Raw genomic sequence first — 144179 nt, 5'->3', positions numbered from 1 at the left:
AACTCTCAAAATACTTGGAATTTTTCATCTCCGTTTCTTTTGTTTCAAACTACACTTCGATTCCTTCGAAATGAAACTAATTTCAATGAATTACGAGTTGAATTGAGTGAGTTAAGTTCAATTAATCGGAAGAAGGTCAGTAAATTGCTAAACCTAAGCGCGAGTCTAACTATTTCCATCATAACTCTCAAAATACTTGGAATTTTTCATCTCTGTTTCTTTCGTTTTAAACTAAACTTCGATTCCTTCGAAATGAAAATAATTTCAATGAATTACGAGTTAAATTTAGTGAGTTATGGTCAATCAATCGGAGGTACGTCAGTAAATTGCTAAACCAAAGCGCGAGTCTAACTATTTCCATCATAACTCTCAAAATACTTGGAGTTTTTCATCTCCGTTTCTTTCGTTTTAAACTACACTTTAATTCCTTCGAAATGAAACTAATTTCAATGAATTACGAGTTAAATTGAGTGAGTTATGGTGGATCAATCGGAGGTAGGTCAGTAATATGCTAAACCAAAGCGCGAGTCTAACTATTTCCATCATAACTCTCAAAATACTTGGAGTTTTTGATCTCCGTTTCTTTTGTTTCAAACTACACTTCGATTCCTTCGAAATGAAACTAATTTCAATGAATTACGAGTTAAAATTGAGTGAGTTAAGGTCAATCAATCGGAAGATGGTCAGTAAATTGCTAAACCTAAGCGCGAGTCTAACTATTTCCATCATAACTCTCAAAATACTTAGAATTTTTCATGTCCGTTTCTTTCGTTTTAAACTACACTTCGATTCCTTCGAAATGAAACTAATTTCAATGAATTACGAGGTAAATTGAGTGAGTTATGGTCAATCAATCGGAGGTAGGTCAGTAAATTGCTAAACCAAAGCGCGAGTCTAACTAATTCCATCATAACTCTCAAAATACTTGGAATTTTTCATCTCCGTTTCTTTCGTTTTAAACTACACTTCGATTCCTTCGAAACGAAACTAATTTCAATGAATTACGAGTTAAATTGAGTTAGTTATTGTCAATCAATCGGAGGTAGGTCAGTAAATTGCTAAACCAAAGCGCGAGTCTAACTATTTCCATCATAACTCTCAAAATACTTGGAGTTTTTCATCTCCGTTTCTTTCGTTTTAAACTACACTTCGATTCCTTCGAATTGAAACTAATTTCAATGAATTACGAGTAAAATTGAGTGAGTTATGGTCAATCAATCGGAGGTAGGTCAGTAATATGCTAAACCAAAGCGCGAGTCTAACTATTTCCATCATAACTCTCAAGATACTTAGAGTTTTTCATCTCCGTTTCTTTTGTTTTAAACTACACTTCGATTCCTTCGAAATAAAACTAATTTCAACGAAGTACGAGTAAAATTGAGTGAGTTATTGTCAATCAATCGTAGGTAGGTCAGTAAATTGCTAAACCAAAGCGCGAGTCTAACTATTTCCATCATAACTCTCAAAATACTTGAAGTTTTTCATCTCCGTTTCTTTCGTTTTAAACTACACTTCGATTCCTTCGAAATTAAACTAATTTCAATGAATTACGAGTTAAATTGAGTGAGTTATGGTGGATCAATCGGAGGTAGGTCAGTAATATGCTAAACCAAAGCGTGAGTCTAACTATTTCCATCATAACTCTCAAAATACTTGGAGTGTTTCATCTCCGTTTCTTTTGTTTCAAACTACACTTCTATTCCTTCGAAATGAAACTTATTTCAATGAATTACGAGTTGAATTGAGTGAGTTAAGGTCAATCAATCGGAAGAAGGTCAGTAAATTGCTAAACCTAAGCGCGAGTTTAACTATTTCCATCATAACTCTCAAAATACTTGGAGTTTTTCATCTCCGTTTCTTTCGTTTTAAACTACACTTCGATTCCTTCGAAATGAAACTAATTTCAATGAATTACGAGTTAAATTGAGTGAGTTATGTTCATTCAATCGGAGGTAGGTCAGTAATATGCTAAACCAAAGCGCGAGTCTAACTATTTCCATCATAACTCTCAAAATACTTGGAGTTTTTCATCTCCGTTTCTTTTGTTTTAAACTACACTTCGATTCCTTCGAAATGAAACTAATTTCAACGAATTACGAGTGAAATTGAGTGACTTATGGTCAATCAATCGTAGGTAGGTCTGTAAATTACTAAACCAAAGTGCGAGTCTAACTATTTCCATCATAACTCTCAAAATACTTGGAGTTTTTCATATCCGTTTCTTTCGTTTTAAACTACACTTCGATTCCTTCGAATTGAAACTAATTTCAATGAATTACGAGTTAAATTGAGTGAGTTATGGTCAATCAATCGGAGGTAGGTCAGTAATATGCTAAACCAAAGCGCGAGTCTAACTATTTCCATCATAACTCTCAAAATACTTGGAGTTTTTCATCTCCGTTTCTTTCGTTTTAAACTACACTTCGATTCCTTCGAATTGAAACTAATTTCAATGAATTACGAGTTAAATTGAGTGAGTTATGGTCAATCAATCGGAGGTAGGTCAGTAATATGCTAAACCAAAGCGCGAGTCTAACTATTTCCATCATAACTCTCAAAATACTTGGAGTTTTTCATCTCCGTTTCTTTTGTTTTAAACTACACTTTGATTCCTTCGAAATGAAACTAATTTCAACGAATTACGAGTAAAATTGAGTGACTTATGGTCAATCAATCGGAGGTAGGTCAGTAAATTGCTAAACCAAAGCGCGAGTCTAACTATTTCCATCATAACTCTCAAAATACTTGAAGTTTTTCATCTCCGTTTCTTTCGTTTTAAACTACACTTCGATTCCTTCGAAATTAAACTAATTTCAATGAATTACGAGTTAAATTGAGTGAGTTATGGTCAATCAATCGGAGGTAGGTCAGTAATATGCTAAACCAAAGCGCGAGTCTAACTATTTCCATCATAACTCTCAAAATACTTGGAGTTTTTCATCTTCGTTTCTTTTGTTTTAAACTACACTTTGATTCCTTCGAAATGAAACTAATTTCAACGAATTACGAGTAAAATTGAGTGACTTATGGTCAATCAATCGGAGGTAGGTCAGTAATATGCTAAACCAAAGCGCGAGTCTAACTATTTCATCATAACTCTCAAAATACTTGGAGTTTTTCATCTCCGTTTCTTTTGTTTCAAACTACACTTCGATTCCTTCGAAATGAAACTAATTTCAATGAATTACGAGTTAAAATTAAGTGAGTTAAGGTCAATCAATCGGAAGAAGGTCAGTAAATTGCTAAACCTAAGCGCGAGTCTAACTATTTCCATCATAACTCTCAAAATACTTGGAATTTTTCATGTCCGTTTCTTTCGTTTTAAACTACACTTCGATTCCTTCGAAATGAAACTAATTTCAATGAATTACGAGGTAAATTGAGTGAGTTATGGTCAATCAATCGGAGGTAGGTCAGTAAATTGCTAAACTTAAGCGCGAGTCTAACTATTTCCATCATAACTCTCAAAATACTTGGAATTTTTCATCTCCGTTTCTTTCGTTTTAAACTACACTTCGATTCCTTCGAAACAAAACTAATTTCAATGAATTACGAGTTAAATTGAGTGAGTTATGGTCAATCAATCGGAGGTACGTCAGTAAATTGCTAAACCAAAGCGCGAGTCTAACTATTTTCATCATAACTCTCAAAATACTTGGAGTTTTTCATCTCCGTTTCTTTCGTTTTAAACTACACTTCGATTCCTTCGAATTGAAACTAATTTCAATGAATTACGAGTTAAATTTAGTGAGTTATGGTCAATCAATCGGAGGTAGGTCAGTAATATGCTAAACCAAAGCGCGAGTCTAACTATTTCCATCATAACTCTCAAAATACTTGGAGTTTTTCATCTCCGTTTCTTTCGTTTTAAACTACACTTTAATTCCTTCGAAATGAAACTAATTTCAATGAATTACGAGTTAAATTGAGTGAGTTATGGTCAATCAATCGGAGGTATGTCAGTAATATGCTAAACCAAAGCGCGAGTCTAACTTTTTCCATCATAACTCTCAAAATACTTGGAGTTTTTCATCTCCGTTTCTTTCGTTTTAAACTACACTTCGATTCCTTCGAAATGAAACTAATTTCAATAAATTACGAGGTAAATTGAGTGAGTTATGGTCATTCAATCGGAGGTAGGTCAGTAATATGCTAAACCAAAGCGCGAGTCTAACTATTTCCATCATAACTCTCAAAATACTTGAAGTTTTTGATCTCCGTTTCTTTTGTTTCAAACTACACTTCGATTCCTTCGAAATGAAACTAATTTCAATGAATTACGAGTTAAAATTGAGTGAGTTAAGGTCAATTAATCGGAAGAAGGTCAGTAAATTGCTAAACCTAAGCGCGAGTCTAACTATTTCCATCATAACTCTCAAAATACTTGGAATTTTTCATGTCCGTTTCTTTCGTTTTAAACTACACTTCGATTCCTTCGAAATGAAACTAATTTCAATGAATTACGAGGTAAATTGAGTAAGTTATGGTCAATCAATCGGAGGTAGGTCAGTAAATTGCTAAACCAAAGCGCGAGTCTAACTATTTCCATCATAACTCTCAAAATACTTGGAATTTTTCATCTCCGTTTCTTTCGTTTTAAACTACACTTCGATTCCTTCGAAACGAAACTAATTTCAATGAATTACGAGTTAAATTGAGTTAGTTATTGTCAATCAATCGGAGGTAGGTCAGTAAATTGCTAAACCAAAGCGCGAGTCTAACTATTTCCATCATAATTCTCAAAATACTTGGAGTTTTTCATCTCCGTTTCTTTTGTTTTAAACTACACTTCGATTCCTTCGAATTGAAACTAATTTCAATGAATTACGAGTAAAATTGAGTGAGTTATGGTCAATCAATCGGAGGTAGGTCAGTAATATGCTAAACCAAAGCGCGAGTCTAACTATTTCCATCATAACTCTCAAGATACTTGGAGTTTTTCATCTCCGTTTCTTTTGTTTTAAACTACACTTCGATTCCTTCGAAATAAAACTAATTTCAACGAAGTACGAGTAAAATTGAGTGAGTTATTGTCAATCAATCGTAGGTAGGTCAGTAAATTGCTAAACCAAAGCGCGAGTCTAACTATTTCCATCATAACTCTCAAAATACTTGAAGTTTTTCATCTCCGTTTCTTTCGTTTTAAACTACACTTCGATTCCTACGAAATTAAACTAATTTCAATGAATTACGAGTTAAATTGAGTGAGTTATGGTGGATCAATCGGAGGTAGGTCAGTAATATGCTAAACCAAAGCGTGAGTCTAACTATTTCCATCATAACTCTCAAAATACTTGGAGTGTTTCATCTCCGTTTCTTTTGTTTCAAACTACACTTCTATTCCTTCGAAATGAAACTTATTTCAATGAATTACGAGTTGAATTGAGTGAGTTAAGGTCAATCAATCGGAAGAAGGTCAGTAAATTGCTAAACCTAAGCGCGAGTCTAACTATTTCCATCATAACTCTCAAAATACTTGTAATTTTTCATCTCTGTTTCTTTCGTTTTAAACAACACTTCGATTCCTTCGAAATGAAAATAATTTCAATGAATTACGAGTTAAATTGAGTGAGTTATGGTCAATCAATCGGAGGTAAGTCAGTAAATTGCTAAACCAAAGCGCGAGTCTAACTATTTCCATCATAACTCTCAAAATACTTGAAGTTTTTCATCTCCGTTTCTTTCGTTTTAAACTACACTTCGATTCCTTCGAAACAAAACTAATTTCAATGAATTACGAGTTAAATTGAGTGAGTTATGGTCAATCAATCGGAGGTAGGTCAGTAAATTACTAAACCAAAGCGCGAGTCTAACTATTTCTATCATAACTCTCAAAATACTTGGAGTTTTTCATCTCCGTTTCTTTCGTTTTAAACTACACTTCGATTCCTTCGAATTGAAACTAATTTCAATGAATTACGAGTTAAATTGAGTGAGTTATGGTCAATCAATCGGAGGTAGGTCAGTAATATGCTAAACCAAAGCGCGAGTCTAACTATTTCCATCATAACTATCAAAATACTTGGAGTTTTTCATCTCCGTTTCTTTTGTTTTAAACTACACTTCGATTCCTTCGAAATGAAACTAATTTCAACGAATTACGAGTAAAATTGAGTGACTTATGGTCAATCAATCGGAGGTAGGTCAGTAAATTGCTAAACCAAAGCGCGAGTCTAACTATTTCCATCATAACTCTCAAAATACTTGGAGTTTTTCATCTCCGTTTCTTTCGTTTTAAACTACACTTCGATTCCTTCGAAATGAAACTAATTTCAATGAATTACGAGGTAAATTGAGTGAGTTATGGTCAATCAATCGGAGGTAGGTCAGTAAATTGCTAAACTTAAGCGCGAGTCTAACTATTTCCATCATAACTCTCAAAATACTTGGAATTTTTCATCTCCGTTTCTTTCGTTTTAAACTACACTTCGATTCGTTCGAAACAAAACTAATTTCAATGAATTACGAGTTAAATTGAGTGAGTTATGGTCAATCAATCGGAGGTACGTCAGTAAATTGCTAAACCAAAGCGCGAGTCTAACTATTTTCATCATAACTCTCAAAATACTTGGAGTTTTTCATCTCCGTTTCTTTCGTTTTAAACTACACTTCGATTCCTTCGAATTGAAACTAATTTCAATGAATTACGAGTTAAATTTAGTGAGTTATGGTCAATCAATCGGAGGTAGGTCAGTAATATGCTAAACCAAAGCGCGAGTCTAACTATTTCCATCATAACTCTCAAAATACTTGGAGTTTTTCATCTCCGTTTCTTTCGTTTTAAACTACACTTTAATTCCTTCGAAATGAAACTAATTTCAATGAATTACGAGTTAAATTGAGTGAGTTATGGTCAATCAATCGGAGGTATGTCAGTAATATGCTAAACCAAAGCGCGAGTCTAACTTTTTCCATCATAACTCTCAAAATACTTGGAGTTTTTCATCTCCGTTTCTTTCGTTTTAAACTACACTTCGATTCCTTCGAAATGAAACTAATTTCAATAAATTACGAGGTAAATTGAGTGAGTTATGGTCATTCAATCGGAGGTAGGTCAGTAATATGCTAAACCAAAGCGCGAGTCTAACTATTTCCATCATAACTCTCAAAATACTTGGAGTTTTTGATCTCCGTTTCTTTTGTTTCAAACTACACTTCGATTCCTTCGAAATGAAACTAATTTCAATGAATTACGAGTTAAAATTGAGTGAGTTAAGGTCAATTAATCGGAAGAAGGTCAGTAAATTGCTAAACCTAAGCGCGAGTCTAACTATTTCCATCATAACTCTCAAAATACTTGGAATTTTTCATGTCCGTTTCTTTCGTTTTAAACTACACTTCGATTCCTTCGAAATGAAACTAATTTCAATGAATTACGAGGTAAATTGAGTGAGTTATGGTCAATCAATCGGAGGTAGGTCAGTAAATTGCTAAACCAAAGCGCGAGTCTAACTATTTCCATCATAACTCTCAAAATACTTGGAATTTTTCATCTCCGTTTTTTTCGTTTTAAACTACACTTCGATTCATTCGAAACGAAACTAATTTAAATGAATTACGAGTTAAATTGAGTTAGTTATGGTCAATCAATCGGAGGTAAGTCAGTAAATTGCTAAACCAAAGCGCGAGTCTAACTATTTCTATCATAACTCTCAAAATACTTGGAGTTTTTCATCTCCGTTTCTTTCGTTTTAAACTACACTTTAATTCCTTCGAAATGAAACTAATTTCAATGAATTACGAGTTAAATTGAGTGAGTTATGGTTGATCAATCGGAGTTAGGTCAGTAATATGCTAAACCAAAGCGCGAGTCTAACTATTTCCATCATAACTCTCAAAATACTTGGAGTTTTTTATCTCCGTTTCTTTTGTTTCAAACTACACTTCGATTCCTTCGAAATAAAACTAATTTCAATGAATTACGAGTTAAAATTGAGTGAGTTAAGGTCAATTAATCGGAAGAAGGTCAGTAAATTGCTAAACCTAAGCGCGAGTCTAACTATTTCAATCATAACTCTCAAAATACTTGGAATTTTTCATGTCCGTTTCTTTCGTTTTAAATTACACTTCGATTCCTTCGAAATGAAACTAATTTCAATGAATTACGAGGTAAATTGAGTGAGTTATGGTCAATCAATCGGAGGTAGGTCAGTAAATTGCTAAACTTAAGCGCGAGTCTAACTATTTCCATCATAACTCTCAAAATACTTGAAGTTTTTCATCTCCGTTTCTTTCGTTTTAAACTACACTTCGATTCCTTCGAAACAAAACTAATTTCAATGAATTACGAGTTAAATTGAGTGAGTTATGGTCAATCAATCGGAGGTAGGTCAGTAAATTACTAAACCAAAGCGCGAGTCTAACTATTTCTATCATAACTCTCAAAATACTTGGAGTTTTTCATCTCCGTTTCTTTCGTTTTAAACTACACTTCGATTCCTTCGAATTGAAACTAATTTCAATGAATTACGAGTTAAATTGAGTGAGTTATGGTCAATCAATCGGAGGTAGGTCAGTAATATGCTAAACCAAAGCGCGAGTCTAACTATTTCCATCATAACTATCAAAATACTTGGAGTTTTTCATCTCCGTTTCTTTTGTTTTAAACTACACTTCGATTCCTTCGAAATGAAACTAATTTCAACGAATTACGAGTAAAATTTAGTGACTTATGGTCAATCAATCGGAGGTAGGTCAGTAAATTGCTAAACCAAAGCGCGAGTCTAACTATTTCCATCATAACTCTCAAAATACTTGGAGTTTTTCATCTCCGTTTCTTTCGTTTTAAACTACACTTCGATTCCTTCGAAATGAAACTAATTTCAATGAATTACGAGGTAAATTGAGTGAGTTATGGTCAATCAATCGGAGGTAGGTCAGTAAATTGCTAAACTTAAGCGCGAGTCTAACTATTTCCATCATAACTCTCAAAATACTTGGAATTTTTCATCTCCGTTTCTTTCGTTTTAAACTACACTTCGATTCGTTCGAAACAAAACTAATTTCAATGAATTACGAGTTAAATTGAGTGAGTTATGGTCAATCAATCGGAGGTACGTCAGTAAATTGCTAAACCAAAGCGCGAGTCTAACTATTTTCATCATAACTCTCAAAATACTTGGAGTTTTTCATCTCCGTTTCTTTCGTTTTAAACTACACTTCGATTCCTTCGAATTGAAACTAATTTCAATGAATTACGAGTTAAATTTAGTGAGTTATGGTCAATCAATCGGAGGTAGGTCAGTAATATGCTAAACCAAAGCGCGAGTCTAACTATTTCCATCATAACTCTCAAAATACTTGGAGTTTTTCATCTCCGTTTCTTTCGTTTTAAACTACACTTTAATTCCTTCGAAATGAAACTAATTTCAATGAATTACGAGTTAAATTGAGTGAGTTATGGTCAATCAATCGGAGGTATGTCAGTAATATGCTAAACCAAAGCGCGAGTCTAACTTTTTCCATCATAACTCTCAAAATACTTGGAGTTTTTCATCTCCGTTTCTTTCGTTTTAAACTACACTTCGATTCCTTCGAAATGAAACTAATTTCAATAAATTACGAGGTAAATTGAGTGAGTTATGGTAATTCAATCGGAGGTAGGTCAGTAATATGCTAAACCAAAGCGCGAGTCTAACTATTTCCATCATAACTCTCAAAATACTTGGAGTTTTTGATCTCCGTTTCTTTTGTTTCAAACTACACTTCGATTCCTTCGAAATGAAACTAATTTCAATGAATTACGAGTTAAAATTGAGTGAGTTAAGGTCAATTAATCGGAAGAAGGTCAGTAAATTGCTAAACCTAAGCGCGAGTCTAACTATTTCCATCATAACTCTCAAAATACTTGGAATTTTTCATGTCCGTTTCTTTCGTTTTAAACTACACTTCGATTCCTTCGAAATGAAACTAATTTCAATGAATTACGAGGTAAATTGAGTGAGTTATGGTCAATCAATCGGAGGTAGGTCAGTAAATTGCTAAACCAAAGCGCGAGTCTAACTATTTCCATCATAACTCTCAAAATACTTGGAATTTTTCATCTCCGTTTTTTTCGTTTTAAACTACACTTCGATTCATTCGAAACGAAACTAATTTAAATGAATTACGAGTTAAATTGAGTTAGTTATGGTCAATCAATCGGAGGTAAGTCAGTAAATTGCTAAACCAAAGCGCGAGTCTAACTATTTCTATCATAACTCTCAAAATACTTGGAGTTTTTCATCTCCGTTTCTTTCGTTTTAAACTACACTTTAATTCCTTCGAAATGAAACTAATTTCAATGAATTACGAGTTAAATTGAGTGAGTTATGGTTGATCAATCGGAGTTAGGTCAGTAATATGCTAAACCAAAGCGCGAGTCTAACTATTTCCATCATAACTCTCAAAATACTTGGAGTTTTTTATCTCCGTTTCTTTTGTTTCAAACTACACTTCGATTCCTTCGAAATAAAACTAATTTCAATGAATTACGAGTTAAAATTGAGTGAGTTAAGGTCAATTAATCGGAAGAAGGTCAGTAAATTGCTAAACCTAAGCGCGAGTCTAACTATTTCCATCATAACTCTCAAAATACTTGGAATTTTTCATGTCCGTTTCTTTCGTTTTAAACTACACTTCGATTCCTTCGAAATGAAACTAATTTCAATGAATTACGAGGTAAATTGAGTGAGTTATGGTCAATCAATCGGAGGTAGGTCAGTAAATTGCTAAACCAAAGCGCGAGTCTAACTATTTCCATCATAACTCTCAAAATACTTGAAGTTTTTCATCTCCGTTTCTTTCGTTTTAAACTACACTTCGATTCCTTCGAAACAAAACTAATTTCAATGAATTACGAGTTAAATTGAGTGAGTTATGGTCAATCAATCGGAGGTAGGTCAGTAAATTACTAAACCAAAGCGCGAGTCTAACTATTTCTATCATAACTCTCAAAATACTTGGAGTTTTTCATCTCCGTTTCTTTCGTTTTAAACTACACTTCGATTCCTTCGAAATGAAACTAATTTCAATGAATTACGAGGTAAATTGAGTGAGTTATGGTCAATCAATCGGAGGTAGGTCAGTAAATTGCTAAACCAAAGCGCGAGTCTAACTATTTCCATCATAACTCTCAAAATACTTGGAATTTTTCATCTCCGTTTTTTTCGTTTTAAACTACACTTCGATTCATTCGAAACGAAACTAATTTAAATGAATTACGAGTTAAATTGAGTTAGTTATGGTCAATCAATCGGAGGTAAGTCAGTAAATTGCTAAACCAAAGCGCGAGTCTAACTATTTCTATCATAACTCTCAAAATACTTGGAGTTTTTCATCTCCGTTTCTTTCGTTTTAAACTACACTTTAATTCCTTCGAAATGAAACTAATTTCAATGAATTACGAGTTAAATTGAGTGAGTTATGGTTGATCAATCGGAGTTAGGTCAGTAATATGCTAAACCAAAGCGCGAGTCTAACTATTTCCATCATAACTCTCAAAATACTTGGAGTTTTTTATCTCCGTTTCTTTTGTTTCAAACTACACTTCGATTCCTTCGAAATAAAACTAATTTCAATGAATTACGAGTTAAAATTGAGTGAGTTAAGGTCAATTAATCGGAAGAAGGTCAGTAAATTGCTAAACCTAAGCGCGAGTCTAACTATTTCCATCATAACTCTCAAAATACTTGGAATTTTTCATGTCCGTTTCTTTCGTTTTAAACTACACTTCGATTCCTTCGAAATGAAACTAATTTCAATGAATTACGAGGTAAATTGAGTGAGTTATGGTCAATCAATCGGAGGTAGGTCAGTAAATTGCTAAACCAAAGCGCGAGTCTAACTATTTCCATCATAACTCTCAAAATACTTGGAATTTTTCATCTCCGTTTTTTTCGTTTTAAACTACACTTCGATTCATTCGAAACGAAACTAATTTAAATGAATTACGAGTTAAATTGAGTTAGTTATGGTCAATCAATCGGAGGTAAGTCAGTAAATTGCTAAACCAAAGCGCGAGTCTAACTATTTCTATCATAACTCTCAAAATACTTGGAGTTTTTCATCTCCGTTTCTTTCGTTTTAAACTACACTTTAATTCCTTCGAAATGAAACTAATTTCAATGAATTACGAGTTAAATTGAGTGAGTTATGGTTGATCAATCGGAGTTAGGTCAGTAATATGCTAAACCAAAGCGCGAGTCTAACTATTTCATCATAACTCTCAAAATACTTGGAGTTTTTCATCTCCGTTTCTTTTGTTTCAAACTACACTTCGATTCCTTCGAAATGAAACTAATTTTAATGAATTACGAGTTAAAATTAAGTGAGTTAAGGTCAATCAATCGGAAGAAGGTCAGTAAATTGCTAAACCTAAGCGCGAGTCTAACTATTTCAATCATAACTCTCAAAATACTTGGAATTTTTCATGTCCGTTTCTTTCGTTTTAAATTACACTTCGATTCCTTCGAAATGAAACTAATTTCAATGAATTACGAGGTAAATTGAGTGAGTTATGGTCAATCAATCGGAGGTAGGTCAGTAAATTGCTAAACTTAAGCGCGAGTCTAACTATTTCCATCATAACTCTCAAAATACTTGGAATTTTTCATCTCCGTTTCTTTCGTTTTAAACTACACTTCGATTCCTTCGAAACAAAACTAATTTCAATGAATTACGAGTTAAATTGAGTGAGTTATGGTCAATCAATCGGAGGTACGTCAGTAAATTGCTAAACCAAAGCGCGAGTCTAACTATTTTCATCATAACTTTCAAAATACTTGGAGTTTTTCATCTCCGTTTCTTTCGTTTTAAACTACACTTCGATTCCTTCGAATTGAAACTAATTTCAATGAATTACGAGTTAAATTTAGTGAGTTATGGTCAATCAATCGGAGGTAGGTCAGTAATATGCTAAACCAAAGCGCGAGTCTAACTATTTCCATCATAACTCTCAAAATACTTGGAGTTTTTCATCTCCGTTTCTTTCGTTTTAAACTACACTTTAATTCCTTCGAAATGAAACTAATTTCAATGAATTACGAGTTAAATTGAGTGAGTTATGGTCAATCAATCGGAGGTATGTCAGTAATATGCTAAACCAAAGCGCGAGTCTAACTTTTTCCATCATAACTCTCAAAATACTTGGAGTTTTTCATCTCCGTTTCTTTCGTTTTAAACTACACTTCGATTCCTTCGAAATGAAACTAATTTCAATAAATTACGAGGTAAATTGAGTGAGTTATGGTCATTCAATCGGAGGTAGGTCAGTAATATGCTAAACCAAAGCGCGAGTCTAACTATTTCCATCATAACTCTCAAAATACTTGGAGTTTTTGATCTCCGTTTCTTTTGTTTCAAACTACACTTCGATTCCTTCGAAATGAAACTAATTTCAATGAATTACGAGTTAAAATTGAGTGAGTTAAGGTCAATTAATCGGAGGTAGGTAAGTAAATTGCTAAACCAAAGCGCGAGTCTAACTATTTTCATCATAACTCTCAAAATACTTGGAGTTTTTCATCTCCGTTTCTTTCGTTTTAAACTACACTTCGATTCCTTCGAAATGAAACTAATTTCAATGAATTACAAGGTAAATTGAGTGAGTTATGGTCATTCAATCGGAGGTAGGTTAGTAATATGCTAAACCAAAGCGCGAGTCTAACTATTTCCATCATAACTCTCAAAATACTTGGAGTTTTTCATCTCCGTTTCTTTTGTTGTAAACTATACTTCGATTCCTTCGAAATGAAACTAATTTCAACGAATTACGAGTAAAATTGAGTGACTTATGGTCAATCAATCGGAGGTAGGTCTGTAAATTACTAAACCAAAGCGCGAGTCTAACTATTTTCATCATAACTCTCAAAATACTTGGAGTTTTTCATCTCCGTTTCTTTCGTTTTAAACTACACTTCGATTCCTTTGAAATGAAACTAATTTCAATGAATTACGAGTTAAATTGAGTGAGTTATGGTCGATCAATCGGAGGTAGGTCAGTAATATGCTAAACCAAAGCGCGAGCCTAACTATTTCCATCATAACTCTCAAAACACTTAGAGTTTTTCATCTCTGTTTCTTTCGTTTTAAACTACACTTGGATTCCTTCGAAATAAAACTAATTTCAACGAATTACGAGTAAAATTGAGTGAGTTATGGTCAATTAATCGGAGGTAGGTCAGTAAATTGCTAGACCAAAGCGCGAGTCTAACTATTTCCATCATAACTCTCAAAATACTTGGAGTTTTTCATCTCCGTTTCTTTCGTTTTAAACTACACTTCGATTCCTTCGAAATGAAACTAATTTCAACGAATTACGAGTAAAATTGAGTGAGTTATGGTCAATCAATCGGAGGTAGGTCAGTAAATTGCTAAACCAAAGCGCGAGTCTAACAATTTCCATTATAACTCTCAAAATACTTGGAGTTTTTCATCTCCGTTTCTTTCGTTTTAAACTACACTTCGATTCCTTCGAATTGAAACTAATTTCAATGAATTACGAGTTAAATTGAGTGAGTTATGGTCAATCAATCGGAGGTAGGTCAGTAATATGCTAAACCAAAGCGCGAGTCTAACTATTTCCATCATAACTCTCAAAATACTAGGAGTTTTTCATCTCCGTTTCTTTTGTTTTAAACTACACTTCGATTCCTTCGAAATTAAACTAATTTCAATGAATTACGAGTAAAATTGAGTGACTTATGGTCAATCAATCGGAGGTAGGTCAGTAAATTGCTAAACCAAAGCGCGAGTCTAACTATTTCCATCATAACTCTCAAAATACTTGGAGTTTTTCATCTCCGTTTCTTTCGTTTTAAACTACACTTCGATTCCTTCGAAATGAAACTAATTTCAATGAATTACGAGTTAAATTGAGTGAGTTATGGTGGATCAATCGGAGGTAGGTCAGTAATATGCCAAACCAAAGCGCGAGTCTAACTATTTCCATCATAACTCTCAAAATACTTGGAGTTTTTCATCTCCGTTTCTTTTGTTTCAAACTACACTTCGATTCCTTCGAAATGAAACTAATTTCAATGAATTACGAGTTAAAATTAAGTGAGTTAAGGTCAATCAATCGGAAGAAGGTCAGTAAATTGCTAAACCTAAGCGCGAGTCTAACTATTTCCATCATAACTCTCAAAATACTTGGAATTTTTCATGTCCGTTTCTTTCGTTTTAAACTACACTTCGATTCCTTCGAAATGAAACTAATTTCAATGAATTACGAGGTAAATTGAGTGAGTTATGGTCAATCAATCGGAGGTAGGTCAGTAAATTGCTAAACTTAAGCGCGAGTTTAACTATTTCCATCATAACTCTCAAAATACTTGGAATTTTTCATCTCCGTTTCTTTCGTTTTAAACTACACTTCGATTCCTTCGAAACAAAACTAATTTCAATGAATTACGAGTTAAATTGAGTGAGTTATGGTTAATCAATCGGAGGTAGGTCAGTAAATTGCTAAACCGAAGCGCGAGTCTAACTATTTCCATCATAACTCTCAAAATACTTTGAGTTTTTCATCTCCGTTTCTTTCGTTTTAAACTACACTTCGATTCCTTCGATTTGAAACTAATTTCAATGAATTACGAGTTAAATTGAGTGAGTTATGGTCAATCAATCGGAGGTAGGTCAGTAATATGCTAAACCAAAGCGCGAGTCTAACTATTTCCATCATAACTCTCAAAATACTTGGAGTTTTTCATCTCCGTTTCTTTTGTTTTAAACTACACATCGATTCCTTCGAAATGAAACTAATTTCAACGAATTACGAGTAAAATTGAGTGACTTATGGTCAATCAATCGGAGGTAGGTCAGTAAATTGCTAAACCAAAGCGCGAGTCTAACTATTTCCATCATAACTCTCAAAATACTTGGAGTTTTTCATCTCCGTTTCTTTCGTTTTAAACTACACTTCGATTCCTTCGAAATGAAACTAATTTCAATTAATTACGAGTTAAATTGAGTGAGTTATGGTCGATCAATCGGAGGTAGGTCAGTAACATGCTAAACCAAAGCGCGAGTCTAACTATTTCCATCATAACTCTCAAAATACTTGGAATTTTTCATCTCCGTTTCTTTTGTTTCAAACTACACTTCGATTCCTTCGAAATGAAACTAATTTCAATGAATTACGAGTTGAATTGAGTGAGTTAAGGTCAATCAATCGGAAGAAGGTCAGTAAATTGCTAAACCTAAGCGCGAGTCTAACTATTTCCATCATAACTCTCAAAATACTTGGAATTTTTCATGTCCGTTTCTTTCGTTTTAAACTACACTTCGATTCCTTCGAAATGAAACTAATTTCAATGAATTACGAGGTAAATTGAGTGAGTTATGGTCAATCAATCGGAGGTAGGTCAGTAAATTGCTAAACCAAAGCGCGAGTCTAACTATTTCCATCATAACTCTCAAAATACTTGGAATTTTTCATCTCCGTTTTTTTCGTTTTAAACTACACTTCGATTCATTCGAAACGAAACTAATTTAAATGAATTACGAGTTAAATTGAGTTAGTTATGGTCAATCAATCGGAGGTAAGTCAGTAAATTGCTAAACCAAAGCGCGAGTCTAACTATTTCTATCATAACTCTCAAAATACTTGGAGTTTTTCATCTCCGTTTCTTTCGTTTTAAACTACACTTTAATTCCTTCGAAATGAAACTAATTTCAATGAATTACGAGTTAAATTGAGTGAGTTATGGTTGATCAATCGGAGTTAGGTCAGTAATATGCTAAACCAAAGCGCGAGTCTAACTATTTCATCATAACTCTCAAAATACTTGGAGTTTTTCATCTCCGTTTCTTTTGTTTCAAACTACACTTCGATTCCTTCGAAATGAAACTAATTTTAATGAATTACGAGTTAAAATTAAGTGAGTTAAGGTCAATCAATCGGAAGAAGGTCAGTAAATTGCTAAACCTAAGCGCGAGTCTAACTATTTCAATCATAACTCTCAAAATACTTGGAATTTTTCATGTCCGTTTCTTTCGTTTTAAATTACACTTCGATTCCTTCGAAATGAAACTAATTTCAATGAATTACGAGGTAAATTGAGTGAGTTATGGTCAATCAATCGGAGGTAGGTCAGTAAATTGCTAAACTTAAGCGCGAGTCTAACTATTTCCATCATAACTCTCAAAATACTTGGAATTTTTCATCTCCGTTTCTTTCGTTTTAAACTACACTTCGATTCCTTCGAAACAAAACTAATTTCAATGAATTACGAGTTAAATTGAGTGAGTTATGGTCAATCAATCGGAGGTACGTCAGTAAATTGCTAAACCAAAGCGCGAGTCTAACTATTTTCATCATAACTTTCAAAATACTTGGAGTTTTTCATCTCCGTTTCTTTCGTTTTAAACTACACTTCGATTCCTTCGAATTGAAACTAATTTCAATGAATTACGAGTTAAATTTAGTGAGTTATGGTCAATCAATCGGAGGTAGGTCAGTAATATGCTAAACCAAAGCGCGAGTCTAACTATTTCCATCATAACTCTCAAAATACTTGGAGTTTTTCATCTCCGTTTCTTTCGTTTTAAACTACACTTTAATTCCTTCGAAATGAAACTAATTTCAATGAATTACGAGTTAAATTGAGTGAGTTATGGTCAATCAATCGGAGGTATGTCAGTAATATGCTAAACCAAAGCGCGAGTCTAACTTTTTCCATCATAACTCTCAAAATACTTGGAGTTTTTCATCTCCGTTTCTTTCGTTTTAAACTACACTTCGATTCCTTCGAAATGAAACTAATTTCAATAAATTACGAGGTAAATTGAGTGAGTTATGGTCATTCAATCGGAGGTAGGTCAGTAATATGCTAAACCAAAGCGCGAGTCTAACTATTTCCATCATAACTCTCAAAATACTTGGAGTTTTTGATCTCCGTTTCTTTTGTTTCAAACTACACTTCGATTCCTTCGAAATGAAACTAATTTCAATGAATTACGAGTTAAAATTGAGTGAGTTAAGGTCAATTAATCGGAGGTAGGTAAGTAAATTGCTAAACCAAAGCGCGAGTCTAACTATTTTCATCATAACTCTCAAAATACTTAGAGTTTTTCATCTCCGTTTCTTTCGTTTTAAACTACACTTCGATTCCTTCGAAATGAAACTAATTTCAATGAATTACAAGGTAAATTGAGTGAGTTATGGTCATTCAATCGGAGGTAGGTTAGTAATATGCTAAACCAAAGCGCGAGTCTAACTATTTCCATCATAACTCTCAAAATACTTGGAGTTTTTCATCTCCGTTTCTTTTGTTGTAAACTATACTTCGATTCCTTCGAAATGAAACTAATTTCAACGAATTACGAGTAAAATTGAGTGACTTATGGTCAATCAATCGGAGGTAGGTCTGTAAATTACTAAACCAAAGCGCGAGTCTAACTATTTTCATCATAACTCTCAAAATACTTGGAGTTTTTCATCTCCGTTTCTTTCGTTTTAAACTACACTTCGATTCCTTTGAAATGAAACTAATTTCAATGAATTACGAGTTAAATTGAGTGAGTTATGGTCGATCAATCGGAGGTAGGTCAGTAATATGCTAAACCAAAGCGCGAGCCTAACTATTTCCATCATAACTCTCAAAACACTTAGAGTTTTTCATCTCTGTTTCTTTCGTTTTAAACTACACTTGGATTCCTTCGAAATAAAACTAATTTCAACGAATTACGAGTAAAATTGAGTGAGTTATGGTCAATTAATCGGAGGTAGGTCAGTAAATTGCTAGACCAAAGCGCGAGTCTAACTATTTCCATCATAACTCTCAAAATACTTGGAGTTTTTCATCTCCGTTTCTTTCGTTTTAAACTACACTTCGATTCCTTCGAAATGAAACTAATTTCAACGAATTACGAGTAAAATTGAGTGAGTTATGGTCAATCAATCGGAGGTAGGTCAGTAAATTGCTAAACCAAAGCGCGAGTCTAACAATTTCCATTATAACTCTCAAAATACTTGGAGTTTTTCATCTCCGTTTCTTTCGTTTTAAACTACACTTCGATTCCTTCGAATTGAAACTAATTTCAATGAATTACGAGTTAAATTGAGTGAGTTATGGTCAATCAATCGGAGGTAGGTCAGTAATATGCTAAACCAAAGCGCGAGTCTAACTATTTCCATCATAACTCTCAAAATACTAGGAGTTTTTCATCTCCGTTTCTTTTGTTTTAAACTACACTTCGATTCCTTCGAAATTAAACTAATTTCAATGAATTACGAGTAAAATTGAGTGACTTATGGTCAATCAATCGGAGGTAGGTCAGTAAATTGCTAAACCAAAGCGCGAGTCTAACTATTTCCATCATAACTCTCAAAATACTTGGAGTTTTTCATCTCCGTTTCTTTCGTTTTAAACTACACTTCGATTCCTTCGAAATGAAACTAATTTCAATGAATTACGAGTTAAATTGAGTGAGTTATGGTGGATCAATCGGAGGTAGGTCAGTAATATGCCAAACCAAAGCGCGAGTCTAACTATTTCCATCATAACTCTCAAAATACTTGGAGTTTTTCATCTCCGTTTCTTTTGTTTCAAACTACACTTCGATTCCTTCGAAATGAAACTAATTTCAATGAATTACGAGTTAAAATTAAGTGAGTTAAGGTCAATCAATCGGAAGAAGGTCAGTAAATTGCTAAACCTAAGCGCGAGTCTAACTATTTCCATCATAACTCTCAAAATACTTGGAATTTTTCATGTCCGTTTCTTTCGTTTTAAACTACACTTCGATTCCTTCGAAATGAAACTAATTTCAATGAATTACGAGGTAAATTGAGTGAGTTATGGTCAATCAATCGGAGGTAGGTCAGTAAATTGCTAAACTTAAGCGCGAGTTTAACTATTTCCATCATAACTCTCAAAATACTTGGAATTTTTCATCTCCGTTTCTTTCGTTTTAAACTACACTTCGATTCCTTCGAAACAAAACTAATTTCAATGAATTACGAGTTAAATTGAGTGAGTTATGGTTAATCAATCGGAGGTAGGTCAGTAAATTGCTAAACCAAAGCGCGAGTCTAACTATTTCCATCATAACTCTCAAAATACTTTGAGTTTTTCATCTCCGTTTCTTTCGTTTTAAACTACACTTCGATTCCTTCGATTTGAAACTAATTTCAATGAATTACGAGTTAAATTGAGTGAGTTATGGTCAATCAATCGGAGGTAGGTCAGTAATATGCTAAACCAAAGCGCGAGTCTAACTATTTCCATCATAACTCTCAAAATACTTGGAGTTTTTCATCTCCGTTTCTTTTGTTTTAAACTACACATCGATTCCTTCGAAATGAAACTAATTTCAACGAATTACGAGTAAAATTGAGTGACTTATGGTCAATCAATCGGAGGTAGGTCAGTAAATTGCTAAACCAAAGCGCGAGTCTAACTATTTCCATCATAACTCTCAAAATACTTGGAGTTTTTCATCTCCGTTTCTTTCGTTTTAAACTACACTTCGATTCCTTCGAAATGAAACTAATTTCAATTAATTACGAGTTAAATTGAGTGAGTTATGGTCGATCAATCGGAGGTAGGTCAGTAACATGCTAAACCAAAGCGCGAGTCTAACTATTTCCATCATAACTCTCAAAATACTTGGAATTTTTCATCTCCGTTTCTTTTGTTTCAAACTACACTTCGATTCCTTCGAAATGAAACTAATTTCAATGAATTACGAGTTGAATTGAGTGAGTTAAGGTCAATCAATCGGAAGAAGGTCAGTAAATTGCTAAACCTAAGCGCGAGTCTAACTATTTCCATCATAACTCTCAAAATACTTAGAATTTTTCATCTCTGTTTCTTTCGTTTTAAACTACACTTCGATTCCTTCGAAATGAAAATAATTTCAATGAATTACGAGTTAAATTGAGTGAGTTATGGTCAATCAATCGGAGGTAAGTCAGTAAATTGCTAAACCAAAGCGCGAGTCTAACTATTTCCATCATAACTCTCAAAATACTTGGAGTTTTTCATCTCCGTTTCTTTCGTTTTAAACTACACTTTAATTCCTTCGAAATGAAACTAATTTCAATGAATTACGAGTTAAATTGAGTGAGTTATGGTGGATCAATCGGAGTTAGGTCAGTAATATGCTAAACCAAAGCGCGAGTCTAACTATTTCCATCATAACTCTCAAAATACTTGGAGTTTTTAATCTCCGTTTCTTTTGTTTCAAACTACACTTCGATTCCTTCGAAATGAAACTAATTTCAATGAATTACGAGTTAAAATTGAGTGAGTTAAGGTCAATCAATCGGAAGAAGGTCAGTAAATTGCTAAACCTAAGCGCGAGTCTAACTATTTCCATCATAACTCTCAAAATACTTGGAATTTTTCATGTCCGTTTCTTTCGTTTTAAACTACACTTCGATTCCTTCGAAATGAAACTAATTTCAATGAATTACGAGGTAAATTGAGTGAGTTATGGTCAATCAATCGGAGGTAGGTCAGTAAATTGCTAAACCAAAGCGCGAGTCTAACTATTTCCATCATAACTCTCAAAATACTTGGAGTTTTTCATCTCCGTTTCTTTTGTTTTAAACTACACTTCGATTCCTTCGAAATGAAACTAATTTCAACGAATTACGAGTAAAATTGAGTGACTTATGGTCAATCAATCGGAGGTAGGTCAGTAAATTGCTAAACCAAAGCGCGAGTCTAACTATTTCCATCATAACTCTCAAAATACTTCGAGTTTTTCATCTCCGTTTCTTTCGTTTTAAACTACACTTCGATTCCTTCGAATTGAAACTAATTTCAATGAATTACGAGTTAAATTGAGTGAGTTATGGTGGATCAATCGGAGTTAGGTCAGTAATATGCTAAACCAAAGCGCGAGTCTAACTATTTCCATCATAACTCTCAAAATACTTGGAGTTTTTAATCTCCGTTTCTTTTGTTTCAAACTACACTTCGATTCCTTCGAAATGAAACTAATTTCAACGAATTACGAGTAAAATTGAGTGAGTTATGGTCAATCAATCGGAGGTAGGTCAGTAAATTGCTAAACCAAAGCGCGAGTCTAACAATTTCCATCATAACTCTCAAAATACTTGGAGTTTTTCATCTCCGTTTCTTTCGTTTTAAACTACACTTCGATTCCTTCGAATTGAAACTAATTTCAATGAATTACAAGTTAAATTGAGTGAGTTATGGTCAATCAAGCGGAGGTAGGTCAGTAATATGCTAAACCAAAGCGCGAGTCTAACTATTTCCATCATAACTCTCAAAATACTTGGAGTTTTTCATCTCCGTTTCTTTTGTTTTAAACTACACTTCGATTCCTTCGAAATTAAACTAATTTCAACGAATTACAAGTAAAATTGAGTGACTTATGGTCAATCAATCGGAGGTAGGTCAGTAAATTGCTAAACCAAAGCGCGAGTCTAACTATTTCCATCATAACTCTCAAAATACTTGGAGTTTTTCATCTCCGTTTCTTTCGTTTTAAACTACACTTCGATTCCTTCGAAATGAAACTAATTTCAATGAATTACGAGTTAAATTGAGTGAGTTATGGTGGATCAATCGGAGGTAGGTCAGTAATATGCTAAACCAAAGCGCGAGTCTAACTATTTCCATCATAACTCTCAAAATACTTGGAGTTTTTCATCTCCGTTTCTTTTGTTTCAAACTACACTTCGATTCCTTCGAAATGAAACTAATTTCAATGAATTACGAGTTAAAATTAAGTGAGTTAAGGTCAATCAATCGGAAGAAGGTCAGTAAATTGCTAAACCTAAGCGCGAGTCTAACTATTTCCATCATAACTCTCAAAATACTTGGAATTTTTCATGTCCGTTTCTTTCGTTTTAAACTACACTTCGATTCCTTCGAAATGAAACTAGTTTCAATGAATTACGAGGTAAATTGAGTGAGTTATGGTCAATCAATCGGAGGTAGGTCAGTAAATTGCTAAACTTAAGCGCGAGTCTAACTATTTCCATCATAACTCTCAAAATACTTGGAATTTTTCATCTCCGTTTCTTTCGTTTTAAACTACACTTCGATTCCTTCGAAACAAAACTAATTTCAATGAATTACGAGTTAAATTGAGTGAGTTATGGTTAATCAATCGGAGGTAAGTCAGTAAATTGCTAAACCAAAGCGCGAGTCTAACTATTTCCATCATAACTCTCAAAATACTTTGAGTTTTTCATCTCCGTTTCTTTCGTTTTAAACTACACTTCGATTCCTTCGATTTGAAACTAATTTCAATGAATTACGAGTTAAATTGAGTGAGTTATGGTCAATCAATCGGAGGTAGGTCAGTAATATGCTAAACCAAAGCGCGAGTCTAACTATTTCCATCATAACTCTCAAAATACTTGGAGTTTTTCATCTCCGTTTCTTTTGTTTTAAACTACACATCGATTCCTTCGAAATGAAACTAATTTCAACGAATTACGAGTAAAATTGAGTGACTTATGGTCAATCAATCGGAGGTAGGTCAGTAAATTGCTAAACCAAAGCGCGAGTCTAACTATTTCCATCATAACTCTCAAAATACTTGGAGTTTTTCATCTCCGTTTCTTTCGTTTTAAACTACACTTCGATTCCTTCGAAATGAAACTAATTTCAATTAATTACGAGTTAAATTGAGTGAGTTATGGTCGATCAATCGGAGGTAGGTCAGTAACATGCTAAACCAAAGCGCGAGTCTAACTATTACCATCATAACTCTCAAAATACTTGGAATTTTTCATCTCCGTTTCTTTTGTTTCAAACTACACTTCGATTCCTTCGAAATGAAACTAATTTCAATGAATTACGAGTTGAATTGAGTGAGTTAAGGTCAATCAATCGGAAGAAGGTCAGTAAATTGCTAAACCTAAGCGCGAGTCTAACTATTTCCATCATAACTCTCAAAATACTTGGAATTTTTCATCTCTGTTTCTTTCGTTTTAAACTACACTTCGATTCCTTCGAAATGAAAATAATTTCAATGAATTACGAGTTAAATTGAGTGAGTTATGGTCAATCAATCGTAGGTAAGTCAGTAAATTGCTAAACCAAAGCGCGAGTCTAACTATTTCCATCATAACTCTCAAAATACTTGGAGTTTTTCATCTCCGTTTCTTTCGTTTTAAACTACACTTTAATTCCTTCGAAATGAAACTAATTTCAATGAATTACGAGTTAAATTGAGTGAGTTATGGTGGATCAATCGGAGTTAGGTCAGTAATATGCTAAACCAAAGCGCGAGTCTAACTATTTCCATCATAACTCTCAAAATACTTGGAGTTTTTAATCTCCGTTTCTTTTGTTTCAAACTACACTTCGATTCCTTCGAAACAAAACTAATTTCAATGAATTACGAGTTAAAATTGAGTGAGTTAAGGTCAATCAATCGGAAGAAGGTCAGTAAATTGCTAAACCTAAGCGCGAGTCTAACTATTTCCATCATAACTCTCAAAATACTTGGAATTTTTCATGTCCGTTTCTTTCGTTTTAAACTACACTTCGATTCCTTCGAAATGAAACTAATTTCAATGAATTACGAGGTAAATTGAGTGAGTTATGGTCAATCAATCGGAGGTAGGTCAGTAAATTGCTAAACCAAAGCGCGAGTCTAACTATTTCCATCATAACTCTCAAAATACTTGGAGTTTTTCATCTCCGTTTCTTTTGTTTTAAACTACACTTCGATTCCTTCGAAATGAAACTAATTTCAACGAATTACGAGTAAAATTGAGTGACTTATGGTCAATCAATCGGAGGTAGGTCAGTAAATTGCTAAACCAAAGCGCGAGTCTAACTATTTCCATCATAACTCTCAAAATACTTCGAGTTTTTCATCTCCGTTTCTTTCGTTTTAAACTACACTTCGATTCCTTCGAATTGAAACTAATTTCAATGAATTACGAGTAAAATTGAGTGAGTTATGGTCAATCAATCGGAGGTAGGTCAGTAATATGCTAAACCAAAGCGCGAGTCTAACTATTTCCATCATAACTCTCAAGATACTTGGAGTTTTTCATCTCCGTTTCTTTTGTTTTAAACTACACTTCGATTCCTTCGAAATAAAACTAATTTCAACGAAGTACGAGTAAAATTGAGTGAGTTATGGTCAATCAATCGTAGGTAGGTCAGTAAATTGCTAAACCAAAGCGCGAGTCTAACTATTTCCATCATAACTTTCAAAATACTTGAAGTTTTTCATCTCCGTTTCTTTCGTTTTAAACTACACTTCGATTCCTTCGAAATGAAACTAATTTCAATGAATTACGAGTTAAATTGAGTGAGTTATGATGGATCAATCGGAGGTAGGTCAGTAATATGCTAAACCAAAGCGTGAGTCTAACTATTTCCATCATAACTCTCAAAATACTTGGAGTTTTTCATCTCCGTTTCTTTTGTTTCAAACTACACTTCGATTCCTTCGAAATGAAACTTATTTCAATGAATTACGAGTTGAATTGAGTGAGTTAAGGTCAATCAATCGGAAAAAGGTCAGTAAATTGCTAAACCTAAGCGCGAGTCTAACTATTTCCATCATAACTCTCAAAATACTTGGAGTTTTTCATCTCCGTTTCTTTCGTTTTAAACTACACTTCGATTCCTTCGAAATGAAACTAATTTCAACGAATTACGAGTAAAATTGAGTGAGTTATGGTCAATCAATCGGAGGTAGGTCAGTAAATTGCTAAACCAAAGCGCGAGTCTAACTATTTCCATCTTAACTCTCAAAATACTTGGAGTTTTTCATCTCCGTTTCTTTCGTTTTAAACTACACTTCGATTCCATCGAATTGAAACTAATTTCAATGAATTACGAGTTAAATTGAGTGAGTTATGGTCAATCAATCGGAGGTAGGTCAGTAATATGCTAAACCAAAGCGCGAGTCTAACTATTTCCATCATAACTCTCAAAATACTTGGAGTTTTTCATCTCCGTTTCTTTTGTTTTAAACTATACTTCGATTCCTTCGAAATGAAACTAATTTCAACGAATTACGAGTAAAATTGAGTGAGTTATGGTCAATCAATCGGAGGTAGGTCAGTAAATTGCCAAACCAAAGCGCGAGTCTAACTATTTCCATCATAACTCTCAAAATACTTGGAGTTTTTCATCTCCGTTTCTTTTGTTGTAAACTATACTACGATTCCTTCGAAATGAAACTAATTTCAACGAATTACGAGTAAAATTGAGTGACTTATGGTCAATCAATCGGAGGTAGGTCTGTAAATTACTAAACCAAAGCGCGAGTCTAACTATTTTCATCATAACTCTCAAAATACTTGGAGTTTTCCATCTCCGTTTCTTTCGTTTTAAACTACACTTCGATTCCGTCGAAATGAAACTAATTTCAATGAATTATGAGTTAAATTGAGTGAGTTATGGTCGATCAATCGGAGGTAGGTCAGTAATATGCTAAACCAAAGCGCGAGCCTAACTATTTCCATCATAACTCTCAAAACACTTGGAGTTTTTCATCTCTGTTTCTTTCGTTTTAAACTACACTTGGATTCCTTCGAAATAAAACTAATTTCAACGAATTACGAGTAAAATTGAGTGAGTTATGGTCAATTAATCGGAGGTAGGTCAGTAAATTGCTAGACCAAAGCGCGAGTCTAACTATTTCCATCATAACTCTCAAAATACTTGGAGTTTTTCATCTCCGTTTCTTTCGTTTTAAACTACACTTCGATTCCTTCGAAATGAAACTAATTTCAACGAATTACGAGTAAAATTGAGTGAGTTATGGTCAATCAATCGGAGGTAGGTTAGTAAATTGCTAAACCAAAGCGCGAGTCTAACTATTTCCATCATAACTCTCAAAATACTTGGAGTTTTTCATCTCCGTTTCTTTCGTTTTAAACTACACTTCGATTCCATCGAATTGAAACTAATTTCAATGAATTACGAGTTAAATTGAGTGAGTTATGGTCAATCAATCGGAGGTAGGTCAGTAATATGCTAAACCAAAGCGCGAGTCTAACTATTTCCATCATAACTTTCAAAATACTTGGAGTTTTTCATCTCCGTTTCTTTTGTTTTAAACTACACTTCGATTCCTTCGAAATGAAACTAATTTCAACGAATTACGAGTAAAATTGAGTGAGTTATGGTCAATCAATCGGAGGTAGGTCAGTAAATTGCCAAACCAAAGCGCGAGTCTAACTATTTCCATCATAACTCTCAAAATACTTGGAGTTTTTCATCTCCGTTTCTTTTGTTGTAAACTATACTTCGATTCCTTCGAAATGAAACTAATTTCAACGAATTACGAGTAAAATTGAGTGACTTATGGTCAATCAATCGGAGGTAGGTCTGTAAATTACTAAACCAAAGCGCGAGTCTAACTATTTTCATCATAACTCTCAAAATACTTGGAGTTTTTCATCTCCGTTTCTTTCGTTTTAAACTACACTTCGATTCCTTCGAAATGACACTAATTTCAATGAATTACGAGTTAAATTGAGTGAGTTATGGTCGATCAATCGGAGGTAGGTCAGTAATATGCTAAACCAAAGCGCGAGCCTAACTATTTCCATCATAACTCTCAAAACACTTGGAGTTTTTCATCTCTGTTTCTTTCGTTTTAAACTACACTTGGATTCCTTCGAAATAAAACTAATTTCAACGAATTACGAGTAAAATTGAGTGAGTTATGGTCAATTAATCGGAGGTAGGTCAGTAAATTGCTAGACCAAAGCACGAGTCTAACTATTTTCATCATAACTCTCAAAATACTTATAGTTTTTCATCTCCGTTTCTTTCGTTTTAAACTACACTTCGATTCCTTCGAAATGAAACTAATTTCAACGAATTACGAGTAAAATTGAGTGAGTTATGGTCAATCAATCGGAGGTAGGTCAGTAAATTGCTAAACCAAAGCGCGAGTCTAACTATTTCCATCATAACTCTCAAAATACTTGGAGTTTTTCATCTCCGTTTCTTTCGTTTTAAACTACACTTCGATTCCATCGAATTGAAACTAATTTCAATGAATTACGAGTTAAATTGAGTGAGTTATGGTCAATCAATCGGAGGTAGGTCAGTAATATGCTAAACCAAAGCGCGAGTCTAACTATTTCCATCATAACTCTCAAAATACTTGGAGTTTTTCATCTCTGTTTCTTTCTTTTTAAACTACACTTTGATTCCTTCGAAATGAAACTAATTTCAACGAATTACGAGTAAAATTGAGTGAGTTATGGTCAATCAATCGGAGGTAGGTCAGTAAATTGCCAAACCAAAGCGCGAGTCTAACTATTTCCATCATAACTCTCAAAATACTTGGAGTTTTTCATCTCCGTTTCTTTCGTTTTAAACTACACTTCGATTCCTTCGAAATGAAACTAATTTCATTGAATTACGAGTTAAATTGAGTGAGTTATGGTCGATCAATCGGAGGTAGGTCACTAATATGCTAAACCAAAGCGCGAGTCTAACTATTTCCATCATAACTCTCAAAATACTTGGAGTTTTTCATCTCCGTTTCTTTTGTTTCATACTACACTTCGATTCCTTCGAAATGAAACTAATTTCAATGAATTACGAGTTGAATTGAGTGAGTTAAGGTCAATCAATCGGAAGAAGGTCAGTAAATTGCTAAACATAAGCGCGAGTCTAATTATTTACATCATAACTCTCAAAATACTTAGAATTTTTCATCTCTGTTTCTTTCGTTTTAAACTACACTTCGATTCCTTCGAAATGAAACTAATTTCAATGAATTACGAGGTAAATTGAGTGAGTTATGGTCGATCAATCGGAGGTAGGTCAGTAATATGCTAAAACAAAGCGCGAGTCTAACTATTTCCATAATAACTCTCAAAACACTTGGAGTTTTTCATCTCCGTTTCTTTCGTTTTAAACTACACTTTGATTCCTTCGAAATAAAACTAATTTCAACGAATTACGAGTAAAATTGAGTGAGTTATGGTCAATCAATCGGAGGTAGGTCAGTAAATTGCTAAACCAAAGTGCGAGTCTAACTACTTCCATTATAACTCTCAAAATACTTGGAGTTTTTCATCTCCGTTTCTTTCGTTTTAAAATACACTTCGATTCCTTCGAAATGAAACTAATTTCAACGAATTACGAGTAAAATTGAGTGAGTTATGATCCATCAATTGGAGGTAGGTCAGTAAATTGCTAAACCAAAGCGCGAGTCTAACTATTTCCATCATAACTCTCAAAATACTTGGAGTTTTTCATCTCCGTTTCTTTTGTTTCAAACTACACTTCGATTCCTTCGAAATGAAACTAATTTCAATGAATTAGGAGTTGAATTGAGTGAGTTAAGGTCAATCAATCGGAAGAAGGTTAGTAAATTGCTAAACCTAAGCGCGAGTCTAACTATTTCCATCATAACTCTCAAAATACTTGGAGTTTTTCATCTCCGTTTCTTTCGTTTTAAACTACACTTCGATTCCTTCGAAATGAAACTAATTTCAATGAATTACGAGGTAAATTGAGTGAGTTATGGTCAATCAATCGGAGGTAGGTCAGTAAATTGCTAAACTTAAGCGCGAGTCTAACTATTTCCATCATAACTCTCAAAATACTTGGAATTTTTCATCTCCGTTTCTTTCGTTTTAAACTATACTTCGATTCCTTCGAAATGAAACTAATTTCAATGAATTACGAGTTAAATTGAGTGAGTTATGGTCAATCAATCGGAGGTAGGTCAGTAATAAGCTAAACCAAAGCGCGAGTCTATCTATTTCCATCATAACTCCCAAAATACTTGGAATTTTTTCATCTCCGTTTCTTTCGTTTTAAACTACACTTCGATTCCTTCGAAATGGAACTAATTTCAATGAATTACGAGTTGAATTGAGTGAGTTATAGTCAATCAATCGGAGGTAGGTCAGTAAATTACTAAACCAAAGCGCGAGTCTAACTATTTCCATCATAACTCCCAAAATACTTGGAGTTTTTATATCTCCGTTTCTTTCGTTTTAAACTACACTTTGATTCCTTCGAAATGGAACTAATTTCAACGAATTACGAGTTGAATTGAGTGAGTTATGGTCAATCAATCGGAGGTAGGTCAGTAAATTGCTAAACCAAAGCGCGAGTCTAACTATTTCCATCATAACTCTCAAAATACTTGGAGTTTTTCATCTCCGTTTCTTTTGTTTTAAACTACACTTCGATTCCTTCGAAATGAAACTAATTTCAATGAATTACGAGTTGAATTGAGAGAGTTGTGGTCAATCAATCGGAAGAAGGTCAGTAAATTGCTAATCCTAAGCGCGAGTCTAACTATTTCCATCATAACTCTCAAAATACTTCGAATTTTTCATCTCCGTTTCTTTCGTTTTAAACTACACTTCGATTCCTTCGAAATGAAACTAATTTCAATGAATTACGAGTTAAATTGAGTGAGTTATGGTCAATCAATCGGAGGTAGGTCAGTAAATTTCTAAACCTAAGCACGAGTCTAACTATTTCCATCATAACTCTCAAAATACTTGGAATCGCCTATGTATTATAATTAATTTAACAGGCACCCTGATCTGTAATTTCTTGTAATTAGCGCCCTAATTCCGAACTTTTCCCTTAATTTTCTCTATAAAGAAAATACTACAATTAAGAAAAGGAGAATCATGTAGCAACTGACATATGAGGACCTTATCTTCGTTCTAATAATGTTAGAAAGGTGCTGGGGTCTCTTTCCCACCCATTTATAAAGAATTAATCTTGTTTAATAATTAATTTAATAGGCACCCGTGATCCATAATTTTTCTTAATTAATGCCCTAATTTCGTAATTTTATCTGGATTTTTTATCTGCAAAGAAAATACTAAGATAATGAAAAGGAGAATCATGTAAGAACCCACATATGAATACTCTATCTTCGGTCTGATAATGTTAGAAGGGTACTGGGGTCCATTTCCCACCCGTTTTTGAAGAATCGCCCTTGTTTTATAATTAATTTAACAGGCACCTCTAATCCGTAATTTTTGTTAATTAGCGCCCTAATTCCGTAATTTTCTCTTGATTTTCTCTAAAAAGAAAATACTAAAATAATGAAAAGGAATATCATTTATGAACCAACATAGGAGGTGTCTATCTTCGTTCTGATAATGTCAAATGGGTAGTTGGGTCTCCTTTCCACCGGTTTTTGAAGAATCACCTGTGTTCACTAATCACTTCAATAGGCACCTGTGATCCATAATTTCACGTAATTAACGACCTCATCCCGTACTTGTCCCAGGATTTTCCCTACAAAGAAAATACTACAATAATGAAAAGGAGAATCATGTAGCAACTAACATAGGAGGACCCTATCTTCGTTCTAATAATGTTAGAAGGGTACTCGGGTCTCTTTCCCACCCGTTTTTAAAGAATCAACCATGTTTAATAATTAATTTAATAGGCACCTGTGATCCGTAATTTCTCGTAATTAATGCCCTTATTTCATAATTTTATTCTGATTTTGTATCTACTAAGAAAATACTAAAATAATGAAAACGAGAATCATGTAAGAACCCACATAGATAGACTCTATCTTCGTTCTGATAATGTTAGAAGGGTACTGGGGTCCCTTTCCCACCCGTTTTGGAAGAATTGCCCATGTATTGTAATTAATTTAATAGGAACCCGTGATCTGTAATTTCTGATAATTAGCTCCCCTAATTTCGTACATTTCTCATGATTTTCTCTACAAATAAAATACTAAAATAATGAAAAGGAATATCATTTATGAAACAAAGGAGGTGTCTATCTTCCTTCTGATATTGTCAGATGGGTAGTTGGGTCTCTTTTCCGCCGATTTTTGAAGAATTACCTATGTTCAATAATTACTTCAATGGGCACCTGTGATCCGCAATTTTTTGTAGTTAACGCCCTCATTCGGTACTTTTCTCAGGATTTTCTCTACAAAGAAAATATTACAATAAAGAAAAAGGAGAATCATGTAGCAACTAACATAGGAGGACCTTATCTTCGTTCTAATAATGTTAGAAGGGTGCTGGGGTCTCTTTCCCACCCATTTTTAAAGAATCAATCTTATTTAATAATTAATTTAATAGGCACCCAGCACCCTTTTTAAAGAATCAACCTACCTTAGTAATTAATTTAATAAGCACCCGTGACCCGTAATTTCTCAAAATTAATGCCCTCATTCCGTAATTTTAACGGGTTTTTTTATCTGCGAAGAAAATACTAAAAGAATGAAAAGGGGAATAATGTAAGAACCCATATAGATAGACTCTATCTTCGTTCTGATAATATTAGAAGGGTACTAGGGTCCCTTTCCACCCGTTTTTTAAGAATCGCTTGTGTACTATAATTAATTTAACAAGTACCCGTGATCCATAATTTCTGGTAATTAACGCCCTAATTCCGTACATTTCCCTTAATTTTCTCTACAAAGAAAATATTAAAATAATGAAAAGGAATATCGTTTATGAACCATCATAGGAGGTGTTTATATTCGTTCTGATAATGTCAGATGGGTAGTTGGGTCTCTTTTCCACCAGTTTTTGAAGAATCATCCGTGTTCACTAATTACTTCAATGGGCACCTGTGAACCGTAATTTCATGTAAATAACGCCCTTATTCCGTACTTTTCTCCGGATTTTCTCTAGAAAGAGAATTCTACAAAAATAAAAAGGAGAATCATGTAGCAACTAACATAGGAGGACCTTATCTTCGTTCTAATAATGTTAGAAGGGTGTTGGGGTCTCTTTCCCACCCATTTTTAAAGAATCAACCTTGTTTTATAATTAATTTAATAGGCACCTGTGATCCGTAATTTTCCGTAATTAATGCCCTCATTCCATAAGTTTATCTGGATTTTTTATCTACAAAAAAAATACTAAGATAATAAAAAGGAGAATCATGTAAGAACCCACATATGAAGACTCTATCTTCGTTCTAATAATGTTAGAAGGGTACTGAGGTTTCTTTCCCACCCGTTTTTGAAGAATTGCCCGTGTATTATAATTAATTTAATGGGCACCCATGATCCGTAATTTCCCATATTTAGTGCCCTCACTCCTTACTTTTCTCTTCATTTTCACTACAAAGATAATACTAAAATAATGAAAATGAGAATCATGTATGAACAAACCTAGGAAGACTCTGTCTTCGTTCTGAAAATGTCAGAAGAGTATTGGGGACTCTTTCCCACCTGTTTTTTGAAGAATCACCCTTGTTTAATAATTAATTTAATAGGCACCCGTGATCCGTAATTTTTTGTAATTACCGCCTTAATTCCGTACTTTTCTCGTGATTTTCTATCAAAAGAAAATACTAAATAATGAAAAGGAATATCATTTATGAACCAACATAGGAGGTGTCTATCTTCGTTCTGATAATGTCAGATGAGTAGTTGGGTCTCTTTTCCACCGGTTTTTGAATTATCACCCTTGTTCAATAATTACTTCAATGGGCATCTGTGACCCTTAATTTCACGTAGTTAACTCCCTCATTTCGTACTTTTCTCAGGATTTTCTTTACAAAGAAAATACTACTATAATGAAAAGGAGAATCATGTAGCAACTAACATTAGAGGACCCTATCTCTGTTCTAATATTGTTAGGAGAGTGCTTGGGTCTCTTTCCCACCCGTTTTTAAAGAATCAACCTTCTTTAATAATTTATTTATTAGGCACCTGTGATCCGTAATTTCTTGAAATTAATGCCCTCATTCCATAATTTTATCGGGATCTTTTATCTACAAAGAAAATACAAAAATAATGAAAGGGAGAATAATGTAAGAACCCACATAGATAGACTCTATCTTCGTTCTGATAATTTTAGAAGGGTACTAAGGTCCCTTTCCCACCCGTTTTTGAAGATTCGTCTGCGTATTATAATTAATTTAATAGGCAGCGTGATCCATAGTTTCTGGTAATTAGAACCCTAATTCCGTACTTTTTCCTTAATTTTCTCTACAAAGAAAATACTAAAATAATAAAAAGGAATATCATTTATAAACCAACATATGAGGTGTCTATCATCGTTCTGATAATGTCAGATGGGTAGTTGGGTCTTTTTTCCACTGGTTTTTGAAGAATCACCCATGTTCACTAATTACTCCAATGGGCACCTATGATCCTTAATTTCACGTAAATAACGCCCTCATTCTGTACTTTTCTCAAGATTTTCTCTACAAAGAAAATATTACAATAATGAAAAGGAGAATCATGTAGCAACTAACATAGGAGGACCTTATCTTCGTTCTAGTAATATTATAAGTTTGTTGGGGTCGCTTTCCCACCCATTTTTAAAGAATCAACCTTGTTTAATAATTAAATTAATTGGCACCCGTGATCTGTAATTTTCCGTAATTAATGCCCTCATTCCGTAATTTTATCGGGATTTTTTATCTACAAAGAAAATACTAAGATAATGTTAGAAGGGTACTGGGGTCTCTTTCCCACCTGTTTTTGAAGAATTGCCCGTGTATTATAATTATTTTAATGGGCACCAGTGATCCGTATTTTTTCATATTTAGTGCCCTCATTCCGTACTTCGCTCTTCATTTTCACTACCAAGAAAATACTAAAATAATGAAAATGAGAATCAAGCATAAACCAACATAGGAAGACTCTATCTTCGTTCTGAAAATGTCGGAAAGGTAATGGGGTCTCTTTCCCACCCGTTTTTGAAGAATCACCCTTGTTTAATAATTAATTTAATGGGCGCTTGTAGACACCCCCATTTTGCTACGCTTTAAAAAGCGAAAGATTCGGTAGTATCATCGAGTCTTGAGTCCGTATTCAGCATTAGATTAGGCATCTATGCATTTTAGGGTAGATTTCACCTCATTATGGGAGTTTTGAAGTTGATTCGCGATCCTGAAGGTCTCTAGGGGGTTCCTTTGGCCTCTGAAAGATGAAAGTTTAAGTTTCCAAGCAAATGAAAAAAACCTGTTATTTTTAGAATTTTCAGGGTTTCCCTCATTTTTGCCTATTTTGAACAGCAGGGGTATGTTGGTCATTCCCGATGTGTCTCATTTGACCCCCGAGTTATACTTGAGAAATCTTGAGTGATTTTACAAATTTTGAAAAAGCTGTTATTTTTATAAACTCATGGGGCTTCCACATTTTCATCATCTTATGGATATTTCAATCATTTTTCATATGTCCAAAACCATCTCGAGGGTACGGCTGATGGATTAAGAGTAATTTCGTAAGATTTGGGAAACCTGCTAAATTTAGATCTCTCAAGATTTTCTCTTAGTCTTGCACTTCAGGGGTATTTTAGACATTTCCAAACATATCATATTTAGTCCCTAAGTTGTGAGTCCGTTCATAAATTTTCGAAAATCTACTATTTTTAGAATTTCTCAAGGTTTTCCCTAGTCTCGCCAAATTCTAGCACCTCGGGGTAATTTGGTCTTTTCCTGTGTAATTCTTTTGATCCCCGAAATATGTCTGAGAGATTATGAATGATTTCCTGAATTTTGGAAAACCTGCTAAATTTAGATTTTCTCAGGAATTTCGCTTAATTTGGAAATTCTAAGTGTTGAGGGCATTTTGGGTATTTTCAGGGCGTACCAAATGATCTTGTTTGATATTGCTCATCAAAAGGACCCAACTTTAAAAGTTTCTATTTTTGAAGTTTGATCACAAAGACTTTCCATTTTTAACATTTCCCTTTAGGGGTGAACCAATTTAAGGTTATTTTGGTCACATTTGGATGTGTAATTATCAAATAGGGGCATTTTGGTCCGAAAAATTATTTTCCCAAAAAAGATGGTTCGATCATGTGTGAGGGATGCACCATAAATGTCAAATGGGTTGGGTCCATATATAGAATGTTGAATTTAGAAAGATTTTATTGAATTTTTACGAAAAAACCCGAAACCCGTGTGAAATGGCCCATTGGGCTAAAGCCCGTAAAGATGGAGCTCATGTGGGTTCACCCATATGGGTCGACCACCATGGTGGGCGCCCCACATGGCTGACCCACATGAATTGAGCATCCAACCTTGATGATGTCACAATGGTGACATCATATTTGTTAAAAGAAAAATAAAAAGAATAAAAAAAGAAAAGAAGAAAAGAAGAAAAAGATGAATGATTGCTTAAAAAAGGTTTTCTTCCAAAGAAGCAATATGGAATAGAGAATAGCATGTCTTGATTGACAATAAATTAAGATTGGAATCAAATCCAATTTGGAAACAAGAAAGAAAGCAAGCAAGAGGGAAAAATTGGAAACAAGCCAAAAATGAGAGCTTTCACATTGGGAACTACTATTTCTCTCTTAACCCTAGCTTTTTTGTATAAAAATCAAAGCAACCAATCCTAAAAAAGATTGGAAAAAGATCAAAATTTATTTTTTTCTCTCTCCTCCCAAGAAGAAAAAAAAATCTCTTTTCTCTTGAAGTGTAATCTCTCTCTCAAGTGTTCTTCACAAAAAGGAATTCTTGAATTCCTTCTTCTTCTCCAAGGCATCACACAATCAAGAATTATTGGAGTGTTCTTTGGGTCTTCTTCATCATATAAAAGGGTGCGACAAAGTGTATACCTCGTATCTACGCACACTAGAGACAAGGGGCGCGATCAACGGTAAGATCTTTATCTTTGTAATATCAAAAGTAGAAAAGCATGCTAGGGTTTTACTTTTGATAGATCAAATCAATGAATTTTTTCTTGAAATTCCAGTATGTTATAATATAGATTATGAGTTTTCAAAATCCAAAATTTGATCCAAAAATTAAATTTCCTCCATTTAATAATGATTTTCTTTCATTTTTTATTCAATATGGATTTAAATCGGATTATCAAAGCAAGTGTTAGAAAATGTGGGTTTCTTTAAAAAATGATATTTTTTGGGATTTCTATAAAATAAAATACTACTGGAAACTTAATTTTCAATCACGGTTTGGCCGTTTTAATTTTCATTCTAATTTTCAAACAATAACCCCGAAAGGGGTTATTTCTTGATGAACGAATCCAAAAGTATATCAAACCATGTCCCAATTTTATAAAATCTTATTTCCAAATTAATGTTTTGATTTCCAGAATACCAAAAAAATTTCGAATTTTTTTGAATTTTTTTAATCTGGTTTTAAATTATTTTAAATTTCGGCCATTTTTAATAAATATCAAAATATTTTAAAAATTAATGAAACTCTCCAGAATTAATTTTCAATAATAAATTGAATTTTTCATGAGATTTTTTTTTTTGAAAAAAGGTTTTTTTATTTGTTTTCTAATCGCTTTTTCGTTTTACGTGCCGTAATTCTTTTTCGTATTAAATTAGTAAATTTTTGAAATTTTTCTTTACAAACCAGTAACTTAGGTTACTGGAATATTCGATAAAAATTTTAAATTGGTTTTTCAAAGTTTTAATATGGTTTTGTAATTTATTTTAATAAATGGGTTTCAATTTCTAGGAAACAAATTCCCCTTTTCTATTTAAAAATCGATTTTATGGAGGAGATTTAATTTTTAAGTTTTGAAATTTTGATAGAAAATTTTATAATCTATTATATATCTACTGGAATTTTTTATTTGATTTTAGGATACTATTAGGTTTGCTTTTTAAGTAATTCTTTGGTTTCATCCGATTTTTGTGTGAATTTCAATTGGCATCAATCGTAATAAAAGTTCATGAAACTCATACAGTATTCTAATCTCATGATTATATTTATTCTGTGAAAGTTTGATTAATTTGAAATTGATATGCTACAAGTTGATGTGTTAATCTATAATCTGATTTAAATTTTGAAAAATCAGAAATTGATATCAAATCTTAATGATAATTCATGAAATTTTTTCAGTAACCTACAATTATCCATATCTTGTTACTGGAAAAGTTTTAACTGATTTGGAGTTCGATTGCTTAGGGTTACTGTGTATTTCTAACAATCTGGTCTTAATGATATTAAATCACAATTTAATAGCAAATCAATACAAAAGTCAGTAAAAATCTCCAAAAAACCTTAAATTTTCATCATAAATTCAATCCCTAACTTTTTGAAACAGAAACCTTAGGGTTCATAGATTGCCTTTGTAAATTGGCTATACTGTGACAATTTAACTGCCGAGATCGTAACCATAATCGTATACTAATTGCGATCGATCCAGCATAATTGGAGTGCGTAAATTATAGTATGATATTGGCTCCGAGGTCCACTGTCCACGAAAATCCTGAGAAATATGTCAGGCAATAAGATACTATAATTTACGTGCTAAATTATACAAGGGTTGAGAGCACGATTCCCTTCCATGGTTGTGATTCGAGGTCGAATGCGAACCATAGAGCCTTTGGTATTCCTTAGATGTTTAGGAACCAAAAATCCTTGAAATCTGAAAATCATTAACTTCAGCAAATTGAATCAATTTACATCATGTCTTTCAGAACCGTTGGATTGGGGTTTCCATCGTAAGAACCATTAGAGCCCTATTTAGGAACATTTGCGTCATGTCGTGTCCTAGGTTTTAGGAAGTCCTAGAGTTAGGAGTCCAGCCTCATCACGGGCGTTTGCTATGGATAGCAACCGTGCCATAGATCTAGTTACACTAGTCACCTCACTTTTCTCATAGGACAAGCCTAGTTACCTAGGATGTAGGTTCACCTGCATTAGTCAAAGGGATGTCTTGCACTTAGATAGGACCATATAGCATCTTAGATGAAGTCCCAGGATAATAAAATCTTCAACTTGAATTAAATAATTTCTCTTAAAACTGTTGAAACAGTCAATCCAGTCTAGATCGGTGTCATAGATGAGTTAGGCATAAGTAGCTTAGTTCAGGTGCACCGAACTACGTCAACTCTGATCCCAGTGAGGCTTGGGTACGTAGGCAGCTTGGATGCTTGATGGCATACCAATCACAAGTCGGCTCCACACAAATGGTGGGGTTTTGTATATTACTTTTCTTATAAATTCTTAATTAAAATATGTAGGATTTCCTTCAAATTAGCATTTTAGGAGAACTTTCACTTAGATTGAATTCAAACAAATTAGGAAATCAAGATACACATTTAGGATTTACTTTGAAATTAGATCATGGGATGCATGTCACATAGTTTGCACATTAATATAGAGTTAAATGAGCCATTTAAAAGAAATTCAAAAGAGTTAACTTTTTGGAATTGAAAACCGATTATCAGGCAGGAATGGTGCATGTGGTGGTAACTCTCCATACCTTCCATTCTTGTAACCAGGTAACGAGTCTAGATTTCTGGTTAATTATGGGTCCTAGATCTCACATCTAGGTGGCGACTCTGTCACACTCTTTTGTGTGGAATTCGGATTGCCTTAGTGATCCCAAGTTCACATAAAAGATGAATTAAAATCAATAATAAAAAAGCACACGCCAATCGCGTGGGTACGAGAGACCAAGAGAGAGCATGGCGACTCGCGCCCCACCCCTCTCATGGGATCGGGTCCCACAGCGCTAGTGATCCGTAATTTCTGATAATTAGCGCCCTAATTCCGTACCTCCGAATGGTAGAAATTTCACCACTTTAGCACATAAAATGAGAGAGTTATTGATGTTTTTTCAAATAACTCACAATATTATCTCAAAATTGCTGTTTAATATTGTTTAGGGTAAAGAGACCATAACTCTCTCAACCCATTGAATTTTTTTGATGAGGTTTTTTCTGTGAAAAGAGAATTTGACGACCTCCGAATGGTAGAAATTTCACCACTTTGGCACTTAAAATGAGAGAGTTATTGTTGTTTTATCAAATAACTCCCTATATTATTTCAAAATTACATTTTAATACTGTCTAGGGTAAAGAGACCATAACTTTCTCAACACAATGAATTTTTTATAAGATTTTTTTCTGTGGAAAGAGAATTTGACGACCTCCGAATGGTAGAAATTTCACCACTTTGGCACTTAAACTGACAGAGTTATTGATGTTTTATCAAATAAGTCTCTATATTATGTCAAAATTACGGTTTAATATTGTTTAGCGTAAAGAGACCATAACTCTCTCAACCTATTGAATTTTTTGATGAGGTTTTTCTCTGTGGAAAGAAAATTTGACGACCTCCGAATGGTAGAAATTTCACCACTTTGGTACTTAAAATGAGAGAGTAATTGATGTTTTATTAAATAACTCCTTATATTATCTCAAAATTACAGTTTAATATTGTTTAGGGTAAAGAAACCATAACTCTCTCAAGCGATTAAATTTTTTGATGAGGTTTTTTTTGTGAAAAGAGAATTTGACGACCTCTGAATGGTAGAAATTTCACCACTTTAGCACTTAAAATGAGAGAGTTATTGATGTTTTATCAAATAATTCTCCATATTATCTCTAAGTTACGGTTTAATATTGTTTAGCGTAAAGAGACCATAACTCTCTCAACCTATTGAATTTTTTGATGATGTTTTTTTCTGTGGAAAGAGAATTTGACGACCTTCGAGTGGTAGAAATTTCACCACTTTGGCACTTAAAATGAGAGAGTTATTGATGTTTTATTAATATCTCACAATATTATCTCAAAAATACAGTTTAATATTGTTTAGGCTAAAGAGACTATAACTCTCTCAACCTGCTGAATTTTTTGATGAGGTTATTTTCTGTGGAAAGAAAATTTGACGACCTCCAAATGGTAGAAATTTCACCACTTTGACACTTAAAATGAGGGTGTTATTAATGTTTTATTAAATAACTCCCTATGTTATCTCAAAATTACAGTTTAATACTGTTTAGGGTAAAGAGACCATAACTCTATCAACCTATTAAATTTTTTGATGAGGTTTTTTTCTGTGGAAAGAGAATTTGACAACCTCCGAATGGTAGAAATTTCACTACTTTGGCACTTAAAATGAGGGAGTTATTGATGTTTTATGAATATCTCGCAATATTATCTCAAAAATACAGTTTAATATTGTTTCGGGTAAAGAGACCATAACTCTCTCAACCTATTGAATTTTTTTATGAGGTTATTTCCTGTGGAAAGAGAATTTGACGATCTCCGAATGGTAGAAATTTCACTACTTTGGCACTTAAAATGAGAGAGTTATTGATGTTTTATTAAATAACCCCCTCTATTATCTCAAAATTACGATTTAATACTTTTTAGGGTAAAGAGACCATAACTCTCTCAACCCATTGAATTTTTTGATGAGGTGTTTTTCTTTGGAAAGGGAATTTGACGACCTAATTAAAAGAAGAAGAATGAAATCTCTGTTTACATTAAAATAGAGAAAGCAAAAAGAAAACAGTAGTTTCGTATTATTTCGTTGTGTATATAAAATACCAGAGAACTTCCTCTTTTATAAACCAAATCATGTCCGTTCAACTCACCCTTTAATGGAGTAAAGACACCCATTAAGAAAAAGAGCCGTTCGAAAGACGTTACAGATGCCAAAGGTCGATCTAGGGGTGTAAACGAGCCGAGCCGAGCCGAGCTTGGCCAGGCTCGGCTCGACTCGTTAAGCTCAAAAGCTCGGCTCGGGCTCGAACCAGGCTCGCGAGCCTTATCGAGCTCGAATTATATTAATTTCACACCCCTCCTCATCTTCCCTGGACAGCCCTATCTAGTATTTTTTTTACTACTCTTTTTACACTACGGGGGGTGGTCCAAGTAACAAATGGGGTTCCAAAAAAGAAGTGACATATTTTGCCTCCCCCTTTCACTCCATAGATAACCCTTTTAGTGTATATATTAATATATAATATATATATTTAACGAGCTTGGCCAGCCGGCTTGGCTCGGCTCGTTAAGGATTCGAGCCGAGCTTTTTTCGAGCCGAGCTCGAGTGAGCTTCCGAGCCCGAGCCAAAATTGACACCCTTAGTCGCATCCCAACAGTCATTATTCAGGAAATAACGGCGGCGTTGTTTACCCAGTTAATTGACGTTCAAGTAAGCCGGGTTACCCAAGTACGCCGGCTTACTTAAACAATAACAGCGAATGTAAAGGGAAGTTAAACGAACAGAAACAAAAATTAAAATCTAGGTAAGGAAAAATCTTGACTCACACGCGCGGTAGGCCGAGCCGGGCGGCGCGCGTGTGGTATAGCCAAAAGCCCACCGGGTCCACTTGGTGGCTCATGCGCGAAGGCCCCATTTCTCCTCTTCTCATTCACAAAACTAAAGAAACGAAAAGCTATATAAACATACGAAGCTTTTCTCCACTTTCCAATACGGGACTATTCGCTTTTTTGTGAAGGAAGTGAGCAACTATTTTCCAAAACCAAAGTGGCTTCTTTTTATAAACAAAAGAACTTTGAAAAATACCAACATGGGCTACTTTTGTATTAAAATACCAACACAGTGTGGATCTTCGAATCAGTTGCCCAAGTTGTATTTTGTTAAAAAAAAACAAAGACACTTTTTATGATGTCCACCTCCTCAAAGATCAAGACCATTCATTATTGGGCCCCATCAAGAGTTTGTGCTCAAAGAGAAAAGAAAGAGAACTAGTTGTGAGAATAAGTACAAGTGGGGCCTACCTAATTCCTATTCACTTGTTATTGTGGAAGCCACAAACGATAAATGGGGTAAATTTATCCAAGAAGGCCCAACTAAGAAACACCGGTGGATGGGGATGGCAACCGTCCTCCTCCGCAGCTTGTCGTGCTTTTACTTGAGGAGGAGGGGTCGTCCAACACTCTCCTCCTTTGCCCACTCCTCCCATCATCAGGTGCATTGTTGGAGCCTGTCTTTGCCTCCACGCCCTCTCATCAATGATAAGAAGCCCCACCTCCAATTACTATTCTACACAGAAACTAGCAGCAGCATCTCTGCTTCGTCCGATCCAATCAAGGAAGCGGCCGATGGTTTGGACATTCGGGTTGGATGCATTGTTAGAGCGTGGAGGCATCCCGAAGCAGATTCCCTCTACGTTGAAGAGGTAGATGTTGGGGAGCCCCAACCTCGCACCATTTGTAGCGGCCTCGTCACATACATCCCTCTAGACCATCTCCAGGTACCTTTGCATTCCTGCTAACTATGTTGTTCTACTTCAATATCTTTTGTCTTAGGCTCTGTTTGGATTGCAAGAAAAATATTTCTAATGGGATTCTATTATTTTTCTTTCCACGATTTAGAGGAAAATAATATGACTATCACAAATTTAGAATGGTATTATCATAAATTGAAAGTCTCAAAATTGATTAGGGTTGGTTCAAGTCCGATTGTGATGTCAAATTCTTGAGCTATTTCTAGAAAACATTGTGGAAGATGATGGGTATTAAGCTAGAAGACTCAAGTGCATTTTATCCGCAAACAAACGGATAAACTGAAGTGGTACATTGTAGTCTAGGAATTCTATTGTGATGTTTGTTAGGAGATAACATCAAAGGATGGGACACTCTTTTAGAAAGGATTGAGTTTGTTTACAACAATTCCATCAACCATAGGCGCTCATTTTTGCTTTCATAGAATGCCACAACCATGTCATAATTGGATGATTCGTTCGTACCCAATCATCGTACGTAGGGTCAGATTTAGGTGGGCTGTTTTCTTTTAGAAACTTCAAATTTCTGAAGCACCCAAGGCAACTTTGACGGATTGGATCCATAATAGGTAATTTAGGCACATTGATTCCAACAGAAGTCACTGAAAGGGATGGCAACTTCATGACCGAGGGTTTTGTTTCGGCCATAGTAAAAAGTTACAGAAAGGTAAGTGAGACAACACACAACAACTGTGGATGGAATCAACAAAGCCTTGCGTAGTTAACAGAACACAATAGGCAATCCACAGGGCAGCCCAGTGCACGAGGCTCCCGCCATTGCGGGTTTTGGGGAGGGCTAGATATACGCAGCCTTACTCCTGATTTGCAGAGAGGTTGTTTCTATGACTCAAACCTTACCCCTGATTTGCAGAGCGGCTGTTTCTATGACTCAAACCTGTGACCACCATGTCACACGATGGAGCAACCATACCGTTGCGCCAAGGCTCGCCCTCTACAATAGGCAATCCACACAATGTCCAAAAAACATTTCTCAACCGGCACAAGTTCCGTAGCGGCACATACACGACAGAACAGCAGACCACAAAAGACCCAATATGGCCCACAAGAGAATTAGTTTACGTGCCAGACACAGCTCAACAGCAAGGTTTTAAATTTCGGTTTCGGAATGCGTTTCGGTCCTCACCGAAACCGAAATTTCGTTCGAAATCCGTCGAAATAGGGAAAAAGTAATATTTTATCCCGTACGAAATTTCGGTAATTTCGGCTGAAATTTCGGGATAATATTAAATAACAAATAAAATTCAGATTTTTTAGAGATATTCCTTAAATTTCGGCCCGAAATTTTGTAACGTTTCGACTTACCCCAATTTCGGTTTCGGTCTCGACCGAAATTTCAGATTTCGGTCGAAATTTAAAACCTTGTTCAACAGTCTACAATTATTGTGTGAAGCAATCCCAATAGTCCACAAGTTGATTTGATTCATTCCACAACAGTCAATAGGCGTACATAACAGCACAAACAGTCTATAGGACGATTTAATGCTGTCCACAAAGTCTACCTAGTGAGACAGTGGCCCAAACAGTACACAACAGTCCATGCATTAGCACACCAGCTCAAATATTCCATAAAAGTCTACTCAAAGTCCAAGTTATCAGTCCATAATCCATGTCATTTGATTTACTTAGGGAGTCATTTTGATGCCCCTTTAAGAGGAAACTTAACCAAATGTAATGGGGCCCACAGAGAATTAAGAGGAGGGTGGATGTTGGGTTTGCATGAATGGAAGATGGTGGTGGTGTTGGGGAAGGGGGTCGGGGTGGGGTGGGTTCGGCCTGTAGTTCAATGGTTGAGGCGATGTTTCTCAACCTTGAGGTCGCGAGTTCGATCCTAGCTTATCACTTAAAAAAAAACGAAGATGGTGGGATGGGGTGTCAAAAAGGGAAAAGTCGTAGGGCTCATTGATGGGGACAATCGTAGGGCCATATTTTAATTTTCTAAGCGTGTTTTAGGTGTCTTTTAAGTCCTTTAAGTTATAGTAGGGGTATTAGAGTCTTTTTATATCAAAATAGTTTAAGTTCTTTGAATTCTGTATGTTTTAAAGAGGCCCCACATATGTATTACGGGATTTTTAAGTAGAAAGCAAGAGGGTATTTTGGTCCAAAAAAGTATTACGTTTTCTTTAGGATTTTAGAACTTTCTACTTCTCTTCTTTTTGTCTTACATATTGTAAGCCCTATGGCACTTTTCAAGGAAGCTATTTTATGCTACGGATGAATGAAAAGATTTGAAGTTTTCCTCTTGTGTGGATGTGATGTCTACTCTTGCAAAGGTGAGATGCCTTAATCTTCCCTAAGGTGTGATGCCTAGGAACCCCTTGGCGTGATACCTTAGGTTTTAGTTGGTGAGATTCCAACCTTTCTATCTATCTCTTTCATATATTTTTTTGGTTTTTTCATATAAACCGCCTTCCTAGGAACCAAAAACCTACATTAATCTCACCTTGCATTATTTTTTACCCATCTTCTACGCAAAACCCCTAAAATATCCATTAAATTTTTTTTCTCAACCATAGAAACATCATGCAGTTCCATCCCTATCACGCTTCTCCCTCCGTTTTGCCTGTGGCTCAATGGTTGTGGCGTTGTTTCTCAACCTTGAGGTTGTGGGTTCGATCCTAGCTTAGCACTTAAAAAAGGAAGATGGTGGGATGGGGTGTCAAAAAGGGAAAAGTCGTAGGGCTCATTGATGGGGACCATCGTAGGGCCATATTTTATTTTTTAAAGTGTGTTTTAGGTGTCTTTTAAGTCATTTAAGTTATAGTAGGGGTATTGGAGTCTTTTTATATCAAAATAGTTTAAGTTCTTTTATAGAGGCCCCATATGTGTATTACGGGATTTTTAAGTAGGAAGCAAGAGGGTATTTTGGTCCAAAAAAGTATTACGTTTTCTTTAGGGTTTTAGAACTTTCTAGTTCTGTTATATTTTAAGCCCTATGGCACTTTTCAAGGAAGCTATGTTATGATATGGATGAATGAAAAGATTTGAAGTTTTCCTCTTGATTTGTAAGGCTAGATCTAAAGGTCTAAAGAGTAGATCTAGGTATTTTTAGATCTTCTTCATCGTAAAAGCTAAGAAGAAGACATAAGAAAAGAATAAATGCGGTCTTTAAGGAGGAGAAAATGCAAGATCAGATCTAATGGAATAATCCAAAAGGAAAGATGAGAATGGTCTCCTGTTGTAAATGCATTCTTATAAATGTAAGAAGAAAGTACGAAGAGAAGAAGTTAGAGAAATGATAAGAAACAAGGAGAAGAAAACAGAGAAGAGAAGAATTTGTATGGTGTAGTCTATCGACTATCTACATCCACGACTTCAATATATATATCTATATATATTTTGTTAGAAATGAGATTAGGGTTAGAAAGAGATGAAGAAGAAGAGGAGTGAAGGATGGAGTCTCCACTAGGGAGCTCCTCATGAATATGATTTATATAGAGGCCCAAACTAGGGCAACAATGTACAATGACTACAATACCCCTAACTACTACAAGTAATGTCTAAACTACCCTAATACATTATTCAACACTCCCACTCAAGCTGGAGCATATATGCTATGGAACTCCAGCTTGGTACAAAGAAAACTATAACAAACTAAAAATAACAAAGAGTACATAATCTCATACATTAACACTCCTCAAGCTGGTGTGGTGAATACATAAGGAAAGCATAACAAAAGATAACAGCCACCATGAGAGTACGGTCGTTGAGATCAGCAGCTACCCAAAATGAACAGCTCCCCCTGAAATAGCACTACGGCAAGAGCAGTCACAACCGGGTCTCCCCCTAAATGAGAACCCGGCAAATAATTCTAGAGCCACGAAGGATCAAACCGTGCACCCCAGTAGGGGAATAGCAACGATCCATCGAGCAAAAAGGCACACCAAATGTGCGCACATGAGCAACGACGAAGCACCACGAGCAGGAACACAACTAAGCAGCATCATGCCAATAGAAGATAACTACCGATGGGAAAACCATCGGAGACAAGGTCGACGTGGAAACCGTCGCCAGGAGAGAAGAAGAGATAGAGAAGATAAACAACCAACGATGGGGAAACCATCATCTGGAAACAAAGTCACAGCATGAACATCGTCCCCTAAAGACAAGAAGAAAAGGAGCGAAAAGATAAACCAACCAATGATGGGGACACCATCGTCTGGAGAATAGGTCGACGGCATGAACATCGTCGCCTGAAGATAGGAAGAAAAGGAAGGAGAAGATAACTAACCAACGATGGAGACACCATCGTTTGGAGACAAGGTCGCCTGAAAAGGAGCCGACCAACGATGGGGACACCATCGCCCAAAAAAGGGTGGTCGACGGAAAAAGACCGTCTCCTGTAAGAGAGCTGACCAACGATGGATATGGAAGCCATCTCCCGGAAAAGAGGGGATAGGGCATAAAGCCGAGAAGAAGAAGAAACCCGCAATACGAAAAAGACTGACAATGAGATGAAGAACAAGCCATAGAAGGGAGAACAAAGACGAAGGACATAAAGAGAAGACACATGACGAAATAGACAAAGAACATAATCACCAACAATACTCCCCCTCAGGCGAGACTACATGAGCCCGGATACAACAAGACAACACAAGACATTAACAAGAGAAGACAACAATAAGAGAAGATAACAAGACAAATAACATAAGGAGAACACAACAACACTCCCCCAAGAAGACAATACGAAGAAAAAGACAACATCGAGAGAAATGAATTACTCTAAGAAAATATGACAACACTCCCCGTCAAATACCTTTAACTTGCAACGAAAAACGAAGAAAAACAAGGCACCACACCTCTCCCGGGCATTTCATCGAACATTTGGTGTGTGCCGAATAAGACAAAGAAATGAAGAGAAACAAGGCACTACACTTCTCTTAGACATTTGAGCAAACACTTGGTGTGAGCCTTAAATAACACATAAAAGGCATAGAAATCAGTACATAGAAGACAATGTAAAGAAAGAGATGACTTCAACACAAAAAATAAGAGACCACAAGAAACAATACAAGACAACACTCCCCCTCAAGTTGAGGCCGAAGGCCGTCAACTTGAAACAAAAAGAAGGCTTTCAAGGCACAAAATCTCTTTGAGACATTTTATCAAGCACTTGGTGGGCACCTTGGAGAGGAAGACAAAAGACAAACACAATAAATATAGATGGAGAAAAACAAAGATGAGGATGAAGGAAAAGAAGACAACAATCCATACGGCAACTCAAACAAGAGAAAGAGAGAGTAGATACGGACGAGGAAAATGAGTTTCCCGTGAGAGAAACGATGGCATAGAAAAATACCATGAGACATTTTAGGAGTTTGAAACAAAAACAGAGAAATATGAGAGAGAAATTAGGGGAGAGAGATCTTAGGGAAGATTTGAGGAGAAACTATAGGAAGATAAAGAGAGGAAAACGAGATACGAGAGAAAGAGATGATGGCATACAGGGAGATAGACTCTTCTTCTTTTCTTCTTGAAGGATCAGCCCATTGGCTCTGATACCATGTTAGAAATGAGATTAGGGTTAGAAAGAGATGAAGAAGAAGAGGAGTGAAGGATGGAGAGTCTCCACTAGGGAGCTCCTCATGAATATGATGTATATATAGGCCCAAACTAGGGCAACAATGTACAATGACTACAATACCCCTAACTACTATAAGTAATGTCTAAACTACCCTAATACATTATTAGCTAAGAAGAAGACATAAGAAAAGAATAAAAGCGGTCTTCAAAGAGGAGAAAATGCAAGATCAGATCTAATGGAGTAATCCAAAAGGAAAAATGAGAGTGGTCTTCTGTTGTAAATGCACTCTCATAAATGTAAGAAGAAAGTACGGAGAGAAGATGTCAAAGAAATGATAAGAAGCATGGAGAAGAAAAGAGAGGAGAAGAATTTGTATGGTGTAGTCTCTCCACTATCTGTTGAAGTGCCCTAAAACCCAGTATATTCCGCATGTTAATCGATGAAAGTTTCTTTTTCATGACATTTATGGGTATTAAAAGTTAAATAAGTGTGATATGTTACTTGTTATTGACACGTATTTGTCCTTAGGTAGCAAAGTAGGAAACCCATGCTCATGGATTCACAGATCCTAGGGAGCAAGGAGATATGGGATTCCGGTTCTTTGCAGACCTTAGTAGTTCCTAGTCGAGATTGAGGTTGGACACCTCCTCCTGTACACAACTAGCATCTATCTTGCCTACATGCTCTAGATGTGGAGTGACTTATCTCAATCACTTGGGTAGTGGACCCTAAGCAAGATAGAATGGATACGACAATGAGATTGCGTACTGAACAAGATCACAGTAGAATAGCTTGTGGACAGGAGATAGTTGAGCTATTCTACCAGACAGGACCTTTTACATGTCCTTTGACCTGAGGGGTCATATTGGTCTGTTAGAGAGTCTCTCTTTTTTTGTCTATCTAACCGTGGTTCTTATTAGAGTCGCCAGAGGGTAGTACTAAAGTGTTGGACAAACCTTCGAGGTCAATAGTGATACCCGACAAGGAATTCTCCACCTATTTAATAGGATAACATCTACGGTTTTGGTCAGAGCAGTAGGCCTAGAAAAATACCTGGCCTGGTGGATTTGATAAAATGTTTATCAAAAGGATTTCACAAAATAAGTTTTCTTTTGAAATGGTTTTAGCAAATGCATTTGCGGGCAGACACTGCTTGACTGAAAAGTATACCATGAGTGAGCCAGGGGGTAGTTAATGTCAGAGAAGCAGGATTCGTACCCAGAGTTGGGGATTCGCGAATCCCCGAATCGCGAATCCGAACCGTGATTCGATTCGAATCCCCGATTCTGGGGAATCCCGATTCCAAATTTTGGGAACCCCGATTCCCAATTAATGAAAACCCCGATTCCCACTTTATAGGAACCCCGATTCCCAGGCGATTCCCTGCGAATCCCCAGCGAATCCCAACTCCCCACGACTCTCAGCGAATCCCCGGCGAATCCCCCACGAATCCCCAGCGAATCCCCGACGAATCCCCGTCGACTCTCTGGCAAACCCACGATTCCCGCTTCCCACCATCCCAGGAGCCTTCGATTCCCGCTTTCGAATCCCGAATCGAATCCCGCTTTCGATTCCCGCCTTGGCAACCTTAGTTAATGTCCACTCCCCATAGGACTCAACTTGATAGATGTGGACTTGGAGGAAGGACTTGCACATTTGATGGGATTAGGTGTATGATGATTTGATGGTTATCTTTAGGGTTACGTCTCGATGGAGGCCACTGACTCAATGTGATTTTAGCGTTAACTACGGAGCAATAATCGCAGTGGGGCCCACTTGTGGGTTCTGCAAGATCTACCGTTAAATCCCTGCTACGATCCTACTCACTACTCGATTGACCCATTATAATCTATTGGAGGTCCCGCATTTATTTAGTTGCTTACACGAACTAGTTTCGTGGCATTGGATGCATTGAAAGGATATACACAATGTATATAGTGTATATGCACTATGGGATACATTGGGAATACCAAAATGTTAAGTATTAAATATAAGGGTATTTTGGGAATAACATAAATTATAATTGGAGCTTTAATCCTATTGGACAGGATTGGATTGCATTAATTTCATTGAGAATTAAATGGAAAATGTAAGAGGATTTAAATTGGATAAGTGGAACCCACATGGGACGAATTTGAGTGGGACCCATGTCCACACGCCCGATGTGGTGTGCCATTATCAATTTGAATTTCAAATAATATTTGAAATATTATTGCTTGATTTGTTTTAACAAATTAAAGCAACACATGTAGTGAAAATGGAATGAGAGAAAGAAGGAAACAAAGAACAGAACAAAATTGGAAACAAGAGAACCACATGAGGCCACCCAAGGTTGCTTTGGCAGCAAGGCACGCCCACTGTGTCTTGTTTCCCAATTGGGTGTGTCTTGTTTCCCAATTGGAGCTTCCAATTTTGAGTAGTTCCTTAGTTTTTTGGATTTCTCTAGAAACTTTGAATTGTGCAAAAGGCAATTGAAAACTCTATAAATACAAGACAAATTGCTGGAGTTTTTTTTAGAGCCCTCCCATAATTCCATGTGCTTGAAATTGGTAGAAACACCCCAAAGTCCTTCTCTTGTTCTTCTCTCTCAATTCCATCAACTAGTTTTGTCTTTTCAAGGTTAAAGACAATCATCCAACCAAGCTCTATTATTCTAAACAATTATTCTCACATTATAATCTGATTTAGATCAGATTATAAAGTGAACAAAGAGTTGTACACAAGTTCCTTTGTGCAACAAAAGGAATCCATCGATTTAACTTGCGGTTTCTCGTCGATTAGATCGTCGGCGGATTTTCGAGGAGTAGATCAAGCGAACATTTTCTTCTCTACAGCAACTAAAGGTATTTGGTTTATATTTATGTTCATTAAATCACCATAAAATCAATTAGTCCCTATGAATCCTGGGTTAGAGCAAAATTTTTGTTCTACACGGTTTATTCTTCCGCTACGTGTAGCGATTTTGCTCGAGGTTTTTCAAACTTTCTAACATTATCTACATCCACGACTTATATATATATTACACATTAAAATAGTACCAAGAGGCCCTAGGGCCATCCAATGATGGACCCTATCCATTGACACATTAAAGACTACTTAAACTTAAAGATAAGTTATTGTGGGCTTTATCTTCAACACCAAAGGCATGTTAATCAGCTCATTCAGTAATATAGAGATCCATGACTTCAATATATATATATATACACACACGGTTTTAAATTTCGGTGGGGACCAAAACCAAAATTTTCCGAAATTTCATTTTTCGCAATTTATTTCGGTAATTTCGGTCTGAAATTTCGTTTAAATGCCATTATTATTTTTTTTTTTAAAGTGTTACAAAATTTCGGTCCAAAATTTCGAACCAAATTACCAAATTTCGGTTTTCGGTGGGGTCCGAAACGGTTACCGAAACCGAAATTTTAAACCATGTATATATATATATATATATATATATATATATATATATATATATATATATATATAGAGAGAGAGAGAGAGAGAGAGAGAGAGAGATAGAGGGAGGAAATGAAGTATGTGCAGCTGCACAGATAAGCTATCTGTGCATGGCTGCACAAACCATAGTGGGGACCACATTTTTGGGGTAATCCAAAGCATTCATTTGGAAGGCCCTTCCATGGATAGGGTGTGTACCAAAAATCAGCCCTTTAGGATCATCCTAACCCTGCCATTTGTGGAGAGAAAAAATGGGCAGAAACAGTGTCTGTCCATTTTCCCCTCCAACTTTTACACTAACAAAAGGGGATGGGTCTTTCTTATAGTCTCAAACAATTAATTCCGTGAGGCTCAACTCAATGTTTCTATACCTGAATGCGATTCTCCACTAGAAAAAGGCAATGCTCTCATGCACTGGATCACATTGGGAGTCGTCCAAATAGCCACACTCTACATCGATTGAGGAGTCGATTCATGGGTCATGAGGGCGCACTCTGAGTCTGCCTCTTGTTCTTCCTCATAGATCACACTGTTCTGAGTCTCGACATGGAGGGATTGGATTCACGAGACACTTAAGTTTGCTTCTTGGGATGGAGCCATATCATGCATGTCCTTCGTCTTAACCTCAAAGACTAACATCCTTTTTGCCTGGATTGTTTTTTAGATACCCTTTCAGAAAGTTAGTATTGCTATCCAATGCTCTATTGACTCCTTTTCAAAAATTAATGTCTTCCCTATCCTTACATTCTCCCTCTCCTTGATGCTCCAATGTGGCTCTGCTGACATAACATCTTTTCGGCTTACCCATGCAAAATTTTAAGGCTCAGATCTCCACCATGACCCCCAATTGTTCCCATATCTATTACCTCAACAATGGTTGCCACCTCACTGGTAGGATTGAGGACCCTACTTGCCCCTAACCTCTTGACCATCACTACTTCACATTTGAACAATGTATTATTGTGTGGGATATCAGTAGTCTTTGAGATCATTTTTTTTTAAAAATTGATATTTCATTAATTTCAATAGGATTAGTCAGGGACAAGTTGTCCCACGACTTACATTACATAAAAACTTTCCGAAGACCTTTTACAAGATACTTTTAAAGAGGGGGATTAGATAATGATACAATCAGTATAGATCCCCGCAGAACCCCCTCCTTAGCCAAAGAGTCTGCCGCCTCATTTGCAGATCTCCTTCGATGCTTATCTTCGGCTTCAATAGAGTCATAAGGTCTAAGATTTCCGCAATCAAACCTTGGATCCTCCAAGGACCCTTAGATTTGCTTGATGCCCAGCTTACTGCATTGGCTGAATCACCTTCCACTATCAGCTGGCTCAGTAGTCTTTGAGATCATAGAGTTCGATGGGATAGCTTCCTCCCTCGCTAATGCCCTTAACTTTGCTTACACCTTGCATATTCAAGGCATATATTGAATTCATGCATTACAAAAAATATGTTAACGAAGAGATTGAAAGAGTGCAGATGTTGATCATCAACTAATGTTTTCAATGGTCTATGATTTAATTGGCTCCCAGGCTTTGACATTTAGGTCGCCTTTTTATTTGGTCAATTTATAGTATTGAATTACATTAAACATGAATCATACAAAAGGTCTTTTAAGAAAATTGTATGCAAAGGTTTTAATTTATTATCATTTATTACATTTGTATTATTAGTGTTTGAGTTAAAAAGAGTGGTCTTAGTTCATTTGGTTATGTTTCTACGATATATAGTGCATGATTTTTTTTTTAAAGATAACAATTTATTTATTCCCATATAAGATGATTACATATAGGGGGGACAAGACGTCCCCGTGTAATACAATGGGTCACTGGAGTCCCGCTCCAGGAGCATTAAATACAACATTCACAACTGATAAGCCCACTCCTTCCTTCGCCAAAAGATCAGCTACCGTATTAGCTATATGCCTTCGATGAGATAATGAGATCCCGTATCTCATGAATCACCTTTGCTAGCCGCCAAGGGCCAATACATTTATTTGCCGCCCAGGCAATGACGTTGGTTGAATCACCTTCCACAATAAGGGGCCCCAAATTATGATTAAGGAACCAACGAAGCCCGAATAATAATGCTCTAGCCTCCGCCTCGTTCGCATCGCAGACCCCTGCCGGCCCTGAGAATGTCATCCTGATATTTTCGGTGAAATCACGAATTACACCCCCGATTCCCACTAGCCTGGGTTTCCCATCAGGCTCCCATCGAAGTTGAATTTAAAAGTGCCCTCCGGCGGTGCCACCCAATTCGGTTTGACAGTCTCCACGGCCATGGTTTAAAATTTCGACCGAAATCCGAAATTTCGGATTTTCGTGGGGACCGAAACCGGTATTTGGCGAAATTAAATATTTCGCCATTTACCAAATTTCGGCCATTTCGGTCCAAAATTTCAATAAAATGCATTTTTTAAAATAAAAAAAAAAACGTTACAAAATTTCCGAAATTTCGAACCGGAGTACCAAATTTCGACCGAAATTTCGGAATTTCGGTCGAAATTTCGGTTTCCCGAATGTCCGAAACGGTTACCGAAACCGAAATTTTAAACCATGTTCACAGCCCTCTTCTCCCTCAAAACTGTGTACCCATTCCACAATATCTTTGAAATAGAATAAGTACTTCCCCTTTACAGGTTACCCATATGAGTACTGCAATGATGATAGAGAGGCATAGAGATCTGGCTAGCTTACACTGGTCATTGAAAATTCTATTATTCCGTTCTTTCCATATAAACCATACTACTGCAAACGGGTTAGCATTACACATTCTGTGTCCAATGGAACCATGGAAAACTCCCGTCCAGTTCATAAGCGTCTCTGAAATGTTATTCATGATGACCGAATTCATTCCGAAAAATCTGATAACCCCCATCCACACAGCATAGGAGTAGAGGCATACCAGCAGCAAGTGATCAATTGATTCGGTACTGTTCCAGCATAGTGCACACCTGCTCGCCAGCTGAACACTCCTCTTCTGAAGCCTATCACAAGTATTAATACATCGATGCGCAACCAACCAAGCGAAAGCTACAATCCTCAGGGGAATGTAGGGCAGCCATAAACGCTTCCAGTTACCGTCCCGACTTTCCGCCGCCACTAATTTCAGAAAAAAACTTTTTACCGTAAGACTTCCTTCAGAGTCGGGTGTCCATAGCCACTTATCCGATTGATACGGGGATAGATAAGAGTTAGATAAGATGTTGAGGAGAGCAGCGAAAGATTCAACCTCTTCATCCTTTAGATTGCGACAAAATCGGATGTCCCAGAAAGAGACCCCTCCGCCTTTACCACGGATAGCATATTCCGCGATTGTTGCTTCCTTGTTAGATGCCACCTTAAAAATATTCGGGAAGGCAACAGATAGTGGAGAGTCTCCTATCCACAAGTCAATCCAGAAGCGAACTTCATTGCCCTTACCCGGCCCGAATCTTACTAGAGGTTTGAAGGAATCCCGGGAGATGCGAATAGAGCGCCACACCCCGGATCCCTTTCTACTCGACGGCACACCACCTTCCCAATCCCCCGCCCGTATTTACTCGCTATGATATTATGCCATAGGGCATCGTTCTCAACCCCAAACCTCCATAGCCATTTCCCCAATAAAGATTTATTGCGCAATCGAATTCTTCCAATACCAAGACCACCACATTTCTTAGGCATACACACCTTTTTCCAAGATAGTAAGTGTTTGAGCTTCTTGGATTCCCCGTCTCTTCCTTTCCATAGAAAGTCTCTTTGAATTTTGTCAATGCGATTAGCCACTTTAGCTGGGATTTTGAATAATGACATATAATACACCGGCATGTTGGCTAGGGCAGCTTTTATAAGGGTGATCCAACCACCGAGAGATAGAAACTTCCTTTTCCATGTGGCAAGTTTCCTTTCAATTCTTTCAATAACCACATCCCACAGCCCGATTTTAGGAATGCCAAAGCCAAGTGGCAAACCAAGGTAAGTGATGGGGAATTGACTCACTCCACAGCCAAGAATGTATGCGTTACCCCCCAACAGTTTCCTCCTCTAAATTGATGCCCGCTATTGTACTTTTGGAGAAATTGATTTTAAGTCCAGATGCCATTTCAAACTAGCGAAATAATCTCTTCAAGTTTGCCACGCTAGTCAACCCATCTTTAAGAAAAATTAAGGTGTCGTCCGCAAACTGCAGATGAGTAATGGGTAAAGAATTCTTACTAGCCGATAAGCCCTTAAGGACCCCTTTGCTTTCCGCCAGAGATAATAGTTTGCTGAGAGCTTCCACCACAACAATAAACAAATAGGGTGATAAGGGATCGCCTTGTCTAAGGCCCCGGGTACTATTGAAGAAACCATGAGGAGATCCATTTATAAGAATTGAAAATGTGGCGGTAGAAACACAAGATCTCATCCATCTCCTCCATTTCTCCCCAAAACCCATCTTCTCCAATACGAAGTCCAACATCTCCCAATCGACATGATCATAGGCTTTCTCAAGATCCACCCGTGCAATAATACCACTCTCCCCATTTCTCTTAATGGAATCAAGAACTTCATTAGCAATCAACACCCCGTCGAATATTTGCCTTCTATTCACAAAGGCACCTTGGAACTTAGATATTACGATATCCATCACCTTACAGAACCTCATAGCAAGAGTCTTTGCTAGCAGTTTATAAAGACTGTGAACCAAACTAATCGGCCGGAAGTCTTTTAATTCGGTTGCGCCCTCCCGCTTCGGAATAAGAGTTATACAGGTAGTATTTACTCCTTTATTTATAACTCCATTTTCATGAAATTCATTAAAGAAACGGCATACCCCTCCCCCTTAATGGAATCCCAGTATCGGATATAAAATGCCATTGGAAAACCGTCCGGTCCAGGCGCCTTATCCCTTTTTAAAGCATATAAGGATGTTTCAATTTCCTCCACCGAGAATAATCTTTCTAACCAACACCGTTTGTCTTCATTAATTCTGTTAAAAGACAGACCCCCCAACCGCGGCCTCCACACATACTTCGATGAATATAAGTTTTTATAGAAATCCAGGATACAATTTTTTATGCGATCCATGTCTTCCACTAACACACCATCGATCATCAGACAATTAATCGTATTAGCCCACCGTCTTGAATTTGCCATTTTGTGAAAAAAAAATTGAATTCTTGTCCCCCACATTAAGCCATATAGCACGGGATTTCAATCGCCATTGAATTTCCTCCCTGCGAACCAAGTTTTCGTATTCCAGCATTAAATTCATCCTCAATTGCTGATCTGCCTCCCCCAGTGGATGTAGTTCCTCTTTTCTTTCTAGGCCCTCTAACTCGGATAAAGCTTCCTCCTTGCGATAGTGCTTTTGTCCACGCTCCACAACCGCCCATGCTTTGATTTTACCTTTTACTTCCTTGAGTTTTTGGCAGAGGACAAAACCTGCCCATCCATCAGAATGAGCCGAGAGCCACCATTCTGATACTTTTCCGTCAAACTCTGAATTCTCACAGAGAGATGTCCATCCTGAAAGGGTATGGTCCACTAGACTCATCACCCAGCGCCAGCAATATGGGGTTATGATCAGATATGGGTCGCGGTAGTGCTCGCTGATAAATCTTCCGATAACCATCGTCCCATTCTTTGGAGATCAAGACACGATCAATCCGAGATTGAACTAATCATTCTTGATTATTTGTCCACGTAAACTTTGCACCTCCAGGGGTAGATCAATCAACTCACATTTATTGATCAGATCAGAGAGACACCGCATACTTTGCGTGATCCGCCCAATTTTGTTTTTCTCGTGGGGGTACCTAATCGTGTTGAAGTCCCCTCCCAAGATCCAAGCCCCCGGCCATCCATCCCGAATGGATTGAATTTCCGGCCAGAAAGCATGACGATTTCTAGCCCTTACAGGCCCATACACCACCGTAGCCATCCATTCAGCACCATTTGAGAGAGAAGAAAAAGTTAGAGATATTGAATACTCCCTGATCGATTGTCGTACCATTGTGAATTGAGATTCCTTCCAGACAACGACAATCCCCCCTGCCGTTCCTACTGCATCTTTTGCACACCACTGGCGGTTACTGTTGCCCCAAATCCCATTGATTATATTCTCCCCCACCCCACTTATTTTTGGTTCTATGATTGCAAATATGTCCGGCTTCCTTCTTCGGCAGATTTCCTTCGCAGCCAGCTTCTTTCATTCCGACCCCAAACCCCTGACATTCCAAAGTAGAATCTTCATTTAGAAGAACGGTAGTTGCGCCCAAAGAAACCTTTGGCTCTAACCTATTGTAGAGCCCTGATTTCCTTTCTTCCTTTGCCAGAATTGGTCGATTTTTTACACCCCTTCAGATCCCTACCCTCAATCTCCATGTACATTCTCCTAGTAGAATTCACATCCTCCTTATACAAAATGCCCATTTCATCGCCCAGCGAAGACCTAGCAGCAAATTCTTCCTCGCTGTCGTTCGTTGCCTGCGATTTCTCTTCATTTTGAACGCTATGTAAACAGGATTTTATTATGCAGTCCAATTCCATCACCAGAGTGTCTTCGGATACTTTTGTTTCTCTAGGTCCACACCCGTCCCCACCTCGAGCGTGTCTTCTTCGTCAGATTTTAGCGGATCATCCTGAATCGAGGCCTCTTTCTCCATCTTCCCATCCCTATTTGACGCCGATGCCAGATCCCTCTTTTGTTTCCCCTCCGCAAGAGTTTGTGCTCCACCCTCGATGTTACGAGTACAGGATTCCGTATCAAGTACCCCCTCAGGATTTAGATTCATGCATGCAGCCTTTTCTTCCATCTCTTCCGAGGTTTCCATGTCTACGTCTTCTCTCCTTGCCTTCTTTACCACCAAGATATCCGGAACCCCAATTACTGAATCCAATCCCTCCATCGGATTAATCTCCTTTTTAGACTCGCCAGTTTGTACTCCCACAGAGACCTTCATAAATTTCTTCCTTTTTTCTGGGTTCAACCCTTGCGTCATGATTGGAAACCACCAATTTATCCCGATCAGCTTCTTTTTGTTTTCTCCATTTCTCATATTCCCGTTTGATCTCGTCCCTTGATGATGAGATCGACAAGCTATGGGAGGTACCATACTTTTCCCCTTCCATTCTCCTGACCCTTGATACAAATTCCTCCCAATATTTGTTAAGTAATCTGCTATATCGGGAGTTTTCAGAAACATTATACTTTTTTGGTTTCCCATATCTGAGTCCAGAGATTTTCCTTCTATTACTAAAACCAGTATTTTTGAGTTTGATTTTCCATTTGGATTGGTTTGAATGACCTACCCTTGAGAGAATATCATCTTCGCCCTCCATTTGTCGCCATCTAACATGCATGCGAGATACATACTTATCTTGCGCCCCAGCTTTCTCCTGATTATGACATCTTTCATCTTCCATGACCAGTGGCCTAACACGTGTCGCAATCTCCTGATCCCCATCAGTGTATATCGCCTCTTTTTTCTTTTTCTCGATAATAAATATCATTTATGTTGCTTTTTGCAAGCGATTGCCTGTATTTAGAGGATTCTTCTCTTTGAGTAACACGTGTCGGTACGTCCATCTGATTGACAGCTAGCACCTCTTTGTCCGTCTCTGCATATCCTGAGCCCAGCTGTCTATAGCTCCTCCTCCCCCCCCCCCCCCCCCGAGTAATCCGCCAGGTCCATAGCCTTTTTGAAATTTGAATGGACGAGTGGATCTCGATCATCCAATTTCTCCCTTGAGATGAGTGCTATCGACTTTCCTTTTCGAGACGCGTCATCAAGCCGTTCGATCCTAGCTGCTTCATCCAACGGCTGATCATTTCTCTTTACCCATGGAAGCCCATTAGGTGCAGATTTCGCCGGTGGTTGATATTTTTCCGATGGTTTCTCCGGCCAGCACATTTCAGATTTTTTTTTCTTTCTCCGGAAACGTACAATCTACTTCCCACCAATCGCCATTGCTAGCATTTCGCTTGCCCCTTCTATTATCGCCTACCTGCAAGTGAAACAGATCTAGGGAGGTGTCCACATGCTTGGCTCCAAGAGAAAGGCCTTCCCCAAACTCACCTACAACCCCAATCGTATACCATCGATTTTCCACCTTCAGGCGAACATAAGATCTCAAGTTTTTCCATTCTGAAGTGAAAACCTTAGCCGATGCGTACTCCATGCACTGGCTGTTCTTCCCCTCAGTCTTGATTTCCAGGACGGAACCAAACAAACCACCCAAAGTTTCAATGGTGGATGCGGCCCAGGCATGTAGAGGTATCCCAAAAAAACGGATCCATATAGCTATAGCACCCGTCTGATAAGCAGGGTGCCACGGAGACAAAGATGCAATGAACTCGCCAAAAGCTTGAGCGCCTTTTCCAAACACCAAAGAGGCCTGGTGTTCGGATTCGAAAACAAACAAAATCTCCTTAACATTCAGTACAAAAGGTTTTGGTAGATTAGGCAGGTCCCAGAACCACTTCGCCCATTCCCATAACTTTTCAACAAACCCAGTTTCCTTTTTCATCCTCCCAATCAAGCATAATCTGAGAAGCTTACTTCTCACTTCGACCTCATTGCCCGATACTTTCACCATTGGGATGCCGCCTTCATCGAGGACTTCAGTGTTCCCAGATTCCGGCCATAATTTTAGGAGATTTGTTGTATTTACTTCATCTTCCTTTACCACAACCGGCCCCTTATCTCCCCTGACTATTTTGTCAATGTTTCTATGGAGTACTCGAGGAGAATGTGCTGCTCTATTCTCCGAGTTAAGAGCTTTCAAAACTTTATCAATAGGCTTCCCCTCCTCGCACCATCTACAGTTCCTCCTTCTTCTAAAATTGTGGTACCCACATCTATTGCAGCACCAATCCCCAGGTCGCCTTTCCATCCTACTGGGGGGAGGTATTCTAACATGTTCCTTTCTGTTTTTCTTTCTATTTTGTTCCCATTCGCCTTCATCGATTTCCACCACTTCAGTAGGCGAAGGAGTTAAATGTTTTAGATTAACATTAACTCCATTCACTATCAGTATTAAATTCTTTCTGCAGCATTCACGGGATATCTTCAGAGACTCCAAAGTTTCCTTCACAGAGTAACCAGCCATCATAAGATCCTGGTATACGTCCTTCAAATCATCGATTTTATACCCGCATTCACATATCCCCTTTCTTGACTTTTCTCCAGTTGAGAGAATCTCTCCAAAACTTCTATCCTGCCTCTCCATGGAAACACCCGAGGGATTCTGGAAGGGCTTGGGCCCTCACAAAGACAAAATAACTTGAACAGCAGGAAGTACTAGAAGGGCTTGGGCCCTGATTCAATCCACCAGCTACATTTAACAAGAACAGGTTAATGGGGGTGTTCTTGTCTGCCTATGAGGAGTGTCATCGCCCAAACAAGGGAGTGCAAACATCAACTCCTTTACACTTGAATTAGGTTTTTTTCCCCTTTTCGAAGGGTTTGCTACAGACCCAATTGGTGCTTCTCTTCTGCTGGACAAGTGTCGAAAATGGAAAGTGGTCGATATATAGTGCATGATGATTTTGAATTAGTTATCCGACTTACATTTTATATTTATATTATTCTTGTTCGAGCTAAAAAGGACGGATCATAGTTCATTTGGTTAATTTGGTACTAATATATCGCACGTACAGGACAAAAAGGTAATTGTCCTTGCTAATCTTAAGCCAAGGAACATGCGTGGTGTCAAGTCGAATGGGATGCTTATGGCAGCTTCTGATGCATCACATGAAAATGTTGAGCTTTTATTGCCACCTGAAGGTTCATTCCCTGGTGAAAGAATTTGGTTTGGCTCAGAAGAGGAAAAGGGAAACCAAGCAGATGCTGCTACACCTAATCAGGTATTGGGTTTGGCTTTCATACTTCTGGTCCTTTTTTCTGGTTATTTGAACTTTATTATATTTTTCTAACACCAAAATGGTTGCATTCCTTTTCATAAATAGCATTTGTATGGTAAATTTTGGAATTCCTTGAACTTGGAAATTCTCCTTTTACTCTTTGGAAAATCAAACGCAGTTCTCCAAAAAATAATGCATGGGAAGGACTCGCCAAAATTTCCCATTATTAAAAACTCATCAAATCAATCATCGACTCTCCCAAGTCGACTCCCCCTTAGGCCAAGTTATCGTGTTGGGGACCATCCCCGACCAAAGACAATCAAGGAAATCATTCCCTAAAGTTTTCAAAAGATTTCGATGAAAGTTGATATTGTATCAGTGTCACGGTCAGTTGAGAGTAACTTGATGTGAAAATGGCTAACGAGAAAATCAACTCTGTAGTTGCGTCTTGTAACAAGGAAGCAATTCTTTTTGTAGTTGCCCATTTCTTAGCTGCATTCCCTTCTCCCCATCTTTTATTCAGTTATTTCACCATGTAACTGCTTAGAAAGGCCTCCATGGGTTCAATTTTGCACTGCAAACATTAAAACGGCTCGGGAAGCCTTCGTTCATTTGATTCGATTCAAAGTTGGAACAGGTATTAATGTTCGATTCTGGTTGGACGTTTGGCTGGGTGATATGTGTCTTAAGGAGAAATACCCTGATCTATTTGGAATTGCAATTAACCAGTATGCGTCGGTGGCGGACAATTACAGTAGAAGAAACGATAATGGAAAACTGGTATGGGATGTAAAAATGAGGAGGAATCTAAAAGACGGGGAGATCAATAATTATATAGCCCTTCTTCGCAGCCTTGATGGCTGTTATTTCTCGCCGTTTGAAGAGGACAGGATCTTGTGGCATCCAGACCCGGAGGGTGAAATTTACAGTTCGATCCTTCTTTTCGCAACTTACCAAAGAAGAAGCTTCAGTCTCCCGACACCACAACATATGGCGCCAGGCAATTCCACCCAGTATTAAAGCATTTGCATGGACAGTTTCATACAAATGCATAAACACGTGAGATCGTTAAAAACTGCGCTCTTTCCACTTGGCTAGCAGATGCATCCTATGTTGTGCAGATGAAGAGACGATTGATCATTTATTTATTCACTGCTCCTACGCGCATTGCAAATGGAACGCAATGCTTCGATCTTTTGGTATCCTCTGGGTGATGCAGAATGATATTTCGGATGTTATTCTCAATTGGGGGTGTGCTTTCAAAGATCGTCTGGGTGAATCACTATGGAGGGCTTTACCGCTAGCAATCATATGGTCTATTTGGAGAGAACGGAACAACAGAATATTTTCTGATAAAGTGAGGCACTGGAGACACATCGCTCTTGAAAGAAAACTATCCCTCATCTCTTGGGCCAAGGCAAATGGAAATTTCTCATACCCAACTGGCGTGGCCTTAGAAACTGGAGGGAGGTACTGCTGGAAAAGAAACCCCGCGAATTAATCACTCACTGGATTGCTCCAAGCGAGGGGTGGTTGAAGTTAAATTTTGATGGCAGCTCATTAGGAAATCCCGGGCCTGCTGGTTTTGGAGGACTGATTCGGGATTCATACGGTAGAACTCTAATGTCGTATTCTGGCCCTGCGGGGATATACGATGCGAACGAAGCCGAGGTTAGAGGACTGCTCTTTGGACTTCGATGGTATGACTCGAATAACTTAGGTCCACTGATTGAGTGATTGTAGAGGGGGATTCATCGAACGCTATTGGTTGGGCTAAGAATCATGGTGGGGGCCCGTGGAGGTTTCACAATATAATTGACGAGGTTCGTCGTATACACCCGCAATTATTTCATCGGAGGCGAACGGCTAACTCTTCGGCAGATGCACTGGCTAAAGAGGGTGTCTATGCCTCTGAAGCAATGGTGAATTGCTGTAATGATTTGGCTCATTTGTATGATTCGGTGCTGTAGTACTGTATCTGATTCTGTAATGGGACATCTTGTCCCCATTTTTTATTAATATATTTTTGTTATCTTTCAAAAAAAAAACATTGAAAGGGAGATATGTTGGATACTACCTTTTTTGGGGGTGTGAAATTTTTATGTGCACCCCTTTTCGCTACTGGCTTGCAATCATTCTGATGCATTGTTTTACTATGAATTCCACAGGTTCAGAAGAAAAAGATTTGGGAATCTGTGCAGCCTCATCTCAAGACTACAGATTCTTGTGTAGCTGTTCTTGGGGTGCATCCCATGCGGACATCGGCAGGAGTGGTTGTTTGTAAATCTTTGAAAAATGCAAATATATCCTGATTAAGCTGGATCATACTTGGCTGGTGATAACCATGGTATCATGAAATTTTGGAATCATTTTTTCCTGTGGTAAATCATGTATTTGATCTGGTATTTTCTTTTACAAGATGGGGAATTCTTCACTGTGGTGACCAGTGATTTTGTTTTGTTCGTTTTGTTTCGTGGTACTACTGAAGATTGTTCATGGAACTTGTTCTTTTCCCCACAACTCTCCTAAACATTTTTAGGATTCTGACAAGGGAGATGATATCTGCCACTCTTTGTTTTGATAATGATACTATCACTTTATTAAACGGTTATCTGTTATCAGTGAATAGCTTTTCAGTAGCTGAGGGAGTGTAGAACTCACCTTTGATAATTTACATTATTTTCACTCCCCCTGCAGTTAGACCTGGCAAAATGGGACCCGTACCCGCGGGTACACCCAGCCCGCAGGGGTACGGGTACCAATTTCATTACCCGCGGAAAAAATATATCCTTACCCAACCCGTACCCGTGACCCGCGGGTGGGTCTGGGTTGGGCGTTGGTGCCCTCGGGTGCCCGCCATTCGGTTTTTAACTGTTTATTCTTAAGGCCTAAACACTAAACAGTAAAAAATAGACTATGTGGGTGGGCCAACAAAATAAGTCAAAGCAATCATACCATGTGACTGGTACCTTTGGTTGTACCAAAACAAACACTTGTTAAAGTAAATGAAAAATTGTATGATGAATGGGCATATAAACATGTACTCATCATCCCATCCTTGATATTTGATCCAATAGCAACTGACTTGTTAAGAAGCTGTTGTTGGATTAAATATCAAGGCTTGTACATCCATTGTACCACCTTTATGTGTTCATACACCCATTCATCATATAATTTCTTTTGGTATATATATATATATATATATATATATATGAGGAAACTGTTGGTGAGCTAGCTTGCCCAATCACATGGAATCCCACATTTTGGGGAGTGATCCAAACCATTCATTTGCAAGGCGTTATCATAGATAGGGGGTGTACCAAAAATCAGCTCCATAGGATCATCCCAACCCCTCCATTTGTGGAGGACAAAAATGGGGCAGATTTGTGTCTGTCCATTTTTGTCCTCCACAAATGGAGGGATTAGGATGATCCTATGGAGCTGATTTTTGGTACACACCCCATCTATGTAAGGGCCTTTCAAATGAATGCTTTGGATCATCCTAACAAAGTGGGCCCCCATGTGATTGGGCGCTTAAGCTCACCATAAGTTTGGTGAGCTTAAAGTCCCTTACATAGATGGGGGGTGTACCAAAAATCAGCTCCATAGGATCATCCTAACCCATCCATTTGTGGAGGTCAAAATGGACAGACATTATTTGTCCACAAATCTGCCCATTTTTGTCCTCCACAAATGGAGGGGTTAGGATGATCCTATGGAGCTGATTTTTGGTACACGCCATATCTATGATAGGGCCTTGCAAATGAATGGTTTGGATCACCACAGAAAATGTGGGACCCATGTGATTGGGGCGCTTAAGCTCACCAGCTCACCAACACTTTCCTCTCTCTCTATATATATATATATATATATATATATATATATATATATATATATATATATATATGAGGAAAGTGTCTCTAGTCTCTCCCCTAGATAAGCTTATCTACTCCTCCCTTTAAAAAAACACAGTGGGCCCACGCTGTTTGGATGATCCAAAGCATTCATTTGATAGGTCCTAACATAGATAGGGTGTGCCCAAAAAATCAGCACCAAAGGGTCATCCTAGAACTTCGTTTTGTGGTGCCTTGTGGTACCCAGAATGGACACATATAAACGTCCACGTTTATATGCGTCCATTTTGGACACGGTGTGCCCAACAAAATGAAGTTCTAGGATGACCCTTTGGTGCTGATTTTTTGGGCACACCCTATCTATGTTAGGACCTATCAAATGAATGCTTTGGATCATCCAAACAGCGTGGGCCCACTGTGTTTTTTTAAAGGGAGGAGTAGATAAGCTTATCTAGGGGAGAGACTAGAGACACTTTCCTCATATATATATATATATATATATATATATATATATAGAGTTCCTAAGGTGTTACCGTGGGTATACCCGTACCCGCCCGGGTGGATTCTGGGTTCATAAAAGGCTACCCGTATCCGTGCCGGTATTTCTGATCCGTACCTGCCAGGTCTACCTGCAGTACCCATTCGGCCCCCTTACCCATTCGGCCCCCTTATAACGCAAACAGTGGGTAACTTGACGCTTATTTATGTCAAATCACGCTAAAAGCGCGCGCGGGGAGGGTGGGGGGGGGGCGGTGCGTACTGCACAACGTACCGCTGACCAACTATTTCTACGAAAAGTTGCAAACTTGCAAGGGCACAAATTAAGGAAAGAGACATATGAGATGACAGTCCAAGCACTTTGTATTTTCCATATTAGCGCCTCAATTTTGCATGTGGAAAGCAATTGTTCAAGGCTCACTTTGTTTACACATCTTTAAAGAAGAACCCAGGCAAATGAAATGGTGACACTAGAGATTAATGGTATTCTAGTCTTATATCAAGTTTTTCTAGGTTGACTCTTGCCAACGTAAAATTTTAAGTCCAAGAGTTAGTTTTGGACGCAAAATCCAAACAAACTCAATATAAAATCGGAGATACCTATACCTACCTGCTCAAAGAGGTGAAGCATCCTTCATACCTGAGTTCCCAGTGGATGATTTATTAGCCCCGCGCAGCCAAAAATTACATTGGGCCCACATTGTTTGGATGATCCAAACCATTCATTAGTCGGGCCCTGATATAGGTAGGGATCTTCTCCATAGGATGATCCTAACTCTCCGTTTTGTGGATGTTTAAAATTGACGGTACATTATAGAAATCTCCACGGATCAGAGGGTTAAGATCATCCAATGGAGAAGATCCCTATCTACATCAGGGCCCGACTAATGAATGCTTTGGATCACCCAAACAATGTGAGCCCCACTATAAATCGAGAAATTATATGGCCGTCCACCATATAATTTCTTGATTTATTATTCCATTGCTTTTGTGATTTTTAGGGTAATTATAATGATTTTTAGGCTACAGGAGATCCCAAGCAAGGAAATGGACGGTTGGGATCAATCGAAATAGGAGTCACTGTGCCATACAAGTTATTGCTGTGTCAAATGGAACATTAAGATGGCTTTTTTGAGTATTTTTAGGCCAATGGGAGAGCCGAGATAACGCATATCAAGTAGATATGATTCGGACAAAAGAGAATTTATATGATGGGTGGCCGTGAAAACACGTGAAGTCTAAAAAAGTAGGTACGGCCCACTCCATATGATGATCCAAACCGTTCATCTGTTTGGGCACAACGTAAATAGGTTGTGCCCCAAAAATCATTTATATAGGATGATCCTACCCCTCTGATCTGAATATGAAGCGCCCCAAAAATCATTTATGGAACCTTCTACAGATCGGAGGGTTAGGATCATCCGATGGAAATATTTTTGGGGCACAACCTATTTACGTTGTGCCAGAACAGATGAACGGTTTGGATCATCATATGGAGTGGGCCGTACCTACTTTTTTAGACTTCACGTGTTTTCACGGCCACTCATCATATAAATTCTCGGGATAAAAAGCCAAATACGTAAGAAGAAGAAGTAGCTATAATAGTAATAATAATAATAATCAAATCAAACAAAAATGCCAAAATATTCGCAATGGATTTCACAACCTAACGGTCAATTCCAGGGCAGTTCAATTGGAAAAACAAAAAATTAAGCAAAATGAGGTCAGAAAGTTCTGACCCCCGACAGCTAAAGCATCTAACGGCACTATTCCTCAGCATTAAGACCCAATCTCGAGCATTATCCCGCCCGTTGGAAAATTTTGAATTCGTGTCCCTTCTTATTCAAAACGTTACGTTTGAAATAAAGACCCCTTTTTTAGCCCCTACCCTTTTTTAGCCCCTACCCTCTTCTCTCTCCAATTTCTCTCCCCCAAACCAACAAAAAATGGGTAGTTGTTTGAGCAAGAAAGAGTTGCAGAAGAATAGCAGCCCTTCTAAATCATCTCCTCATCCTGATGGGTCTTGCTCTCAGCAACACAAGGACAAAATACGCCCACAAGCCAAAGGAGAAGAAAAAGAAGAAGAAGAAAAAGAAACAGTGAAGAAAGAGGTCCTCACAGCTGCGAATCCGAAGAAGAAAAGTCAAGAAAAAGCTGAAGAGAAAGCCGAATCCAACAGAGAAGAAACCAAAGAAGAATGTTGTAATGGGACCAACAACATTCGGACATCGAGCTGCACAAAAGAAGAGATAGATGCCATCCTAATACAGTGTGGGAGGCTGAGTCGCAACTCTTCCGGAAAGGGAGGAGGAGGAGGCGCTTCCCACGACAACACCAACAATCCTCGCAGCCTCAAGACGATGTATGCGGGATCCAAAAGAAGCTATGACTTTGAAAATGACTCAATTGATAAGAAGGACTACTATGAAGATAACAACAACAAGGCCCAATCTGCGAGAATTGCGCACAGGAGAACTCCTAGCAGGGAAAGGGATGAATTAAAGCGTTCTGGAAGCAGAGAGAGGAGCGGAGGAAGGAGATCGAGTCGATCCCCTGGGAGGAGAACAGAACCTCCAATAGAGAAACCAAGAACCGCCAAGATAGTCTCTGTCCCTGCCACTGCTCGTGAGACTGGCACAACCAGCATCAAAAGGGTTTCCACCAAGAGAAGTGGCGAGGTATGTGAAACAACCAACCAATTACTCCAAAAGCTTTTAAGCTATTAAATATTTTCTACTTCAACACTCCTCCTCCCTGTTTGGCCCCTCTCTTTTAGGGTTGGCCTACACTTGGCCAAGGTTTTAAATTTTAAGTTTTCCACCAAAATTTCTGCTGAAATCATGTAAATTTTGGTAAAAAAAATTAGGTAGTTTTAAAAATTTCGGCGGCAATCATGTAAATTCCTATAAATTTGGCCGAAATCCTGTAAAAAGTATGTACATATGGCACATGTGACGCGCCTTTTTTGGGTTGGCATGTGGATTTTTAATATCAATACCATGTGGAACAACCAATTCCTCCAAAAGCTTAAGCTGATGGAGAAGGCGTTATTTAATCTTTTGTACTTTAACAGGGTGGCTTGAGGAGCAGTGCATCTCCTCGGTCCCGGTCGCCTGCAAATACTAGAGCTTCAAACGAGAATTCACATCTTCATCACCCTCAGCCTTCGCTTAGCCGGAGCTCCTCTAGAAAAGCTGAGCAGTCACCATACAGAAGAAATCCCATGAAGGAAATCGATGAGAATATTCTCAAGACAGAACACCCTGCTTTGAAAAATCAAGAGCAGACCAATAACAAGATACTTAAGAACAAAGAATGCGAGGAGGGGGTGAATAAAGCTTCTCATTCGCAGTCGCAGGTAAGATGAACACGAATTCTTTCTGCGTAATACAATAATCACTGTTCTGGGTTTTCATTGTACATCTCATGGATCAGTTCTTTCTGTACTATTTCATCCCATCAATTGCTGTTCTGGGTGTTTCTCGTGCGAAATCTTGTTAGTGATCTTGTTGGAATCTAATGCTTAAAACCTTCATAGACATACATGGATGCTGTTACCTGTAACTTCTCAAAATCATATCTCAACCTTCTAAGTAATTACAAGACTCCCTTGAAAATTGAAGTTCCAAATCAATGTCCTTAAGATATTTGAAGAGTATCAACTGGGGAGAAAGTCTGAGAACTCGAGTCCTTCACCAGAAACAAAACTGTGATCTTACATTGCTAATGTTAGAAGGTGTATTGCATAGCCTAAGGGCATAGTCGTCTTTGTATGTTCTCTTTATATATAAATACTAAAGTAAGGGGGAGTAAACCCTACTTCTTCCTTTTCTCTCTAATCTCTTCTCCTCTCAACATGGTATCAGAGCCCTAGGGGTTTTTTGTGCCCTAGGGACCATTGGAGAAGCTCCCCTTCTCCTTCTCTCCTCCCTCCCTCCATCACGCTCCTCCTTCTTCTCCTTCTTCTCGCCCACCCTTCCCACTCGGCCCAGCCATTGGAGAAGCTCCCCTTCTCCTTCTCTCCTCCCTCCCTCAATCACGCTCCTCCTTCTTCTCCTTCTTCTCGCCCACCCTTCCCACTCGCCCCAGCCAATTTTTTTTTTCCGCCCCTGCTCCTCCTCCTCCTCCCTCGCTCTCTCTCTCTTCCACCCCAATCTCTTCCTCTTTCTTCCCATTTTCACCCTTCCCTTCCTTTCCCTCATTAAAACCCTCATTTTTCCCTACTAATCCCATTTCCTATCCCTCATGACACCGTAAATCCCTAACCCTCCCACCCTAAGTTCTAACCCTCTTTCTCTCTATCATCTAAATTTCTTCCGCCCCTCTTTTCTTCTTCGCTCCGCGACTCCGACCTTTCATCTTCTCCATTTATGCCCTAGAGGCCCTATTATGTCTTTTTTTTCTCCTCTCATTCGTCGGAGTCGTGCCACATTCTCTCACCACACATATAGTGGTCTCTTTATGCCCTAGAGGCCTTCTCATTTCTCTTGTCCCTTACTTTGACGTCGTGTGTTGTCTATTTTGCCTTCGTTCCTTCTATGGATCCTCCTATTGTAGACAATCCCTCTCTCAGGCAAACCTCTTCTTCTTCTACCCCTATTTTCCCTTCATCGGGTGATGCCTCCTTCCTCCCGATGACCACGGTCAAGCTTGATGGTTCCAATTACATGAATTGGAAAGTGGCGGTGGAAGTTTATCTCATTGCCAAAATGAAGGTCTACACCCATACGTCGTAACCCTCCTGCGGCTTTGGATCCCACTTATGAGCAGTGGGAAACGGATGATGCTCATATTCGTAGTTTACTCTGGCAGAGTATGATCCCACAGATTTCAGGGACTATGATGCAGCTTCCGACTGCAAAGAGGATTTGGTACTGCGGTTATGTTTTCAGGCGTCGGTAACCTCTCCCATATTAGTGCCACATATTCTGAGTGGATGCATCTTCGGCGTGGTGACACCCCTCTTTCTACATACTATGGTCAGTTCGTCTCTCAATGTCAGCAGCTCGACATTTTTCTGCCCTTGACGACAAACTTAGCCGTCGCCGCTCGGCAACGAAATCAGCTTCGAGTTGTTCAGTTTCTCGAGACCTTGGGCCCCGAGTTTATGTTTTTTCGCCAGCAGATTTATGGTTCTGGCACTATGCCTTCCCTCGAGGAGGTCTATCACCGGGCACAACAGTATCTAGGTGGAGCCTCTCTTACTCTTGCTGTTTTTTATGGTCATGCTACCGCGGCCTATGCAGTAGGAGATCGTCGTGCCCGTGGTGGTGGGATGTTTGGCCGAGGCCGTGGCCGTGACTCTAGCCGTGGCGGACGTACCATGGGTACGGATTTGTGCTACATCCTGAGCGTCGTCCCCCGCCGCCATCTCAGTTCGGGCGATCAGCGCACCTTTCTACTCTGGACGACTCTGATCCTCGAGCATCTTCCTTCGGCTTCAGCCCAGCTGTACCGTCTTTCACTCAGGCCGACTATGATGAGCTCCAGCGCCTACGCTTGGCCGCCCATCCTCCCAGTGCTGGCTTTGCACAGCCAGGTAGCACTCCTGCCTCTCTTCTCAGTAGCTCGAGATCCTGGATCATTGATTCAGGAGCCTCGAACCATGTGACAGGTATCATCACTCAGGTCTTTTCACCCTCTTTCCTCTCAGTCTATGACCCTCGCTGATGGCCGTACTACTCCCATTTCTAATACAGGGAGTACCTCTCCCTACCCTGGTCTTACCCTCTCCTCTGTGCTTTGTGTTCCCCAGTCTCCCTTTAACTTACTTTCAGTCAGTCAGCTCACTAAATATCTTAACTGCTATGTCTCATTTTATCCATCTTATTGCTTATTACAGGATCTTACGACTGGAAGGACGATTGGTAAAGGACGTGAGGTAGATGGGTTGTATCGTCTGGATGGAGGTCCCCCCCGTACCATTTTACACAGTTCTGTCGACGCCTACCAGTGGCACTGCCGCCTTGGTCATCCATGCATTGAGCGCTTACGGCACACCTCTATAGTTTCTGTTCCTATTCAGTCTTTTCAGTGCGAGGCCTGTGAACTTGGAAAACACCACCGTGTGTCTTTTCCCTCTAGGCTTGTTAGTCGGGTCTCGCACCCTTTTGCTTTAGTGCACTCTGATGTATGGGGCCCCCTGAGAACTCCTTCTATTTTTTGATATAGATATTTTGTTGTTTTCATTGATGACTATTCTCGCATGACTTGGCTGTATTTGCTTCACGATCGTTCTGAGGTTTTCTCTGTTTTTCGTACTTTTCATTCTGAGGTTACAAATCAGTTTGATTGTACCTTCAAATGCTTGCGCACAGATAATGCTAGAGAATATTTCTCCACTACCCATGGGTTCCAGGATTTTCTTTCCAGTCGGGGTATTCTCCACCAGTCTTCCTGTGCTCACACCTCTCAGCAGAATAGTGTGGCTGAAAGGAAGATGCGCTCTTTACTTGATGGGGCTCGCTCTCTTCTTATTCAGATGCGAGTTCCCAAGAGCTATTGGGGTGATGCTGTTCTTACTGCATGCCACCTTGCCAACCGGCTTCCATCCTCGGTTCTTGGTGGCTCTTCCCCCTTGATGTGTTATACCCTGGTCATGACCCCTTTCCTATCACCCCTAGGGTCTTTGGGTGTGTGTGTTTTGTTCACCACCTTGGTCCTGGCTTTGATAAGCTGGACCCTCGGGCTGAACGATGCATCTTTCTTGGGTACTCACGTGTCGGTCCTTTGTGTCTGCCGATGTCACATTCTTCGAGTCTGAGTCCTACTTTGTATCTTCTCATGAGACTCCTTCCACAGTTCCTGACTCGGACCTTCCTCTTCCCCTCCCCACCCTTCCGGCTCCTCTCCTCTCCCCTCCTGTATTAGTTCCTGAGACTATTCCTGTTTGTGATCCCTCCTCTTCACTACAGGCTCCTGAGGCTACTAAGGCTCCTCCTCCCGCTCCTCCGCAGACATATCCTCGTCGGCCGAGATCTACAGCTCATCCTCCTCTGCCTGCGCCATCGTCCTTGCAGCCGGAGATCACACCCCCCACATCTCAGGTACCTATCTCTCCTACTTCATATTCTCCCATTGCTTCTTGTACTCGTTCTCACAGTACTGCTCACCCGATTTCCTCTGTTATTTCATATGATTCTCTCACCTTGATATTTCGGAGTTTTGTTTCCTCTTTGTCCTCTGTTTCTTTGCCACAGTCTTTACCAGCTGCACTTGATCATTCGGGATGGCGTGCGGCCATGGATCTTGAGATGGAGGCCCTCCAGGCCAATAAGACATGGGAGTTAGTTCATCTTCCTCCTGAGGCTCGACCAGTTGGTTGTCGTTGGGTTTATGCCGTCAAACACTTACCTGACGGTACTATTGAGCGCCTTAAGGCGCGATTGGTGGCAAAAGGCTATACTCAGACCTTTGGTGTTGATTATTTAGAGACTTTTTCGCCGATCGCTAAGATTCTGTATATTCGTGTTCTTCTATCTCTTGCAGTTACACATGACTGGCCTCTGCATCAGTTAGATGTCAAGAATGCCTTTTTACATGGTGAGCTTACTGAGGAGGTATATATGGAGCAACCTCCTGGGTATGTTGCTCAGGGGGCGATGTCCTCTTCAGTATATGTCGGTTGCGGAAGTCTATATACGGTCTCAAGCAGTCTCCTAGAGCCTGGTTTGGACGATTCAGTGATGCTATCATGCACTATGGCATGAAGCAATGTGCAGTTGATCACTCCGTCTTCAGTTCTCATTCCACTACTGGTTGTGTGCTATTGATAGTATATGTCGATGACATCATCATTACAGGCAGTGATTCAGAGGGGATACGCAGGTTGAAAACCTTCTTGCAGAACGAGTTTTCAACTAAAGATTTGGGTCGTCTCAGATACTTTCTTGGCATTGAGGTTGCATATTCTACTAGAGGTCTCTTCTTCTCACAGAGGAAATATGTACTAGATCTTCTTGAGGAGACAGGTCATCTTGGAGTGAAACCTGCGTCTGCTCCCATGGACCCAAATGGGAAACTTCTTCCAGAAGAAGGAGATTTATTAGATGACCCTGGCAGATATAGGAGGCTGGTGGGTAAGCTCATATATCTTACAGTCACTCGCCCATATATATCATTTGTTGTTGGCTCAGTCAGCCAACATATATGAGCTCACCCCGTACTTCTCACTGGGCAGCAGTGATTCAGATTCTTCGCTACTTGAAAGAAGCACTAGGGAAAAGACTTGTATTCAAGAAGCATGGTCATACCCGGGTAGAAGGCTTCTGTGATGCAGACTGGGCAGGATCTCCAGCAAATATGAGATCTACGACTGGATATTGCACCTTTGTTGGTGGCAATCTAGTGTCGTGGAAAAGTAAGAAACAGGACATAGTCTCCAAGTCGAGTGCCCAATCAGAGTATCGTGCGATGTCTCATACCAGCGGGGAGCTTATTTGGTTACGTTCTCTCCTTTCAGAGATTGGTTTCTCTTCATCTGCTCCAGCTCAGCTGTATTGTGACAATCAAGCTGCAATTCATATAGCTACCAATCCGGTCTTTCATGAGAGAACCAAGCATATAGAGATTGATTGCCACTTCATTCGCCAAAGGATACAAAGAGGCAGATTCATGTTTCTTTCACGAGATCTGTTGATCAGTTAGCAGATGTGTTCACAAAGCCCTTAAGCTATACAAAATTGAGTGACATATGTAACAAGCTTGGAATGTACAATATATACATTCCAGCTTGAGGGGGGGTGTTAGAAGGTGTATTGCATAGCCTAAGGGCATAGTGGTCTTTGTATGTTCTCTTTATATATAAATACTAAAGTAAGGGGGAGTAAACCCCACTTCTTCCTTTTCTCTCTAATCTCTTCTCCTCTCAACAGTTAATTTGATTTGTTAGAGGGCATGTTGCCAAACTTACATCAATTGCCACTGTTAACTCTCGCCTCTTGAGAAATTCAGTTACCCAAACTCTCAGCTAATAATGCAACAGAAGTATCATCTCCAACATTTTGGATTTTCTTATTATATATAAACATTTTTTGAATGCAGAAACCTAATGAAAAAGTCATTGATGTGCAGGAGTCCCAGGACAGAAACGTGGAAATTTTGCCTGTGACAGATAGCAGTAATAGTAGAGGTGGTATAAGGGAGCAGTTAATGAGTTTCAGAACAAAGGATCAACAGCTTGAGGCAAAGATTCCAGACGTTGTAGAGGCTAAAGAGCCAATGAAGAACAGTGACATTGCAACAACAGAAACCCCCCATCCTCAGATCATAACAAGAACCAGATCTTCAAGAAGGTCCAGAGACCTAGATCTGAATTTAGATACCCTTCTCAATCCATCGTCCTCCTATGCGTCACAGCTACTTGAGGATATACAGAACTACCACCAACAGAACACTGCTTTTTCTCTCCCACCGTGTGTCTCAAAAGCCTGCTCCATCCTTGAAGCCGTAGCCGATCTTAATTCATGTACAAATCATACTCATTCATCCACTTTCTCTGAGGACAAAAGTTCTGCAGCCGATCATCGTTCTAATGGGTATGGTAACTGTGAAACAACCAATTACTCCAAGAGCTTAAACTGTTGGAGATGGCATTATTTAATCTTTTTATACTTTAACACTCCCCCTCATTTTAGGATTGGCCTACATGTGGCACATGGGGCCTCTCGTTTGGGTTGGCCATTTCATGTGGATTTTTAATATCAAGGAGTTTTAAACTTTGGACCTTTGCTGTGATACCATGTGAAAACAACCAATTACTCCAAAAGCTTAAGCTGTTGGGGGTGGCGTTATTTAATCTTTTATACTTTAACAGTAACACCTCTGCAATTGGGAATTTCTGCAGAAGGTTGGTGGTGAAGGAGGACCCATTTGTGGAATCTGAGGTGGTTGTGAATGACGACGATCTAATGGAGCCAAGCCTCCATAAGTACGTAACGGTGAGGGATTTCGGAGGGGATAGCGAGCAGCAAGAATCTGCAGGGAGCAACAGCTTCTTGGGTTACCCCTGGGCTTCTTCTTGGGAGCCCAATTCAGCTGATTCCACTGATCATTGGACTTCACTGTCAAACACAGGAGAAGAGGTAGAACAGCAGGCCTTAACTGAGACTACTAATCGTGAATTGGACGCTGGTGGAAGGAGATTAAAGCGTGGAACTAATAATAGAACAATGAGTGGCAAAAAGAGGGAGTACCATCATTCTCAATCTCAACACCATCAGGGAGGAAGTGGTGGGAATGGAAAGGTTGGAGTGAGATCCTTCTCACTTCCTATTGCTGCTGCAAGGTAAGGGCTGATTTGAGACACTAGTTCTTGAGATGATTACAAGCAAATTGCAAGCTTGCAACTTCGTTTATTTGAATCTAACAATGGCCAAAAGACTAATTGCCCTTCATTAATCTTATAAAGTTCTTTTACTTATTCATCCATATATGGTAAAAAAGGCAATGGCAGAGCAATTTTTTATCCTTTTTGTTCATTTTGAGACTTAACGTTTAGATCAATACTCAACTGTTTCTCAAGACCACCACCTGAAGGAAATTTGCTTGTTTCTAATGGACTCTGTTGTCTGTGCATCTATTATTTACAAGAGAGCACCAAGTCATGTGTAAAGAAAGTTGGTGACAATGGTAAGTCATGTATTAACAAGTTCGGTCAGTGTCTGCAAAATTATTATTTTTTGCCAAATTTAACATGGGGTGTGATATTTCCACCCCTTTTTTGTCTTGTTTAATTTTAGTTTTTGTGGAGAAAAGATATATATTAAAGCTAGGAAAAAAGGTCCTTGTAGGCAGCCTCCATACAAAGCAAGGCACAAGTAAAAAGGAGGATTATCCTTCCATATTTTACAATCCAGCCTTCATTACTCGCTCCCTTTTTTGCCAATATACACCTATAACATTGTTAACCGTACAAGGCTGGTCGGTAGCTTTCCATTGCCAGTTTTCTGAAGAAGGTAACTAGGATCAGTTGGCGTGGAGGTTCGACTTTTTTGTTGACAAATTGAATTTCAATAAGCAAATCCCATTCCCAAATCTCTAAAGCCACTTGAATTCTCTAACACAAGGCAATGAATTCCACGTAAGTGTTTTTAGGGTCTGGAGTTGTGACTCCGAGAGACTACTCCGACGCTCAAGTCTCACAACAGAGGATGAAACCAACCAATAGAAGAACTGGAGAAGAATAAAGGGAAGAGAGAAAAGAAGTCAAGCAGTAAAGGGAAGAGAGAAAACTTCGTAAATGTTTCCATGGTGATCATTGTAGTACACCTCTTGATGATGGCAAAATCTGGTTTGATCAATGGATGGTAATGATAGCTGCCGGGGGGAGGGGTGTACCGAAATTCTTGAAATTTACCAAATTCTGTTCGAAATTTTGGTAATTTCGTTGAAACTTATAATAAAATAATCCTTTTTATTCCGTTAAAGAATTTCAAACGAAATTCCCAAAATTTTGTCCGAAATTTCGGTAATTTCGATCGAAATTTCATCCTAAAAAACCGGGATTTCGTGCGGCAACCAAATTTCCTCCGAAATTTTGGAATTTCGGTATCGGATAAGTCCGAAATTTTAGCCGAAACCGAAATTTAAAACCATGACCGGGAGAGGGAGAGATTAAAATCCTTCCATGAGTAATAATTTGTGGTTAGTACTTGTTTGAGCAGCAAATTCGATTGCATTACATGAAAGAAAAGTAAAATAAATATACACACGATGAAACATAAAGACAAATTTCTCCCCACAAGGATTTGTATTATCAAGAGAAATTATATGGTGCCTGCCCCTGCTCGGGCACGTACACTAGCGGGGCATCTGCCCTTGACATTTGATCCAACAGCCTGTTAGATCAAATGTCAAGGGCAGATGCCTCGCTAGTGTAGTCGGGCACCGTATAAAATCTCGAGTATCAATCACCCTAATTCAAAGTTAATTTTAATAATGATAGTGAATCTACGACCATTTTATAACCATAGTGACGGTAATGACAGAAAGTAACCAATACAAAATTTAGTAAAGCTCCATTATTTATGCAAGGACCAGATGCCCATTGTTGATTGGGTAAAATAAACATGGATTATTCATTACACGATGTTCAACCGATAGAAATCAAATGGTTTGGATTATGGGTTCTTGATCATGCCTTTTGATAGAGATAGAAGATATGAGTATTATCGTGCAAAAAAAAAAAAAAAAAACTGCCGAATAATCTATATTTTTAATAGAAGAATGCTAGACTCACAGGAGCCCTTGCAAAAAAACAGGGAAAGGGCTCCCTCATTGGTCAAAACCAATTTAGGATGCACAGAAAATCACGGCCATAACTGCCATAAAACAGTTTTGACCAATGAGGGCCCCCTTTCCCTTGTTTTTTTGCAAGGGCTCTTGTGAGTCTAGCATTCCTCGGGAAATGATAAATATGCCCCTTTTGATCACATGGGACACCCAACTGCAGTGTATGTGGCAATCAAATCCGTTGATTTCTTCTGATGTGAAGTACATCAGCCCCTCTGCAGTCATTGATACACTGCTGCTGGGTGTCCCGAGCGATGAAAAGGGGTGCATTTATCATTTTCCTTCTAATAAATATATCAATTTTTTTATTTTTTTAATTCCAAGATCTTAGTTATGTTAACATTCGCTAAATCTAATTGTATAAAACTAGAGGAGGTTAGATATACCTCAAGATCAGAAATCTGATATCTCTGATCTACTCTTTGCTTAGCCTTCGATTATTTGAAGACGGAAACACACAAGCCTAGCGTAGTGGCTTCCTTCCAATGCAAATGCTAATAGAGGATGGAGTTGGAAGTAAGGTGAATAGGCTCCAAAATCAAGGAAGAGGGAGAGAAGTTGAGAAGTGTGTAGAGACCATGTGGCGGAAATCCAGTAAGGTGAATAGGCTCTAAGCCAAATTTTGAGAAGTGTGTAGAGACCATGTGGCAGAAATCTCTCTCTCTCTCTCTCTCTCTCTCTCTCTCTCTCTCTCTCAGATGAAAATAAAGGGGTTGCATTTCCACATCATTTTGGCATTTGTGGGGATTCCTGGTTTTGTTTTCTTGCTTACGTGTCATGATAGAGGGTAGTAGCCAGTTAATTAAGAAAGAAAGACATGTTATCTAAACAATAAACATGGCTGTGCAAATATCAGCAGCCTAAATATATCATCATAAAATTAAATTAAATGAAAAATAGAGGGAAATGTTATCAGCACTACTGTATTTTGATGAGGGCACTCCTCACTTTATTAAAAGTACTGTATGGCCCGCCCCATAAGATGATCCAAACCGTCCATTAGATGGGCCACAACCTAAATAGGTTGTGCGTCAAAAATTATTTCCATAGGTTGATCCTAACCCTCCAACCCTCCGATCTATAGAGGGTTAGGATCAACCTATGGAAATAATTTTTGAGGCACAACCTATTTAGGCTGTGAACCATCTAATGGACTATTTGGATCATCCTATAGTGCGGGCCATGCCGTATTTTTAATAAAGTGAGGGGTGCCCTCATCAAAATACAGCAGTGCTGATAACATTTCCCAAAATAAATTATATTAACAAATAGATCAAATTTTCAATAATTTATTGTAAGTGCCACCATAGAAATCAATGGATCATCATAGGCAAAAGATCACATCATGAATCCTGGGTGAACAACTATAATAAGGGATTTGCTAGCATCCATCTCAGAAGGCATTTCGCGGATGATCTATTGCATCTGACAGCAGCCACAGATGCTCACTTTTCAGCAGATTTTGTCTTCATTCACAAGGTGGCTGCTGTCAGATGCAAACAGACCATCTGCAACAAGCCTTCTGCGATGGACGCTAGCAAATCTCCTGTAATAAATATCTACGATGGTGATTGTCATCGATATGCCTAAAATTAAAGAGTGAAAAAAATATGATTGACCTAATATTAGAAGTCAATAAACCTAAATGTGTATATATTATTAAAAAGAAGAGAGTAATACTGACTAAGACACTTATACATATATTACTAACTTATGAGTCTACGAATGATATATTTAACATATATAACTTTGTTTATAAGATAAATCCGGTTTCTTGAATAGTAACAAGGTATACCCAATTTAATACGGGCTTTGAGAGATAGGCCCCAAGTCCAATCCAAGTAATTCTAAACTTACTCAAGCGAGTTTCACCCCAGAGCATTGTATCGAAGTGTTGTATACTAAATCACCTTTAGCCTTCTAAAAATGTACAAGTGGGCCAATGGTGGTTCGTATTACCATAATTTTCTATTTTAAGGTGTGTTTCATATTTCATTTTCTTATTGGTGAATTTGCAGGTGCTTGTCTCACAGTCACCTTCAAAGGTTGAGGACTTGAGGGTCACATAGACGACCACTCCGCGCCATCGGATGAACCAAAGTTATAATTTAGTGGACCCCACCTCTTTACGGGAAATTAAAGAAGGGCCTTTTCTTCCTCGGGCCACCCCCATCTAGCATATTTATGACCACTCTTTTTACACTACAAAGGGGTTGCCTGGGGAAGAAAGGGGGCGAATATATCATTTCCCGAAATTAAAGCATCACATTTTAGCGTGAAAAGGGTAATTGAGTGTAGGTAGGAAGGAAGGAGGTGTCTACAATGTGTATGAAATGTGAGCCGTGTTACTTGTGATTTGACGATGGTGAGTGTTTGGTGGCCGTTAATGGTATCACACGAGGAGGGTGAATGAAGTTGAAGGCACCCCTCACCTACAAGGTGTTTTACTTGATTTGCAAACACTTTTTTTGAAATCACTTGAAATGCAAGCCAACCTCTATCTTTTCACCCCTGAAAATGGAGAATGCATGACAACGCAACATGCCTTAGAAATTATTGTGACCCCTATCATCCATTAGTTCAAACACCCCCCTCGTGGATGCATTGATGTCTCAACAGTAGTTGAAACGGTATGGAATTGAGTAGAGAAGAGATGAGAACTAGTAAGTGTTGGTCCCTAATGCCTCACAGTTACTTGATTTAACGCTATATATATATATGAGGAAAGTGTTTCTAGTCCGGCCGACTAGAGATCATTCTCTAGTCCACCGACCAAAAACACATGGGTCCCACATATTTGGGTGATGCAAAGCATTCATTTGATGGGGCCTGACATAGAGACGGTGTCCCCAAGAAATTAACTTCATAGGATCATCCCAACCCTATGATTTGTGGAGCTTAAAATGGACGGCTATAAACCGCCACAAATGAATCTGAATTTTTGTGGACATCCTATCTATGATGAGGCCTATCAAATGAATGCTTTAGATCACTACAAAATATGTGGGACCCATGTGTTTTTGGATGGTGGACTAATGAATGATCTCTAGTCGGTCGGACTAGAAACACTTTCCTTTATATATATATATATATATATATATATATATATATATATATATGAGAGAACGGTTCCTACACATATGTGTAGATAAGTTATCTACACACTAGCTTAAAATACAGTGGGGGCCACATTATTTGGGTGATCCAAACCATTCATTTTTAAGGCCCTCACATAGATAGGGTGTCCACAAAAAAATCAGATCCATAGGATCATCCTAACCATTCGAACTGTGGAGGCAAAAAATGAACTAATTTGTGAAGGTTTAAAGACATCCATTTTACCTCTACAAATCGTAGGGTTGGGATGATCCTATGGATCTGATTTTTTGTAGACACCCTATCTATGTGAGGGCCTATAAAATGGATGGCTTGGATCACTCAAACAATGTGGGCCCCCACTGTATTTTAAGCTAGTGTGTAGAGAACTCTCTACACATATGTGTAGGAACCGTTTTCTCTCTCTCTCTCTCTCTCTCTCTCTCTCTCTCTCTATATATATATATATATATATATATATATATCAACCCTACGATTTGTGGAGGCAAAAATGAACGTGTAAAAACCTTCACAAATCTATCCATTTTTGCCTCCACAGTTTGAAGGGTTGGGATGATCCTACCTAGCTGATTTTTTGGGCACACCCTATCAATGTAAGGGCCTATCAAATGAATGGTTTGGATCACCAAAACAATGTGGGCCCATTGTATTTTAAGCCGGCGGTGTAGCTTCACTTTCCTCATATATATATATATATATATATATATATATATATATATATATATATATAGAGACACACACTACTGGGACACCCGTGCGATGGACGGGGCGTTGACAAAAAAAAGAGCATTAAAAATGTTTTCTTAAAAAGGATAAAGATGGAAAAAGGGATCCATATATCTTAATACATATTTGCAGGGGAATCCATATATCTTAAACCATATTTGGAGGCACTAAAAGGAATTGGGATATAATCATGGTTTTAAATTTCGGACAAGACCGAAACCGAAACGTTCTGAAACCAAAATTGGCGAAACATACCAAATTTTGTCAATTTCGGCGAAATTTGGGAAAAAAATATTAATTTTTTATTCCTTTCCCAAATTTGAAAAAGAAATTTCGGCCCAAAAAATTGATATTTCAAGTGTCTTTCCCGAATTTCAGGGATTTCGATGGCTAGGTCCAAAATTTATGCCGAAACCGAAATTTCAAACCGTGGATATAACATATGTAAAACTCAACAGGAAGAATCACCGCTTTAGTTTCTTCAAAACTGATATATAAATTGCGGAGAAGGAAACAATAGTCAACACTGTAAATTGTGGAGGATCTTTTTGTCACTAATAAGCATTCATGATACATAAAAAGTATCAAAAATGAAAGGAGGAAAAAAAACAAATAAAAAAAAGCTGCAGTTTACTATTGAGTTTTAAGTGGTGGTTATATACATGCAAACAAAATGTATGATGGGGCCCATATAATTAGTTAATCTAAACCAATCAAATGCTTATTAAGTGTCCCACTCAGTTAAATGAGAGAGAACCCAATTCGCATAAGGAAGTTACATATTTATGATCCATCAAGAAAAACTTACCAAAACATACAAATGACGAATCAGGATCACTGGGAACCACATCTGTTAGAAGTTTGTATATACACCATGGCTAGAAAGAAGGCATTAAATCATTACACCAGCAGGGCAATATCTTCCGCGTGGGAAAGTAATATGACTCCAACAAAGACACAAAATTTTGATCAATTTAACATAGTAATGAGATATATCATATTAAAGCTCATCAACCCAGTATTTCCCTCTCCACCAGAGCCAATACTCAAATGAAGACTTCCATCTAACTACCTTCCCATCAATCAAAACAAAAACTCAGACCCACAAAAACGCATCAAAAGGAGAATCCATATTACATACTAAAAATTTCCAAACAGGGAAGGTGATTGCAGGAATCAATTCAATAAATAACCTATTAAAAGAACACTCCCAATTCCAAAATTGAAGAAATAAAAATAAAACAAAAATTACCAGGCCCTCAGTCTGAACATCCCTCAACGGTGAAGCAACCTCCTTGGAAGCTGCGACTTGTAGGAAAGGCCACACCATAGCTGCACAAACACACACGAAATAATTTTTCATGAATTTCTCCATAAAGAAAATATAACAAAGATTTGAGAGAAACAAAATAGACCAAAAATTCGAGAGAAACAAAGACACAGCATATAGGTTCGAGAGAAACAAAGATAAAAGGGTACGTTTCATGGAGAATATATAGATGAGAAAAACGAATGAAAGAGAACAAACTGTTCGCCATGACGTGTTTGAATTCGTGAAGAGATGTAGCATTTTTAGGGCACGGATTGGGAGAGTTTAAAAGCCCTAGAAAATTTTTATTCTCCTCTCTCTCTCTCTCTCTCTCTCTCAACGTTTCAAGGACATGCAAAAATTTAGGGCTAGTTTCAGAGTATTTAATAATTAGAAAATACATCTATAAACCTTGGACGTATCCTAGCCCAAAAATATTTCCTAAAATCTCTCTCTAAATCTTTGCGAAAACCGGAAATACTAAACCAAAACGGAAATCTCTTCTTAAAGTCTTAAAAAAAGAAGTAACGGAATACTAAACGTCTTTTGGACTCTTTAGAAAAAAGAATTAATTGGAAATAAATGGGTGATTACTAAATTAAACCCTAATTTAGTTGCCTGATCTATTCAAATACAGTGGGGGCCACATTATTTGGGTGATCCAAACCATTCATTTTTAAGGCCCTCACATAGATAGGGTGTCCACAAAAAATCATATCCATAAGATCATCCTAACTATTCGAACTGTGGAGGCAAAAAATAGACTAATTTGTGAAGGTTTAAAGACATCAATTTTACCTCCACAAATCGTAGGGCTGGGATGATCCTATGGATCTGATTTTTTGTAGACACCCTATCTATGTGAGGGCCTTTAAAATGGATGGCTTGGATCACCCAAACAATGTGGGCCCCCACTGTATTCTAAGCTAGTGTGTAGAGAACTCTCTACACATATGTGAGAAAACGGTTCCTACACATATGTGTAGAGAATTCTCTACACACTAGCTTAAAATACAGTGGGGGCTCACATTGTTTGGGTGATCCAAGCCATCCATTTTAAAGGCCCTCACATATATATATGAGAAAACGGTTCCTACACATATGTGTAGAGAGTTCTCTACACACTAGCTTAAAATACAGTGGGGGGCCACATTGTTTGGGTGATCCAAGCCATCCATTTTAAAGGCCCTCACATAGATAGGGTGTCTACAAAAAATCAGATCCATAGGATCATCCCAGCCCTACGATTTGTGGAGGTAAAATTGATGTCTTTAAACCTTCACAAATTAGTCCATTTTTTGCCTCCACAGTTCGAATAGTTAGGATGATCTTATGGATATGATTTTTTGTGGACACCCTATCTATGTGAGGGCCTTAAAAATGAATGGTTTGGATCACCCAAATAGTGTGACCCACAATGTATTTTAAGCTAGTGTGTAGATAACTTATCTACACATATGTGTAGGAACCGTTTTCTCATATATATATATATATATATAGGAAAAGTGTTGCTACTCGGTCTTGTAATTAAGCTTATCAACTCGGTCGGATTAAATACATATATATATAGGAAAAGTGTTGCTACTCGGTCTTGTAATTAAGCTTATCAACTCGGACGGATTAAATACAGTGGGGGCCCATATTGTTTGGGTGATCCAAACAATTCATTTGAAAGTCCCTTACCTAGATAGGCTGTCCACAAAAAATCAGACCCATAGGGTGATCCTAACCCATCCAACAGTGAAGGGAAAAATGGGCAAATTTGTGGACAAACTGTGTCTGTCCATTTTTCCCACCACTGTTGGATGGGTTAGGATGATCGTATGGACCTGATTTTTTGTGGACACCCTATCTAGGTAAAGGGCTTTCAAATGAATGGTTTGGATCACCCAAACAATGTGGGCCCCCATGGTATTTACCCGACCAAGTAGATAAGCTTAGCTACAAGACCGAGTAGCAACACTTTTCCCTATATATATATGAGGAATAAGATTGTACGCTCGACCGTACCTAAAGTTAGGTACGGTAGAGTGCCAAATCACATGGGTCCCACATTTTTGGTGAGCATCTAAACCTTTCATTTGCAAGGCCCCATCATAGATTGGGTGCATACCAAAAATCAGTACCATTGAATCATCCTAACCCATCCATTTGTGGAGCCCAAAATGGACAGACAGTGTTTGTCCACAAATCTGCCCATTTTGCCCTCCAGTTTTGGATGGTTTAGATGGCCACATTTTTTGGGTGATCCAAACTACTCATTTGAAAGGCCCTTAGATGGATATGGTGCCTACAAAAAATCAGGTCCATAGGATCATCCTAACCCTTCCATTTATGGAGGTTAAAAATGGGCAAATTTATGGAGGTTTATACCCATCCATTTCAACCTCCACAAATGGAAGGATTAGGATGATCCTATGAAGTTCATTTTTTGGGCACACCCTATCTATGTGAGGGCCTATTAAATGAATGCTTTGGATCATCCAAACAAAGTAGGCCCCTTATGTTTTTAAGCGCCACCTCATATAAGCTATATGAGGTGACACCTTAGGAACTCTATTCTCATATATATATATATATATATATATATATATATATATATCTGTGTGTGTGTGAGAGAAAAGGATTTCTGCGCTCGAGCATAGAAACAGGGGCGAGCCCACATTTTTTGTGGGATCCAAAGCATTCATTTGATGGGCCCTTTCATGGATAGGGTGTCCACCAAAATCAACTTCATTGGATCACCTTAGGGTGTCCATTTGAGGGGCCAAAAAATGGGGAGCCAAAAAATGGGGAGCCAAAAAATGGGCCCATTTTTTGGCCCCTCAAATGGACACCCTAAGGTGATCCAATGAAGCAGGTTTTTGGTAGACACCCCATCCATGATGGGGCCTTCCAAATGAATACTTAGGTTCACCCCCCAGTGTGGCCCTACCCCTGCTTTTGTGCTCAAGCACAGAAACCCTTATATATATATATATAGAGAGAGAGAAAGAGAGAGAGAGAGAGAGAGAGAGAGGAAAGTGAAGCTACACCGCCGGTGTAGCTAACTTAGATACACCGCCGGCTTAAAATACAATGGGCCCACATTGTTTTGGTGATCCAAAGAATTCATTTGATTGGCCCTCACATAGATAGGGTGTCCACCAAAAATCAGCTTCATAGGATCATCCCAACCCTACGATTTGTGGAGGCAAAATGAACGTGTAAAAACCTTCACAAATTTGTCCATTTTTGCTTCCACAGTTTGAAGGGTTAGGATGATCCTATGGAGCTGATTTTTGGTGGATACCCTATCTATGTGAGGGCCAATCAAATGAATGGTTTGGATCACCAAAACAATGTGGGCCCATTGTATTTTAAGCCGGCAGTGTAGCTTCACTTTCCTCATATATATATATATATATATATATATATATGAGGAAATGGTTTGTGTGCAGCTGCACAGATAAGCAATATGTGCATGGCTGCACAAACCAAGGGGGCCACATTTTTTGGGGGATCCAAAGCATTCATTTGGAAGGCCCTTCCATGGATAGGGTGTGTATCAAAAATCAGCCATATAGGATCATCCTGACCCAATCAAAGTTGGAGGGGGGAATGGACAGACACTGTTTCTGTCCATTTTTTCCCTCCACAAATGGCAGGGTTAGGATGATCCTAAAAGGCTGATTTTTGGTACACACCCTATCCATGGAAGGGCCTTCCAAATGAATGCTTTGGTCCCCCAAAAAATGTGGGCCCCACTATGGTTTGCGCAGCCATGCACGATAGCTTATCTGTGCAGCTAGAGGAAAGGGTTCCTGCTAACGTTAGCTTAAAAAAGGTCGGGCCCACATTGTTGGGGGATCCAAAGCATTCATTTGGACGGCCCTTTCATGGATAGGGTGTCCACCAAAAATCAGTTCCATTGGATCATCTCAGGGTGTCCATTTGTGGGGTAAAAAAATAGGCAGATTAGTGGACAAACAGTATCTGTCCATTTTCACCCCCACAAATGGACATCTTATGCTGATCCAATGAAGCTGATTTTTGCTACACACCCCATCCATGATAGGGCCTTTCAAATGAATGCTTAGGATCAGCCCAACAATGTGGCCCACCCTTGTTTTACACTAACGTTAACAGCTAAGCTAGCTGCTAACGTTAGCAGGAACCCTTTTCTCATATATATATGATGGTCATCATTATATACAACTGGGAGATATTTTTGCATCATAACCAAGTATGATGGGGCCCACAAATGACCAATATGGATCGTCCACGGCAACGGGTCAGGCTCACAATGGCCAATAAGATTAAAGGACATAATAGTACGAGCATCTAACACATTTGAAATTTTTTCTTATTAAAACCAAGGATTTGCTAGGGACCATCGCATGTCATTTTGCGGACTGGCTGTTGCATGGGAGAGCGGCCACCTCAGATGAATTAAATGACTAAGACAAAATCTGTTAAAAAGTGAGCCTATATATGTGGAAGATGAATTAAATGAATAAGACAAACTCCGATGAAAAGTGAGCTGATGTGGCTGCTTTCATGTAACAGCCTGAAATTTTGAAATTTAAGGAAAATCAACCAAATATCTCATTTTTTAATTATTTAATATTTGTCTGAAATTTCGACCAAAATTTTAGTAATTTCGGCCAAAATTTGGTATGAAATAAAATATTGATTTTATTCGTTTCGTCATATTTCAGCCTAAATTTCGGTTTCGGTGATGATTGAGAAGCATTCACAAACCGAAATTTGAAACCATGTTGATAGCGTGAATCCCACCAATCCATCCAAATCTATGCATCAGATGGGGTTCACCATTTTACCTCATGTTTTGATGCGTGGGTCCCACGATCTCCACTCTAGCCAGTGGATAAGGTGGGGCCCACCTTTTCACACCTCATTTGTGTGTGTGTGTGTGAGAGAGAGAGAGAGAGAGAATTGAACGGGTCAACCATATGATGAGAAAGACATTCCAACTCTTTCATTGAATAATGGAACGGGTCAACCATATGCTGAGAAAGACATTCCAACTCTTTCCTTGTATTCAATGATATACTAGTAAACAATGAAGAGAACAACTCATTAATCCGCGTATATATTTGTCTATATGTAGTACGCCCTTGAGGGAGGTAGAAGGAGAAGCTGTCCAGTAACGGAAAAGAGAATAAAAAAGTGGGTGGGCACTTCACACTTCCCTCTCTTAGCGATGAAACATTTTCAAAATAAAATAGCCACTCCACCAAAGTGATTACCTAACATATCGAAAGTATCATCCTTTATTATTATAATAAAATAAAGCTATATCAAAATCAATCATCACAACTCAAAGATTGCTGCTCTAATGACTATTAAGCAACATGCATGATCTCACGGGGTTGAGCCTCTAGCTCATTGGTAAAAGGATTTGTTCCTCAACCAAGAGGTCCAGTGCAGTGCAGGGGGCAGTGGCGGAGCCAGGATTTATAGATAAGGAGGAAAGGTTATACATAAGGGGGGCAGGTTATACATAAGTCTGGGCCCAATTGAGTTGGGCCTATAAAGGAGTTTGGCCCAACTCATGAGGGGCAGCTGCCCCCCTTAAGCTACATGTAGCTCCGCCCCTGGCCGAGGGGGGGGGGACCATTATTAAAAAAAAGGGTCCAGGGTTCGATGTTAGCTCAGCTCAACTCAACAAAGCCTTTGTCCCAAACTAATTGGGGTCGGCTAAATGAGTCATTTAGAAAAATTTCATGAAGAAGGTGAAAGGAATCTACCTAGCTCTAATCCTGGCTCTAGTTGGGTTCGTATACGTGGATCATTTTCTCTCATTTTATCCTATCTAAGGGCATGTTCTCTGTTATGTTCCTAGCTATCAAGTCTTTCCTCACTGTCTTCGAGCTGCCCCTACCTCTCTTTACTCCATCAACTTGGCATGAGTCGCCTCTTCTGGCTGGAGCATCCAAAGGCCTAACGTTGGATATGTCCAAACCATCTTAAGTGGTGCTCTCTTATCTTCTCTTCAGTAGGTGCCACCCCCACCTTTTTACGAATGTCTTCATTTTTAATTATATCTAACCTTGTATGGACGCACATCCTCCATCTAAGCATTCGCATATCTGCTACACTCATAATATGCACATGTTGCTTCTTGGTGGCCCAATATTTTGAGCCGTACAGCATGGTTGGCCTCACAGATGTCTTATAGAACTTTCCCTTCAACTTGATAGCGATTTTACGGTCGCACGGAACTCCTGAGGCAAGCTTCCACTTCAACCAACCCGCTCTTATTCTATGGTTATCATTCTCTTCAATCTTTGCTTTCTTATGTAGAATTGAACCGCGAATGATATCCTTCTTAGGTATCTCCTGTCTAGTCACATTTACTACATCCTCGTCCCGCCTCCTTACTTACTAAAGTTGCACACCATATAATATGTCTTAGTCAGTCTAAAACCTTTGAATTCCAAAGTAGTTCTCCATTACTCTAACTTAGCATTTACTCCTACTTTGGTTTCATCGATTAATACGATGTGAGCTTACTTACCTGGAAAAAAAACATGAATAATTCCCCATCTTCATAAAACCAACCCTTTAGATCAAAATAAATTTACAAATAACAACACAAAGATGAGAAAAACATGGCAGTACGTATCAAATGAAACGTTGTTTCGTAACCTTGTACATTTCACTTCTAAGACAAATGATAAATTGAAGGAGGCCATTGCAAAAACCACCTATAAGGGTACCTCCATTGGTCTATCTCAACAAAGTTCATTTACAAGGGCACATTTTTTCTTTTTTTGATGGGCACATAAAAATATGAAAGGGGTGATGATAAATTCACACCCTCTGTAGGATAATTCGCACCCCTTTAAAGAGGGTATGCGACTTTTAACACTTTTTAACGTCAATTCATGCTAAAGGGGTGCGAATTATCATACAAGGGGTGCATGGTATTCACAGTCCCTTGTTTTGATGTTGGCACCCCTCTCCTTGTTTTAAACAAAAGCCTCTTAATAGCTCTTGATAGTTTCTAAGGTATTAAATGAAGGATTAAGACAAGGAGGATAGAATGTGGAAGTAAGGGAGAGCCCGGGTTTCAACCTTCCCACTCATAGTTAGCAAAATGCGGTTTTAAATGGAGTTTTTTTTCTTTCTTTAAAAAAACCTCATTTTGTTGGCTTGCCATTTAATACTCTGTTTAAAACTTCTACAATAATAAACTCTGTTTTTTTTAGTAAAACATTTAAAATTCGTTTAAAATGACTTTTAAATGTATTAAACACTTGAACACATTTTTGGCCACCTTTCCAACTTTAGTTCATATATTTTATAAATGAGAAAATTTTAAACCCATTTTTGTGTTTTTGTTCTTACTACATTCTTTTGAACCAACACCTTATTAAATTTGAATTTTTCTTGTCCCATTTTTTCACTTAATCACGTTTTGCTAACTATGTCCCTGTCAATGAAGCAGGACGAAGATTAAGGGTGGCTTTTTTTTTCCTAGCAAATATGAATTTGGGGGAGTTAATTGAAAATTAAGCATGGGAAAGTGAGGAAGGAAAGAAATTTGAAGGCAAGTAGTTAATTGAAAATTAGGGATTTACTAGGGACCATCACACAAGGCATTTCGTGGACCGGATGTTGCATGGGAGAGCAGCCACCTCAGATGAATTAAATAATAAGACAAAATCTGTTGAAAAGTGAGCAAATGTTGGTGCTTCTCATGCAACGGCCCAAAATGCCTCATGTGATGGTCCCTAGCAAATCCCTGAAAATTAAGCTTGAGAAAAGGAAGAAGGAGAGATATTAGAAGGCAAGTAAAGAGAGATATATATGAAAGGGAACTGAAGGAATGGAATGCGGTGCCGTGGGGTCTTCATGTTTGGATCTTGATTTTGATTGTGAAAGGAGGGATTATAAGGTTCATAACAACCGAACACTCTCAAAGGGATTTAGCATTTAAATTACAAATTCTTCTGAAATAACCGTTTCGATTCGTTCTTCAACTCATCAACTTGTCAGGGCCACCATACCGAAAAAAGACACATTCGCATTTGCCGTGCACGCGGTGAATAAACGGTGGTGGGTAAAAGGGTAGTTCGGTCTTTTCTTCGTACGGCGACCACGACAGGTCAATAAGTTAAAAGTTGAAACCCAACCCAATGCTTGTTAAAAGTTGTAAGGGTTAAATGGTAAATTCCACTTTCTTGAACACAAATAGCTTTGTGAGTTGGTGTAAGGTGAAAGTGTGAGAGAGAACAAGGGACTCTTCCTTGGCATCTTTTGTGGCACAAAGCATCTGTGATCAACACTGGAAAACACAAGGATTTCTATACAGCAAATTCTCTATTGTGTTTATAGTCTGTGAGAGGAAACATAAAAAAAGGAAGAAAGGGGGGCGAAGGCGAGGAAGACGAGGGGGGGGGATAAATGATGTTGGAGAAGAGGTATTCTCTCTTCCCCCTGTAACAATGGCAAATGTTGCGTTCTTGAGCTAGGGTTTCTCCAGATCTGTTTGGTTTAAGATATGAAAGCATCTATTTCTTTCTACTGAACTAGGGTTTTATTTTCACAGGCTCTCAGTTCCAGATTCATGACGACCAAGCGCGCTTATAAGCTACGTATCCTTCCCCCCCCTTATTTCTTCTTTCCTCGCTTCGCACCATTTCCCATTCTAGGTTTTTTTTTTTGTAATGGTAAAGGTTGAACATTGAGTAAGTGAAGCCGTTCTAGGGTTTCTTTAAAACGCATTTGTGTTTCTTTATTTATTTACCTTTCCATGTAATTCCTGAATTTAGAAGGGAATGAGATCTGTTCCCATCCTATTTCTTCTTCCTATTTTTTCTTTTATTTATTTATTATTCATTTTTGAATGTCATCTTCCTATTTTTTTTTTCTATATTTTTTTTAATCTTTTGATAATTACTTCCTGAATTGGGGTTATTGGAGATTTACACCATTTTTGAATTCTTCCTATATTGTTTTGGTTATTTTTTCATATGTACTTCCCGATTTGGGCTTATTGGAGCTTTACGTGAATTTCGAATTGGGGTTATTGGAGATTTGGTTACCTTGACCTAGGTTGATGTAGAGGAGTTTGTGGCACACACATCGAGCGTCAACTGCCTCAAGATCGGTAGGAAGTCATCAAGGGTTCTTGTTACTGGAGGAGAAGATCACAAGGTCAATCTGTGGGCTATCGGCAAGCCGAATGCTATATTGGTTAGTTCTGTCCCGAGCCCTAACCATTGTGCAGATTTTCATTTTCATCTTTCTAGATTGTTTCTGCAGTTCCACAACCCACATTGCCTCTATTAACTTCTCAGTATTGCGTCCAGATGTTCTAAAACCTAAATGTGGCTATCAAATCTGGTTGTGAATGAGTAATGCTCGTGCATTGCGACTCTGTTGTGGAATTTTATTCATTGATTTGAAAAGCAAAGTTTTATGGGTTTTGCTAAAGAGTGCCCCCATTAAGGTGCATTGGAAAAGAAATTTTACACATGTTTTGATAAAGAAATCTCAACGCAAGTGTAGAAGTCTGAAAGTATATGTAAAATGATTGTAAAATTCCTTTTCCAATGCACCTTAACGTTAGCAAAACCAAAGTTTTATATAGAAGCAGGGAGTTTAGCAAAACTTGTCCCCCTACCTTACCCCATGGAATATCTATTGTCCTGTCATGGAGAACTGTCTGGTTTCCTATTTTACAACCAGGGACTGTGTTTAATTTGCATTTATTGGATTTGCTAATATGCAGAGCCTCTCTGGTCATACAAGTGCAGTCGAATCGGTAAGCTTCGATTCTTCTGAAGTCTTAGTGGCTGCAGGAGCGGCTAGTGGCACAATAAAGCTGTGGGACTTGGAGGAGGCAAAGCGTACACACACCTTACCTCATTAATTTTATACATTTACCGTTGTCTAGGGCTCATAAAAAGGAAGGAAGAAAGTACAAAAGCTTATTCCAATAGGTTCTAAAATGGCACCATTACTTTTATTTATTTATTTTTCTTTTGGATTTGGTTGTACCTGCAGTCGTTCGCACGCTTACGGGACATAGGTCAAATTGCATATCTGTTGACTTCCATCCTTTTGGCGAGTTCTTTGCATCTGGCTCTTTGGATACAAATCTTAAGATATGGGATATCAGAAGGAAGGGCTGTATTCATACTTACAAGGGCCACACTAGAGGGGTTAATGCCATTAGATTTACTCCAGATGGCCGTTGGGTTGTTTCTGGTGGAGAAGACAATGTCGTGAAGGTGATACAACAATCCTCTTTTACTCCCATGGTGCATGCTTATAGTTTCCTTATAGTACTAGTGCTTGTTGATTGTCTGTCCTTTTCTTTTTGTCTTTCGAACTGCTGCCTGCTTAACTGTATGGCTTTACTTTTCACGATAACACAGTTCTTTTCATCAATATATCCAAGATATTCTGATTTACTGTACTTTAGTCTCGACCCGCTTGTTTCTCAACATTACCATCTCTTTCTTTTGACTGTGTATGGACTTCTGAACTCTAGTCTTTTGCTTGTTTGTGTGTGATTCCCATTCACTCTGCCTATTGTGAACTTGATTTGGGTTTGCCATGCTTTTAATATGTAGAAGATTTTCTTGTTATTAAATCAATGTCTTGACAGCTGTGGGATCTGACTGCTGGAAAGCTCTTGCACGATTTCAAGTGCCACGAGGGCCAGATTCAATGTATAGATTTTCATCCCCACGAGTTTCTCTTGGCAACAGGTTAGATAATTTAATCTCTTCTCTCCTCTTGAAAGAAACACTTGTTCTTACTGAATTCTCAGATTTATGATACCTTGAAGGGAATAATAGGTGGGCATGGATCTTTGTACTTTGCTCGAAACATTAGTTTTCAGGTTGCTAATACTCATTTGTAATGTCTCAAACTGGGTGGGTAGATGATTTAGAACTATTTTGAGTGTGCAATCTTATTTGATTTTGGGTGCAATTTGTGTGTGGACTGGTAATCTAAATTTGTTTGGTAGAAAGTGAAGACAACTGCTATAAGATCATCCCCTAAGATTATTGTTGATTTCAAACATATGCCGGAGTGAGGTGCCTATCTTCAACTTCAGATATATGCTGGACAAGTTCTCCATCTGCCACTTTCTCCTACCTAATCAGCATATTTTTTTTGAATGTTACCTAATCAGCATATTTTTAACCCTATTTATTGATTTTAACTCCTTTTGTGAAGGATAAAACAAGCCTGAATGATAAGTTTCTTTCAAATTTCTCATTTTTCTCTTTGCTTCTTGCATGTGTTCTTCATAAGAATTATTTAAAAATGGACATACCTGATTATGTACAAGTTATAACTAGTGCAATAAGGTGACTGCATGCTTTTCTCATAAGGGAGGTGTAAGTATGTGAGAGGAAAATATATCAGCATTTACAGAAACCATGATTTTTTCTCTTTCAGGGTTGGGTGTGGAGGGGGTGTTGAAATGTATTTAAGGTTGATATAATCAGCTAATTGAAGATTTTTTCCTATATTTGTTACTTGCCTGACCTCTTAAACAGAGAGAAAAAAAGGATTGAGAGCAAAAGTGAGGACAGAAAAGAGCAGCCAACTCTTCGCTGTTTTCTCACCGGATGATACGGTCAGCTCCGTGGTTTGTGAGATCCTCCACCAAGAGAAGCTGAGATCCTGTGTCGGGAGAAAGCATGGTGAGGAGTGGAGATCGAGGGGTGAATAGTGGAAGATAAAGAAGAGGAGCCCGTGTTGTTGTTCTCTGGAAAAAGAAGTCCCACCAAGATTTAGCACTAAACAAAAATAAGCTTGATATTTTTATCTTTGAATGGTACTACGATGGATTTTAAATTGGGTCCCATCCATTTTGGAATAAAAAGCGTTTCAGGCTGTTAAGATGTCCTCACAACCAAGTGGCATTTCATGATAAGAAATCCAATACAGTTGGGTACTATAGCAATTTAATTAAGCGTGCAACTAACCCTTATTTTAGTTGATAGGGTTCATGTTTCTTTTTTAGGGGTGTCTCTTTTGTAACTTCTTCTAGCTGCATTTCTCATCTACAATTATATCAACTGTGCAGTTTTAAACTGCATGTAATTATATATTAGGTCTGTTTTATTTGTTGAGACGTTTCTTTAATGTTGAAAAAGAATAATTTACATTTCTTTGTATTTTGCTTTGATATGTCCTATTTATTTAGGGAAATGATTTTAGCACTCCATTGTTTTGATATGTGGCGAAAGTAGCATGTCGTTTTGTTTTAAATTGGCATTATTAGAGTTTTTTGGGAACTGTAAATAACCTTTTGACAGCCCTTTAAAAACAAAACGACATGCTACATTCGCAACCTATCAAAACATTGGAGTGCTAAAATCATTTTCTTTTATCTATTGGTGCATTTATATCTTGTGTCCTATACCGCACAGGTTCGGCTGATAGAACTGTTAAATTCTGGGACCTTGAGACCTTTGAGCTGATTGGATCTTCTGCACCTGAGGTATCTCTTAACCTTAATCACTATTGGCTTTATTTTGTTATCTCCATGCTTAAGCAATTTATAATAGTTGTGCCATCCTTGAATTTCTTGCTAGCTCTTTCGAGATTTGCATTAGTTTTTTATTGAAAGTCAAAGATGGTTTTTTTTAAAGTTCCTATTCTTGTAATTTATCTTTCTTAAGTTTTTTTTATTTCTTGTAATTTTCCTAAAAGTTGATGGATCAGCTAAGTTTTATCAAGGGAAGTAAAATTTTATCAAAAAATAAAAATGTGTACAAACACAAAGTCAAAGAATATTCGCAAGTCTGGTGTGTATGGTGCCACTTTATGTCACCATCAATGTAGAAATTTTCACATCAACATTTGCTAATCCTTGCTTCTTGAATTACATGAGAAATCTGTCTATCAAAGTAGATGATCTCTTATTTGTGGTTATTATTACTTCCATTTGTGATTGGAGGGGAATTTTTTTTAAAAAATAAATTTCTTTGATGCACCTTAAAAATTGATATAAATAGACTCCTTGTGGCATTTGTATCTTTTGATCTTTCTGGGGTATGTGAAGATTTTGCCCCATTCAAGTTGACAAAGGCTTCCATAATGCTGTCAAATGTAGATATAGATTTTAGTCAATAAGCTTGATGTACTAACATCTGTGAAATATTAAATTTAGAGAAACATTTCATAATGAAATGCTACATTGTAGCCTTTTGAGTTATGAAAGATGTTGGGCAGTTTGTCTTATCATGTGAATGTTAGGCAGTTCTAGAGCTTTGAGCATCTAGAGTGGTCTTGGTAACTTTATTTTTTGAATTCTATTATGAATTGGAATAGGTAGATGTTCTATCTTTCATATTGCCCCTCTGATCCGTTTATGATATTTATCTCCATGTACATCATGAGGCAAATAAAAAAACCATTATTTTAACTAATTGGGAGGTTTCGAGCCCATCCATGCCTTCTCTCTCTCTCTCTCTCTCTCTCTCTCTCTCTCTCTCTCTCACACACACACACACACACACACACACACACACACACACACACACGCGCGCGCGCACACACAGTATGGAAAGAAAAGGAATCAAACAGCTAAAATTTGGGGTGCAATCTGTACCTATATGGAAGAAGGAATGCATCTCTCTCCCTCTCTCAAATTATGGAAAGAAAATGAACTGAACGACTGTGTTTTTTAGGATGAAAGCCAATGTGTGGCTAAGCTCGGCCCAACAGAAAGGCCATGATGACGCACCGGGTGTCTCATTAGAATTACAATATTGTGTTATCTAGGGTGAGGGACAACTGTGTCGTAATTCGGCCCAATGGAAGCGTCATGATGACATGCCTGGTGTCTCATCCGAGGTACACTTCTATGTTTTTGTGGTTCTGTACAGTCTAACTGATTTCCATGAAGTTGGATTGATTTAGTGTTATGGGTGAGAACCAATTGTGTGTTGTGGCTCGGCTATATGGAAGGGCCACGACGATACACCTAGTGTCTCGCCAGAGTCACAACTGTGTATTCTTGTGATTCTGTGCAGTCTAGCTGATGTCCTTAGAAGCTAGATTGGTTAAAGTGTGGATTAAGATAATTAAACTCGATTTGTGGACTAAATAGGTGTTATTAAGATTGAGCATGCTAGAAACTACAAGTCTGTCTTTATTATAGCATTAAACATTAGGCATTTTAGTGTCTCTTCTAGTCTTCTAGATGCATGATTTTGCCAAGTACTTGAGTGGGTTAAAACCTTAGTAAGTGATAAAATAGATACGTATGGTTCTAGGCTGCATAGATCTAGATTGTGGTTACTGAAGGATGGACCCACTGAACAGCATCTTAAAGGTACTTATGAAAAGTGAGTGTTCTAAACATTTCAGTCTAGTGATCGTGATGGGCTTGATTTAGTTGCAATACGGAATGCTCTCGAGACTCAGAAATGCAAAGAAGTTCATACCTCCCCAAGGTTTCCTAAAGCTTAATTGCAATGGATCTAGTATGGGAAATCCAGGACCGGCAAGGATTGGGGGAGTTTTGAGAGATGAGGGTGGACTAGTGAAGTGGGCTTTTGCATGCCCCATTGGGATTGCTGACTATAGTGAGGCGGAGGTGTGAGTAGCCTATCAAGGTATTAAGCTTTTGGAGGATGTAGACTTGGACAAAGTGGTGGTTGAAGGGGATTCACGCAATGCAATCCTGTGGTTGAGTGGTTCCCAATCATGCCCTTGGAGATTTGCTCACTTATTTGATGGGATTCATGATCTAGTGGGTGGCTCTAGATTATCCTTTTGGCATGTTAGAAGATCCGCAAATAGGGCTGTAGATAGGCTTGCTAGGAAAGGGGTACGGTTGGAGTCTTTGGAGTAGTTTGATTTCGTCCCGCCTTAACTCTTAAGACCTTTTTTTCTCCTATATATTGTTCCTCTCTGTTAGGCCTTCTAAGGGCTCCTCTTTTATTTTCTTTGCTTGTTTCTGACCATCCTGGTTTCTTTTTTCAACCAATCTTTTCACCATTAAAAAAAAAATAAACATTTTGGAGGATCAAGCACTTGCAAGTACCCTTATGATGTGGTTGATAACCATAGACTGTGTTGACCAAAGTTGTGTTTGTGAGCACATTGTGTGAGACAGGATTCATAACCTTGATAGTGCTCACTTAACCAATTTTGGCCTTTTAAAAGGCAACACTAAGTAGAAAGGTTAGAAGGGTTTTGGTAAAGGCAACATGTTATAGATGGCACATAAATAATAGATTCCCTATGTGCACAGTGACTGAAAAAGTAAGGTGAAACCTTATCTTTGTATATTATGAGTCCTATTCAGTAAGTGCTCTCAGGGGATTAATAGAGCAGAGTCGACCATAACAATGAGGAATGAAATAAAGGTGGAGGTTGACGCCGTTGCTATTCTCCATTATTTTTTGAATGCTAGTTTCATATGGATTAGAAACCTTATTTCAGAAAAATTTGATTCCTTTGGCTACGAATCTATGTTAAGTAATAACAGACTCTGTCTAATCCTTCATTCCCATTTAATTTGTTCTGGTGCCCTTTTGGACAATCCTCATAGACTAAGAGTGGACTCCTCTTATGCCTAAACTTGGCTTACCTTATATTAGAATGAGGCAGTTAGTAATGTTGGAATTAAATAAACAAAATCAAGTGAGTAAGAACTTATCCAATCAGCGGCTTAAATGTTTGGACCACACATCTGACGGAAGACTGGGTAAGACAAGAATATAGATTCACCTGATTTTTTTATTGATTACTGTGTTTTTGATGGCTATTTAGAACCATGGACTAGTGTGTCAGAAACTGTAAGCTGGTTTTAGTGGGTCAGTCACTACTTAATTGGTGACTGTTTGATATATAAAACATTTATTGTACCCCTTTTTTATCATGTTTGTCCACACTAATGGCATGTGTTGGTTGTTTATGTTACGACTTTTTAATACTTAATACATAGGATGTAACGAATTTTTATTGACCTTTTCACTTCTTCCTCAGACTTCTGGAGTGCGTTCTATGACTTTCAACCCTGATGGACGAACCCTGCTTTGTGGGTTGCATGAAAGTTTGAAGGTAAGCACTCGCACTTCTAATCTTGGAATGCTCTGGATGTAAGATATTAATCTACATTCTTTAGTTTCAAACTGAAATTCGTCATGCTATTGTCCAGGTTTTCTCTTGGGAACCAATAAGATGTCATGATACCGTAGACCTTGGATGGTCTAGATTGTCAGATCTGAACATTCACGAGGGGAAACTTCTTGGTTGCTCTTATAATCAAAGTTGTGTTGGAGTATGGGTTGTGGACATCTCGGTACCACCCTGTCTTTGTTTCTTTTGTGAAGTTTGAATGTGTGCATGCTACTTTTTCACACATTGCTATTTTTTTTCTTGTTGGGTAAAAACCCATCTGAAGCTACATGGTGGTGGATGATATATAACATTTGACCTGTTCTGTTACAGCGCATAGAGCCGTATGCAATTGCTAGTGTTGCCAGATCGAATGGTCACCCTGAATCAAAATCTACTTCCAGTGGGAATTTGTCTGTACAAATGGACAGCAGTGTAAAGGCTAGTATGGGAAGACTATCAGTTTCACAAATTTCAGACCCTATCGTTAAGGAGACCAAACCAAGACCATCAGTTTCACAAATTTCTGACCCAATTGTTAAGGATACCAAACCTGTGACATGTAGGTCATTCACTTTTGTGTTCTATTGGGTATACCATTCATTTCTGCTAACTTTTAGAGCTTGACTTGCAATCATATCTTGTGCTATTTCATGTTATTGGTACTATTTACAAACATGAAGCCACATCGAGTGTCCCCAATACTCCTCAAAGAATTGGATTAAGCAGTGGTCCAAAGAGAGCTGCACCGAAGGCCCAATCTACAACCAATCTTCATATCTTCAACAAATCCGATGTGGTACCAGTCATTGTCCCCAGAACTAGTGGAAGAATGGAGCAGGCATCTGATTCCAGAAAAGAAACTTCCACTGCCGGGAGAACAATTCCGTACACCATGCAGTCAAATATAACTGAATTTCGGAAGCTATCAAATGGCAGAGATGAGTCTGATAGGGAAAATGTTTCTATCCAATCTGGATCTATGGCTTGTAAGAGCACTGATTTGAATGAAGTCATGGACCAGAATTTCCTTCCCCCTGTCAATATTGGGAATAGGCCAGGCACAATTACAGAAAGGAATCTGATGGATACTAGATGCGTTGGGGCTAGGAAGCCTGGAGGGAATTTATTGATGGAGCCACCTGCGAGTTACAACTATGACAACTGTATGTTTCAGTTTCTCCAAAATTAAATTGATATAGTTTCTTGATAATATTTGCTGGTTTTGGCTACTTTTTCTTTAGTAAGTTATGGTGTATGCATGTTTTCCTTGCTTTTTTTTTTTCTTAATTGATTTATCATAAGTTAGACTTTTTTTTTTCCAGTTTCTTGACTTTTTAAAAAAAAAGCTTACATCTTCCGCTCTAGGAAATTTAATTGGTCTTACAACTGTTGGGGTTTTGGTTATTGCTACTTGCATTGGCTTAATAAATGTCAAGATTCTGCAATGTCAAGAAAATACTCCGTGATTTTTTCTCATATCTTGTTTGGCATTAAGAAGCACGGAGTATTTAGTGTCAATATTGGATGTCTAGAGGATTTGTGGGATGAAGAGGCGAGCTTGGCTCGCTCGAAAAAAGAATGAATTGAGTGGAAAGTCTTTAGTGTAGGAATCTAGGCATCTGCGGATGAGTGATCTGCCTTTGAATCATCGGCTAAATCCGCCGGATATGGAATGGCTTAAGTAGAACTAGCCCGGTGCCACTCCTATGTATGTCTAAATGGCTGTCTATTTTCTTCAAGCTTTTCGCTAAATATGCAAAAAATAAACCAATCCTGTATTCAATTGAATTACTTTGTCTTTCTAGGAGAATGAACGAAAGGTGGAATTCAAAATAAGATGAGCGTGAGCAGCGTAGTTATTGCCATAGTTTATTGAATGATGTGTTTACCATATCCAAAGAAAATAAAGTATAATTGCTATGAATATAGACACTCTTCCAATAAAAGAGGATGCATGAATCTTTGCCATCTCCTGGATTCAGGGATGGAACTATCACTGCAGAGGAAATACTCCACCTAGCCATCTGTTCCGTTTATTGAGTCTCCCTTGATCCAGAGTGTTTACTATCAGGGCTTCTTCAATTACCTTCAAACCATTCCGATGTCAAATTAATTCATCTTCTACCTCTTTTGCTTGCCCAACTTGCTGTCAAGGAATATACGCATTATTTTCCTTGTTGGAGCCTGTCCCCTGGACTCCTTGTCATTGTTGTGGAAATTTAGTCTCAAACTTCCACTACTAGGGCAATCCAAATCTTGCCAGTCTGATCACTTGTGTATTGTTAAACTTAAGGCTTGCCTATACTTCTATGGCCAGATATCGACCAAACAATCACCCTTTCTGACACTAAAGAATTATGCCCTGACCACTGTTTTGTAATCTGTGGATGCCAGTGCCTACTAGCATGTCTCCTTAAAATGTTTCCCACAGTGTAGTGGGAATAATGTCTTCTATATTCCTGTTTTTTCCTAATGGGTCAAATCCCATTTTTCCAAAATTCAAGGGGTGAATGAGCTGCAGTTACATCTATACATGTTAGATGTTTATCCAAATTTCAAATTATTCATTTGAAATGGTTATCAATATTCTGACATGGCACTGACCTTAAGATTTCACTAACTATAAACGATTTTGTGACACTTGGTGATGGAGTAGACTTCATATTCCAGGAGCTTACTAGAAGATGTGTACTTTTTACTTACCCTGTTGGATTCTGGAGTTGTTCATTCCTTTACTTTGATTGAACCCATAAAGCCCTCCGGTTTTTTCGACCTTAATTTCAGCATCTATCTTGATTGATAAATTATTGTTATCTGTTGCTGGTATGGAAACTTTCTGTCCAAAATAATTAGAATTGAATCTTACAAGTTTATGTATCAGATGATTCTAGGGCGCAGAAACCGAATAGAGATGCAAGTTATGTAGAAGTTCCAAAAGGAGGTACATCAATGAGCTTAATTTTAGCAAATGTCTTGATTGATAACTTATTATTATATGCTGCTGCTGCTATGAAATACTTTCTGTCCAAAAGAATTAGAATTGAATCTTACAAGTTTATGTACCAGATGATTCTAGGGCACAAAAGCTGAACAGAGATGCAAGTTCTGTAGAAGTTCAAAAAGGAGGTACATCCTATCCTTCTTATCATCAGTTTATGTTTGTGAGAAATTTTGTTAAACTTGGAACTGTTTGTGTTTACCTTCTGTCCAAAAGAATTAGAATTGAATCTTACAAGTTTATGTACCAGATGATTCTAGGGCACAAAAGCTGAACAGAGATGCAAGTTCTGTAGAAGTTCCAAAAGGAGGTACATCCTATCCTTCTTATCATCAGTTTATGTTTATGAGAAATTTTGTTAAACTTAGGACTGTTTGTGTTTCCTGAAAAAGGACGGACGCGATCTCTTGTTGCAAACTGGGAGAAGAAAGACAGATCTCCTACTTCTGAACGACCGACATCTAGTAATTCCTCCGAGACAGTGTCTGCTGCTAACATGGGCTCATTTAATACGGTATGGTGGTTTCTAACCTGCTTTGGGATGTCGTAGAGTATGGAAGTCAAAAGGGAACAGTTCAGTTTTATTTCCTTTCTTACTTGCCTCATTTTCTTACATTCTATTTTTTTCCTGGACATACATCTAGAATAAGCAATGGAAAATCAGGACTGGGCCCGAGATGGGCCCATAAAAGGTGCTAACAAATACAGCAGCAAATACAAAAAAGCGCCTATAAAAGGGGAAGGAGTAAGGCAATACAAAGTTCGGATTAGAATAAGCAATGGAAAATCAAGCCTTGGCCTGAGATAGTCCCATGGAAGGTGCTAACAACAAAAGACAAAAAACAGCTATAAAAGGCAAGGAATAGGCAATACAAAGTTGATAGCGCCTTTTAGAATGTGGAGGGGGCCAATCCCTAAAAACAATGACTTCAAGTTTGTTATACTCAATTCAACTAAGCCTTTGTCCCAAACTAGTTGGGGCCGGACTTCAAGTATGTTATATTGTTATTAAATATTTTTCTCAGCTTTTTGCTTGTTCTCCCAAGCAATCGCATTCGAGGATTTTCCTTCCTCAAGTCTCCTTTGGTTGGCCTTGAATATATGTTAATAGGTAAGACAAGCTATCCTTCCACCTCATTAGAATCTTTGACGCCAGTCGGAGTAGAGAATGTGATGGGGGACCATCCATGACAAGAAGACAGCCAAGAGAAGAACCATCCGATTCCATGTCAAGTGGGGTCCACATGTCACCTCCCAACCCTACCAGACGCCAATATGAAGCCGCAAGAAAGGGAAATGTGATTACACCATTTTGAAAAGTTGACTTGTGTCAAATTGTAAAAAGGCTCTTTGGGCTTTAGTATGATAGGGTAGCCTGTTTGAGTTAGTCGCAAGGTTGGTTTTGTTTATTATAGTTAAGAGTCCAAGTTAGAATCGACTAACTAGATTTTTAATATGGGCTATTTTATTTTAAATAAAGTGTTTAGATAGATTCTATTTTAGAGTTGTTGCTATTATTTAGTCTCCATAAAAATCAGCAACCTCAATCTTAGTTCCTCCAACATTTTTTTTATCGGTAAGCTGGGATCGAACCTGAGACCTCTCAAGGTTGAGAAACAAAGCCTCAACTGTTGAGCCACAGGACCAACCCCGGCATTTAAACCAAAGAATATCACGAATTGAGCCTCTAAACTACATGGTCTGGGCCAATGAAGCACGGATACGGGTGCGGGTACGACACGATACGGGTATGTGGATACGCGATTTTTTTTAACAATAGGATAAGAATATGTTGGGGGTACGTTGAATATAATATATTTTTATATTTTATTATATATTTATAAAAATAAAAAAATAAAAATTTTTGTTAAAGAATTCAAACAATTTAATTGGAGAACAATCAAATGACAATAACATCACCAAAATCTAATATTACTTCTAAGTTGTTAGGTTTTTAGTTACGTGATATATATATATATATATATATATATATATATATATATATTATTGATATTTTGATATATTCAACCCCCCTTTTGTTAATTATGATTTGGGACAGCCTCTCTATTGTAGATCTATAATTTTCGATTTAATTTGAACCGGGTGAGTACCTGGTACGCACCCAAAGAGTACCCAAGAGCACCCGCACCCGATACGCACCCGACACGGGTACGTGGGCCTCCGGAGAGTAACCCACGTTTTACTTTACAGAGTCAATAAAAACACATTTGACTCTCTCGAGTTATGGCCGTGTCAATCGAGTACTCATCCACGCCAACTCCAATTGAGTACTCGACCGTGTTGTACCGAGTCGACTAGGATTTTCTTCGATCGCGTTTTGACCCACATCCGCATTTTGAAACACTGACTGGAACATGGAACAAATTCTCATCTTCCATATTTTCTTCATCTTCAGATCCATCTTCCAGTGGATCCAAATGGTCACTATCTCCTTAAGGTACCTCTATTAAGGCTTTTGCTTATCTCTATGCTGCAAAGCTTGCACCTCACAGGTACCTCATCTTCATCTCTGTGCTGGAAAGAAAGAAATTTGCGAGTATTTGAAGGATATTCAAGGTGATAGCCTCCACAATCTTATGGGCTGATACCCTACGATGCTTTAGGTCTTTGTTGGCCTATGATTTATGGTATGGATGGAAGGAAGTATGTGGCACAGAAGAAGTAACCAGGATGTCTCAAGACTGGGAGCCTTATCCTCCAGGCCTACTGAAGCTGAACTTTGATGTGTCTAGCATGGGAAATCCAAGGCCATTTGGAATTGGGGGGTATACTTAGAGATGAGTACGGGTCAGTTAAATGGCCATTTGCGGGACCCATAGGCGTGGCAAACTTTAGTGAGGCTGAAATGCAAGCTGTTCATCAAGGGATAAAGCTTCTTGAAAATGAAGATTTGAACAAGTAGTATTAGAAGGGGACTCGCTTAACGTGATATGATAGTTAAGAGGCTCCCAATCTCATCCAGGGAGGTTTATTTTTTATTTGATGAGATTCAAGACATAATAGGGGAGGCTACTATATCCTTCAATCATGTCAGGAGGTCGGCAAACGGAGAAGCTGGCAGATTAGCTAGAGAAGGGATATCAAAAGAGAGCTTGGAATTGATTGATTTCCTTCCTCCTTGATTCTTTTTCTTTTCTTTTATCCCTCTTGGGGGGAGGCTCTTTGCTTGTGCTATTCCTTTGGTTGTTTCCTGGTTGGTTGTATAGAGTATAGACCTTTTGGGTTTTTGCTTGCTTTTAATGAAATTTTTACCATTCAGAAAAAAGTTTGGACCTCACACGTGAGCTGCTCAATCATTCTTTGTCTCCAATATCTCACCTTCGGCTTTGATACCAATGTGACACATCAAAAGTAAAGGAATATATATAATGGATCTAATTTGAGATAGGGGTGCAACTCGGTCGGGTTCAACCCAAAAAAAGTCGGGTCGGGACGGGTTGAGTTCAGGTTGAGTTTTCCCAACCTGGGTTGAGTTCTGTTTGAGGGTTTGGGCAACCCAACCCGAGTGAAACCCGACATTTTTTATGAATTTTTTTTATAAGATTAAAAACTCGGGTTGGGTCGGGTTGAACTCGGGACGGGTCGGGTTCGGGTTGGGAAAAAGGGTTCCTTGGGTCGGTTTGAACCTCGTCGGGTTGGAAATCGGGTCGGGTCGGCTTCGGGATGGTAAAAAGGGTTCCTTGGGTCGGGTCGGCCTCAACCCGACCCCAGTTGCTCCCCTGATTTCAGAGATAAATGGAAAATGATTGAAAGTGGAGAGCAAGAGAGAGAGAGATCGAAAAAACGATCAAGGAAAATGCTTGCTGGTCGTACGACCAAATTTTACTTAGTAGGTTTCCATATCAAGGCTCAATCCAATCAAGTCCGTAGTGTCTACCAATTTCACCTTATCCCCCTTATGAGATCGAGATCTCATTGTGATCTCATCCCCTTCTTTCATTTATGTTGGAACCATTGAATTTATTAGATCTTGATTCCTATATTGAAATTAGGTGAGGGAACCTCCTCTTCATTTTCTTTAATCTCAAATAGTGAATCCCTGTTGCAGTCATAATGATCCGGGTGGATCATGGCCAAGAGTGGGCCCAATCGGAGGGTCCCACATGTGGCAGCAAATACAGCCCCATCGGTCCCACATGTCTTTTTGGTCACTGGATGACGTGGTGGGTTTTGGCATGTGGGTCAAAATTTATTGGACAACTGGCAGGTGACATGGCAAGGACTGCCGTGTGGCAATTTCTGTTTTTTGCAATCGAGATAAACATTATCTCATTTTGATAACCACTGTTAGCAAGGAAAAGAGAGTCCTTGGCTGTATCTTTAGGATCTAGAGATAAGACTTATCTAGATAATGTTCTAGGAAGCAGATAGAATATAGGACTGTTTTTCCTTTTCTTTAAAATAGATGATAGTATCGAGTAAGGGTAGATGCCCATAGGCCATGTATTTCTTCTCTATTCTGTAACATTAATGGAGAATAGTAGAGTCTGGGAAAGATAATCTCTAAAAAAGAATAGTTTGTACGCTGCTTCTCCATCGCTCAATGTTCTTTTCTTTTTGAAAAAGTCGTTTAGCTTGTTGTTGCATATTTGGATTTAGTCCGTTCTAATCAATTTTTAGATCAAGTGGTATCAAAGCTCCGGTTCCGCCATTGTCTTGGGACCGCAAAACAATGGTGAGTGCTCGCACTTCGCAACAACAACCACGTGAAGAAGGCCTAGTATCCATAACTGTTGAGCAAAGAGATACGGTGGAAGATCATGGAGTAGATCAAAGATTTTCACAGATCGAGAGCCAGATGGCGACCATCATGTCGGTGATGTCGCAACTGATGCATGCCAAGGAGGCATCAACCTCGTAGCTGAATCCTGAACCCGCCACTTGTGCGACAGAAGTGGAGGTTGGTAATGACCGAGAGGAGGAAAAATGAGATCCGGTGTTGCAGACGTCCGACTCGCAAGAGAATCCAAGTTGAACCCTTTAAGGTGGAGGCAAGGATCGACATGCCAGTGTATGATGGCAAAGTCGACTTGGAAATATTGGGCGATTAGAACGACATGCTCGAGACGTATTTCTCGATCTACCAGTACACAGACACGGAGAAGGTAAATTTCGCTAGACTAAAGCTCACTAGTCATGCTCTCACATGGTGGAATTCTTACAAGAGGAGTAAGGGATTAGCGGACGTGACCTGGCAGCAGTTCCAGACAATGATTTGGAAGCAATTTTACCCCTTCAGATATGAGAAAGACCGATGGGTACAATGGCATTATCTACGGCAATGGTTCGAGCAAACAGTGCAAGACTACACCACTGAGTTCCACAAACAAGCCATAGTGCTTGGGACGGGCTGCATGAGTACATTCGGGAAGAGTTAAATCTCTTTCACATCGCCAATATTGAGGAGGCAAGCATCAAAGCCATGGCGATTGAGAAACGAGATTAGAGGCACAAGAAGAAAGATGATCGGATATGAGACAAATTAAAATCCGATCCAAAATCGAGCAATTACACCAACACGGTTTGTAAGGCGTGGTGTGATCATTGCAAACGCCCACAGAACACAAACGAGGAGTGTTGGATACTACACGCTAAGCTTAGACCGACGAGATCTCGAAACACAAACACGGGAGAAGAATCTAAGACTACCCTTCATGCCATAAAAGCCGAGGAACTCCAGGAGATGACAACCGTAGATGAGAAGCTGACACGTCAAATCTGATGAAGCACCTTTAGTTCAAGACGAACGTGAGGAGCTTTTCAATGTTCGGATCCAAATGAAACAAAACTTGGTGGGGGCGATCATCGATCCAGGAAGCCAGAAAAATCTGATCTTCGAAGGACTAGTCGCCAAGATGGGATTGACGACCTCTCCACATTCACGGCCGTATCCACCTTTGATTTTGATGGAGCAAAATTCCCCAAAGGGGGGAAGCCATGATCCGGGTGGATCGTGGCCAAGAGCGGGCCCAATCGGAGGGTCCCACATGTGGCGGCAAATACAGCCCCATCGGTCCCACATGTCTTTTTGGCCACTAGATGACATGGTGGGTTTTGGCATGTGGGTCAAAATGCATTGGACAACTGGCAGGTGACATGGCAAGGACTTCCGTGTGGCAATTTCCATTTTTTCTAATCGAGATAAACATCATATCATTTTGATAACCATTATTAGCAAGGAAAAGAGAGTCATTGGCTGAATCTTTAGGATCTTGAGTTATATAGATAATGTTCTAGGAAGCAGATAGAATATAGGACTGTTTTTCCTTTTCTTTAAAATAGATGATAGTCTCGACGAGTAAGGGTAGACGCCTATATGCCATGTATTTCTTCTCTGTTCTGGAACATTAATGGAGAATAGTAAAGTATGGAAAAGATAATCTCTAAAAAGAAAAGTTTGTACAATGCTTTTCCGTCCCTCAATGTTCTTTTCTTTTTGAAAAAGTCGTTTAGCTTGTTGTTGCGTATTTGGATTTAGTCCGTTCTAATCAATTTTTAGATCACATAACTCCCCTCCCCTTCTATTCTTAAGCATGCCTAAAAGCAGTCATAACTAGTGTTTCAAAATGTGAAAGCCGGCAAAAATGCATCAAAAGAAAATCCTAGTAGCCTCGGTGTAATGCTGGGAGAGTCAAATGAATTTTGATTGACTTGGTAGGGAAATGTTTGGACTCAGATAAGAACTCAGCCAAGGTACAAGGGAGTTGAATCAGGCGAGTTGATGATGATACGGAAATTTTTTGAACCTGTGGTCATGACCCTTGTACTAATCTGATCTCACTGCGACAAAGCTCCCCTTAATTGAAAATTTAAATTCTATTAAGTAATAACTTAAGTTAATAGTCTCCGCTATTGAAGTTATTAAAAGACCGACGTACATTATTTAAGTTATGACTTGATTTGATAGCCCCCACCATTTTAAGTCGTTGAAACCCCAAGAAAATAAGGGCTTCTATTGCTTCTTCACCTTGGTTATAAAGGTGCACTTGATCTTGCCAAAGATCGAACAATGGCTTTCATATCAAGGTTTTAAATTTCGGTTTCGGGCTCAATTTCGGCTGCCACAGAAATGGAAAAAGTTTCAGTTTGAAATTTTGATGGAAATCCTTTAAAATTATGATTGTACGGAAACATATGCAAATGATAGAATTTTATGATGAAACTGCAGGAAATGCTAGAATAAACATGGATACACACTTAGAAAGTAGAAACTATCACATAAGCAAGACACTCATCCATAATTGCTTAATAACAACCATTCAGGAAAAAAAATCGAGAGTGAACATGTGTTGTCGTGCACATGATAATTCAGTTCCTACCATAATTCACATGTTTTTTTTTTTTGAAAGGTTACCATATTTCACATGTAATTCATATAAATATTCATGCACAGTGAACACACCACATTTCATATGCAATTTATATAAAGATAATTATGTAACACACACTGATATAGTATACCACTAATGCACTTACCATTTTGGTTTCAATTTACGTGGGGGTTGGAAACTGAAACATTTTGGTTGTTTAATGTCAGTTTCAGTGGAAATTTAAAACCATGTTTCATGTAGATTGATCCCAAGCATTTAATCGTAAAGGGATGTTGAAAAACCCCAACCCAAACCATCATAGTTCCATCGAGTCCAGCAGATGTCAAGGTGAAATTGTGTCAATTTCTCTCCAGAGAAGCGTTTCCAACACTTGCGCCGACTTACATGAATTGGAGAAGATAAAGCCCACATTTTTGTCTCCAACTCTTGAAGCTTGAGAGATGAGCACTCGTCCAGTACTTTACCAATCGAGTAGTCAAAACCCCTTTCTCTCTCTCTCAGTCACCATACCCTCAACAAGCACACATTTGAATATGTTGTTAGACCTAAGCATCTTCACCTTGTGGCCATTTATTGAGGGTCTTCTACTTGATCCTCTGCTAATGACCTCGACTTGAAGGGTAACAAAGTGATGTTGTCGGACTCTAGTGGGTCTCCATGGTACTAATATAGGTAAACAACGTTGAAGATGGGAGAAGTCATTACATCCTCAAGAAGATCCAAGAGACACGCATTTGGACTCGAAATGGAATCAAGAATTTATGTGAAATCCCCTGTCGATCTGTTTATCCATCCTCTAATTATTTACACTTCTGATTTTTCTGCATCCTTGTTACTATTTGCCAACCATTTTTGAAACTTCATGAATTAAAAACTAGAAGTTCTTATCGGTATTTTATTCAAGTGATAATAGATGCATCCATCTGCTGTTAGTGTTTTGATTTAAACCTCATGGTGCCTTAGAGAATGAAGATATTCTTTTTTTGAGTTTTGTAGGATTAGGGTTGAGGAGAGGAGTGCGAGTGGTGCAAATGGATTAGGGTTAGGGTTATGGTTGATTAGGATTAGTGTTAGGGACTTAGTGTTATAGTTGATTAGGGTTAGGGTGATTTCTTCAAGGATGAGAGGCCCGATCTTCAACCTTGACTCTCTGATACCATGTTAGATGGCTACATGGTGTAAAGAGAAAGAGAGAATAGATGAGAGAAAGAGAGAGAGAGACCGATGAGGCGTGAGAGGTAGAGAATGGCATGAGAGGGAGTTATCACTCACTTACACGACACGACACGACACGACACACACACACACACATATTTGTGTGTGAGTTACAATGACTAGAATAACCTTAAGTTGTGCGTCTAACATTTTTAAACATGGTCGGATTAGGATACTCAGATAAGGGTAAGGGATACACCTCAAATACTCTTAATATGTATCCGAATTTTTTCCATCCTTTTGACAGTTCAAATAAGGATCTGTTCATAGTATCCCCATTTTGTACTTTTTTTTTCAAACAACTAGTTTACTAATAAGAGAAAATATACAACAAACTCAACTCAACAAAGCCTTTGTCCCAAACTAGTTGGGGTCGGCAGAAAACATACAACAAAACGGGCCCAAAAAAGTACACAACAAATAGAACAACCAAACAAGACAATAAGGCTACAAATTGGGCATCTTGTGCCACGCAACCAAAGCTGGGCATTTTACTCAAAAAGTTTCAACCATAATTTGATAGATTGAAGTTTGAAATTGTTGGTGACATTTTTTATTTTTTTTTGTATTTTGTTATAAAAAATAATTCCTATGCCCTAGGTTTTACGTATCCTTATCCATAGGCGACAAAGTCATATTGGATCCTTGTTTTTTTTTTGAATGGTAAGAGTGACTTCATTGAAACCGAAACAGAGACCGAGGAGGTCCCTAAAGTTACAAAGTGAAGTAGAACATATAAATCTGAAAATAGCAGGAAAACAAAATAAAAACTATTAGGGAGTAAGGAAATCGAAGAGCTCCATCCTCGCCCTATGTACACCCTCTCCATCCTCGCCCTATGCACACCCTCTCTTGCAAGTTTGTCAGCCTCTCCATTTGCTGACCGCCTTATGTGATTGAAGGAGATCGAGGAGGATCCAATTCTATCCTGGATCTCATCAAATAATGCAGTAAATCTCCACGGTGGAATGTGTGATCCTTTAAACCACCTAATGACGTTGAGAGGGTCCCCTTCTATTACCACCCTATTCATGTCTTCATTTTGAAGCAGTTTGATACCTTGGTGTATGGCCTGTACTTTCGGCTCATTAGAGTCCGCCACCCCTATTGGTCCACTAAATGCCCAAATCACAACCCCATCTTCGTTCCTTGGAAGCTCTCCAATACCAGAAGGTCCCGGATTCCCCATACTTGAGCCATCAAAATTCATTTTAAGAATCCCTTGAGAAGGAGGGGACTATGCTTGAATCACTTGAGGAATGATACTACTGGCACAACATCTCTCTCCAACCATGCCATAAGTCATGTGCCGTTACAAATCAAAAGATTTTGGGGTTTAGGGGATTCTCATAACTGAGATCCTTGTTGTACTACATATCATTAGAGTTTGGCTTTTAGGGGATTTTCATAACCAATCTCTCACCCTATTGGATACTCATTCTGGTATCCAAGTAAGCATTAGCAGCAACGTTTTTGTAACTTTGAGTTCAAACACTGAATAGGAAGCATGTATCAAAGAGATTTTTGACAAATAAATATTCGTGGTTACTGAATTCCACCTAGTTTGGTAGCAATGTTCAAAAGGCTCAGATTCTGGGTTTGATCGAGCCAGGTCCATGCAAAATTCGCCTGTTTTTCTAATGGGATGAATGATTCAAAATCAAATCAGATTTTCTTCCATGAAATCATACTTTGGACTCATTACCTGGACCCGGACAAGTCAAGTTGACTCGACTAGCCTTTCAAGTTGATCTGCAAGAGTTTCAGAGATTTTTAACATCATTTGAGAGCAAACATAAGTCGAAGGCAGGTTCCAAATAGTGCTACAAGCTCTTAGCATCTTTTGGAAGAAAACTTGGATAGCATTTGCCATGCTACTCTTTATTATTAGTCCGGAATGATTCAAGTTTTTAAAACATGATCTTAAAACAATTTTTATGGTTGAGCAATTTTGTCTAGGAGGTTAACTAAATTTTTCTAAAAATTACTTTTCAAATGTATCATTAACTTCTCACAGTCCCAGGTGCACTGATTATTTCAGATTTCAATTCTTTAAAAGATTTCAGTAATTACAAGTCCACGCATTGAGTTCTTTAGGATTAGTTTTGTGAGTAAGTTACTGCACCCCTTACACTGAATATCTGCTTCTAGTGGAAAAATAATTGTTTGTTTTGTGTCTGCTTCTTGATATTCTCCAATATGTTTCTTATTTGGGTTTCTGGTTTTGGTTATATGACCTTTTAAAGGACTACGAATGTTCTTCCCTGATATTCATCTCCATTAATTCAATGCTTGAAACAGAGGAGGCACCCTTCATCTGCTGAAAAGGAAACAGTGTCTGCTAGTGACGAAGATGCTATTGCAGATGTAATGGAACCACGTGGTCAATTTTTGGCTTCTATGCACTCTCGTTTAACAAAACTACAGGTGATTATCAGCTAGCAAAGGCCTCTTACACTCCACTTTTTTATGGCATGTAGGGTACTGTTGATCATGTATCATGCATGCAACTGGTTGTGAACTCTGGATCCTGAAGTCCATACTATCATAATTCATAGCTGTCATCATAAGTCAAGTAACTTGTCTGCATTAATGGCTGCTTCGTGTTTTAGAAATTGGCTATCTTAATTACTTGTGGCCAGAAGCCAGGTTCTGAGTCATTTATTTTTCTAATATAATGTTGTGAAGATTAATATTTCTATTTTTATATATCAAAAGCAAGAAAAGTTGATTTGAACATTGTTGAGAGAAAGAGTTTGAGAAGAATGAAAATGAGTTGAGGAGATCTCCCCCTCACTCGTATATTTATACTAAAGAAGCATGTAGTACAAAGTCCATTATGCCCTTAGGCGTATTACATACTAGGGGTGGACATGGTTCCGGTTCGAACCGAGGAACCGAACCGAACCGGCACATTTGGTTCGGTTTGGTTCGGTTCCATTTCTATATGGTTCGGTTCCGGTTCAAAAATCCGGGAACCGGTGAAAATTCGGTTTGGTTCTGGGTTTGGGATCCCGGAATCGAGAACCGAATTGGTTTAATGAGGGCCTGTTTGCTTTGGATATTAGGGCCTGATTATTTCCCAAATTTGTAGTTCATGGCTTCATGCATTGCCAAAATTTGTGCATGATTATCCCACCTGTTTGTACTTCTTCATACTTCATATAAGTTTTGCATTGCCCAAATTTGTGCCTGTTACTGTTACTGTTAGTGCTTGTAATTCATATATAAACAAGGCCATTGGTGAAGGTTGGGTAAACCCAGAACCGAACCGAACCGAACCGATTATATATGGTTCTGGTTCGGTTCGGTTCCACACATATATGATTCGGTTCTGGTTCCAATTTCAGGGAACCGATTATACATGGTTCGGTTCTGGGTTTAGCCCAAAACCGAACCGAACCGAACCGAACCATGTCCACCCTTATTACATACTCTAACACTCCCCCTCAAGCTGGAATGTATATATCATACATTCCTAGCTTGTTACAAATATCACTCAATTTAGCCTTGCTTAATGACTTTGTAAACATATCAGCCAGCCGATCCACTGAACGAGTGAACACAATGCTTATTTCTCCCTTCTAGATTCTTTGACGGATAAAATGCCAGTCTACCTCAATGTGTTTAGTGCACTCATGGAAGACCGGATTTGTAGCAATGTGTATCGTTGCCTTGTTATCACAGTACAATTGCGAAGGAGAAGATGGAACAATACTAATCTCAGATAAAAGTGAGCACAACCAAATGAGTTTAGTACTTGTATGTGCCATTGCTCTGTACTCTGCTTCTGCACTGGACTTGGCTATAACATCTTGCTTCTTGCTTCTCCATGACGCTAGGTTACCTCCTACTACCCAGTGGTTGATCTCCTATATGTAGGAGATCCATCCCAATCTGCATCAAAATACCTTCAATTTTCATATGACCATGCCTTTTAAACAACAGACCCTTTCCTGGAGCGCCTTTCAGGTATTTGAGAATTTGGACTACTGCAGCCCACTGAGAGGTACGTGGAGAGCTCATGTACTAACTGACCACCCTTACAGCATATGATATGTCTGGGCGAGTAACTGTAAGATATATGAGCTTAACAACCAATCTTCTATATCTACTAGGGTCTTCTAACAGGTCACCTTCTTCTGGAACAAGCTTCACATTAGGATCCATGGGTACAGATGCTGGCTTAACCCCAAGGTTGCCTGTCTCTTCTAGTAAATCCAAAACATACTTCCGTTGTGATAGAGAGGCCTCTAGAAGAGCGTGCCTACCTCTATCCCAAGAAAGTACTTAAGACGACCTAAATCCTTAGTGGAAAATTCTTTATGTAAGAAGGTCTTCAATTGTTGTATACCTCCTGAATTACTATCTATGATGATGATGTCATCAACATACACGATAAAAAAATGCAACCAGCTGAGGAGTGATGACTAAAGACTGAGTGGTCTACGACGCATTGTTTCATGCCAAAGCGCATGACTGCCTCACTGAACCTCCCAGAGAGAGAGAGAGAGGTTAGGGTTTGCTGAGAGGGTTAGGGTTAGGGTTTGCGACAAGGTTTTAAATTTCAACCGGAATCTGAAATTTCGGACGGAAATTTCGGGTTTCGGTCGATACCGAAATCGAAATTGGGTAAACCCGAAACGGTACTTTATTTAGATCAAAATTTTTGTGGAAATTTCTTTTTGCTGAAATTTCAGTCCAAAAGTTTAGGAAAAATTTAATTTATTCAGTATTTAATATTTTCGTGAAATTTAGGCAGGATAAAAACTATTTTTTTTTTTTTTAATTTCGTTGGATTTCGAACGTTATTTCGGCAACAATTTCGGTTTCAGTGAGGATCAAAACGCATTCCGAAACCAAAATTTAAAACCTTGGTTTGTGAAGAGAGGGGGGGGGGGGGGGAGGTGCCCGAGCGAGAGGAAGAGAGGGGGTTGGGGCGGGGAGCGAGAGGGATATTGCGGGGGGGGGGGGGGGGGGGTTGGGTGGGGGCTAGAGGGAGCTGAGAGAGAGAGAATGAGGAGGAGAGAGCGAAAGATGCAAGGGAGAGAGAGAGAGAGAGAGAGAGAGAGAGAGAGAGGTTTAGGGCATGGGTTGGTGGCGGCGTGGAGGAGAAGGCGGGAGGCCCCTAGGGCTCTGATACCTTGTTGAGAGAAAGAGTTTGAGAAGAATGAAAATGAGTTGAGGAGATCTCCCTCTCACTCGTATATTTATACTAAAGAAGCATGTAGTACAAAGTCCATTATGCCTTTAGGCATATTACATACTCTAACAAACATCATGTCAAATAAAGAGTTATATGCTCTACTTTATACTAACCTTCATCCTGACCCTTTCTAGTCCTCTTCAAGTTCACATTCAAGTACAAGGCTAGCAAAGTTGGATCATTGATTTAAGCTCCCAAAGTCAATCATCTACTCTCTCTCGATGACTAGGTTCTTCTTTGGTCATGCTCTCGTTCGAGTCCGAGTTTGGCCCTACCAATTCATTCAAATACTTTCACTTGCCCTACTCAACTCAACTCAACAAAGCCTTTGTCCCAAACTAGTTGGGGTCGGCTAAATGAATCATTTAGAAAAATTTCATGAAGAAACTTTCACTTGCCGTAGTTATAAAAAAATGACTACCAATCATTGACTCGCTCGAGTCTACTTGATTATATCTTGGCCGAGTTCTTGGATGATTACGAGTTTTTAAACACGAAGTTAGATGCTTGATGGCTCTATTAAACTGATGTTCATCTAAGATACAACCAGATGCATGAACCATGGAAACGAGCCAATGTGCAACATCATTCCACAATGATGTGCACATGTCAACCCTCTATATCTGAAAAGGAGGATTGAAATCTCAATAGGTAACCCAAGAGAGAAAGGGAGGGGGGGGGTGAATTGGGTTTATAATTTTTTTCTTTTATAAGTTGATTAATATAGGTTTGAAATAAGGATGGCAAGTTAGGCACACAAACACAAGGAGCAAGTCAATATACTCAAATTTGATTTTCAAGTTAAGTTATGTAAAGATCCCTTGTTAATTGATGAATGTAAATGCAACTACTACATGTTAATTTAAAGATTGAAAATAAAGCAAAGTGAAGAGCATACCAATCCCAAGTGATAAGAGAGAGAGAGAGAGAGAGAGAGAGAGAGAGAGAGAGCAAGTAGATGAACGAAAGGATTCTAAAGTAGTTCGGTGCTTGTATCCAACACCAAGACCTACATCCACTCTACCAAGACCTTCTTGGCGCTTCCACTATCACGATGCTCCTTTCTTAACGGGCCGGACCGGAAAACCCTCTTACAGTGCCGGATTCACCTTTCAACGGGACGAATCGGAGACCCTCTTACAAAGCTTGTTGAATAACAAGAAGAACACTCACTTAACCTCTTGAAGGCTTGATTACAAGTTGTAAGCTCACAAATCTGTCCAAAAATAAGTTACAATGAAAGCCTAGGGAGATCTTCCTCAAATGGAATTGCAAAATTAAAGCTTAGGGAAGAATTAAAATATCCTTTTTTATTTGAAATTTTTTGCTCAAAGTATGTTTTTGTTCATTAAAAGTCCTTCAAAATACCCATTAAATGCTGTATTGTATTTATACCCCGAAACATGATATAGCCGTTAGTGGCAAAATAGTAATTGTTTTGGCCAAAAATCCAACTAGCCGTTATAGCCCAACGGCTATATATTCGCTTCCAGACGTCTGAGTAGACATCTTCTTTCAAACAACAAGCAACACATATTTCATCCGGTTTTATGCACTGAACTTGTAAAATTCATATCTCCGTTGATTCTTATCGGATTTTGACGTTCTTTTGCTCTACGGAAATGAGAAGAATGAGAGCAATCTGTTAAAAATATTTTCAAAAATATTTAAAAATGTTTTATAGTCATAACCCATGGAACAAGGTCTATGGTCAACAAATTTTTCTGTTATTGATGTCCAACTTTAATCTTTTGTGCCCAATTCTTCTTTTTAATTTCCATGGCTATTTATGGGGTGTGTTTAAGACCTATGGACCTCTTTGAAATGGGTTTTCATGAAATTCTTTAAGGCCAAGTGTGGTTTTGAAATTGGTTTGAAACAGTTTGAAAATGGCAAAACCACATGAGTTGATCTCCAATACAATCTAAAAGGTAAAAATACTTTGGCTCCTTAATTGCATTGGCTTCAAAGGTCTTCCTTGGGCTTTGGGCTTGCAAGTGAACACTTTTGCTTGACTTGTACGCGTGACTCCACCATCTTTGAATTTCTTTACTTTGGCTCATGAGTGGATCACTACTTAAATTTCATCTTCAAGCAATGGCTTGCTTGTGGGATCTTCAACTCGAGCTTTATGCTTTGGCATCTTTCAAGGATGATGCCTGCAATGTGTACAAGCTCCACCGGTTCTTTAGTGGATGTTGATCCTCTAGCAATAGTGTAGTGTGGTAATGTGCTAGGTTGGATTGAACTGTCAAATACATGTCTATGGCACAACACTACAAGGCAACACATTAGTCCATAAAGAATAATCAATTTGAGTTTTCTAGCATTAAAACAACAAGGAAAACAAGATTAGTTGAACCCATGGGAACCCTTGGGCTAACAAGGATTTTTGTATTATGCTAGTGGCAAGCTTCACAACCCTGCAATTTTCTCTTTCAATATTTCTTCTCTTCAATAAAGTTGGATTTGTTTCTTTTTCATGTTTTTTTTAAAAGTTGTGTGGGATCTTATTGAGTTGTTTTGGAGTGCCCTTCTCTTTCTTTTATGTTTTTTTAAGTTGCTTGAGAGCTTATTTAGTTGTTTTGGATTGCCCTGTGTTTGTGATATGGTGGAAAGGAAGCATTTTGCATGGAAACATGTATGGAAGCGGCTGGAGATCAACCTACGGGATAGTCATTTTTAAAATTTGTAATCCACGGTGTAGTGGAAGTCGGAATCCCCTCAAGAGTCACTTGGCCTGAGCATGTAATGGAATGAAACTATCTAGATTCTAGACTACAGTATCTTCTAAGATATTTGTGGTTTATATTTTTATTCTTATTTGAATGATAATGTATCGATGGGTCCCTAAAATTTTTTGGGCATCTTTATCATTTATGGTCGTCCTTCTAATAGTTGCGGTTGTTATGAAAAGGGGTCCAATATCAATATTAACCGTGGACCAATAGGTCTTTGTGACTTGGCGTGGCATCATGTCACTTAAGCCACAATGAGGGCCCATTCAAATTTTCATGGGGATTGACTTTTGGATTCCAAATGGAATCCTAGTACTACTAGGTTTGTTAGTCCGAGTATCGGTAGGAGTCTATTGCTAAGAGTCCTAGTTGAGTTGGGAGTTTAATATTGAATACGAATTGAAGGTGAAGTTTTGTTATGTTGCTTGGGTGTGATGTTCTTGCAGAAGTGTGATGATTCAAATTCGTTTGTGTGATGCAAGGGAGAACCCTGGTGTGACTCCACATCAATTTCCTATCCCTTTCTTTATTCTTTCTTGCTCTCTTTCTTTAGTTCTTTTCTATATTCTACCAAACCTTGATCCATCGATGAGTTCACCCATACCTTTCTAGATCAAATCCATCGATCAACTCCCAATCCAATGCCTTTGCCCTATCGCTACAAGACAATCCCTTATAAGCTTAGAGACATGTGATTGACTATGTTCCATGTGTTGCAACCACAAGATTTCTAATCTCCACAAAACATGATCAAACTCCTATATGCAGCCAATTGCAAGATAAGATGCAAGAAACACAAACACACAGAGCAAGAAACACAAGACTTTCGTGGGTCGATAGTGTGCCGACTTCCATGACAGGAGATTTTCAATATTTTGTTATTAGGGTTACAAAGTCTCTTCTATCTTTTTCTCTTAGCCAAGAAATGCCAAAAATCAATCACCCATAACCCTAATATGTGGCTTATATATTGATGCCACTACGCACCCCCAATGCAATTTGAACCACCGTCTGTTTTCCACACATTTGCACAAGACTGATCAATTCTGAACCTGTTACCCTCCCATGAATTTATCAAGGACCTTCTAGTTCCTCCAACAATCCTCTACATCTCCCTTTCACCACCTACAACCCAAGATTGCATTGTCGAAAGTTATAGACCCTTTTCCCCTGCTCTCCTTATCATTCCATGTAAATCATCTGCTACTTAATCGATTTTCATTTCTAGACATTAACCGTAGCCATAAAGGCCTAAACCCTTTTCCTCGCTTATAACTTAACCGTGTCACTACAGTCCTCTTTCTTGGACCGTTCATCCTATAAATACCATAACGAATCTTACACTTCATTTGTAGAACCCATCTGGTACCTTGCCTATTCCTTAAACCCCTCCTATCCCTTTGATGGTACTTCAACCCCCCTCCCTTCTCCAATCCCATAACAGTTTATTTTCAGCCTACGACAACCCTAGCCTTCCATAATAATTTGTGCCTGTAGCCTGAAACCTTCGTCTCCTTTCCCTAAATCATTAATCTAGACTCGCATCCATGATTTTTACACAGACATAATAGATCTGCCCACCCCTTTTTAGCCCTGTCATAACAGTATTGGTTCTCTACCTTTGAACTTGTTTAAGTCTGCCCAGCCTATTTTCTTAACCTATTTGAGCCATATATGAACCTAACCTCCCAAGAGAGTCCTTATCAGTCAGCTGTCCTACATCTTTTGCTCGTGCTTTTGAACCTCTACTTCTACCACCAATTACCATGAAAGACCACCTTTAACTGAGCCAATTATTTAATTTGATTTCAAAAGTCTAGGATGACTAATGCCATCTTTGACTGGGTTGGCCACATCTTTAGCCTCTCTTATACGAAAAAAAGTTCTGACCCTTCCTATCTATGCTGACAATAGCATTGATAACCCCAACTGCTGCGGATCCCTAAGCTTTTTGGAAACCCACCAAACCGCATTCTTTGAATCACCTTCTACCACGAGATGCTCCCCAAAAACTAATAGCGTTTTGGCTTCCACAGTGTTTGCACCTGACACACCCATAGGGCCGGAGACCATTGCTGCCCCTAAACACCAGCTGATAGGGCCGGAGACCATTGCTGTTCCTAAACACCAGCTGATATCGCTTTATATACACGTGCTTGCCAGGATTCCACATTTCCTTTTATTTTTCTAAGAACATCCACTTATTTGCGCCCACATGCAAGTTCCTGAGGGTTGGTTTCATTGCCAAGTCAGTAAACTATAGAGATAAATCTATGGTAATATCATCGCAAGTTCTCAAACTACTTTCTAATTTAAATCCTGTGTAGGGATAGATGTGCTGTAGTTGATGTATTTTAGAAGACATGCAAAAAGGCATACTATATTTATATTTATATTTTCTGCTTCTCTCATGCCCCATTTGACACCTCAAAGCAGATACCTTAACCCAAGCAAATATGGTAACCATGCCATACCTTGAGGATATGGTGCTCTTTAGGAGTGGAAGGAAAACTAACTGCCATTTTTTCCTCATGGAAATGGAGAGCAATTTCTGTAAGCTTAGAATATGTTGTTTATCGTCTAGTCACTTCTGTTTGATCATTCAAAAAAAAAAAAGTCACTTCTGTTTGATCACTGAAATGCTATTTGCCGTGCTGTAGTTCTGCTTCATCTCGTCCGCTCTGTAACTGATAATAAACAATTAATCTAAATATGCTTGAGCTCAAAAAAATATGCTAACTGTTAATCTGAACATATTTCAATCCAAAGACTACTGAACCTGATCCCTGGTAATATTTGTCACATCTTCTAAAGGAGTGGGTGGTTGGTATCTTTATAGTTTTTCTATTACATGTCATTCTTCGATCATTTCTTATATTCAAAATAAATCATCTAGACAGACATTATTGCAAAAATGATACGGTCTCTCATTCTATAATGATCACGATGACATGATAAGTGAAGTTCCTGTATACTTTGCAGGTAGTACGCAGGTTTTGGGAAAGGAATGATGTTAAGGGAGCCATTAATGCACTGGAAAAGATGTCTGATCATGCTGTATGTATTTTATTCATCATTGTAAAAATGTTACATTAGTTTCAAAGAGTCAATTAGTATCTTCATCAAATATTTTTCCTGCAATGCAGGTCTTAGCTGATGTAGTTGGAATTCTGATGGAAAAAAGTGATATTGTCACTCTTGACATATGCACCTGCCTTTTACCTCCCCTTACAAGCCTTCTGGAGAGCAATATGGATAGGTGAGTAATATGAGGAGCAAGTTGTTTGGGAAAAGAATATTTCTTTTTTCATAATGTGAGATGGGTTCATAAAGTTTATTTTATTCAGCTGCAAAGACTACTTTAAAGTTTGAGTTCTTTATGTTCCATGAAAGCATGACTTCGCATGTTTTGTTGTCATGGTCTGCTTGCATCATTTCCATTTCCTGACACATTTATTACTCATATCATCGTCATTAATATTATTATTGTTATTATTTCATGAGGAATGATAGACTGAAGGGTGCCGTTGCAAAAAACCATCTACAAGGGCGCCCCATTGGTCAATCTCAACAAAGTGCATTAATTAGGGCATTTAAGTTCGTATTTTTTTTAATGATAAAAGTTGGTATTTTCTGCGCCATTTTTATACTTTTCTGTGCCTTATTAATGCAGTTTAATGAGATTGACCGATGGGGGCGCTGTTGTAGATGGGTTTTGCAAGGGCGTCCTTCAGTCTATCATTCCTTTTACTTCATTTAATAACGTTTCACAAAAAAAAAAGAAATAATAACAACAATAATATTAATGATGATGATAAGAGTAATAATAAAAGCATTATATTCTGGGCTGCTCATCATGATGATTCTAACATCATCACAATTAATTTGATGCTGCATGTAACCTGATGTTTAAATAATGCCAGTGTTTGAACTTAAAACTGTCTTTTAAAATCCATCCAGGCACATATGCATCTCCTTAGAAATGCTGGTGAAGCTAGTGAGAATCTTTGGTCCTGTCATCCATGCAACTCTATCAGCTTCCTCATCTGTTGGTGTTGATCTTCAGGCTGAACAAAGGTATGTGCATCCTTCTCTTCGCATCCTGCTGGCTTGGTTTTGGTATATTTTGTAAAATTTATGATGATATTTCTCTAATTTCTAATATATCTTCATTGAAGAGTAAAGGGTGCTTAAATAAGCACTTAATAAAAAGAGATAAACATGAGAGATAAAGATAAGAAGATCATCCTAATCTAAACCAACTTCCCACATCTGCCTCCAAGATCAACGGTCAGATCTTATCGTGATCCAATATGATTTGACAAATCTCAACACGCCCCCTCAAACTTATATTGATTGAAAATCTATATACGTTTGCATACAATGAAAATTCCCAAATTGATTACAATAAAAATCCCCAAACAATTACAATAAAAACACCCCCAACACACTCAAACGAAATATTGCCGGATCTTCTAGTGTAATGCACACCAAGTTGATGAAGGTTTATTAACGCTGACTGATGCTTCCTGCCGATGTCCTTAGATTCCGGTTGTCGAAATGAAGTCGCTTGCAAGACGAGCAACGAAGATAGACTTAAGGCCTTGATGGGCGATCCTACATGAATGGGTCACCATGGACCAACGAGAATGAGCCCAATGGGCAAGAAAACTCTCTCAGGCACGCACTCTGCAAGGGTCCAAGGCATGCACCTCAATGGACTGAAGCACGACCGAGGCATACACCTCAATGGACTGAAGCACCTCAACTGAGTAGAGTAGCTACTATTTCAGGCACGCACCCCAAGGGTCCGAGGCATATACCTCAACGGACTGAAGCACCTCAACTGAAATAGTTTGGAAAAAAATGGAAGAAAAAGAAGATAAAGAAGAACGACAACTAGCGGCTTAAGGACAACAATTAATGGCAAACATCAAAGGTCAAATGGAACTTTTTCAAAAGAAATTAGACAGTGTACACAAAGAGGGCTACAAATATCAATAGTGGGGGATTAGAATGTCGGACTAAAGACAAATGAATGAGGTGTGTTAATAAGGTTGGGGTAGAATTTTGGGTAAAAGCAAAGGCTGTATATTAATAAGGATAAGGGATCAAAAGGAAGGATGGAATTTTTTTTTTGAAGATAGAATGGAGAAGGGTGTTGATATCAAATCTAGGTCTATGGAAATTACAAAGGACATAGACCAGTTGCAAGAATCAAAGTTAAGGGGAACTAATTCTTCCTTCTTTCACACACTAACCTTACTAACCTTTCTGATGGCAAGCAACCAACAAGTACTTGATAAGGTGAACCAACCAAAGGTGGGTTTGACGCTACAGAGATAAGGAGGTGGCCGAGATTTATGAAGGGAGAGGAGTTTTCCGCCACAAAGGTTGAGCAATATTGAAAGGAGAGGAGTTTTCAGTCAATAGCTCCGACGAAGAGGTCATGGGCCATATTGTTGACTGAGGTATGAAGAAAGGTTCTCCACGGGACAAAAGAGAGTGGCTGAACTCCCAAGCTCGAATGGAAGCTCCCAAGCCTTGATTCCACCAAACACAGTAGACGACAAAGATGAAATAGAAGGTCTGCTTGTGTTGTGCAGCAAGTGGTGGAGATTGTGATAGGGTTTGGCGATGGCCCGACGGACGACAGTTCTAACAGAATAGCTGTCCGCCGGAGAATCGCATTTTATGTGTTGTGCTCAATGCCGGGTGGGATCTACCTGCTCTGATACCATGTAAAATTTATGATATTTCACTAATTTCTATTATAGCTTCATTGAAGAGTAAATGGTGCTTAAATAAGCACTTACATAAAAAGAGATAAACATGAGAGATAAAGATAAGAAGATCATCCTAATCTAAACCAACTTCCCTAATCTACCACATCCTAATCTAAGCCAACTCCCCACATTTGCCTCCAAGATCAACGGTCAGATCTTATCATGATCCAATATGATTTGACAAATCTCAACATATTTGATTAATATGGTGTTCGCCACTGTATCTTTCTCCCGGATCCCGGAGAGAGAGAGAGAGAGAGAGAGAGAGAGAGAGAGAGAGAGAGTAATGCGCGAAGAACATAATCGATGACGTGTATTGGGGAAGACATTCCTAATTGCATTTCACATCGCCACGTCCGAGGTAATAATAGTTCCTGGAGCTTTTCCATGCTTACATTGCAGCCACTGCCTAAACAACCAAGTGAAGGTCTCAGTCTTATTTGCGAGGAGTGCACATCCGAACAGGGTAGACTGCCTGTGATGGTTGACTCCTGTAAATGGTGCAAAGGGCATCAAATACATATTGGTCCTAGAAGTCACATAAAAAACGGTCATAGAAGAATCTCTGGCCCTCGAATCAGCCCAGAACATAGATCTCAATGTACACTCTCCGTCCAACTCAATAGAAAAAAAGAAGTCTTGCTCTTCAGCTCGTTTCCGTTGGAGACGGTCGGCCACTACCACAGTATCTTGTCCCATATTGTTCTTCTTCTTCAATCTCAAATGGGACTGCACTTGCTTTGATGAGAGAACACAAGATGCTCCATCAGATGTAACATTAATAACTTCTGCAATACCAGCAGGCCGCAATTCAATGCCATGGAAACTATCCATCAAATTTCTACAACTTTCCGTCTTATAGTCGGTTATGCGAACGATGCATGCGTTTCTTAAGTGAAGAGGTGAGTTCATGAGAATGTTTGTCTTCAAATACTGTCACTTTTCACTTCTTGTCTCTCAACTTTATCACCATCTTCGCCTCACAACCGACCCTAACAGTGCGACGCGGAATCACTTCTCTACCAGCCTGTCTCTTGTCATTAGGGTCTTTCTTCCCCTCCTTGTTACTCATACTTTCTAGATATCACTTCACGTGTCTTCGTCGACTTCGTTGTACTAGATATTCGCACTCTAAAACCTTCATTCAATGCATAAGTATTATAACATAGGTAGGTATCGTCAAAGCTATCAAACTCCTGGCCAACAAACGGCCTGTTTTCTGCACTCTCGTCATTCCTATCTTCATCATCTTCTACTTGGTTACCTTCATTTAAATATCCCCCTTGATCACCTAAAATTAAGTCGTGTTCATCAATATCATTTATTGATAAGTGGCATGCTTGCGACACATCGTCCTCAACAAACCCTGAGGATGTGCCACATACTTCGTCGACAGGAAACACAAGCGAGCGGCAAAGAATCATCCATTTTACTAGGGCACGGTGCTAGATAACAAACCAGCATAAACCACCGACCAGCCATAAACCACCAAACCACGCATAAACCACGAAACCATCCATAAACCACCACGAAACCAGCCATAAAAGTTGAAATATGTCAAAAACGCCAAAAAGAAGTTGATAAGCAATGAATGGAAGCAACGATTCAAAAAATTAACCTTAGCTAGCAAAGAATAAAAAAAAAGAGAAAAACCCTAGCTGTTAAGCAAAGAATAAAACACCAAAAAAAGAGAAAAACCATAGCTGATAAGCAAATAATCAAATACCAAACACTTATTTCAAAAAGCTCTGTAGAAACCAAACCTTGGATATCTTTCTCTAAATTTAGGGCTTATTCTTCTTATTAGCTAACCGTCTCCAATGGAGATAAGGCTTCTTATTTTCGTTGTAGAAGAGGACGTAATGATCTTCTCTGATTCAAGCAGCGACTAGCGGAGAGATGTTGCAAATGGATTTGGGCAAAAATATCAGCGCAAATAAAAAACTACCACTAAGATTCAGAACAAATCAATCAAAAAAGAAGAAGTAAAGAAGCAGAGAATCAACCCTCAATTTGATTTGCAAAAAAAATCACTCACAAGCAACCCTCGAATTGATTTGCAAATCCCTAAACCCATTTTGATTGATGATATGTAGTAGACGGTTTGAAATTTACATGGGCACAATTCCACACCTCCTAATCAACAGAAAAACCGTAATTCCATATGGGAAAAAAAACCAAAGTTCAAATATCAATGAATAAAACAAACCCAATGAACAAAACAAGTCCAAGTCACATACAAAACATTCACACGTCACTAAACATTCACACATCAATAGAGTAAACCCAATGAATCTGTATACCCACACAAAACAGAGAGTTACTCAAATTTACATAAAACCATGAAAATACAATGGATTAGATATAAAAAAAACCTCAAAAAATGAAAAAAACCTTGAAAACAGCAACCGTAAACCCTGAAAATAGCAACCCTCGAACAAAAAACCCTAAAGAACTCCCTAAAATTAGGGTTTTCAAGGAAAAAACGCATCTTTTTAGAAACCCTGAAAAGTAGCAACCCTAATCAGAAAAAATTACCAAGGCCCTGTTTGAGTCCAATAATCTGTTTAGCATTCAACAAAAATAGGGTTTTAAAGGAAAAAACACAGAAAATAGCAACCCTCTAACAAAAAACCCTAAAGAACTCCAAAAAATCAGGGTTTTAATGGAAAACAAAAACGTGTCATCATAGAAACCCTGAAAATAGCGACCCAAGTGAAGAAGAAGAATAGATGAAAAGGAAAAACATTGAAATCAGCAATCCTAAACACAAAAAAATGGAAAAAAGAAGAAGATGAACTTACCTAGTTTGGAGCTTCACGAGTGGAGGAGACGAAGTAGCCTTCAGTTGGAGAAGAGCTTTGAGTGGAGAAGAGTGTGAAACCCTACTTTTTTTCACAAGGGGAAGAGAGAGAGCGTGAAACCCTAGTTTTACGGGAGAAGGGGGACATGACTGTCCTTTTTTTGTTTTGGGAAAAGAGTCTTGGACTCGATTGCCATTTTGATAAAGTTTAAACGTAACTTCGTTTCAAAGGGGGTCCGCATCTCACAACCACTAGAAGTCTTTTTTACTCAAGTGCAGGGAGGGTAATTGCGCTAGAGCGCAAGAACACTATTCACACACACACACACACACACACACACCCACCCATATAAGATAGAAAAGTGTATCTACTCGATCGAGTAGATAACTTATCTACTCCGTCTGGCTGAAACACAGTGGGCCCACATTTTTTGGATGATCCAAAGCATTCCTTCTATAGGCCCTCACATAGATAGGGTGTGCCCCAAAAATTAGCTTCTTAAGATCATTGTAAGCCCAATGCCTATCGATCACCCAAGTTTTGATTGGAATCAAACCCACATTGATTGATTAGTTATATCTAATATCGCTTGGCTATGAAGTTATCAGGTTGCAATATATCACTACAGCAGAAAGCGACTCGAACGTTGTAACACCCACGGAGCTTTAACGCACACACGATAGCGTGGAGTGAAGTCCGAAGATTCATGAAGATTCAACAAAAGAAGAAAAGAAGATCTCTCAAGGAAAATTAGATTGTAGGATCTCTCAAAATGAGTTTGAATGGTTTTGGCTCTTAGGGAGTCCCCTAATTAACCTTAGATATGTCTACGAAGAACAATCCCCAAGTAGGATAAAAGTTCGTTGATATTTCCCCTTAGAAATGCAATTTAAAGTTTCTAGGGAAATCACGGACGTCCGGGATATTTGCGGACGTCCGTCTGCAAGTGGACTCAAGGATAGAAAATGCCCGAGCCAAAGCCGGACGTCCGAAAAACCGGCGGACGTCCTTCTGAGATTTGGTCCGAAAACAAAAATGGTTGAGTCAACGCCGGACGCTCGGAAAACCGGCAGACATCAGTGATGGAACTTGGCGTGTTTTTGAATTTCAAACGGCAATATTTGCCGGACGTCCGTTTGAAAATATTTGCATCATACACCATTAATGTGCTCTTGAAGTTTGCAATGAGGATAGAGTAACTTGAATTTCAAAAATTAATTAGCAAATCTCTTTCACTTTGAAGCTCTTTGTGGCATTGGCTTAGGATTCCAATTTTACTAAAAAAACCATATTGGAAAATTATATCAGGCCTTTGGACTTGGAATTTGCATGAGATGGCCTTCAACCACAATCTATGATAAGCAATTTTTTTGTCAATATTTGCACTATGTTGCTCACTTCCATCACATGTGTGAGATATTCTCTTCGCACATTGAAAAAAACAGACCGGGCCTTCTTTTAGTTTTTTTTCCAAATGCATACCACCGTTCATTCCTTGGGAAGTACTTTTGGGGTCACAAATGGGATCTGATATTTTATTCTTCTTGCAGAGCGCACATATTCTGAACTAAGAAAATGGATGCCAGGCAAAGGACGGATGACCATTCAATTTGGTAGTTGCTACAACTATGCCACAGTAAATTGATCTTGAAAATGACTTAGCGATCCTTCCCCTATTCTCGTCTGATGGAATTGTGATGACATGATAAATATGGGAACCCCCGGGGCATCCTTCGCCATGAATTCGTTGATCCCATACTTGATCTTTTCAAAGATATAATAACGAGGTTGGTTGAATGGCATGTTCTTCCAAAATCATGCGTACCTAACAACTGCATCGTCAATCTATATGAGAAAGGGGACTGCATTCCCTCACACATTGACAGCCATGACTTTGTTTGGCTATTTTGTACCGTGTCGTTTCTAAGTGAATGCAATATACTCTTTGGATCGAACTTAATGATTGCTAGAGCGAGCAAGTTTATTGGTTCAACTAAAATTGTCTTGCCAGTGGGGTAAGTCTGATCAGCATATTAATTTCACGGACCCTTTCTGTTTCTTTTTAATAATCTGTAGGAATTTTCTTGTTTAGGGGATAATTGACTTGGTAGAGATGAAAATTATCTAGTCTGCTTGGAGTGATGGAATTCGGTTCCCATGGCATTTGCGAAGTGCATGTTATAATTGAGATGGTAGGATTCATACAAAATGATTTTTTAGAATTTTACGTTGGGTTTTTTTAGTTAAACAAGCTCTTGGTTATCAAAGGAAAAGTAAACCATTAATGCCGTACATTCCGAAAGACGTTGGACCTCACTTTGTCGCTAGTAATAAGTGAACTGGAAAGATGTTTTCAAACTTTGCACCGCCCAATTATTTCTCGTGTTACCAAAATATAGAATATCATTTTATTTGTTTGAAATATATAGCCGATGTTTTTCTATAAATTATTCAATAACATACTAAATAAGTCTCCTTGATTTTGTTGGAAATACCTAATATATCAACGATTCCTAAGTTCGTAAAATACCTTAGCATTCTCATTTCTATTTTCTAAAAAAATGAAGGATTTAGGAAAACATTTCTACCCTTGAGAAATAGAAGGCACCTCATTTTACTTGCATATGGTGTGGCTTTTCTGCCTATGCAATCTGGGAAACTCTTCTCTCTTTATTGTTCTTGTTAATATTGTGTTTTTTGAATTTCACGAAAACTGGTTCTTATTTGGAAATAAGATTATATCAATATAATCTTACTTGCAAATTGGACAATGGAGGCCATTAACTATATAAACTCTAAAGCTATTATGATCATTAGTTGTTCATAATCATACTTAACTTCAAAATCATTTGCATGTAAGATTATATGCAAATAAGTGCTGACGAAGTATCCAAATAGGAGGCCTGCCATCACAATTTTCCCTCACCACAAACTTGTACATGTTACTAGTACCTTACCAAATCGCTCACATATATACACATACATATGCGGAAAGAATTATTTTTCCAATTATCAGTTTATTATTTTGAGATGAATTATAATTCTTCATTTTGCCGGTCAGTACTCGTCTTTAATAACAATAGTGCAAACATTGCAAAGCACTGTGTGCCAGCAGTTCCTACCAAAAGGTGAAATTGAAACACACTTTTTTTTGTTTTGAATGACACATGTACTACTTGAATCAGTTGAATCGTCAGTTACTTAAGGTGTGAATTCTTGAGGTATTAATGATGCAACTCGCTTGTTTGGAAATTTGGGTTGATCTTTTATCATAAAATTGGGTTGGGTTCGTATTGGTTCTTGTTCATTTTGTAGTAAAAGCTCAACATGACCCGAGCCAAGTTACACCTCTAGGAGGTAAAGATTGATAGCATATTATGTTACTCGTGCTCTTCTTTTACTTTATGATATCCATTTCCTTCATGAAAATGGATAACAAAAAAAGTTCACATGGTTTTGCACCAAAATAGAAGTTCAAAAAAATACAACTATCAAAGCCACATCTGAATGCAATTAGGAAGCTGATTCTACAGGGTAATCCGGCGGGAGAACACGATTTCAATGGCAAGAACCGATGTTTAGAGCAAAATCTCACTACTCGAGCTCTGTTGGGGCCTCTAAACAGTGATAGAGTCGGGCTGAATATGCACGGTCACCCATCATTCAACTTGGCATGAATTCTCTTCAATAGGAAGAGGCTATTTTCTATGTCCACGTAAAGCATGTATCTTTCTATTCTAAGTAAATTTAAAAAAGTGGGGTTGATTTCAGTAGAAGGTTTTGATATGTTGTTTTTACTAGGATAACACAATCCAGTTTGCAAAGAATTTCAAATTTGGGCCGAATGTTGTTTCTTTGCCTCTAAGATTTGGAATTCTTTACAAACTGGATTGTGTTATCCTAGTAAAAGCAACATATCAAAATATTCTTCTGAAATTAACCCCACTTTTTTAAGTTCACTTAGAATAGAAAGATACAAGCTTTAGATGAACATAGAAATAACTTCTTCCTACTGAACAGAATTCATGCCAAGTTGATTGATGGGTGGCCGGTCATATCCAACCCGACTCTATTACTGTTTAGAGGCCCCAACAGACTCCGAGTAGTGAGATTTTGCTCTAAACGTCTATTCTTGCAATGAAATTGTGTTCTTCCTCCGGATTACCCCTGTAGAATCAGCTTCCTAATTGCATTTAGATGTGGCTTTGATAGTTGTATTTTTTCAGCTTCTTCTATTTTGGTGCAAAACTATGTGAGCTTATTTTGTTATCCATTTCCTGAAGGTAATAGATATCCTGAAGTAAAAGAAGAGCACAAGTAACATAATATGCTATCAATCATTACGTCCTAGAGGTGCAACTTGGCTCAGGCTATGTTGAACTTTTACTATAAAATGAACTAGAACCAAGACGTACCCAACCCAATTTTATGGTAAAAGCTCAACCCAAATTCTCAAACAAACGAATTGCACCCTTAATACCTCAAGAATTCACACATTAAGTAACTGACGATTCAAATGATTCAAGTAGTACATGTGCCATTCAAAACAAAAAAAGTACTTGTGTTTCGATTTCACCTTTTGGTAGGAGGAACTACAGGCACAAAATGCTTTGCAATGTTGCACTATTTGCTATTAAAGACGAGTACTGACCTGCAAAATGAAGAATTAGATTCATCTCAAAATAATAAACTGATAATTGGAAATATAATTATGTGTGCATATGTGTGTGTATATGTGAGAGATTTGATAAGGTACTGGCAACATAAACAGGTTTGTGGCCAGAGAAAATTGTGATGACGGGCCTCCTCTTTGGATACTTCTTCAATACTTATTTGCATATAATCTTATATGGAAATTATTTGGAACTGAAGTATGATTATGAACAACTAATGATCATAATAACTTTAGAGTTTATATAGTTAATGGTCTCCAAAAAAGGCATTAATGTCCAATTTGCAGTAATATTATATTGATATAATCTTATTTCCAAATAAGGACAAGTTTTAGTGAAATTCAAAAACACATTATTAACATGAACAACAAAGAGAGGAGTTTCCCACAATGCATAGGCAAAAAAGCCACATCATGTGTAAGAAAAATCGGGTGCCTTCCATTTCTCAAGGGTAGAATTTTTTTCCTGAATCCTTATTTTTTGTAAAAAATGGAAATAGGAATGCTAAGGTATTTTACGAACTTACGATCGCTGATATATTAAGTATTTCTAACAAAACCAAGGAAACTTATTTGGTATGTTATTGAATAGTTTATGGAAAAACATCAGCTCTATATTTCAAACAAATAAAATGATATTCTATATTTTTGTAACACAAGAAACAATTGGACGGTACAAAGTTTGAAAATATCTTTCCAGTTCACTTATTAGTGGTGACAAAGTGAGGTCTAGCGTCTTTCCAAATGTACGACATTAATGGTTCATATTTCCTTTGATAGTCAGGAGCTTGTTTAACTAAAAAAACCCAACGTAAAATTCCAAAAAAACATTTTGTATGAATCATACCATCTCAATTATAACATACTTTTAGCAAATGCCATGGGAACCCAATTACATAACTCCAAGCATATTAGATAATTTCCATCTCTACCAAGTCAATTATCCCCTAAACAAGAAAATTCCTACAAATTATTGAAAAGAAACAGAAAGGGTCTGTGAAATTAATATGCTGATCAGACGTACCCACTGGTGAGGCAATTTCAGCTGAACCAATAAACTCGCTCGCTCTAACAATCATCAAGTTCGATCCAAAGAGTATATTGCACTCACTTAGAAACGATACAGTACAAAATGGGCGAACAGAGTCATGGTTGTCAATGTGTGGGGGAATGCAGTCCCCTTTCTCATATATATATATATATATATATATATATATATATATATATATTGACGATGTAGCTGTCAGGAACACATGATTTTGGAAGAACATGCCATTCAACCAACCTTGTTATCATATCTTTGAAAAGATCGGGTATTGTATCAACGACTTCATGGCAGAGAATGCCCGGAGGGGGGGGGGATTTCCGTATTTATCCTGTCATCACTATTCCATCAGACAAGAACAAGGGAAAGATCGCTAAGTCATTTTCAAGACCAATTTACCGTTGCATAGTTGAAACAACAACCCAATTGAATGGTCACCTGTCCTTTGCCTGGCATCCATTTCCTTTGTTCAGAAATGATTGCTCTGCAAGAAGAATAAAATATCAGATCCCATTTGTGCCCCCAAAAGTACTTCTAAAGGAATGAACAATGGCATGCATTTGAAAAAAGAACTAAAAGAAGGCCCGATCTGTTTTTTCAATGGGCTAAGAGAATATCTTACACATGTGATGGAAGTGAGCAACATAATGCACATATTGACAAAAAAAATTCCTTGTCATAGATTGTGGTTGAAGGCCATATCACTGATATAATTTTTCAATATGGTTTTTCTGGTAAAAGTGGAAGCCTAAGCCAATGTCACAGAGAGCTTCAAAGTGAATGAGATTTGCCAATTAGTTTTTGAAATACTGGTTAATCTATCTTCATTGCAAATTTCAAGAGCACATTAATGGTGTATGATGTCGATATTGATAAAACCGAAAGAAGAAAATTATAGTATTCATCACAAGGGATGTTGTCTAGTACGAAAGTTTGGCTTTCTAGCACCTTTGCTATGAAGGATTTGGGTGAAGCGTCTTATATCCTAGGCCTTAAATTGTTTAGGGACCGTAGGAATAGGACACCCAACTATCACAGGAAGCTTACATTCATAAGATATTGGCTAAGTATAATATAGCGAATTTCAAGAAAGGGTTAATACCCTTTAGGCATGGAATCAAACTCTCTAAGAAGAAGTCTCCTAAGACATCTGAAGAGAAGGAAAAATGAATAGGGTTCCTTACGCTTCGGCAGTGGGAAGCTTGATATTTGCCATGTTATGCACAAGGCCAGATATTTGTTTCTCTGTGAGAGAGAGAGAGAGAGAGAGAGAGAGAGAGAGCTCTTCCGGCGGACGGTCGATCTAGCCGTCCGCCAGGCCTCCTTTCTACTTTTGCTCCTCCTTTCACTTTCTTCTTCCTTCTAGGGTTCTTCTCTTCTAACCCCACAAACCCTAAATCAGATTTTCCTTTTGCAGACCTTTCTCCTCTCTCTTAAAGAATAGATCTTGATCTGTGAGTGAAAAGGAGAGAAGAATGTTGGGGCCTTGGATTCGTGGTGGTTACAGAGAGGGTTGTGGCGGCGGCTATGAAGACTGTGGCTTGCAAAGGCCACTGGATTGCGGCCAAATGTCAGATCTTCCCTTGTTTTTTCCTTCTTTCTCTGTTTTTCTCCTCTTGAAACCCTCCTTTCGGATTCCGGTGCACGGAAATGGAGACGATTGTGCCGATTTTGATGGAGGGGATTGGTGGCCAGCGGTAATGGAGGTCGTCGGATTCAAAGATTTTTGAGGGAGAGACCATAGTGAGAACCAAAACATCATCGGGGAGACCGGATCTGGCTGGAGGCCCTGATTGGTCCAAAGCTATAACTCAGAACCTTTGGCTTTTGCCCGGAGGACGGATTTGGAGGTCATGGGGGCCGTCGAGAGGCCGGAGCTAGAAGGACGTTGAGGCAGGAGACTCGTGGGAGGACGAATGTGGAGGTCGTGGGAGGCAGTGAGAGGCCCGTGGGATGCCGAATGAGGAGGCCGTGGGAGGCCAGATATAACAATGGAGGGGAGGATGGAAAAACAGATTTGTTGCCGGATTTAATGGGGTCTGCCGGAGCTTGGCGGTTGATGCAGGGGCATCTACCGAAAATAACACGGCGGAGGAGATGGCCGAGGAGGTGTATCATCGTCTGCTTGAGCACCCCAAAACAATCCGACGGTCCGAGCGGATCCGAGTCCGAGGGCGTCACTAAGCTGTTGCGTTTTGAAAGAAAAAGGGTAGCAATGCCATTTTCATCTACACTCAAGGGTAGCAACGTCATTTCCATATGACTTTAAAATCTGTTGTCAACGGAGCATATAAATAGCCTTCTCTGCTCTCATTTTTTTTTTCCAGTTCGTTAGTTTTTGGGACATTTGAAACGAAAATTAAAAAGGGGATCTGGAAGGAGAGAAAACAACCTTCTTCTCCAACAAGATTGAAATTTCAAGCTGATCTTCTTGTTCATCTGTTATTCCTTGTGCTTTGCAAGGAATCAATTAGCCTCCTCATAGTTTGGATGTCTCCTCATCCAACTACATCTGCTGTTCAAAGTTCTATTGAATAAGAGAGATTTGGTTTTGTCATTTTTGTGCTTGATTCTTCATTTTCACATTCAATTGTGGTGTTTTTTGTGTGTAATCTTTCTCCGATTGAAAGTGAGGTTTAGTCGCACCTCTTCCGAGCACCGTTCCACGTTTCTACTGGCATCAAAAGTGGTATCAGAGCTGGATCGTAGAAATTTCTTAATTTCTATAGTCCTAGGGTGAAAATTTGCAAAGATCTAGAGCAATTTGTTGAAGATTTGCAAGAAATTTCAAGAGTAGTTAAGATATGTCCAAGAATGCTCTATGTTGCTATCATGGTGAAAATTTCAGAGATCGGAAGGTGAATTCTCTTGGAATCTTTGGTTTTTGAAGTTCAATTCATTTGCAGGTGGAAGTTCAGACATAGCTTGGTCATGTAGTTTCCAGCTTATTCTTGCATTAAAAAAATCATTATCAGTTCTTACTTAGCCTACAGCTTTGTACCATCGCCGGCTCCACCACAAGCAAGATTTAATGGCTTCGAAGAGAGGGAATGGTATGGAACCAGTAGTGTCTTCATCTGATATGGCCACAGGGACATTGGACAGTGCTCAGTTGTTGGAAATTCTATTGCAGGGACAAAAAAAACAAGATGATTTGATTGCTGAAATTAGAAATTTGAATCAGAGAGTTGATAGATTGGTCTTGCAGCCACCGAGCCCAAGGCCAAGGGCTGAGAATGACTTCCAAGAAGGGAAGTCCGATGATTTTGAGGTTAGAGTTCCGAGGAGAGCAGCTCCAAGGCAATAAGTGCAGCCACATGAAGATAGGCGTTGGGAATCTGGGATTAAACTTGAGATTCCAGAATTCTTTGGAGGCATGGAAGCCGAGGAAGTCTTAGATTGGCTTAATACGGTAAAAGAGATGTTTGAATTCAAGGATGTACCCGCTAACAAGCAAGTACCACTAGTAACCCTTCGATTCAAGGGAAGGGCAGCCGACTGGAGGCAAGCATTGAAGCATCGTCGCCGGGAGTTAGATGAGCCGCCTCTACTATCTTGGGCTGAATTAAAGAGGGAGATGAAGCGTGAATTCCTCCCCTTTAATTACCGACAAGTTTTTTTACCATCGGCTCCAAAAGCTTGTGCAAGGAACTAAGACCGTGTCTCAATACACGGAAGAGTTCTATCAACTTGTCGCCCGGAATAATTTGAGGGAAACACAAGAACAACAAGTGGATCGCTATTTGGGAGGACTCAAACCACCTATTTTTGAATCTTTGCATGTGCAAGAATTTGCTTCGGTGTCAGTCGCATTTTCCAAAGCGAAATTAATGGAAGAATCCCAAAGAAGAACATCATATAGGGCCGTTTCTCAAGCTATGGGCTATAAAGCTCCCTTCCGGCCTTTGGCACAAGGTGCTTCTTCATCTTCCGCTCCTCCCAAGCCTCAACAAACAGTCCAAGCTGCTGCTACGCATCCAAACCGCCCGGTAACACGCTCCCAAAGTGCAATGCAAGGTGCACAAGGCCAAATTTCAGCACCTAGACCTTCGGTACGTTGTCATGGGTGTGGAAATCTTGGGGCATTACCTTAGGGACTGTCCAAAGAAGCAACAAATGTATGTTCATGAGGATGTGAATCCGGAAGAAGAAGATGATGAGCAGCAAGAACATGGGGCTCTTGATAACGCCGAAGAGACCTATATCCTAGAAGAGGATGAGATAGGCCAAAGCTTGGTTTCCCGTTGATTATACTTGACTCCTAAGCTCAAGGAGGAGGATTGGCTGCGGCATAATATATTCTCCACCTGATGTACCATCAGTGGTTTGCTTTGCAAAGTCATCATTGACTCAGGAAGTTGTAAGAACGTCGTGGCAAGTGATGCGGTCCACCGGCTAGGATTGCAAGAAGTTCCCCACCCTCACCCTTACAAGCTAGCTTGGCTCAATAATGCTAATGAGGTGAAGGTCTCCACACGTTGTTTAGTCACTTTTTCAGTTGGGAATGCCTACAAAGATGAGGTATGGTGTGATGTGGTAACTATGGACGCTTGTCATCTTCTCTTGGGCCGGCCATGGCAATATGACCAGAAAGCCATTCATGATGGGTTCTCCAATACGTACACTTTCTTCATAGACAAAAAGAAGTTTGTTTTGATGCCATCCAAGGGGGAACGAAAGAAAGATGATAAGAAGAAGGATGAGAAAATGAAGAGCATAGTTACTGTATCAAGACATGAGATAGAAGATGAACTCCAAGAGGGTTCCGGTGACATAGTCTTCGCTTTGATAGCTAGAGGACTGATTTGTGAAGAATTTGAGGAAGCTCCACAAATTGTTCGGCCCCTACTTGAAGAGTTTGCTGATGTGTTTCCCGAGGATCTTCCCCATGAGTTACCTCCTATGAGAAAGATACAACATGAAATTGAGTTGCAACCAGGTTCTATTTTACCCAATCGGCCACATTACCACATGAGCCCCAAAGAACATGAGGAATTGTGTCGTCAAGTGGAGGAATTACTTGACAAAGGTTTCATTAGAGAGAGTACCAGCCCATGCGCTGTTCCGGCACTATTAGTTCCAAAGAAAGATGGCACTTGGCGCATGTGCATTGATAGTAGAGCTATCAATCGCATAACGGTAAAGTACCGCTTTCCGGTTCCAAGGCTAGATGATATGCTCGATCAAATAAGTGGGGCAAATGTGTTCTCCAAAGTGGACCTCAAGAGTGGTTATCACCAAATTAGAATAAGATCCGGTGATGAATGGAAGACGGCGTTCAAGACACGAGAAGGCCTCTTTGAGTGGCTAGTCATGCCATTCGGACTATCAAATGCACCTATTACTTTTATGCGGATCATGAATGAACTTCTAAGGCCTTTTATTGGCTATTTTGTGGTCGTATATTTTGATGATATACTTATCTACAGCAGCGACATGGACAGCCATTTATCACACCTTCGACAAGTTTTCAACACACTAAAGGACCAACATCTTTATGCCAACTTGAAGAAGTGCAACTTTTGCACTAGCCGATTGATATTCTTGGGATATGAAGTTTCAAATGAGGGGCTGAAACCGGACATGTCTAAAGTGCAAGCAATCATGGAATGGCCAACTCCAAAAACTATACGGGAAATTAGAGCATTTCATGGGTTAGCAAGCTTCTACCGCTGGTTTGTTAGAGAGTTTAGCACTCTTATGGCACCGTTGACCAATTGTATAAAGAAAGGGGACTTTAAACGGTCCAAGGCAGCCCAAGAAAGTTTTGAAGCTATCAAAATAGCCTTGACAACAGCTCCGGTACTTGCGTTGCCAAACTTTGATCTTTTGTTTGAATTGGAGTGTGATGCAAGTAAGGTTGGAATTGGTGCTGTTCTAACTCAAGAGAAACGTCCCGTGGGATATTTTAGTGAGAAAGTGGATGGTTCTAAGGAAAATTACAGCACCTATGATTTAGAATTGTATGCCATCGTGAGGACATTGCACCATTGGAGGCATTATTTGGTGCAAAGGGAGTTTATTCTATTTTCCGACCATGAAGCCTTGAAGTACCTCAATATGCAACAAAAGTTGTCTCCAAGGCATGCAAAATGGGTGAATTATCTCCAATAGTTTACTTTCACACTCAATCACAAAGCCGAGATTCAAAATAAGGTTGCCGATGCCTTAAGCCGGAAGATACACTCTCTTAAATGTTTTGCAAATTCAACTTCTTGGCTTTGAAATGTTGAAAGAAGAATTGAAGCATGATCCACACTTTAGCAAGCTTCTTGAGGAAGTTGAAAGTGGAGGAAAACCGGACTTCTTGTTACTAGATGGTTATCTCTTCAAAGGAAATGCATTGTGCTTGCCGGATACTTCATTGAGTTTGAAAGTGTTGAAAAAAACTCATGAAGCAGGACATTTTGGCAAGGACAAGACTCTAGCCGCCTTGAAGGAGTGTTTTTATTGGCCGGCTATGGACAAAGATGTTGACCGGTTTGTGAAACGGTGTTGGAAATGTCAAAGTAGCAAGGGTCACACTTCAAATGCCGGATTATATCAGCCCTTACCTATTCCAACAGCCCCTTGGGAGGATATATCTATGGATTTTGTGTTGGGATTACCCAAGACACCTAGAGGATGGGATAGCATTTATGTAATTGTTGATCGCTTTTCAAAGATGGCTCACTTTATTCCATGCAAGACGACTCTTGATGCCACAAGAGTTGCTGATTTGTTCTTCAAAGAGGTGGTCCGTTATCATGGTCTTCCACATTCCATAGTGTCGGATCGTGACTCGAAGTTCATAAGTCACTTTTGGCGGTGTTTATGGAAACGGCTTGGACCACCTTGAAATTCTCTAGTCAGTATCATCCTCAAAGTAATGGTCAAACGGAGGTGGTTAATCGATCTCTTGGGAACATGTTGTGGACCACAGTAAAGAGTTTTGGCAACTGGGATTTGGTGTTACCAAAGATTGAATTTGAGTTCAATGGCTCCATCAACCGTAGTACCGGTTTTACTCCTTTCCAAATTGTGTTGGGAAAGAATCCTGAAGGTCCATTGGACTTGCTTCCACTACCTATTTCAGCTGAGAAATCTCCTAAAAAAGTGGAAGACATTTGAGAAAGTTTGCAGCACATTCACTCCCAAGTGAAGGCCAACTTGCTTAAGCACAACACCAAATACAAAGAAAAGGCTGATTTGAAGCGGAAAGATGTCTCTTTTGAGGCTGGAGATAAGGTTTGGGTGTATGTGCCACCGGAGAGGTTCCCTACCCGTCAATATAGCAAGCTACAAAGCAAGAAATTCACTTCCGAGATTCTTGCCAAGATCGGTGACAATGCTTATCGTGTACTACTTCCGGAAGATTGGATGATTGGATGATTGACAATCTTTTTAATGTGAGCCACATATTTCCATTCTATGGTGACGATAGCGAGAACTCAAGGTCGAGTTCAATCCAAGAAGGGGAGAGTGATGCAGGGGCATCTACCGGAAATAACATGGTGGAGGAGATGGCCAAGGAGGTGTATCATCGTCGGCTTGAGCATCCCAAAACAATCCGATGGTCCGAGCGGATCTGAGTCCGAGGGCATCACTAAGCTGTTGCGTTTTGAAAGAAAAAGGGTAGCAATGCCATTATCATCTCCACTCAAGGGTAGCAACGTCATTTCCATATGACTTTAAAATCTGTTGTAAACGGAGAATATAAATAGCCTTCTCTGCTCTCATTTTTTTTCTTCAGTTCGTTAGTTTTTGGGACATTTGAAACGAAAATTGAAAGGGGGATCTGGAAGGAGAGAAAACAACCTTCTCCGACAAGATTGAAATCAAGCTTGAAATTTCAAGCTGATCTTCTTGTTCATCTTTTCTTCCTTGTGCTTTGCAAGGAATCAATTAGCCTCCTCATAGTTTGGATGTCTCCTCATCCAACTACATCCGCAGTTCAAAGTTCTATGAAATAAGAGAGATTTGTTTTTGTCATTTTGTGCTTGATTCTTCATTTTCACATTCAATTGTGGTGTTTTTTGTGTGTAATCTTTCTCCGATTGAAAGTTAGGTTTAGTCGCACCTCTTCCGAGCACCGTTCCACGTTTCTACCTGCATCAGCGGTGGTGCGGGGTGGAGGCCGCTGGAGATCTGGTGGTGAAGATGGCTACTGTGCACGGTTAGGGGCGCACAATAGCTCTAGGTCTTCGAGCGGGATTTCTAAAAATTGAAATCGCCAGCTGGAATGAGGTGGAGAAGTATGTGTGGCGTAACAGACACGTATCATGACTTGGTGGGGCCCACAAATATGGCACGTTTTGTTGGATTCGATACTAGTAGGCTATTGGGTAATGTAATGGGGAATGGGGATGGGTAGCATATAATGGATATGTAAGCGACTTTTACTATATGTAGGGGCAATATTGTTGTAGCTTGTTAGGGGACAACTTGTTTCTTATTTGGCGCTTTTTGGAATACTAAACGTCAATTTTCAACAAAAAAAATTTGTTGTTCGCCACTTACACGAGATTTTTTACCTAAATATAAACAACATTCAATGAGATTGCCACTATAAAGTTTGCTGTCACATCCAATTCTATCACTCTTTTAATTGAGTTCAGGTTGGAGCGTTGCAATCTATGCTTTATTGAGCTGGAAAAGGTCAAGCGCAGTCTTCCTTCCCTCACCAGGTGCGTGGGTATACACCATTGAATCAACAGACTTATGCTACATTTGTTTCCTTATTTATTATTGTTTACTTTCTTAATCTTACTGCCTTGCTCTTCCAGTAGAGGAGGATCGGCTGCCAAGTCTGCTCAGGAGCTGAGCTTAGCTCTTCAGGAAGTTTTGTGAGAAAAACTAATACATTGCACAATAGGTAGCTTTTGAAAATTCCATTCTTTGTCCCCCCCTCCAACTTCACTATAAAATGGATAAATAGCCATTTCTTTCAGGGAGGTTTCACATTTGAGTTCTGAGTTGCCCCTGCCATCTTTGCTTTCCTGGTTCTTTTTTGTAAGCCTTTTGGCCTTGTATATGTTGATCTGGATATCTAACTATGAACTAAACATCAAGGCAAATACACATTTTACAGTGTAACTGGCAACAGCTTGGCGCCCGAGAAATACAAACAGCTTGGTCAGCCAAGAGAAATCCCACTGCCATCTTCATTTCAAGCCTTCTTCATGTCATTGTGTAACACTTGGCTGTATAAAGCCTGTATTTATTTTCACTTTTTTTGTTTAATGCAAGGGCTTGTTTAACTAAAGACAATCTATACTATGGCTTATTCTTGAAAGACCACCTCTACTTTCAAGATTAACAGAAGACCACTTACTGTTTGTAGTTGCGCGGTAAAAGGCCACATGCTGACAAGTAGTTGACGGAAAAGACAGTTTTCTTTGCATAATTCTTTCTATTTAAAAGGCTACTGATGTTCCCACTACCGTTTTGATGATGAGAGAAACTCACCTTGTATTTTATAATCTAACCAGCTGTCAAAGTTTCCAAAAGTCTCTTAGCAGCCGATTAAAAAAAGGAAAAAGAAAAGACAAGGTGAGTCTGTCTTATTATCAAAACATGGTTGTGCGATTATCAATAGCCTTTTAAAATGGCCAAAATACCCTTTATAAATTGTCTACACGATCTTACATTCAAAACCATTCGTGGGTCCCATGATAAAATTAAATAAAAGGCAAAGTAATATGTTTGCCGCCCCCCCCCCCCAACTTTTTTTTAAACTGAGGACAGCCTCCTATAATGTAAAAGAGTATTTGCAAATACATGGAGGGGGGCTCTCCCAACCAAAAAAGGGGGCGATTATATCACTTCCCAGGGAATTGATAAATCTGCCCCCTATTTGTATGCTGCCACCCTGTATAACTTGAGAGAGAGATGGTTGGGCCTTGGGATCCAAAATCCTTACAAACAGGGCCTGATTTGAGTCCAAAGCAAACATTTGCTGATTCAAGGCTAAGTTGGGATGTTCCGTGGACTTGTACGTGGGATATATAATTGAAGGCTAAGTTAGCCTGTCTGTCGACTTGCTCATGGGATGCAATTACTAGGCTAAATGGCCCGTTTATACTTGTAGTTGGAAAGTAATGTGAAAATCCTCATCTGTTAGAATTGACCCAAAGAGTCATCCTAATGTATGCCAAAAAGGGATTTTCTAGGCAATTTCACTGAAACCCATTTCCTGGCTGACTTTAGCACAAGAGAACAGCCACCTAGCAAATCCCATATAAAATATGAAAACAGATTTGGAGTAGTAGGACATTTTTTTATCTGCGGTATCGCGCAGCCTGAGCAGCCCTCTATATACTCCATCTCCCATGTTGTTTGACTCATCCAACCTGTTCATACCTAACATAGGTAGTGTGCCCCTAAGAAATCATCTCAATAGGATCATGGTATCTGTTGATTTGTGGAGTTTTAGAATGGACGGTTAGAAAGTAGGCTTCTATAGATCGAGTGGTTAGAATGATTGTATGGAGATAGTTTGTTAGGAACACCCTATCTATGTGAGGTTCTATGGAATGAATGGGTTGGACGAGTCAAACAACATGGAGATGGTGTGTTTATAGTGGCTTGCTCAGGCTGAGCTATAAACCTCGCCCTTTTTTTTTTCTTTTTTTTCATCACCATATTTTAATATTATCATTATTTTCAGTTCTCCACAATTTCACCCTAGCCAATATGATCGTGAGCTGTGCTATGGGAGAATATAAAGTTAATCAAAGATGGGGGACAGAAGATAGCAGCTTTAAATTTGGTGTTAGGAGCTCAACACCAACAACT

At 38.5% G+C, this 144179-nt stretch overlaps 3 protein-coding genes across 6 annotated transcripts; all 3 read left to right on the top strand.

Annotated features, from left to right (window-relative positions):
• Positions 1-42365: 42365 nt before the first annotated feature.
• On the top strand, positions 42366-64281 carry LOC143864402 (Nucleic acid-binding, OB-fold-like protein). The gene is made up of 3 exons (XM_077375336.1): positions 42366-42811; positions 61473-61679; positions 63845-64281. The coding sequence occupies exons 1-3, from the start codon at positions 42425-42427 to the stop codon at positions 63986-63988; spliced, it is 738 nt and encodes a 245-aa protein (XP_077231451.1). The 5' UTR covers positions 42366-42424; the 3' UTR covers positions 63989-64281.
• A 3594-nt stretch (positions 64282-67875) lies between these two features.
• On the top strand, positions 67876-76583 carry LOC143864251 (uncharacterized protein At1g65710-like). The gene is made up of 4 exons (XM_077375156.1): positions 67876-68706; positions 69102-69386; positions 75101-75564; positions 75873-76583. The coding sequence occupies exons 1-4, from the start codon at positions 67975-67977 to the stop codon at positions 76315-76317; spliced, it is 1926 nt and encodes a 641-aa protein (XP_077231271.1). The 5' UTR covers positions 67876-67974; the 3' UTR covers positions 76318-76583.
• Positions 76584-91695: 15112 nt separating this feature from the next.
• On the top strand, positions 91696-142677 carry LOC143864343 (katanin p80 WD40 repeat-containing subunit B1 homolog KTN80.4-like). Of its 4 annotated transcripts, none has more exons than XM_077375267.1 (22): positions 91696-91903; positions 92032-92077; positions 92548-92678; positions 93217-93334; positions 93492-93718; positions 94099-94201; positions 95882-95952; positions 99453-99527; positions 99625-99768; positions 99918-100146; positions 100268-100750; positions 102469-102528; positions 102654-102713; positions 102836-102895; positions 102978-103099; positions 113454-113579; positions 122079-122153; positions 122243-122355; positions 123057-123173; positions 142001-142069; positions 142172-142257; positions 142474-142677. In XM_077375267.1, the coding sequence occupies exons 2-21, from the start codon at positions 92050-92052 to the stop codon at positions 142230-142232; spliced, it is 2472 nt and encodes an 823-aa protein (XP_077231382.1). In that variant the 5' UTR covers positions 91696-91903; positions 92032-92049; the 3' UTR covers positions 142233-142257; positions 142474-142677. The 4 variants fall into 4 exon arrangements, with proteins under 4 accessions (XP_077231382.1, XP_077231380.1, XP_077231381.1 ...); XM_077375265.1 differs by having other exon boundaries at positions 142169-142257; XM_077375266.1 differs by having other exon boundaries at positions 142172-142677.
• Positions 142678-144179: the final 1502 nt, after the last annotated feature.

Source organism: Tasmannia lanceolata, unplaced genomic scaffold (genome assembly GCF_043159265.1).
Source record: "Tasmannia lanceolata isolate RefF3 unplaced genomic scaffold, GAP_Taslan_0.1 ptg000048l, whole genome shotgun sequence".
Classification (NCBI taxonomy): domain Eukaryota; kingdom Viridiplantae; phylum Streptophyta; class Magnoliopsida; order Canellales; family Winteraceae; genus Tasmannia; species Tasmannia lanceolata.
Note: the sequence above shows the minus strand (reverse complement) of the source record. Positions and strands in the feature narration are given on the sequence as shown.

Bases quoted from the DNA above. Each gene is read 5' to 3' on its own strand.
- LOC143864343 (XM_077375265.1), top strand. From the start codon at position 92,050: ATGACGACCAAGCGCGCTTATAAGCTAC. The intron at 94,202-95,881 runs GTTAGATAATTT...TATACCGCACAG, and splicing joins CGAGTTTCTCTTGGCAACAG to GTTCGGCTGATAGAACTGTT. The intron at 103,100-113,453 runs GTATGGTGGTTT...TGCTTGAAACAG, and splicing joins ACATGGGCTCATTTAATACG to AGGAGGCACCCTTCATCTGC.
- LOC143864402 (XM_077375336.1), top strand. From the start codon at position 42,425: ATGGGGATGGCAACCGTCCTCCTCCGCAGCTTGTCGTGCTTTTACTTG. The intron at 42,812-61,472 runs GTACCTTTGCAT...TCGCACGTACAG, and splicing joins TCCCTCTAGACCATCTCCAG to GACAAAAAGGTAATTGTCCT. The intron at 61,680-63,844 runs GTATTGGGTTTG...TGAATTCCACAG, and splicing joins ATGCTGCTACACCTAATCAG to GTTCAGAAGAAAAAGATTTG.
- LOC143864251 (XM_077375156.1), top strand. From the start codon at position 67,975: ATGGGTAGTTGTTTGAGCAAGAAAGAGTTGCAGAAGAATAGCAGCCCT. The intron at 68,707-69,101 runs GTATGTGAAACA...GTACTTTAACAG, and splicing joins CCACCAAGAGAAGTGGCGAG to GGTGGCTTGAGGAGCAGTGC. The intron at 69,387-75,100 runs GTAAGATGAACA...ATTGATGTGCAG, and splicing joins CTTCTCATTCGCAGTCGCAG to GAGTCCCAGGACAGAAACGT.